Below are 143,375 nucleotides of genomic sequence, written 5' to 3'. Positions count from 1 at the left end.
TTCAACACAAAAATTTCCATGCATTATTGGATCTCTCGGCGTCTTCATTCAAAAATTTTCCATGCAAACTTGGATTGCTTGGCGTCTTCTATGCAAATATATGAAGAACATACGTGGTTTGGCAGTAACTCCCACATGCAACAGCTGCTCACGTCCATGTCCTCAAGTGTTTTAAAGATGGTTCCCTGAGGGCTACTGTAACATCCTCCATATCGGGTTAGTGATTAAATTGTGAGATTTAAAAATTCACTGACCAAATTAGATAAATTGAAAAGTTCAAAGAATTGATTGAAATGTTTGGTGTAGGATCAATTAGCAAAGAAGGTGGAATTAAAGGGGCAAATAAGTCTTTTGACAAGGAAAATAATTAAATCTTAGTTGATGATATTTATACCCACGTGGAAGCTAGTGAGAAAGACCAAAGTTTCCAGATTTCTCTTCTTCTTCTTTCTTCTTCTTCACCGTGAAGACAAAGTTAAAGGTGAGTTTTCTTGTTAATCAAATTCTTGATGAATTTAAGGTTGCTTATTGATCATTAGATGATAACTAAGCTTAAGGAAAACTTAGGTTATCTTAAAATCAAAATATGATGGAGTTGGAAAGAATTAAAGAAAGGAAGTAGAAAAGCGAAATCTTGGAATAGAGTTCATAATAAGAATTAGAAGTGGGATTTGACTTGTCATCCAACTAATTAAGGAATATCAAGTGTTAGAATTAAAATTAGAACATGTTGTAAATTGAGTGAGATTCTTAAATTCCATATGGAGGATTGGATTTCAAAGTTTTAGAAGTATTGAATGGATAATAATTAGTTTAAGTAAGTGTATGCAAGTGAGGGATATAAAAGAGGGAAAAATATAAAGTGTTGAGAAGTTTATGAATAGATTTTTATGCTAAAATGACATTTATGGGCAATGTGCATCGATGCACATTCAAGGTGTACCGATGCATCAAGGATAAATCCCAGAAATTGTTCAAGGTGTATCGATGCACATGAAGTGCATCGATGCACTAATTTAAAATACAAACATCGAATGCCATCAGTGTATCGATGCACAAGTAGTGCATCGATGTACACCCTTAAATACAAACATCGAATAGGATTTATGTATCGATACATAGATAGTGCATCGATGCACCCGTCAAGGGATGCATCGATACATGGTGTAGTGCATCGATGCATACCTTCATTAAAAGATGAAAATGCTTTTTTTTTTGCCCAAGAAATGATAGTTTAGAATATATTAATTAATATGCTGATAAGTATCAATGAATTACTATGTAGATACATAGCCTAAACAAGTTCCAGAATAATTGCCTAGTAGGATCGATCGAGGAAAAAGCAAGGAAATATAGGTGAATGCATATGCATAGTATGAATATAATGGTATATTCAGTTCTAGACTTGTGAGAAGTCTAGAATCAATACATTGATGCATGATTCATTTCATATTGTGAAGCATGATATGAATTCATACTATGTGCATTGTGTAACATGTTTTAAATGAATATGTATGCAAAGTTATATGAGCCATGTGATGAAGGTAAGAAAATGATATGTCTATGTGATATACTATGTAAATTGGGAAAACCCATGTTATATAGATGAGAACTATATGTATAGTTGGCATGCCAAGAGTAGAGGGTCAACGCGGTCATTCGGGATATATATGTATTCTTTGGAACATGTGTGAGGTCTTTAAGACACATACTTGATCCTTGGCATATGTATATGATTCTTAAGGAATTATCTACATGGTCCTTAGGGACAATCTTATATGGCACTACAATGCAATTCTATGCGGCACTTCGGTGCAATTCTACGTGGCACTTCAGTGCATTTATACGAGCTGTGGTGAAAGCATAGTGCACAACCTCACAATACTCACATACCTTAGGTTCTCAGTATGGTATCATGGGCTAGTGAACTGATTAATATGAACTTATGAGTATTAATATGATGAGTCTATGTGTAGGAAACATGGTTATGGACATTATACAGATTAAAGGCATATGTTATTGCATTTTATTTCATTTTGGCATTCTCATGATATTTCCTTATTATTATTATATTGCCTCACTAAGTCGATGACTTAGCGTGTGAGTGTTTCACACGTAGGATCCGAGAAAGTAGACGAGACAGGTTAAGCAGCTGGACAACACTACTCCTGTAACTATCAGATCAAAGGCAACTTAATTAGTAGGTTCTTTTGTTATGTAAATAAATGTTGGCATGTAATCAAAGGGTCGAGTTATGTATGCTCTGAGTATTTTGATAAACTTGTATTAACATATGTATATTATTGTATTTTAATAATATAAGTTCAAATGTTTTATCGGGTTTTTTAGAGTATTGTTTTGGTTTAGTCAATGTGACATCCTGGACTCGTATCCGGGTCGGGTATGGGTGAGGGTGTTACATTTAATGGTATTAGAGCTATGGTTTAGCCGATTCTAGGCATAAACCAGAGTCTATAGAGTCTTTAAATGGAATACATGCCAACATAGAGTGAGAACTTCTGATATGGTATAGTATGAGTATGTTGTTTTGCTAATAGAACAATGTGTTTATTTTATTAGATGTCCGGACATAATAGCTCTCGAAGTGAAGCGGGAGAAGATAGGCCTGCTGAAAGCAGTAATTCACCTTCCCTGGCCAGGTAAGGTGAAAGACAGACATCTCAGGGAGTGCCTGACAAGATCAAGACACTTTTTTCAGGACGTTAGACGCTATTCTGACGCTTCTTCAACCTCCTGCTCCACCAATTCAAAGAATGAATGTAGCAAAAGAGTTAAGAAGTTTGGGAGCTCCCGAATTTATGGGAGAATCTGAGGAAGGTCCGGTTGCGGCGGATCTTTGGTTAAATGATTTGAAAATCATGTTGGATGGTATCCACTACTCTGAAGTGGAGAAGTTAGATGGAAATGTCTCGTTGCTGAGGGGTCAGGTAAGAATATGGTGGATGAACGTCACCATGAGGATGTCCAGTGACTATTTGACTTGGTCTTTGTTCTTAGATAAATTTAAAAACAAGTACATTAGAGATCAATTTATTTGGCAGATGAAACAGTAGTTTATGAACTTGAAACAGATGAACCGCTCTGTATATGAGTATGAATGTGAGTTCAACAAGCTGAGTAGGTTTGCATCTAAGCTTGTACCTACTGAAAAATAGGCTTGTGAATGGTTTGTGGAGGGCTTACGCCCTAGATTAAAAGAGATGCTGATAGTATTGAATTTGTCCTCGTTCCAAGAGGTGATAAATCATGAAAAGGCTTTTGAAATGGCTCAGAATGAGAGATTCAGAGACTCAAGAGTTCAGACATCAAAGAGGACATGTGCTTCTTCTAGCTCAGCACCACCAAAAAGAGGAAGAGATTCAGGATTTCAATCACAAGTTAGATTAGAATCAGTTGCATCATATTCTAGAGGAGCAAGTCAGGCAAGGCTTAGACAGACACAGTCGGTGGGATCTGGTGTTGTGAGATCCAATCAGGGTCAAGTAAGACAATGTCAGCATTGTAGGAAGAACCATTTTGGGGCGTGTCGGATGGCTTCTGGAGCTTGTTTTCGATGTGGAGATGCCAGACATTTTATCTGGGATTATCCGTTGATGATTGGAGAGCCTGTACCATCTGATAGAGTTGGTTCTTCCTCACAGAGAGGACGAGGAAGGGGCAGATGAAGAAACCAGTCTGAATCCTCTGCTCAACCTGAAGTTCGGTCAACTGCACGGGTGTACAATTTAAAGACAAGTGAAGATTGTGATGACCCTGATATTATAGCAGGTACTTTTCAGCTGTATAATAAATTAGTATTGATACTGATTGATCCGGGTTTTAATTATTCTTACATTACAAGTAAGTTAGTAAAGGAATTGAGAATTCCCTTAGAAGCTACGAGTAATGAGATTATAGTAACTAATCCTTTAGGCCATAGTGCTCGGGTGAACAAAGTCTGTAAGGGGTGTCCCATAAAGATTCAGGGAATTGAATTCCCTGCTAATCTAATGGAATTACCCTTTGATGAGTTTGAAGTGATTCTGGAAATGGATTGGTTGTTTTATTACTATGGGGATGTTAATTGCAGAACGAAAAAGGTAACCCTGAAGAGTCCAGGAGGAACAAAAATAAGTGTGATCAGTGAAAAGTTTAATCCTCTAGCAAATATAATATCATTAATGTCTGCTAAGAAGCTATTGTTACAAGGATGTCAAGGTTTTCTTGCAAATGTGATAGATACAAGAGCTAAAAAGAAAGAATTAGATGAGATTTCAATAGTTCGGGAATTCCCTGATGTTTTCCCTACTGAGTTGCCAGGATTACCTCCAGATAGAGAGATAGAATTTTAAATTGAAGTAATGCCGGGAACAACTCCGATTGCAATGACCTCTTATCGGATGGCTCCGAAAGAATTGTAAGAGTTAAAGATTCAATTGCAAGAGTTTTTAGAGAAGGGATTTATTCGACCAAGTGTGTCGCCTTGGGGAGCTCCGGTGTTATTTGTTAAGAAGAAAGATGGATCAATGCGCCTTTGCATTGATTATCGACAGCTTAATAAGGTGACCATCAAGAATAAGTATCCCCTCCCGCGCATTGATGACTTGTTTGATCAGCTAAAAGGAGCTTCGATATTTTCAAAGAACGATCTACGTTCGGTTTATCACCAATTGAAGATTCAGGAGAAAGACATTCTGAAGACGGCTTTCAGAACGAGATACGGTCACTATGAATTCATTGTAATGACATTAGGAGTAACGAATGCACCTGCTGCTTTCATGGATCTCATGAACAGGATTTCTAAATCTTTTTCTATCGGGCAAAAAGTTCTTCTTTTTAACTCAAAATTAAAACTTTTTGCAGGTAAACTTCGGTCAAAATGGAATGGACCTTATACAGTAACTGGAATATTTCCTCATGGCGCAGTCGAAATTGAAGATAATTCAGGCACTCGGTTTAAAGTCAATGGACACAGGGTTAAACCATATTATGCGAATAGCGAAGTTTGCTTAATTGAAGATCTCAACTTGGAAGAACCTGTAGTCTGAATCAGGTCGTCGAGCTAACGACGTTAAACAAAAGCGCTTCATGGGAGGCAACCCATTGTTTTCAATTCCGTTATATTTATATTTATATTTATATTTATATTTATATTTTTACTTTTTGTTTTAGTTTTATTTTTATTTTTTTTATTTGATCAAGCATGTTTTATTTAATTTCTATTTTTATTATGCAGGAACCGAAGATTTTTATTCAGACTTAAACGACGAAAAATTGCGGAAATTTCGTTCGAAGTATGCAACTTTCGGAACCTACAGAGCAGTTCAAAATCGCACAAAGTAGAAAATATACCCCAGCCGTGCGCACCGTTTCACTAAATGGCACACGATAGCAGAACCTATGGAGGGGGCCGGCGCACGTTATCCTTATCTTCATCTTTTATTTTAACCATGGACCCCACCTTATCCTTTTCCATTACCTTTTCAAAATTTAAAATCTATATTTTTCTAATCCACCTCAAAGTCCTCCTTTACTTCCAACTCTAAAACCAGAAGCCAATTTTAAACCCACCCCCTTCACATTCTTCAAATCGATACCCCCCATCGCGCATCACTCCATCGCTCCTCCTCTTTCTGCTCACAATCGGAGGCCCCAACCAACAAGTCAACCCGCTTCAACACTTTCACGACACCCACTCTTCCCTAATCCGCTATGGTGCGCACACGAAACCGACTCGAAAACTCCAACGCCCCTCCGCCCACCGTCCTAGGAGGACGACGCCGTTCAAACGCGCCGGCGTTCGTCGAATTGCCGAGCGATTCCGACACCATTCCGCCGCCTCCTCTGACTCAACCGACTCAAGGTCATGGCCAAGTGTCGATATCCCCGTATCACTCGTCTTTTGCGCCGACCGCCTCCTTTCGTCCCGGATCAAGCACGTCTCGTCGCCCGTTCCCTTCACGATCTCCGTCCCCGTCGTTTCATTCCATGCCAACTGAAGCATCGTCATCTCGCTCGCGACGGACGGCATTCCCGTCATACTCGATGCACTCTGCGGCGTCAGATACTGCTCCCGAGGTAAACTCTAGCCCCGTATCGATTCAACATTTGCTAATTTACCACCCTGTCTATGGTTTTACAGAGGACTTCACTGCCGGATTTCCACCCCCGGATCCCTCACCCGCGACGTCCAGCTCTCGGCAACACCACGATCGTGATGCTTCGCATACCCATCCACCTAGCTCGGGGGATGTGCCCGACGACCCGCCACCAACCCACGAAAACTCGGAGCGCAACCGTCGGGGCCGATCATACGCAGTTCCCCCTGAGGAGATGCTGCACGGCTATTTACAATTTTCCAATGACGAACTGGTACATTTCGAATCGGTAAGACACCGCCCTTTCCGTGTTGCTAAATATATTACGACGCGTACTCTAGAAACATTGCATTTACGTGAGTCTGTTCATGCATACTTTGCTGCCATTGGTTGGGAACTTTCTCCGATGATTAACTGTGGAACGTTTTATGAACTTGTGTTTGAATTTTATGCAACTTTTAATTTTTCGCCCCAACGCCTGCTTAATGTTAGTTCACCTGATGTTATCTCGTTCCGACTGTGTGGGTCTTACTTTTCAATATCTATATCGGAATTTAATCTTGCTATGGGGTTCATGACGGATGTCACGAATCAGTCGTATCTAACCGCTTTACTTGAGATTCCCCAGAGTTTCAATGCCGATACAGCTTATGAGGCGCTCACAGGTTTAGCCGAACAACCATTCAACGCCCGCTCGACGCGAGCCCACCTTATCCACGACCCGGCCTTGCGCTATATCCATCGCTTCCTCGCTTACAACTATTCTGGCTGGAATGACTCATCGTCCTCCTTAAGCCGAGTCGAGCTATTCTTTTTATGGTGCATGTCCTCCGGCGAGCATGTGAACCTAGGATTTTGGTTTGCTCGGGCTTTTGAGATCGTTATCCGATCCAACCGCCCACTTATCCTTGGCCCTTACATTACACATTTAGCTTCTCGTAGCGCTCACTTTGATGTAACACGATTTACTTATGCTTTTTCTACAGATGCTTTAGATGAGCGTTGCTTGGATTCAATGGGCCTATTTGCCAGAACCCCAACTACACCTTACTTCGTTCCACCGGGTGTCCTCACTCCTCACAGCGAGCGAGTCTTCATTCGTCGAAACACACCAGCGCCGCCTCCTGCAGCACCACGCCCAGATATGCAGTCACAAATGCATGAAGTTCACGACCGCCTCCACTCTATCGAGACGAACATCACATAAATTCTCTCATACCTCCATCCTAGCATCTCTCATCGCGACCGAGGCCGTGGTCGCGGTCGACACTAGATCAGGGGAGTACTCTATTCCTTCTCTTGTATTTTAATTTTTTGTTTTGAGGCAAAACGCTTTAAGTGAGGGGGAGTAGAGTGTCGGTTGTATTTCCCTTTGTTTATTTTTATGCTTTGAATCTAGTATGTGTTAGTTGAATTGGTCGGAAATTTCATTGATTGTCTTTGTCTTGGTGAAAATTTTTGGAATGCTATGCTTGTTTGGGAACACATGATTATTTAGGTTATGATATTCTTGATAATGGATAGCATGGATTGTGATAAGTTGGTATTTTTGTGATATTCCATGATTTGTTTTGGTTGAAATATGATTAGCTCAATGCATGAAAACAATTTGGTGAGATTTGAGCCTTTACGAGCATATCATTTTCGCTCTCATTTTGTTTGATTGAGTGTGTCGAATTTGACATTGGCATTCTAGAACCTGCATGTTAAATACTGTCGAGATTACACATGAACATGATGCTTAAAAATGATTTGGGCACCTTAGGATTAACCATTCCGTTTCCCCACTAAATAGCCTACCCATGCATATTTTCCCTTAGTTAACCACTTTTGATCCTATTTCCATTTCTTTGTTTCCACCATATTCATAAACCCGAGCCTTTTTATTTTATCCCTCTTTTCTACCTTTTTCAGGGCAAGTGAATAATTTTACCATTGTATTCTCCATCACAAAAAAATGTTGAAAAAAAATAGCAGTTCGAAAAAGAAAAAAAAATTGTTGGAAAAAAAAAGACATGAAAGAAAAAATGAAAAACAAAACAACAAAAGTGTGAAAAAGAAAAAATGCATTTCGACGAGAAAATTGTTGTTTGATATGTCGTCTTTTTATGCTTAATGTTTTGATGGAGTTGAGATTATTATTTGTTAGTTCCTTGCCTTGAATTTTAGCCATATATTTAGCCTTTTCCCCACCTTTACCTAAGCCACGTTACAACCAATAAAAGACCCTTTGATTTATGCTTCTTGTTCTTATTAGTAGTGGAGATTTGATTTACTTGCAGGCTTATGGTAATATCGTGTCGATTCTGACATTGAGCGTTTCTTTACCCCAAACACATTGAGTGATTTGAGTGAATCCCGGTAAGGTATTGAGTTATGAGCATTGAGATCTATGAATGAATGGATATTACAATTGCACTTGACTTGTTTCAATTGGTGATGTTCAGTTGATTGATTTCTTAACTTCAATAGTTATTGTGGTCTCTACCTTGCTTCCTTGAATATGAAACTTGACAAAGAACGTTTAATGAAGTTTTTGACTGATTTGGTTAATCATACTTGAGGACAAGCATGAGATAAGTGAGGGGAAATTTGATGAGAGTTCAGAATCGTTAATATCTGTTCGTTATTTCTTCGATTTTGTGAAGTTATTACAGCTGATTTGGTTGTGTTATGTCTATTTTCGTGCAGGTCCTTACTTTCCAGAATTGGTGATAAAACGGGCAAATTCTGCATTTTTTTTTATTATTTGGTCACGGCTGGAGACATGGGCACGACTCTGGGCACGACGCGGTCTGACATGGTAGTTTCTAGAAGATCCAGTCAGCGGCGATTTCTAGGCGACTTCGTCTGCACGCCTTCTGGAAGATTGACGAGCAAAGTTGCATTAGGAGACTAGTTTAAGTTTGAATTTAAATTTAAACACAATTATCTTTTGTATTATTTTATTATTTTCTTTGTTTATCCTTTAGGCTTTGAGAGGCTATAAATACCCACTTGGGGTAAGCCTAAACACATCATTCAGAATACATTCTTCTTTTCTCTCTAGTTTTAATAAAAGTTTTCTCTTTTCCTTTTCAAGTTCTTTTTATTTTTCTTTATTTTCAAGTTTTATTTTTATGCTAAGAATGACTTTTGTCATGCTTAGCTAAACTTTTCATAAGCCGAGAGCTGTCGTGATGATTCAATTCCAACGGGAGAATTGAAACGGTCCCTTAATATCTTCGGAATCTCTCTCTCAATCTCTGTGCTTATTTTTTCAAAATCAAAACAGTTTTCAAAAATCGAAGATTGACTTTGGTCAAGAAGTTGTTGCGATTAAACGTGTGGGAGGAAGATTCGGCTTATAGAAAGCAATTCGACTTCCTGGGAACACACTTGGCGAGATAGCTTCGCCAAGAGGGAATTGAGATCGGAATTGACCAAATTGGATAAATTGAAAAGTTCAAAGAATTGATTGAAATGTTTGGTGTAGGATCAATTAGCAAAGAATGTGGAATTAAAGGGGCAAATGAGTCTTTTGACAAGGAAAATAATTAAATCTTAGTTGAAGATATTTATACCCACGTGGAAGCTAGTGAGAAAGACCAAAGTTTCCAGATTTCTCTTCTTCTTCTTTCTTCTTCTTCACCGTGAAGACAAAGTTAAAGGTGAGTTTTCTTGTTAATCAAATTCTTGATGAATTTAAGGTTTCTTATTGATCATTAGATGATAACTAAGCTTAAGGAAAGTTTAGGTTATCTTAAAATCAAAAGATGATGGAGTTAGGAAGGATTAAAGAAAGGAAGTAAAAAAGCGAAATCTTGGAATAGAGTTCTTAATAAGAATTAGAAGTGAGATTTGACTTGTCATCCAACTAATTAAGGAATAGGAAGTGATAGAATTAAAATTAGAACATGTTGGAAATTGAGTGAGATTCTTAAATTCCATATGGAGGATTGGATTTATAAGTTTTAGAAGTATTGAATGGATAATAATTAGTTTAAGTGTATGCAAGTGAGTGATATAAAAGAGGGAAAATATAAAGTGTTGAGAAGCTTATGAAGAGATTTTCGTGCTAAAATGACATTTCTGGGCAATGTGCATCGATGCACATTCAAAGTGTACCGATGCATCAAGAATAAATTCCAGAAATTGTTCAAGGTGTATCGATGCACATGGAGTGCATCAATGCACTAATTTAAAATACAAACATCGAATGCCATCAGTGTATCGATGCACAAGTAGTGCATCGATGCACCCCCTTAAATACAAACATCGAATAAGATTTATGTATCGATGCATAGATAGTGCATCGATGCACCCGTCAAGGGATGCATCGATACATGGTGTAGTGCATCGATGCATACCTTCATTAAAAGATGAAAATGGCTTTTCTTTTTGCCCAAGAAATGATAGTTTAGAATATATTAATTAATATGCTGATAAGTATCAATGAATTACTATGTAGATACAGAGCCTAAACAAGTTCCAGAACAATTGCCTAGTAGGATCGATCGAGGAAAAAACAAGGAAATATAGGTGAGCGCATATGCATAGCATGAATATAATGGTATATTCAGTTCTAGACTTGTGAGATGTCTAGATTCAATACATTGATGCATGATTCATTTCATATTGTGAAGCATGATATGAATTCATACTATGTACATTGTGTAACATGTTTTAAATGAATATGTATGCAAAGTTATATGAGCCATGTGATGAAGCTAAGGAAATAATATGTCTATGTGATATACTATGTAAATTGGGAAAATCCTATGTTATGTAGATGAGAACTATAGGTATAATTGGCATGACAAGAGTAGAGGGTCTACGCGGTCCTTCGGGATATATATGTATTCTTTGGAACATGTGTGAGGTCTTTAAGACACATACTTGATCCTTGGCATATGTATATGATTCTTAAGGAATTATCTACGTGGTCCTTAGGGACAATCTTATATGGCACTACGGTGCAATTCTACGCGGCACTACGGGGCAATTTTACGCGGCACTTCGGTGCAATTCTACGTGGCACTTCGGTGCAATTCTACGTGGCACTTCGGTGCAATTCTACGTGGCACTTCGGTGCATTTATACGAGTTGTGGTGACAGCATAGTGCACAACCTCACAGTACTCACATACCTTAGGTTCTCAGTATGGTATCATGGGCTATTGAACTGATTAATATGAACTTATGAGTGTTAATGTGATGAGTCTATGTGTAGGAAACATGGTTATGGACATTATACATATTAAATACATATGTTATTGCATTTCATTTTATTTTGGCATTCTCATGATATTTCCTTATTATTATTATATTGCCTCACTAAGTCGATGACTTAGCGTGTGAGTGTTTCACACGTAGGATCCGAGAAAGTAGACGAGACATGTTAAGTAGCTGGACAACACTACTCCTGCAACTATCATATCAGAGGCAACTTAATCAGTAGGTTCTTTTGTTATGTAAATAAATGTTGGCATGTAATCAAAGGGTCGAGATATGTATGCTCTGAGTATTTTGATAAACTTGTATTAACATATGTATATTGTTGTATTTTAATAATACAAGTTCAACTGTTTTATCAGTTTTTTAGAGTATTGTTTTGGTTTAGTCAATGTGACATCCTGGACTCGTATCCGGGTCGGGTATGGGTGAGGGTGTTACAACTATGGACCATTGCTTAAACTTCTGCCCGCTCACAAAGATGAGTTAATTATCAGCAGTTTTGAAGCACCACAGCTCTTAGAGAGAATATTCCACTTCTCGACAAGGCCATCGTAGAGCTCAAAAAATGGGCTAACGCAAAATCTCCTCTTTTCAATCTTTATCTGCGTTTGTTTGGAGAGCAATCACAAGGGCACGTCATTTTTCAGATGAAAAGGTCACTGGTTGCAGCTTGGTAGCAGCAGCAGCTTGGTAGCAGCAGCAGCAACGTTGTAGCAACAAAGATGAAGACGCTGAGATATCCCTTGAACGAATGCAACACACTAAAAACGCCGAGACATCCCAAGCTTTGCATTTTTCGTGTAGCATTCACCTTATTTGGGGAAATAATGCCATGAGTTCTTTATTTTGGGAATTAAACATTCCCACATGCATTATGTGGGAACTTTTGCCCAATTTTCCTTTGGCACAACGAAATGGTTGTTATTATGGAAACGACTTTGCACCATTTCTTTTCGAGATAGTTGCACATCGTGTATTTAAATTATAATTTATATTTTAAATTAATTTTAAAATTTAATTAATTTTATATTAATTTTCAAATTAAAATTTCAATTTATGTTAAGAGATTAACTTGGTCATATTTAAAATTAATAGAATTCAAAAGATATTTACATCAATTTCATTAATTATTTTTATTATGAAATTATGAAATTATATAAAAAAAAAATTAATAAAAAAATAATAAATTAATTTTAAAAGAAAAAATATTTCAAGTGAAAAATATTCTAGTAAGTCGTGGAAATAAATGAAAAGGTACATTAAAATATAAATAATAATAATAATAATCGATAGTAAAAAGAAAAATATACACCATAATGGATCCCAGCTCAGCCCAGCCCAAAGTTATAGAAATCTCATCTTCTTAAAGGTGGTCAAAGGCACGTACCGGTAAAAAATAAAACAAAGGAAATGAAACGGCAGCGTTTGGGATCAACTGCCCGTGGCCCGTCCTACTATATTGTATGAGAAATTTAACAAACAAAACCGTTAATTCTCTCGTCACGTTTACACCAACGGCCCCAAATCAGATAACGGTCAACTCCGGTGATCCGTATAATCTCAACACGTTGGACAAATGTTTCATTGCTAAAACTTGTAAAAGAAAGTTGCATTCAATGACAATGGAACAGAAAACCCTCTCATGCCTAGTTGAACCTCTCTTTCTGGACCAAAACACAAGGCAGAAAGTTCCAAAAAAAACCCAGCAAACAGACATTTGATAATGAGATCAAACCAAAGAAGAATCCAAACTTGGATTCAACATCGAACCAACTATGAAGCTTCATAAGGATTTTGCTTTAGATCAATGCTAAATCCGTTCTTTTAATGTAACTTTAACAAAATGCTGTTTCTGGGGAAGCTTCCTTCAACCCTCACCACCTCCCTCAACTCTTCTGTCTTAGCTTCATCGTTTACCTTCCTCTGTTCACCACAATAGTGTGGACAACTTGATTCGGGTATGAATACGTGCCAAATACGTATCCGTATGTATACTTACCTCTTGTGAGAGAGTGTTTTATAAATGTAGACACCAGGGAGGTACCAAAAGAGTGAACCGATCAGTAGTTCTTCAAATTTTCTGCTTTTCTCCATTTTGTATGCTGCTGTGCTGTGAGGGAAGATGAATTAGAAGAGAATTAAGAAAACTTATTACCAGGAAAAGTTTTTCATTTGATTCCCTCTCTGCTAATAATTCAGAAGCAGTAGCCAAAATGGCTCAATTTCAAGTGAACCGGAGAGGCTTGGCAATGGTAGCATGGGCAACCTTTCTAGTTCTTGTCATGATGACCAATGCGGGGATTGCTGAAAGAACATTGAAAGACAAAACAAATCACCAAGTTTTCAAAGAAAAAACTAAAAGCCTTCTACCTAGAGTTGTCAGCTTCCTATGGAAAGGCGGCAAGGCGGCCTATGAACCCGTTTGGCCGGTAAGTTACCCGCCGGTGAACCTTTTTGAACATCATTCAAGTTTGTTTGGTTTTGATAACTGAAATCAATTGTTGATTGAGCAGGAGATGGAGTTTGGTTGGAAAATAGTTGTGGGAACAATTGTTGGATTCCTTGGTGCAGCTTTGGGTAGCGTTGGAGGAGTTGGTGGTGGTGGATTTTTTGTTCCAATGCTCACTTTAATCATAGGCTTTGACCCCAAGTCTTCCACTGCCATTTCCAAGTGTGAGTTTCTTTTTCTAGATATCGATCACAACGTGATGTTACAGTCATTATTCTACACTTCGACACAACGAAACTCGAACAAATATATTTTTTTGGGAGATTTCAGGTATGATCATGGGTGCCGCTGGATCAACAGTGTACTATAACCTGAGACTTAGGCACCCAACACTGGAAATGCCCCTCATAGATTATGACTTGGCATTGCTCTTCCAGCCTATGCTTATGCTTGGAATCAGCATTGGAGTTACCCTCAATATCCTGTTTGCGGATTGGATGGTTACGCTTTTGCTTATCATCCTCTTCATCGGTAATAATATGTTATCCCGACTCTTCATTTTTTTATATAAAAAAAAAATGTAACATTGTCTGGGTAACATAGGTAATCATGAACTATGATAGTTCTTTTTTTTTATATATAAATGATGTCATTGCCAGGTACTTCTACTAAAGCCTTAATCAAAGGTGTAGATACATGGAAGAAAGAGACAGTGATGAAAAAGGTAGAATTTTCAATTTGTTTACTCAGTATTTCCATGAACTGGATTATTAATGAGGGTTTTGAGATTCTATTTTCAGGAAGCAGCAAGGTTAGAAGCTGAGGAGTCGAAAGCCGGTGAGTGTGTTATTGACCCCCCAAAATAGCTTTTCATCCATAGCTGAAATGTAGCAAATGGCTTGTGCTAAAATTTTGAGAGTTGCAGATGGAGCTGTTCAAGATTATAAACTGTTACCTAGTGGCCCAAACACCATGCAATATGATGATGACGTGAGTTTAAGAACATTTTCAGTTGTCGTACAACGACAGTCTTTTATATTCTTTGTTATAATCAGCTGTTGTCGTTGTTGATCACTCGATTCAGGTTCCTCTGGTACAAAACATATACTGGAAAGAGTTATCGCTGCTCGTTTACGTATGGATCGGTTTTCTTGTGGTTCAGATTATTAAGGAATATCTTCAGACTTGCTCAGTCATGTATTGGATTGTGAACTCCTTGCAGGTACAAAAACTTGAAATGGACATATTTACAGAACAGAGAATTTAGAGTTTCTTATGGTTATCTTTGTTTTTCTTTTTTCTCTAGATACCTATTGCTGCCTCTGTGACAGCCTTTGAAGCCATATGCTTATACAAAGGGAGAAGGGTGATTGCATCAAAAGGAAAGGAAGTGACAAATTGGAAGATATATCAGCTTCTTCTTTACTGTTCTTGTGGCATAATTGCTGGTGTGGTTGGTGGTCTGCTTGGCTTAGGAGGTGGCTTCATCTTGGGTCCTCTTTTCCTTGAACTTGGAATTCCCCCTCAGGTATGGTATCGAAATATAGTTGCTGCTTTAGCGAATATCTACGTCGAAGGTATTGTTCTCTGTGGACATTCACTGGTCTCTTGAAGCTTTGTGAACTGCAATGTGCCTACTTGGTTCGAACCAGGAGCCTCTCACATATGACCTTATTGGAGAGATCATTGATTCGAACTAAAAGTGACACACCTGCAGATAGTAGATCTTTGAGGAATCGTTACGTGCTCAAAGAGGATAATACCTTTGATATAAGTATACATTGCGGTGAGTCGTCTCCCGGACACGTAGGGAAATGCATAGGGGACTTCATGTAAATCAGAAGTTGAAAAATGATTCATGTTCTCAAGCTCTGATTCAAGTTTTGCATCTAAAGACATTAAATGCAGGCTGTATTGATAATGTTACTATGCAATTCTCCAGGTAGCTAGTGCAACTTCGACATTTTCCATGGTGTTCTCGTCCTCGATGTCGGTCGTACAATATTATCTTCTAAATCGTTTCCCGATCCCATATGGTAAGTAACGATGGCACTAAAAAAGGATCACCATTAGGATTCATTGGCCTTACAGAGTTACAGTCGTGTTGTTAAATTTTTGTTTACCCTGCAGCTGCTTATTTCGTTCTGGTAGCCACCATTGCAGCCTTCACGGGCCAGCATGTAGTCCGAAAAATCATCGCAGTCTTCGGACGAGCATCGATAATCATCTTCGTACTAGCATTGACGATCTTTATCAGTGCAATCAGTTTGGGTAATACATTGCTTTCCTTTGCTTCAATCATATGAAGCTGAGCTGAACCATATATTTTGGTGAATGTTGGCAGGTGGAGTTGGCATTGCTGATATGGTTGAGAAACTGGAAGATGAAGAGTATATGGGATTTGAAAACCTTTGCAAAATCTCATGAGTTTATTTTTATTTATTATTTTTCAAGTTATTACAGATGAAGCAGAGAGCAAGCAGGTTGCATTGAAGTTTAAGGCCTTCAAAGCCAACTATTTGTCGATTGTTTTCGGTTAAAGATTTGGGTTTTGCTTGTATATGTCGATGAACATTCATCCTCTTATCCAGTGTATGAAAAAAACTTTTTGCAGTCAATGATTTGTCATCCATACTCAATTATATGGCTAGAATACTTGATTTAATGATTTTTATGTTAAGAGAATACATGTGAGAGTGTAAACGAATAAAACGTTCGGTGAACTATACGTAAATTGTTCGTATAACGTTCGCTTATGATTATTTGTTAAGCTAAATTAATGAGTATGAATAAAATTTTTATATTAGTGAATATATGAACTAAATTAAACAAATGTTAACATTTGGAGTTTAAACTAAGAACATTCAAGAGGTTAAGCACTAGTGACATAATTTTACCATTTTTAGCTTGCAAATCTATAGGTATGCAAACGCTAAATAAACATATTCGTGATAATATGAACGAATACTAAACGAACATATAAATGGATCTTAAATAAACATGTTTGTGAATATCAAACAAAAATATTCGTGGACGCTAAATGAACAAATACGAACACCTTTAAAAATAAATAATCGAACATGAATATCTTTAAAAATAAACAAATAAACACGAATACAATCTTATTCGTTTAAAAGCTCGATTCATTTACACCCAAATATCCCTCAATTCTTCTATGATCTTAATGGATCATCTTATTACGATGATAATCCTTGAGTGCATTTAAAGAAGACAAATGTCACGTTTAGATTAGTTAAAATTGAATTATTGATTTAGGTAAAGCTCAATTGACATTGCCTTAACAAGAACGAATATTAAAATCAAACTTGCAAGTCCCACGCTTTGTGTGCTTAGCTAACAAAATAAAGGGAAAAATATAATAAATGTCAATGAAATATGATAAAAGACTGTTTTTGTCATTGAATTTTTAAAAGTTAAAAATGATCATTAAATTTATTAAATTATTATGAAATATCATAATTTTTTATTGAACCGTTACAAAATAGTAACTAAATTAATCTAATTTTTTTTTCAATTATTATAACATCAAAAATAATTATTTTATAATAGTTTGACAGATATAATGATTATTTTATAAATTTTTAAAGTTGAATAGCCAAAATAATCATTTAAACATAGTTTAGTAACGTATGATGTACTTTAAAATAAAACTAAAAACTATACTCCGGTCCTCTTGCTTTCCCACCATTAATAAAGGAAAATATTCAGCTCAAACTTTCGATATTCTCATTGCCTCTGACAGTTTCGATATTCATCTGGTTTTTGCTTAATCAGGTATTTCCCCCCTTTCTTCTTATTTTAATATTTCTTTTTCAGCACAATTTATAAAATAATATTTCTTTTTCGCCAATACTTGTAGTGTTGTTGAGTTGTGAAGTAGATCTATATGCATTGACCGGTTCATCTTCATTTTAAATTTTCCGGCACAATTTATTTCTAATTTTTGTGTTTAGAAGATTTGAAGAGAATACTCTGTTTCCTTTCTTTTCTTTTTGAAAGTTAACGTTGAGATAGATCTGTTTTCAAAATTGACGGATCTTTAAGAGCTCTGGCCTCTGTTATTCGTTCAGTGAATGTTTGATATGTCAAATGGCTTTATTGGCGTTACTTTTCGAATTTTCATTTAAGATGATTAATGTATATTGATTTCTTGTTAGGTAAGGAATTCAAACTTAATGGCAGCTGTTAAGTTTGTGCTATTAATAATCAATTAGAGTAATTATTTTATTTTATTTTATTTTCATCTTTTAAACTGTAAAGTTGGGGTTACTTAGTTTGTGATCGACTTAATTTGCAGTGAAATGTTTCTTCTTAAAAAGCATACACAGAAGGACGATTCTGACCAACGAGATGCGAAGGTGATTTTCATATATATATATATATATATATATATATAACTGATTTTTAAGTAGAATAAGTTTAATTAATTCGGTTCAAAGTTTATGGACTTGATCTCTAGATGTTAAAAACAGGGGAGGCGTCAAATTAGAGACTAAAAATATTCTGAGTTTTTTGTTGTATGGACTTGATCACTAGAATAAGTTTAATTCATTTTTCTTGTAGTATTTGTGTTCGACACTGGTATTCGACACATATCCTAATACAAATATATCTGTGTTAGGCACATTTTGCAACTAACGCACACCGGATGCTTGAATAACATGGCTGTTAATTTGTAGTATCAAGATGAAATGTGTAATTTAAAATAAATTTTTCGGTTGCAGTTAACTCTAAATACTTGGTTGATGTGCAGATCAGTGAACTCAGGACTGCAATAGGACCCCTGTCTGGGCGCAGTTCAATGTACTGTACCGATGCATGCCTCAGGAGATATTTAGAAGCTCGGAATTGGAATGTTTTTAAGGCAAAGAGAATGTTGGAAGAGACGATAAAGTGGCGTTTGACGTATAAGCCTGAAGAAATCCGTTGGGTATGTTTGATGATTCCTGCCTCTATGGTAGCAATGCATATATATGTGTGTGTGTGTTACTCAAACTTGGTTGCTGGTGTGATATAGGGACATGTACTCAACATGGATATGTTATTTTTTCAAGTTTTTCATCTATCTTGTGTCTTTGGATTATTATATCCTATACTTATATTTGAATATGGATCCTTCACAAAAATAAATAGTTGGAGCAACATACAGTGATCAAGCTGTATCTTTTTAGTTCCAGATGAGATTCCAAAGGCTATTAGAATACTTGAAACTTTGTTTAATAAGTTTTAGTTGAAACTTCTTTAGATCAATTATATTTGACGATTATGAAACTGGATAATTGTTCTTTCCTTCTACCTGATCATGGATCACATGTTCCATTCTTGTTTTTGCATATGATTACGCGTTTATAACTAGTACAATTTTTGGTGATAAATGCTCTTATTTCTGGTTTCTCAAACTTGCCTCACTGCATGTTCTTCTCCAGCATGAAGTGGCACATGAAGGTGAGACCGGAAAAGTTTCCCGGGCGAACTTCCATGACCGTCAAGGAAGAACGGTGCTTATAATGAGGCCTGGAATGCAGGTTTGCACTGGGTTTCATTCAGTTTGTTCTGGGTCACCAATCGTACTCTATTAATTTTTCCACCTTTTTTTCTTTTTGCAGAACACAATATCTGCAGAAAATAATATCCGCCATTTGGTTTATCTCATAGAAAATGCTATCCTTAATCTCTCCGAGGGCCAAGAACAAATGTCATGGTTGATAGACTTCACCGGCTTTTCATTAAGCACCAGTGTTCCCATCAGAACAGCACGAGATATCATTTACATTCTTCAGAGTCACTATCCAGAGAGACTGGCAATCGCTTTCTTGTACAATCCACCGAGGTTTTTTGAAGCATTCTACAAGGTTTGATTTCCTGCCTTACCATTTGGTTTCTTGTACTATTTAAGCATTCTATAAGACTGCCAATTTGCTTTCTGAAAATATCCCCTTACCTGCATTGGGATATGGAAGTATCTATGTACGTGATCCACACGTGACGCATTCGGACATGGGCACAGAGATTAATCCTGCAAGGACCCTCCAGTACTTAAAAATAGTTTAAACATAGTCTTATCTGACACGAACACTCAAATTTGAGTAACATAGTCAAATACAGGTATTTTGAAGGAAAATGAAATCAGCAACGTAAAGGCTAGATATTGTCCATGAAGTATAAATGATTATCCCCTTTATTTTCTTGTATGGGATGCGAACTAGCATAAAACCTGTCTACTTAGCTCCATGAAGCTGCAATATTTTAATCTTTAACATGAAGTATCACTTACAAGATCTTTGATTGCTATTTTTTGCTTTGTGCATTTTCCACAGGCTGTCAGGTTATTTCTGGATCCAAAAACAGCTCAGAAGGTGAAGTTTGTTTATCCTAAAAGCAAAGACAGTGTAGAGCTCATGCAATCTTACTTTGATGTGGAGAACCTCCCCAGTGAATTCGGGGGAAACGCGACACTGAAGTATGACCATGAAGAGTTCTCACGATCGATGGCTCGAGATGATGTAAAGACTGCTAAATTCTGGGGAATTGATGAGAAACCCCACCAAATCAGCAATGGACATTCGGCAACGCCGGAGCCAGCACGCATTGCACAGCGAGCGAGCTGAGAGAACTCACCTATTGTCTAGAAATGGCATGTCTGAGATTTAAGTACAAGATCAGCATCAAGATTAGATCAACATCCGCATCCTTAGGGGATGAATAAGTATCACTTACTGTTATTTTTCCCCTCAACGCTAACCGTTAGCATGTTTTATACTTTACATAAATGCTACTACTTTAGTGTTTCTCGTCTTTCAGATTGTTTTTCGAGGTTATGCCTATATTTTACGTGACATAAGTTTATAAGCCATGACCAATGGGGTAAAGAAAGAAATCCTAAAAGTTAATATACAAGCAATGGCATTTTCGTAAATATTATAAAATAAACATAAAATTAAAAATATTATTGGAGAATTTTTATTCTAAACTCGAATCCGTTCCAACTTCGAATCTTTCCTTCCTAAAACCCACTCAACCTACCTCAAACCCTAGAATAAACACGTTCTTTAACTTAGGTAATCACACTTTTGTATAACACCTATCTTTTAACATCCTAAACTACTTAAATCTCATAATTTATATAACTTGAATATGGGTCATCAAGGAGAATTACTTCCCTAAACTACTAAAATCAGATTATTTTATACAGCACTTTTAAAAAAATCTAACAACAATAAAAAGCTGGTCCCTGGTCCTTAATAAAATTCAAGTTCAAACAAATTCATGTATTTAAACACATAACACATCCATTAAATAGAAAAAAAAAGTTGACCAGTTCTCTGCCAGCCCTAAAACCAAGCCTGCAGCAGACGCACCTAAAAGAAAACCAAGCCTTCAAGTAGAGAGAGAGAGAATGAATAGGGAATCTGACACACACACACACACACACTAAAAGGACAAGTGCAGTGTTAGCTATGGATCAACTTCTCCGCACTTAAATTCCTGCACAACATAAAAGATAAAGCCCGTGGGGGGGGGGGTCCTCCTCCTCTCTCTCTCTCTCCCCCCTTTGATGATCCATCTTTATTCTTTAGCTTTTAAAACTTGAACTCCCAAATCTCAAAGCACTGGTCTAAAGTTGTCCTAGTTTGGGTTCTTGAGGTTGCAGGAAGATTCCAGGCAAACAAGCCTTTACGCCAAATCACATACTAATATTATGTACATATGTTGGCTTCAGCTTATAATTCAATTGAGTGTTTGCTTCAGCTTAAAACTAGGTTTTAAGGAGGCAATAATTAGGAGCTGGACCGGTGTGCTGGCTCTGAGAGAATTAACGTGGCCTTGTCGGTTGTTCTGTAAGAGTACTAGGTCTCTCTCTAGTGTGGCACAGTCGTTAATACTAATCACTGGTATTTTTTTAGTACAAAACAACCCACACCTGTTGCTTTATTTATATGGATTTATGGGCTTTGATGGGTGAGTAGGAAGTAAAACCTCTCTCATATATCCTTCTTATTCTTAACCTCTTTCTCCTGCCCTTATCAGTTTTATAAGACTTTAGCGTTTTTCCCTTCCTTAATCTACGCTAAAATAAACATGCTTTCTCTCATCTGCTTCCTCATGCAACAGTTCTGTACATTTTAGAACGTCAAAATTAAACTGCTGTTATCAGTTTAATCCGTCAAAGGTAAGTTCTTTCCAGAACTTTTAGTATATATATATATATATAGTACCAGTAAGGCTGTAAGGGTCCCCTTATTATATAGTCTCATGCTTACTATTGTTTAGATAATTATTAGGTGAATAAACACCAATGATGGTGAATTAGGGTTAGAAAGATTGCAGGAAATGTTTAAAATTGTATTTTACTTTAATAAAAGGTGGCGGAGATCAAGATTTCAAGGTTTTTACATTAGAAATCAGGGTTTTAATGGAATTTAGAGGCAAAGATAAGGAAATGGAGATGCCAACTCTTTTAGTTATAATAATAATCTCAATAGATAATCTTGCTTAAAAGTCTCATCTTCTACTGCACCTATATATATAGTATATACCAACCCAGAACCCTAGATCACCACACTGAACCGAACTCAGCATCAAATAGACGACCGGGAATGGATTCGGACCAAGACCCAGATCCGGTTTCAGCTTTAATTCCACAGCCCCCGACGGACGATGGTCATTTGATCAGATATAGCGAATGTTTGAAGAACCACGCGGCCAGCATGGGCGGCTATGTCGTCGATGGCTGCGGAGAATTCATTCCAAGCGGCGAAGATGGCACCGAGGAAGCCTTGAAATGTGCGGCCTGTGAATGCCATAGGAATTTTCATAGAAAAGAAATCAACGGCGAATTGCAGTATCCCACAACCACGTGCTGTACTTTTCCCTGCTACAAAAACAATACGATAAGAGACTGTACCGTTCATCCTCATCAACAACCAACGCCTCTTCGTCAACAAAGATTTCCCCTTGGATTGTCAAACAGTACCACTCCTTGTTTGCCGATTGCACCGGCCAGAACGATGAAATTTGGCGGCGGCCGAACGGAGTCATCGAGTGAAGATCTGAACATGTTTACAGGAGGTCGAGATTCATCGCGTTTACAGTCATCAAAGAAGAGGTTTAGAACAAAGTTCAGCAAAGATCAAAAGGATAAGATGATGGGATTTGCTGAGAAGTTGGGTTGGAGAATCCAGAAACAAGATGATCAAGAAGTGCAGCAATTTTGTGGTGAAGTGGGAGTTAAGAGACAGGTTTTCAAGGTGTGGTTGCATAACAGTAAACAAGCTATGAAGAGAAAACAAACGTAAGAAAAGTAGCTAACTCGTTAGAGAATGTATCGATTTCGAGGATAATTTCATATTAGAATGCTTTCTAATATTTTTATATTTTAAATATTTTATTTTTACTTAACAAAATAATTGATATTAACGTTGACGATAAGACACGAGTTTAACGATTTTTTTCGTTGTATCTATTTAATAAACATATTAATTTTTTTAAATAAAATATATTTTTAAAAAGAATTTTAAAAAAGAATGCTTGATATAAAGATAAATGTTCAAATTTTATCTCTTTTCCCATCATACGTTTATTTTTTGGTCAATTTAGGTGTTTAATATTTTTAATATTATCATTTAGGTGCATCGACCGGATTATACGTTAAAAAAAATTCGTCAATCACTCAAAATGTTACACATGGTGTCTTTATAATTTTTTTTTTAAATTTTACTTTTTTTAAAAAAAAACTTAAAATTGTTAATATTTAAAAAAACCCTAAAATATTTCTAAAATCTCAAAATATTTAATCTCAAAGCATTCACCCTACCCGTCGTCCATCCACTGCCACTGTCGTCCCCACCAGCCGCCTACCCACCCATCATCGACGGTCAATTGTGGCTTCAATATCTCTAAATTCCAACACCCATCCATCCCGATAAGTGGGTGAGTGGTCAACAAGTGGTCAATGGGCTGATGACCAACAGGTGAGTTGATGATCACCGGTGATGGTAGTGGTTGGTGTCATAATTGATGGTCTTGGGATATTTTATGAAAAGTATGAGAAATTGGATTTTTTTTGAAAAATTATAATTTTTATTTTTAACAAATTAAATGAAATAAAAAAATAAAGTCACGTGTCAAATGTTAATTGGTTGACTTATTTTTAATGTATTTTTAACGGTTATGACATAGGTACCTAAATGATAACATTAAAATTGTTAGGCACCTAAATTGACCCAAAAAAATTTAGACACCAAAATGAAAAAAGATTTATAATTTGGACACTTATTTTTATATTAAGCCTAAAAAGAAATGGAATGTCTCACATATTTTTAGGAACAAGCGACTTCAATGATTAAAGAAATGATTGTTATTCTTAGATATTCCGAATTCGAACACATTATCTATAGAGATATTTAAATGTTCATTATCAAATAATTAAAAATCTTTCAAACAAATACTATTTTAGAATCACTTCAAATTAATAAAAAAACCCTTAAACCTCCTAAATTAAATTAACAGTGAACAAATCCCACTATAAACCCATTTAGAATCTCAACCACAACCCATTATTTCTTGGCACTCGGTGGCTTAAGCTCTTTCACAAGTTTGTAAATAATGGTGTTCAAATTTATGTATGAAAATCTTGTGACCCAATAATTGTTCCATTGGACTCATTAATCATGGTAACTTGGTTCCTACCATAAAGTCTGATACGTTCGTCTATAATTAAAGCCGGAGCAACCGGAAGTTGACACTGACATGTTCAATAACTCCCATTTTACATGCTTAACAACTTTTGAAGCAGAGTTTTGGTAGTTTTCAAGATTTTAGAAATCTTGTATTGGATGTACAAACTGGGCTATTTTTTAAATGTATCTCCTCATTTTACTCCCTATGTTCCAAGTACAACCAATTGATCGGTTGGCCCCGTATCTACACTAAAGATTTGAAGGAGATTTATTATGATTGGGAGACTCTTTCATGGAAGACAGTATTCGAAATATGTTGAATGTGTTTATTTCAGTTGGTATTAGGGATGGATATTAATATATAGGATCAGGTTGAATTTTTGGACTATTTGAATTTGATCTGAACTTGATTTAAGTATTATATATCTTCATCTGACTTGGGTTTAGGAAGACTCCATCCGACCCTAAATCCGACTCAAAGAGTAAAAACTTACATTCGACCTGACCCGGCCCGACACATATTTTCCACCCGACCCTAAATTATATATATATATATATATATATATATGATAAAATAGGGACCTAATTGAAATATATAGAAAGATAGATACTACCGTAATTATTTCTAAATATATGGGGGATAATTATATCATTTTATTGGGTCAAATATTTTCCACCTTAAACTCAAACTTTATTTAAAAAATCAGACCTTATAGGATCAGATCCGAGTCTCATACGCATCCATAATTGGTACAATACACATAAGAACATAAAATCAAGTATATTTAAATACTTAATATCTTTCGACTTATGAATGGGAGATATCTAAGTACTATAAACATCGCATTGTTTTTTGAACCCCACCTCTCTCTATATATATAATCACTAAAATTTTAGTGATAATTGTAGTTTATGGAATTATTATAAAGTGATCATTGTATATTATAAAATAGTGATAAATTTTAATAAGTTTAAGAATTATTTTATTTTGTAATAATTGGATAAATTTAATGATAAATGTGTAACTTTTGAGAAATTCAATGATTATTTTACAATTTCTAAAAACTTCAGTGACTTGATATTTTAACCTAGTTTAATAACCATTTTGCATATTTTATCCTTATTTAATATATAAAAAAACAATATTATTTAAATAATCGAACTATGTGCGGGAGAATCAAGTTCCCGCCACAAAACCGTACGTTCTTCTTTACATTTATATTAAATACAAATTTACGTTTAACCAAACCTTATCAACTTCTAATGTTTTTCTCCCGAAATTCAAATAACGGTATACAGAACATTTCTTTTGTGTGATGGAAAATGAGAATCGTATCGCTTTACGAATCGTCGAAAACCCCATTGTATCTATAATCAGGTCTGTGTTCGACACTTTATTTGTAGAAATTGAAGATCGAACCTTTTTGAATTTTCATTTATATTTTTTTGTTTGATCATGGAACATATACAAATATTTTTTATCCCAAGTATTACCAATTTTTACGTAGTATTTTTTTTCTCGATTTCTTCTTGTTCTTAGCTGATTTGCTAGATCAACTGGGTTTTCGATCGGGTCCTTTTTCCAGAAATTAATCAGGTTCGTTTCTCTTCAAGGATTTCGCCGCTTGCTTGTTTTTAGTTTAGTGTGTATTCATTGAATTATTTACTTGTTCTTTTTTTATGTGTCATCAATTACTTCTTCTTTTTTTAATTATAACTTGAAATCAGAGTGGCCTTTTCAAATTAATAAATAAATTAGCAGACAAGGTAAATTACTATATATAATATGTTTAACATTTTAATTTAACTAGATACAAGATCAAAAGAAAATACAAAAAAGATGCAAAAGCATATGGTAAATAGCAGTATCTAGTATGAAGTAGGGATTTTCTTTTTGGTAATATATATTATGATTACTATTATACAATGCTAGTTTTCTAGTCTTTCTGCAATTGAGGTCTCTGGTTGTATGGGTATCTTATTATTTTTCACCTTAGTCTTTGACTCATTGGAAACCTGAAAGACAAGGAGAATACAGGTTAGACTTTGGAAAAAGGAATTTTGTTGACTTTTTATGTCTCACTGGAAAAAAACAATTCCAAAACGATTCAGAAAAGGAAAAAAGGAACATTATCAGTTCAGGCAATAATGCATTCAATGGTTCCAAATAGGTTGGAAAGCAATTGGTTTGGTTCTGTGTAAAAACAAATGCATAAATTATAATACAAAAAAAAAAGAGTCCAAGTGATTAAGAAAGTGAGAATAAAGATGGTAAACTATTGGGTCATGATTTTTCAAAGTGATCCTTTATGCAAATCAAACAGAAGAAGGTGGTCCTTATTTATTACCACATGGGAATCTCTTTAACTGGTATAAAGTGATATAGAACCATTGACATGTTATCCAAAAAGGGTAAAATTAGATCCCATATTGGCTTTATTCTTTTGGCTTATACGAGTTCTGTTCCCAAAAAGAACACCAAACATAAATGATGACTTGGTAAGCAGGTAAGTGAACAAGATGGTTGCCTAATGCTCAGTAGGAAAAACAAGAAGAAAAAAGAACTGTTGGGCCACAGAAACAACTGGGACTTGAAGAGTTCTTGTTCCTCATTTTCAGAGTACGGACCCACAAGGGGACTCCAGTTACCAATGTTTAAGGGCTTCGGGAATGGCAGTATATGATCTAAGTAAGAGTTCTTGTTGGTGTGTGGAGCTAGAAAGACAAGGATGTATAATTAATGGATTTCACATCATTGATAGTTCTCAGAAACAATGTTTCTTTGAATAAACACTGTAAGGTTTCGATTATTTATTACAAATAAGGATAAAAGCTGCATTATTAGGATGTGAAGTTCATTCATATCACAGGGTTCTTCACTTAACTGGAGAGATTGAAGTGTCTTTGGATACCTTGCTAATACTGACAATTAAATAGGACTGTAAGCATAATGAAAAGTGGTTTAGATAATTTTTTGGAGTTCAGTACTGTGAAACTTACGTAGAGCACATTACCGCTGTTTTATTCTCACTGCTTTAGCCGCTGCTTCCACTTGGATATGGATACGGGTACTGGCCAGACTCAATGTCTTTGAGATCCTTGACTAGGATATCATAGTGCAGCTTGACTTCCTCAGCTGACTTCCCACCCACAGCCTTGGCAACATTGTGCCAGCGGTCAGGGGTGTCCCGGTCATATTTAGCCAGGGCCGTTTCAAACGTTTTGTTTTGCTTAGGTGTCCAGGAGTAGCAAGAGCAATGTAAAGAAAGGCGGAAATTGGATGCCATAAGTGAAAATCTAAGTACAGCTAAAAGCAGGGGGAATAAGTTTGAAAACTAAAGAACTCGGTTCCTGAACTTGAAAGAGAGTGAATAAATTGAAGCTTGTAAAAAGGATGCGAGGGAGAAGATGATGTTGTTTCTCTCGAAGAAAATTACTTGAACTTCAAGGGGTGGTATGGGGGAGATATCATGAAAGGAGCTCCTTATAAGCAGGAGGAAAAGTATGGCGGGGTTGAGCTGGTCGAGCGAATATATCCTCCAAAACGGTCGGGCATAAAGTGATGGGACCTGTCTCCTTAGGAACCGCAAGAAACAAAAGGTAAAAGAAAAGAATCGATATCTAAGGACAGTCTCTATGTTTCTAAAACAAAGGGATAATCAGAATATTTATAAGTTCGATAACACCAAAGTTTAGCAGTTTAAGAGTTTTTAATAAGTGCAACGATTCACTTCTTCATAGTTTCTTTTTTCCTTTTATTTTTTTGTTACAAGCATGTGAAGAAAAATTTTCATACTTTCATTCATATCACAGGGTTCAGTTCGGTAACATTTGCCAATGGTTCTAGGCTTGTAGCTGGTTTTAAAAATAATACGTGTTTCACTTTTTCCCAAAAGAAATTTCAAAACCTTGAAGTAGCTGCCAAAGTTGTGATGACATGAGAAAGAAATATTATCATGTGCCTTGCTTATTAAACTGAACAAGAGGGTTGACCTTTAAGTTGATGACAAGGAGCTTTGATGTAAAACTAAAGTCCCCCATTGATTCATAAGGTTTCTTTTTAGTGTTTCCAGTTATACAAACAAAGCCATAATCGTTAATTGTGTAAATTAGTCGTCTCTCAGCTCGGCTCTCAGTTAAGTGAACTAAACAAAAGATACGCAACTCTCTTAAAATTAGGGAATAAATAAGGCCAAGGGGGCCTATAGTCCTGCTGAACGAAGGCTCTAATAGAACTTGTTTTGACCAGGGGAAGCAGTTGGGAAAAGCTTCCAAACTCCAATTAGTTGAGTTGTTTTTGTTTGTCACGCATAGCACAAAAAAGAGTTGCTTAAGCCTTAAAGGGATAAGCGTAGATTTCAGGTTCATTCTTTTTTCAGAACCTGTGCAGATTGTAGTTCGGCATACCTCATGTAATTCATTGAATAATCAAGGTCAATAGTGCTATAAATTTGTAGTTTGTCAATGGACACCCTAATGGACCGTTATCAAATCTTGGAAGATCTTGCTGATGAATCATATCATGAGCGGCTTTTAATCTTTTTACTTTCTGGCACACAAATTGTGAGTGTGATCATTGATTCTTCCACTTTCTATTATTCCAAACAATACATGGAATGAATTCTTTCTAAAATATAAATTACTCTTTGGTACGTGAGACATATAGTGTTAGAAATCAAACTTGACTTCTAAATATTGAAAAGTCAAGAAAGGTGGCAATAGGTACAAGCTTAACAATTAAGCATTTCAACGTGGAAGCTTCTTGAATTACTTAAGAACTAAGCATGAAAAATAAACATGTGACAATTGATGATGGAAAGGAATTTCATTAAGACAAGGAACTCCATGTGGCAATACAAGAAGAATTTGGAAATGCTTAAATCTTTCATTAAGGAGGTTAATTACCCTTATAAATATGTCTTTAGCATTAATATATGTAATACATGAGAAAAAATATGAATGAGATGGAATATGAGTGAAAGCTTAGAAAAGCTTGAGAAAATTTGAGAGAGCTTAGCAAAGCTTAGAATAGCGAGGTTGTGTTTGTAAACTAGTCGCAGCTAGTGTTGTAGTGTTGTAATATTGGGATAACGTCGTTGTAACGTATTTTGTCTCGTATCAATAATAGTTCGAGTTATAAATTACTGAGTGCCCATCTATGCTTCCAGCAAGTGGTATAGAGCTTGGTTCGAGTTTACCTTGGTGGAGAAGATGGCTAACATGATTCAACCATAAATCCCGAGATTGACAAAGACGAATTATGGCAATTGGAGAATTCAAATGAAGGCGTTACTAGGCTCCCAAGATTGTTGGGATATCATCGAGGATGGTTACACCGAGCCTGAAAATGTAGCAAGGAAGCAGTCATGGCCAATGAAGAAAAGAAGGTATTGAAGGAATCCCGGAAAAAAGATAAAAGAGCGTTGTTCTTTATTTTTCGAGGAGTAGACGAATCTACCTTTGAAAAAATTTTTGATGCGAAGACAGCAAAACAAGCATGAGAGATTTTGCAAAAATATCTTCAAGGTGTCGAAAAAACAAAGAAGGTACGTTTACAAACTCTTAGAACTGAGTTTGAGATGTTAAAACTGAAAATTACAGAAAACATCGATGATTATATTAGTCGTGTGAAAGCGGTCGTGAATGAAATGAAAAGAAATGGTGAATCACTCGACGAGGTTAGAGTGATGGAAAAAAATTTGCGTTCATTAACAAGAAAATTCGATTATGTGGTTGTGACAATCGAAGAATCGAAAGATTTATCCCAAATATCGATCGATGAGCTTGTGGGTTCCCTTCAAGCCCATGAGCAGAAAATGAAATAAAATGAAGATTCTGAAAATTTAGAGCAAGCTCTACAAAGCAAGATGAATGTCAATGAAGGAAAAGCTAGCAGTAGCTACATACGAGGTCGAGGAAATCGTGGTGGTTATTTTGGAAGATACAGATGAGGACGAGGAACTCGTGAATGTGGTGGTCGATCATATAACACCGATCAAATAAGTGAAAACAATCCAACATCAGGCCGTGGACGAGGATTCAGAGGCTGAGGTAGAGGCAGATATCAACAAGAAAATAAATCTCAGGTACAAAAATTGAAAAATCTCATGTATTCCTCACTTATAAAGGAAATAAAGAATTCTAGAAAAATATTTGGTATCTTGATAATTGTGTCAGCAATCATATGTGTGGTTAAAAGACACTGTTTGTGAAATTAGATGAAACAGTCTATGGGCGAGTAACTTTCGAAGATGACTCGTACGCATAACTAAAAGGAAAAGGCGAAGTCATGATTACTCAGAGAAATGGAGAAAAGAAATACATTTCAGATGTTTATTATGTACCTTCTTTGAAAAGCAATATCATCAGTCTTGGTCAACTCCTGAAAAAAGGATATTAAGTGCAAATGAAGAATCGCCCGCTTGCCATAAAAAATAAAGAAGGAGAATTGATAGCCCAAGATGATATGACTCGAAATCGTCTCTTTACAATTGATATAAAATCAGGAGAAGTCAAGTGCATGAAGATCGCAATCAAAGATGATTCATGGCTATGTCATCTAAGATATGAACATCTTGGATTTTCTGGATTGAAGCTGTTATAAAAAACAAGTATGGTGAAAGGACCACCAGAGATCAACCCTCCAAATCAATTATGTGAGGCTTGCATTAAAGGAAAGAAACATAGACAAAGCTTTGAAGTTGGTAGATCTTGGCGTGCCCGAAGACCGCTGGAGATAGTACACATAGATATAGCCGGTCCTTTTGATATACCATCGCTTGGCGGTAACAGGTACTACCTAACTTTATTGATGATTTTAGTAGAAAATGTTGGATTTATATATTGAAAGAAAAGTCAAAAGCGCTGGAAAAATTGAAAGAATTTAAAGCAATGGCGGCAAAGCAAAGCGGTCAATATTTGAAGATACTCAGATCAGATAGAGGAGGCGAATATATATCAATGTTATTTAAAGAATTCTGTAAAGAGAATGTCATCATCCATCAGCTGACAGTTAGATACACACCACAACAAAATGGAGTTGCAGAAAGAAAAAACCGCACAATCCTAGACATGGCAAGAAGCATGATAAAAGGTAAATATCTACCAAGAAATTTTTGGGCTGAAACAGTTCGATGTGCGGTTTACCTATTGAACCGATGTCCAACAAAAAGTGTGAAGTATATGACGCAAAATGAAGCATGGAGTGGACAAAAACCAGGAGTTGGACACCTCAAGATTTTTGGATGCATTGCATATGCCACATTCCTGAACAGACCAGAAAGAAGCTTGATGACAGAGGAGAAAAATGTATTTTCATTGGCTATGATGAAAGAAGCAAAGCTTACAGATTATATAATCATCTTACCAAGAAGATAATAATTTAAGATATATCGAGTTCGATGAAACAGAATATTAGAGATGAAGCAAAGAGGAAAAGAAAGTTGAAGGACTATTTTTTAATGAAGATAAAGATGACGATCTTATCAATCAAGATGAACAAGTTGATGATCAAGGTCCTCAACAAAATGTACCATCATCGTCAAGCAGCAGTAGCAATCCTATCAACATAATAGAAAATTCTGAAGCACCTCCCACAGAAGTTCGAAGATCTACAAGAGAGAAGAATATCATAAAGGTACAACGATTATGAATTAAATAATATTTCACTATTCAGCCTCTTTGCAAAGAGTGATCTCATAACAAATGAAGAATCGATTGGAGAAGACAAGTGGAAAAAAACTCGGAATAGAAAATCAAGTTTGAGGGGGAGTGTTAGAAATCAAACTTGATTTCTAAATATTGAAAAGTCAAGAAAGGTGGCAGTAGGTACATGCTTAACAATTAAGCATTTCGACGTGGAAGCTTCTTGAATTACTTAAGAACTAAGCATTGAAAATAAACATGTGACAATTGATGATGGAAGGGAATTTCATTAAGAGAAGGAACTCCATGTGACAATACAAGAATTTGGAAATGCCTAGATCTTTCATTAAGGAGGTTAATTACCCTTATAAATATATGTCTTTAGCATTAATATATGTAATACATAAGAAAAAATATGAATGAGATAGAATATGAGTGAAAGCTTAGAAAAGCTAGAGAAAATTTGAGAGAGTTTAGCAAAGCCTAGAATAGCGAGGTTGTGTTTGTAAACTAGTCGCAGCTAGTGTTGTAATGTTGTAATATTGGGATAACGTCGTTGTAACGTATTTTGCCTCGTATCAATAATAGTTCGAGTTATAAATTACTGAGTGCCCATCTCGACATATACCCGGGACATTGCTTTCTTGCTGACTGTGCGAGTTGTTGGTTGAACTGACCTTTTGCTAACTGATAAAATCCAGAAATTGCTTTAGGTCTAAACGACGAAGGTACGGGAAATTTTATCCAGCTTTTGTTTCTTTCCATATATGCGTTGTCTTTACTCCGCTCTTGCTTAACATGAGTGCTTAGAAATTATTACTCTTATATTGGCTACTCAGTTGAATATTCTCACTCACTTGACCACAGTCTCCTTCTATATTGTTTAAGTGGCAACAAGGTTCAAGAAGCTATGATGGTAAAAACTTATAGTATTACTCCAACTTCTCATTTTCATTTTATTTTCCTAAAATAAGGTATTCAACGTATATTTACATCTAAATACGTAAAAAGTTGGTGATCAAATTAATATATTTGTGTTGGATACATTATCATGACTAATTTTTACATCTAAATCGAATAACATAAATTAGAGTTAAGAATATAGTTTTTTAATTAATTGCATATGAAATTCCTAAACTGTCTAAATTTTGAGTTGGCGGCAAACATCATAACATTCTAATTGAATTCTCAAACTATCTATATCATTTTAATCAGGTCCTTTCATAAGTCTAGTAATCTACTTAAGCATTAAATGTTAACTTAGATTTGACATAATATATTTAAAATACATTACACAAATTTTAAACACAAATGCATATGTTCCATTGATATTTTCAAACTTACATGTAAAGTACAAACTGCATAATTAAAATCTATTAGGGTTCTTTCTATTTTCAAGATCTAAATTGTCCATGCAATCAGTGTACAATATTTAAAATTTGGTCCACGTGTTATAAATACGTTCTGTGTCATATCTAAGTTGACATGGAATGCTTAAGTCGATGACTAGACTGACGTAAAGGCTTGATTGAAATAATATTAATAGTTTGAGACCTAATTTAAAAAAATAAGTTTGGGGTAATTTGTTAAACAGTATGAGTAGTTGTCATTGTTGGCTAGTTGGCAACAAAGAATAGCATAAGGGTAGTTTTGGGGGCTAATGATAGTGGCTTGGGGTATATGTGGAGCGAATATGAAGTTATATTGTTTTACCTCATCTTACAAAGATTTGGAATCCTTATCACCACCGGCCTTCCAAAGTAACACGGATGGATTCCCCTTTTTAGCCTTGATAGAATTGTTCTTATTTGATGGCTGCTAATTTGTATTTACTTAAATGACTGAAATTTTCAAAAGAAGATGCCTAGATAGCCATTCGGTTTCCTTTGTGGTTAGATTCCATATTAAAAAAACAGATGATGTCTGCAATAGGCCCTTATAGAAATCCAATATGTAGTTTTGTTAGTGCGGATTACTTGGATTCTAATACAACTTGTAAATATTGATCCGATCAGGCAGTGAAGTTAATACTTTTTGGGTCAAAGCTAATGCAAGTAGATCCACTAATTTTGTCTAGTCTACATCTACTAGCATAAGCATGGGAACAACTTTCTTGGGGAATTTTGGATAAAAAGAACAGATGGTTCAGGGAAAATGGAAATAACAAAGTAAATCTGACTGAGAGGGGCAAAAGAGGATCTTTCAATGCTCTTCCTTTGCGTCATAGACTTTGGGGTTCTCGCACTAATCAGTTAACTATGTGCATGCATACTAGTCTGTTAGAAAGCTGGTAGCCAGTTTAAGGCCTTCTAAGGTGAAATTGATTATAGATCTTTTTGGATTGTATTGTTATCAAGGCCATAACAAACCTACTTTTTACGTTACTTATTTTCATGTTTGTAAAATTGTATACTTTATTCTCTTACAGCGTCTGCTCTCTAGTGTTATACTTTAGGGGCTGAGCCTGTGGGTAGATCTAGATCATGGATATTGGCTTGTCACCCACTAGCTATATGTCATTGATTCTGGATAGGGTGTGGGACACAATTCTTTATGTTTTTTTTTCTTCATAATACTGTTTCTATAGCCTCAAGGCTAAAGTTTCGTGAAAGAATTAAATACATCTAGGTGGAATGTCATAAGTTTGATACAAACTTATATGGAAGAATGTTAATAGTATTATAAGAACTGTGCACCAACCAGCTGAGTACGTAGTTTACAAAATCTTTGCCTGATTCTAATGATAAATATTTGTAACAAACTGGAAGTGTATTTCAGTACATGAATTCATAGAAGATTGCTTCATCGGTCGCGTCTTTACCATTCTGATAATAGATCTTGACTGGAATTCGTGATAGAAAGGTTAACTGGAAGAAGCTAATTCTTATAAAGAAGTGTTTCTTTTCAGTTAAATCTTTGGATTATATCTGGTTTTATATTCAGGTTTGGCACGGCTGTAATCCGCACCGCATAATATTCGAATTTAAATTCTATTATATTGTCCTTGGCTGTTACTTCTTGTGCATCAGTTCCTTAATAACAAACATTCTAATATCCGACATCCAGACATATCGGACACATACCGATATCTGATACTCAGTCCAAGTAACATGGTCTTGTATGTCTATCAGTCTATGGTTAAAGTTTACCAAGGTTGTGCATATGCATGCTTAAAAAGATATAATAAGACTAGATATAGGCCTTTCAAGAAAAGCTTCCATTAGCACATAAATGCAAGTAATAAAATAGAGGAAGCGTTCCACGGGAGAAAGATGGGTATCTTCTTATCAACATGCTACGTATCATTCACAGGCCTGTTTGGAATAAAGCTGCTCTGGTAGAGTGCCAAGGCTTGAAAGCAAGGAAGGATTAATAATAATCCATAGCAACATCAATGACATAGATCTCTGATCCTCGGTGATCATTCACAAACCGGTTTGGTGTCAAAGCTGCTTAGGCAGATTGCAAAAGCTTGGAAAGTGGATAGAGGGTAACGATAATCCATGGTGAAGATGTCTTTGCCGATTTTTCCAAACTGTAAGATTACCTTCTCTTGCTCTTCGGGTGATATGTTATGTGATAGCTCGCCAGCTGTGACAAGCTGGAAATTCTTTACAGAGGCCACCGTCACACGCCCCTTGAAGTCAAGGCACCAGCACTGTAACTGTTCATGCCATATTGGAGCCTTGTTCTTTAGGGTTAGTGGCTCTCCTGAGTCCACTGCGACTATTGGCATGGCTGGGAGGGGTGGGGAGCTGGTGTTTGCCACTGGTTCCTTTCCTTTCGAACTGGTTAAGGAGGAAAGTTGTTTGTCAAAGGATCGGCTGAATGCCAATGGTGTCGGTGCAGTGCCTTCTTCCTGAATAGCAGACACAGGAATCGAGTGCAAAACACAATGCATTCTCCTCGGTCCCTGCTTTCTGAGAACATTGAGCTCATAGGTAACGGTACCTATGTCATAGTTGGATGAAGATAGTTTTTCAGAAACCTGCTTCGAATGGAATCTTTGACTTGATCGGGTAGTTGATGGTATTATTGAATCACATGGAGGTTGACTGTCATATATCTTGAACTTGGTACCGAAAAAATTAGACCTGCAAAGAAATTTCAATGTGTCATGATAGACATTATTAAGAGAGAATAACCGGACAAAGATAAGAAATCTAATGGCGAGACTTGCCTTAGTTTACCAACATATGTATAGTTGGCCTTAGAAAATTCATCAGCAGCCATAGATATAATGAAGTCCGTGCATGTAGCCCTTCTGACCTTCCTTGCTGCTAACAGGAATTTATCATTCTTTCCCTCGGCTGTAAATCACAGAAGCGACACAAGTGAATAGTTCTCAAAACATATGGAAGCTTCATAAAAGTCGTATCTCCAACGAATATTATATTATTTGGCTAAGAATAATGAGTATAATTTATGAGAACTACAAAGCTAATTAACCCAGATTATGTCAAAGCCAGCTTCAACCAAGCATAAAGTCTGGTATGAGAACAGGAACAATCAAAATGTAATGTTATACCATGTTTCTATCAAAACAGATATTCACATCTTAAACTTAAATTTCTCGTGAATAATAGCAACTAAGGAAATCATAATAAGATAACTTACAAGGCATCAGACCACAGAATAAGTGATATGTAGAAGTTGCTCTGTCCCTTCTAATATAGCATTGAATCGGGGAATCACGAGGACCGGGCTGTTCGCGAGCAAAAATAGTATATATCAGCAACCTTTTAAATGGAAGAATAAGATGATACATAGCCACTCCCGTTATTTATAAAGACAGACAGTTTGAGAAAACTTAAACTCATCTTATAAGCAAGTGTTCGTTCATCAACTTAAATTATACATCAATTACAAGTGTGTGTTCGTTTCAAGATAGAAAAGTCAAACTGTAGAAATGTAGATTGCAGTACAATTATGTTCTTGACAAAGATGCATACAACCAGTATATCAGTGCAAAGATTTTGGCCTTTTTGCCAATGTAAACTTTACTACCGTTGAAATAGCCCGTAGTTCATTGCCAATGGATCAAAATGACATGTAATCCAATACAGAAAAGGTACAACCTGCTTCAACGAAATGGGGAATGTAAGCCTTCCACATTGCTCGGGAGTCTTCACAATCTCCTTTGTAATCTCCCTCCAAGACCTACAAACTGCTGCGCAAGACAGTACGACTGTTCGAGCAGGCCAAGCTGTCTCACTGTGTTCGACCCTTTGGATGATATCCAAGAGCAACTCGGGCGGTAGATTCGCCCAAGGGCTTTGGTCTACGGATTCTGATACGGTTGATGCTCGATCAGGAGCGACATGGGATCGAGTCAGACTACGCCGAATCTTGCTTTCACCTCCTTTGATATGTTCCCAATCCCCTCTTTCATTTCCCTTAATTCTAGCATAATACTCTTGAGTGACATCTTTTATAAGCATTACCAAATCCAATCTCTCAATATTCAACTACAAATATATAACATATCCGTTAAAGAAACAAAACCCAAAGATCAACAGCCATAAATGATATAAAATGTACAAAAAAATATGGATCTCTTTATACCTGAATCGCCGAGCCAGAAAAGCTAAGAGCTCGAGATTGTGAGAAGAAACAAAAAGGAAGAAACCAACTTAAGCCAAACGGTTCAAATCAACCCAGAATGAACCAGCTCAGATGCATTCCCCACAATCTTAGGGACACACACAGTTCAATCAAAACCACGAACCAACAACAAAGATCAGATCGGAGTGAAACAAATAATTAAAAACGTTTTCAGTAATTTAAGGAAGGTGACAACCTTTTCTCTTTTTTATTAGCGGGACGGCCACGTCGTTTGTAACGCCGGTGCCACCGCAACAACCAGCTTCAACGCCGACGATTGGTCCTCCCGGCCGTCACCACCGGCTTTCTCCCTGGATCAGAAGCGAAAACTAACACTCTACCAGAGCTCTCTTTCACTTAAATGGGATCCAAAGTGTTTTCCCCCTTCATATATACTGTTATTTTCAGAAAATTCTAATAAATTATTATTAATAATAAATATTATTTCGTTGTTTTCTAAATTAAGTTTCCTTAAAGAGTAGTCTTTTGATTAATTATTATTTTAAAACTAATTATTCTATATTTATCAATTTAATTTTTATTATTTATATATTTTATTAATATAATCCTAATTTTAATTAAAAAATAAAAATTTGAGTTAAGTTTAAAGAATAAACATTTGAAAAAGTCAATAATAAACTGTTACATCAAGTTAACTATCTATTTTATCATTAACAAAAATTATATTTGAATTGAATTTGGAAAAAATAGACAATAATGGATTTCTCAAGAGCAATCTCCAATTACCCAAAAGGCTGTTTCTCAAGAAGCTAACATGGAAATTATGCAAACCAAAAGAATAATAAGAACCACGCCGCAAACCCAGTAAAGGCATGCTGTCTTCTTCTTCTTCGTTTGATTTGCATAGTAAAGTTGATTTGTTCCTCCACTGATAAAATCAGCAGCATTGGCCAAGTTTTCTTCAATGTCATCCATCTTCTCCCCTTGTGCCTCAACTAGAACAGCCATGTCGAGGAACACCAGATGCAGCCTCTCCAAACTTCGTCGAATATCCATCACGGCTTCATGCCTCTCCTTGTTCCTCGAATCCATTTCGAATATCTCAGCCAATGACCGAACGTGTTCGCCGCTGCAGGAAACCGTCTTTTCGACCATGTCTTCTCCGGTGGCGTCGTAGTATCTTCTCTTGAGATCTTCTTTATGATCAGATAAAATCTTCTCCCTCAAGGCGTTAAAATCATTCATCATTCGCTTGAGATTAGCCCTCAAACCGTTTGTTACCGAAACCCTGGTTCGATCCACATACGTCCCTTCCCTATATGCATCTGATAATCTCCTATTGTTTGCATTAGATCTGTCGAGTGATTCGAGCTTTTCCTTGACAAGCTTTGCTTTTTGAAGAATCGAAACGGTGTCGGCTTCCATCCTATCTCGTAACCCTAGGAGGACTTTGGCGCTGTGGCTGGACTTTGTTTCTTCATTTAGGGTTTGTAGATCAAACACGAGATTTGTGATCCCTTCCATTGTTATCTTGATCGAGGCCACTTCTTGGAAGAACTGAGATAGGTTGATTTCAACAATGGGGTTGAGTTTCCCTTTCCCAATGCCTTTTTCAACGTCAAGTTCGGATTCCAAATCCCTCTGTGTCTGTTTCTTCAGTTCCACATAACTTAAGAAAGACTTGGTCATTAGATCGTTCATCTTTGCAAGAACTCTGCAGTAAAAACCTCCTGCAAAAACAATCAAGAAACAGAAAGTGAAACCCTTCTTTTCCGGGAAACTGAGAAAGCAAACCTTGTTTGGATAAACTTCTAAGGATTCTTTCAAAATGATTCTTCAGCAGTCTAGAATAACCAGAGAAACAAAACTCAGAAAAATAGGTGCAAGAATGAAGGGAAAATCCCATGAGAAACGTAAAGAACAAAACCTGGAAGCGGGACTCCAAGAAAACTGAGAAATCTTTGGCCTGTTTTGTTAAGTGTCAAAGGCTCCTTCAAATGCAAAGAACCCTTTTCTTCTCTGTGTAAGATTCAGATTATGGGGTTTGAATGGGAGAGTTTTAAAGAGAATCAAGGAATATGACTGTGCAGTTGGGGAATTTCAAGTTTCTATTTCACACACAATAGCCGTTGGATTAAAACGCTACCGTTTTAACTTCAAAGTACAAAAACCAAAAGCAAAATAAGCACCATGTGAGTCTTCTATTTCTACTATTTTTTCATGCCATTTTATGATGGTTTATTTGAAGATAAGTAATTAAATTATATATATTATTTTAAATGTTTAAAAGAATTTAATCAAAATAAGTATATATCATTTCATTCTGCCCTATTTTCAAATTTTATATTATATTTATTAAAAATATTGAATGGATACATAGCTTGTGACATGACTTTATAACAATGACGGATCAAAAAAATTAAGAATGGAGGTCCAAAAATTTAATTTTCTTTTCTTAAAAATAATGGGTATGCAAAAATTGTAATTTTTTTTCTTTTTTCCTTAACATATTAAGCTAAATTTAACCACTTTTTTTTAAAATAATGGGATGCATTTGGCCCTTATGAGGGCTTAGTGCATCCTCCCCTGCTTTATAATTACATTTTGTTTTCTTGAATTACTTCATCTTATCCATGAAACTTTCCCCTCTTTATCTCAATATTCTAGGGTTTACATTATGCTTAAGGAGCATATATCAAAGTTTGATGTTGATGGTAAAATAAGATAGTGTTTTAACAGAGGTAAAAGAGACTATGAAGATGACAAATGATGATTTTAGGTTATCTTTATCTATTTTTTTGACAAATTTAATGAGAAAATAGGATGGAGAAAAGAATAACTTATACAGGGGTGGTGGAGAAATTGTTTTCTCAATTAGAGTGAAATAACTAATAGATAAGGAAGACGCTCAAATCATCTGACGTTTTTGGGAAGACACGACGTTTTCTCTAAGCTGCATGCAATTGTACAGCTAAATCGAACATAATAATAATAATAATACAAAAGATGTCGATTAATCCAAACAACTTCCTAAAGACGTCGAATTGTCTAAGTATCTTCCGAAAACACTGTAACAAATATTCTATCTCAACAAATAGTTTTCCATTACTCTAAATCAACTACTTTTGTTTACAACACCATAGTTGAGTAATTTTACATCTTTTTTCTTGACTATTTTAGGTCAAATTTTAATATCCGTATGTGTGTGCTTTTTAAAATGTAATATCCTTGTTGTACGTTAAATGATAGTCTTTTCGGGATTAAGCCAGATCATTTGTAAGATATTTGGGCTTAGTCCAGTGGACACGTAATCACAGTTTCTTATTTGTCTTTGGGCCTTTGTTCTCTCAATTATCAGAGTCATAATAGAATGATATGTATTCATATTTTAATTATATTATAAATTTACAATTTATCTTATATATATGATGAACAATTAGTTGATCTAGTAAGACACTAGAGGATTTAAGCAAGGTTAAGGATTTAAATCTTAATGTTTGTTAATAGGAGAAACTGAGTTGGAAGAATCACTCTCGCCTTTACAGTAGTCAATCTAAATTAATCGATTAATAAATCAAATATCGATGATTATATCAATTTTTTTATCTTATATACAAATGATCTCTTTCCCGTAAATGTCAAAGTCCAAATTTCACCATCTCTCTTTGTGTCCACATTCTTCATCACATGTGACTCATGCATGCATGCATGTGTTAAACCCATAACAAAGACGGACGACCCACGGCCATTTAATAAATTTAATGTTCCATTTAACTAAACTATATCATGACAAATTCTCATATTATTTTGAACCAAAAAAAAAAAACAGGTGAGCATTAGGTTAAGTTTGATGGCAACACCGACATTTGATATTAATCATTAACACGTCCATCTAATCATAAAATTATGTCAAAGTGTTTGTTTCTTGAACACTTAGTCCAACCCCCACCAACCTCCACAGCTAAAGGAATTTAAACAGCATTATCTCGTCATGTGCAAACTAATATGATAAGGGAATATTATTTTTATTTCGAGGTCTTATATTATTCGAAAAACTATATTTATAAGATGCACGTGTATTATCAATGATATAATTACCCGAGATTATTCAAACAAAAATTATTAATAGATCAATTCTTTATAATTTAGTGGTAGATAATTTTAAACTCGTTAAAGGCTTTGACAATCGTTTTATATTTCTCTACGAATACCAAATGGAAGAAATATCTTATACTTTTTTGGATTAATAAAATAAATTAATTTTATTGTAAAAATAAAAACAAAATATAATAAATAATTTTAAAAGATAAAACTTTGTAAAAACTAAAATATACTAATCTCAACAATCATTCATTTTCTTATAATTATCAAAGAACACAAACTATTCTTGCATAATAAAGATAATAACATATAAGGAAAGTGTTAACAAGTTTAATCGAACAAGTCAAAAATAATAGATGATAGACATAAATATTATTATTGTGTCGGTGAAAGATAAAAACCATCAACATTAACATAAAAATAATATATCATGACAATATATTGATAACTGATTTTTCTCATAACTTAAATATAACACACGTGGAGTGATTATAAGCACTTATCAAGATGAAAGAAATAATTTGATGGTCCAAATCAAAGTAGATCAACAAGATAATCAAAAAAATAGAAAAATCTATAAACCTCGCCACTTTAATTCTGAAAAGGAATATTAAAATTTAAACAAAATATTTAATAACAAAATAAAATGAAAAAAGTCATGTCAATATAATTTCAGAAAACAACTATAAAAAACTGGGAAAAAAATCAGATGCCTACAATTTAAATGTTATTTTCTGTTTCTTTTTAACAAATGTAATAGGTCACAAACAATTAATTTGGTCACACATCGAACCATTCCTTGGAAAAAAGTAACTTTGCCAAACTCTAAGCCTATGAAGAAATTATCTCAATTTAGTAACTTCCTTTTTCATTTTAGTATTTCTAAGCATTCTCTTTTTCCCCAAATTTTGTGCGGAAGTGGAAAGAAACAGAGAAGTTGTGCGTGGCAAAGCTTAAGTAAGCCAAACTGCAAATTATCTTTAAGAAAAAGATATATTTCTTCTTCTTTGTTCTAATAATTTAAGATTGTATTATGTATATGGAGAGAGAGAATTTTGATATTTCCTAAAAGCCGAAACCCCCAAGGTCCAAAACAGTACGTAGAATAGTAGATGCCGTTTTTGCCACAAGGGAAATGCCGTGTTGCCCTTTTGCTTTACATGCTATCTATCTCCTATCATCTTCTTTTTCTCTTTTGTCTCATTGGTCTGATAAAAAAATTCAGAATCAGAGTAGACCATTTCTCTCTGTTTCGATTAAGACTTTTGCTCAAATCAATTTTTTTGTTTTTGAAGTTGTGAATTTGGAGTTGGTTTAATGGTTGAAGAAAGGGGTGGGGGGAATGAGCTTATTTTTTTGGAAGCAACGAAGGTGAAGGTTCAGAATTTTACATAATTGGTTTGAAAGCTGGTGTGTTTGGACTTTGCTGATAGATTGAAGAAAAGGGTAGCAACAAGTTGTTTTTTTTAAAGATCAAATCAAAGAAGAAGAAGCAACATGTAAGATTGATCTCAAACCTTTTGATTTTGTTTCCCTTTTCTATTTGGGTTAAGTTTAAGTTTCCTTTTTAATGCTGATCCTTTTGTTTCTGGGGATTTCACAGAGCAATGGCGATGCCCGTAGAGCCACCAAATAGGGTGCAGGCTATAGGGAAGCATTGCTTTTCAATGTGGCAGACCCTTTTCGAGATCGACACAAAGTACTATCCGATCAAGCCTATAGGGAGAGGAGCATACGGTGTAGTTTGCTCGGCGATCAACAGGGAAACCGATGAGAAAGTGGCCATAAAGAAGATCAACAATGTGTTTGACTACCCTGTCGATGCGTTGAGAACTCTGAGGGAGTTGAGACTTCTTAGACACATCCGACATGACAACGTGATTGCTTTGAAGGATGTAATGATGCCAACTCAGAGAACCAGCTTTAAGGATGTTTATTTGGTTTACGAGCTTATGGACACGGATTTGCATCAGATCATCAAGTCCTCTCAGCCTCTTTCTAATGATCATTGCAAGTATTTTATTTTTCAGGTACTGGGAATTCACCTCTCTTCTTATTGTGATTTGTCTGTGTTGAGATACAACTTAAAAATGGTAATTTAGGCCTTATGAATACTAACCATCTCTAGATGGTAATTCTGGTATTAGTTGTATGTATATTTCGACCCGGCTCTTCAGTTTTCCTGAAGTACTCTGTTTCGACACTCGCAATAGAGTTTGAGTTATATGGCATATGGCATATGGCTATAGGTCATTAGAGTTGTTAACATTTTGTTGTTTGATTTCCCCATTTTGCAAGGCCTTAAGTTACACTGTAAAATGTCTAGTTAGCATTAATACCAGTCCTTTGAGGAGTTTCGTGCATTTTTGAGTATGGAGCTTTTATGAGTTTCGTGCTCATCTGGTCCCAATTTTCATTTAGTTGGGCAGAAATATGGAGCGTTGAGTTATTAGGCTTAATATAACAAGTTGTACTGCTGGAAACTTGTTAGTACATCCATTATGGTTCAAAGATGAAGAGAATAGATTAACAGTTTAGAGAATACAAGTTGCATATTTATTGCAGGGAGTTATTTGCTTAGCATTGTTCACACTCATAAAGGCCCGAATAACAAGCAGTGTTCATTTCTTTCAGCAAGGGTTCTTTCGGATACAATTCGTTCTGCTTCGCTTCCATTTTGTCCTCGTATTTATCATTCCTAGAATCACCAGCGGGATGGAGTAGGCATCTGGTAGAAAATTATGTTGCTTCAAAGTTCGTATTAGCAAAACAAACTTGATCATGATCGCGTGTAAAACTTTATAAGTAAAATTTAAAGTTGTTTCCGTCTCGTGTGCTCTGAATATGCAATCTAAGGCAAAAGCCTTTGTTTCTTCGTAGCCTTCTTTCCTTCTTCATTCTCTCTCGTTCGATTTACTTTCTTTGCAAGTGAGTGAATATGCCATGATTCCCTCTTTCAGCTTTTCTTGTTGGCAACTTAATTGCTTCATCAAATGCTTGCGGAGTAGGATATGTTTCCTGTAAATGTGTAGGTAAACCTATGTGATATAGGAAACTTCTTGTCTCGATTACAATCTTATAAGTAAACCTTTCCGGCATTGCTGTAGTATAGAAACTTCGCTCCATATACAGCTCTAGCAAGTTTCTTTACTTCATTTTTTTTTCCGATTTTGTATTGTCTGCTTGTGACTAACCTTTAGTCTGTGTTTTAGTTACTACGAGGGCTGAAGTACCTTCACTCGGCTAATATCCTTCATCGGGACTTGAAGCCTGGGAATCTCCTTGTCAATGCTAACTGTGACTTGAAGATATGTGATTTCGGGCTGGCCCGGACCAGCAGAGGTAATGAGCAATTCATGACGGAGTATGTCGTCACCCGCTGGTACCGTGCACCTGAGCTCCTTCTCTGTTGTGACAATTATGGGACCTCCATTGATGTTTGGTCGGTAGGATGCATCTTTGCCGAGATTCTTGGTCGGAAACCCATCTTTCCTGGAACGGAGTGCCTCAACCAGCTTAAGCTAATTATCAATGTCCTTGGAAGCCAACAAGAGGCCGATCTTCAGTTTATCGATAACCCCAAAGCCCGGAGATTTATCAAGTCACTACCTTACTCTAGGGGCACCCATCTTTCCCATTTATACCCACAAGCCGATCCTTTAGCCATAGATTTGTTGCAAAGGATGCTTGTTCTCGACCCATCTAAGAGAATTTCGGTCACAGAAGCGCTCCTACATCCGTACATGTCAGGGCTATATGATCCAAAGTGCAATCCACCTGCTCAAGTCCCTGTCGATCTTGACATAGACGAGAACGTGGGAGAAGATGTTAGAGAGATGATGTGGATTGAGATGCTACATTACCACCCAGAGGCTGCATCTGCAACTGATTAGACGACATTGTTTTAAGCTATGCTTGGTTAATGAACAACAACACAAGAATCACTGGACAAATAAAATTGTTGTTTGAAAAGTACAAGATTGTATTTCTTCTGTTAACTTTCTATTGAAGATAGAAAACGTTGTTGAAATAAATCTTTTGTTATTCAAGTTTCTATATAATCAAGTTATTTGACCTTATAAATAGAACTAAAGATTAGTCATTTAAGGGGCGAGATTAGAGGAAAATGGTAAGGCAAGTTAGAGTATTACAAAATCATCTTATATTTTATTATTTTTTACATTTGATGGATTCTCTCCTTTGTGGTTTTCTCATTTTGTATTTTTCATATAAATCTATATATTTACCTTTATTTCTCGAATATTCATATTATTCTTTTTTACAATTTAGTGAATATCTTATTTTGATTTCAAAAAGAAATTCATCTGAAAATAAAGAAAATGATCTCTGACGTATTTTATTCTAAAATTTAAAAAGATTATTTGTTTTTTTAACACATCAAATCCAAATTGTTTCTACAGCAAATATATCATAAGTTAAGTTTAATTCATGTATTTAAAATATACTTCGCATCAGATCTAAACTGGCATTTAACACTAAAAATAATGATTAAACTAATATAAAATTTTAATTAAAATGACATTAATGATTTAAAATTTTAATTAGAATCTAATGATTGCTTGGGCTAGCATTAAAATAAGTGGGCTTTGTGAGCATTGAGATTTTGATTTGGTTGTTTGGTTGATAAGAAATATGATGGCAATGGGTATTTCATATAGTGCAGTGATACCTGAGGAACACAATTTTCCCAACGAACTCCAACTCTGTCGGATCTTTGAGGAATTCCAACTTAGAATGTTTATTCTCTCTTCTTACATCTATTCCACAAACAAAGCTTTTCATCTTCTCCACTGTCTTTTTTAATCTCAAATCTATCAAATTTCACTTCATTTCGACTCAGAACAATGGGGATGGGGGAAAGTCTCGTGGCGCCAAGCGTTCGTCTTCACTTTCATATGCATCAACCGTCACCACTGTCGTCTTCGTAACCTTATGAGTTTTGACTGTTTGGATGCTCATTCCCAAATCCGTTTCAACCCCACAGACCACCGCTCGCACCACCACCCGCGACACCGTCACCGACACCGACACCGACGGAGACATCGCATTCTCCGGTTCAAACGATGAACAACCCACCAAAATTACCGAAGATAAAGATAAAGCGGCGTTCGAGGATAACCCCGGTCAACTTCCTGACGATGCCGTCAAGCCCGACAATGATAAGACCAGCGAGTCCGATGATGATAAAGGGAAAGACTCGGCTGTTGAAGAAACCCAACATGGTTTACACGGAAAAGAATCGGCTGAAGAACGGGAGAAGCAGAAACAGAGTGAAACTCAGATATCCGAGGAAAGTGTGTTGACTCAGAACCAACAAACGAAGCAAATTAACCCCAGGGAAGTTGAAGAAAATAAGCAGACGAGTAATGAAGAACCCAACAAGGTTAATCAAGAGGAAAACAACAACAGCAACAATCTGGGTTCGTCGGACGATCAAGATCAAATTCGAGCCTTGGAGAAACAACAAGTTGATTAGAAACCGAAGGAACGTCGAGGCGACAAGACGAATAAGAAAAAGAAGAAGGGAGACGCGGAAGGCAATAAAAAGATGAAGGAAACAACAACGATGAACGGGAAACCAAAGGAGGATGATCCCGATAGATTAAACAATGATATAACTGTTAGGAAATATAACGAGAACAAGTAATTTTCTTATAGTCAGATTAGTGAGAATACGAAATAAAATCAAAAAAATAATACCCGAAAAATTGATAACGGAGTTCAACCAATTGTGCTTATGTCTCCGGACTGCTGCAAATCTTTTACTTAAGAGAAAAATTACAAGTGTTTACAAAACACACTTGAGAGAGAACTGGAAGATTTTGGGATGATTTTGAAACTAAATGAACTAGGATATTTATAGTTGAAACTTAGGGACTAATCTTTATAAATACCTTAAAGTTCAATGACTCAATTTTGTAATTATCTCTATTATAAAATAATAAAAAATTTAGCCCTCTATTATTATTATTTTCAAGCAACCGTCGGGTGCTAATAATTTTGCAGCCCATGTGCTGCTTTGACCAACATTCTCTCACTTGAAGACTTATTTTAATCTGTCTTCACACCTCGATCGATGCAGCAGTATTTCTGGTCTTTTATTCTAGCATGCCAACTGAAGCTTAACACAACTTCAGTTTGTCCGTAGTCACCGTCTTTGTTAACATGTTTGCTGGATTTTGAGCTCCACTGATCTTTTCAAGTTTCAAAATCCCATCTTCCAGAAGAGACATGATAAAATGATATCGCAATTGTATGTGCTTCGTCCTGGAATGAAAAGACGGATTCTTTGCTAGATGGATAGCACTTTGACTGTCGCAATACAAGATATTGTTTTCTTGTTTCTTGTCTAACTCTTCCAAGAAACTTTGGAGCCAGACCATCTCCTTGCTGGCTTCCGTAACGGCGACATATTCTGCTTCGGTTGTGGAGAGAGCAACTATCTTCTGTAGTTGAGAAACCCAACTCACTGCAGTTCCTCCTAGAGTATAGACATACTCTGTAGTGCTCCTTCTGATGTCAACATTTCCGGCTAAGTCAGCATCTACATAGCCTGTCAGTATCGTATCTCCACCTTTAAAACAAAGTGCTTTGTTTGTGGTATCTCGCAGATATCTGAGGATCCATTTGACTGCTTCCCAGTGTACTTTGCCTGGATTATTCATGTACCTGCTAACAGCTCCCACTGCTTGAGCAATATCTGGTCTGGTACAAATCATGGCATACATCAGACTTCCAATTGCTGAGGCATACGAAACCTTCACCATGTGTGCACGTTCTTCCTCCGTTTTTGGTGACTGTTCTTTAGAGAGTCTGAAATGAACACCTAAAGGTGTACTTACTGGTTTAACATCTTGCATGTTAAACTTGGAGAGTACTTTGTTGATAAACTCAGCTTGTGATAACATCAAAGTCCCCGACTTTGTATCTCTCTTGATCCTCATCCCAAGAATCTGCTTTGCAACGCCCAGATCCTTCATAGCAAACTGTTTCGACAATTTTTGCTTCAAGTGTATAATCTCTTGTATGTCTGAGCCTGCAACGAGCATGTCATCAACGTACAATAATAAAATAATGAATCTATTGTCGAACCTCTTGATGTAGCAACAATGATCTGCTTGGCATCAGAACAAAGGAAAGACATCATGCAATCAGATGCGTTCTCAAATTTATCGAAGACATCAACGAACCAGGAAACGGCGGAGAAAGACATCCAAAATGAAGCTCGGAATCAGGAAAGTCAGCAACAAAACGAATCAACCACGGAAGAGTCGTTAGACAATTCGATTCCTAAGGAGTCCACCGAATCCAACAAGGCGTGGAAGTCGCAAAAGACTCAGTCGGAGAACGAGAAGGAGAGACGAATCGGACGGTGAAGACAGCTTCTACGGTTACAAGTGGCATTTATGCAACCAAAATACTGGCCCCGATTACATACCATGTTTGGATAACTGAAAGCTTTGAAGAAATTTCGAAGCACCAGACACTTTGAGCATCGGGAGAGGCATTGCCCTGAGGAGGGTCCAGTTTGTTTAGTCCCACTTCCGGTGGGATACAAAAAGCCCATCTCCTGGCCTAAAAGCAGAGACAAAGTAAAAAGATTGAATCAAACCTATCTTATTGTCATTGGTTTTTATAACTTGTTTATTGTTTTTGGTAGATATGGTACCATAATGTACCACATACGAAACTGGCTGAGTTCAAAGAGCATCAGAATTGGGTTAAAGTGAGCGGTGAGTTCTTGACTTTCCCCTGTGGTGGTACTCAATTGATCCATGGCTCCCTCCACTACATCGACTTTCTCCAACAGGCAGTACCCAACATTAAATGGGATAAACGATCCAGAGTTGTCTTGGATGTTGGATGTGGTGTTGCAAGCTTCGGAGGGTTTCTTTTCGATCGAGATGTTTTGACGATGTCGTTCGCCCCCAAAGACGAGCACGAAGCTCAAGTTCAATTCGCACTCGAAAGGGGAATCCCTGCTATATCCAGCTGTGATGGGTTCTCAGAGGCTACCGTTTCCTTGTAGAGTGTTTGATTTAGTGCACTGTGCACGGTGTAGGGTGCCATGGCATATCGAAAACGGCATGCTTCTGCTAGAACCGAACCATGTTCTTAGGCCTGGAGGATGTTTTGTGGGGTCGGCCACTCCTGTCTACCAAAAACTTCCGGTGGGTAACACACAAAGACAGGATATTCGATTCGAATATGGTTTTCGGGTTGTCATGGATCTGATCATATGAAGTTTGTTTTGCAGCGAAATCCTGACGAAATCCATTTGTTGGGAACTTGTGACTATCAAGAAAGACAAATTGAATTCCATCGTTGCTGCCAATCTATCAGAAACCTACCACAAATGAATGCTACGGCAAATGGCCGGAGAATAATCCACCGATGTGCAATGAAAATGACGGTGCAAATGCTGTCTGGTAGGTTCTCTTCACATACTTTTTTCTTGTTAATGCACCGACAAGGCAATAAACTCATTGTTGTTTGTTTCGTTTCAGGCATGCACCCCCTGCGGGCATGCATGCATCGCGTGCCGGTAAATCTGGTCGAAAGAGGAGCACGGTGGCCCTCTAATTGGCCTATTCGGCTGCAGAAAGCTCCTTATTGGTTGAATCGATCCCAAATGGGGATTTACGGGAAACCGGCTCTGCTAGACTTTGCAAAGGACTACGAACATTGGACTCGAGTCGTGAGCAAGTTGTACATGAGCGGATTGGGAATCAGTTGGTCCAATGTTAGAAATGTGATGGACATGAGAGCTGTTTATGGAGGGTAATGGTCGTTTCACTTCCGTTTTCCGTGTTACTAAGAGGCATTGAAGTTATCATATCGACACATCTTGGATGCCTGCAGGTTTGCAGCAGCTTTGAAGGACATTAAAGTATGGGTGATGAATGTGGTGAACTTTGATTCTCCTGATACACTTCCGATAATCTACGAACGTGGTCTTTTCGGAATATAACACGATTGGTGCGAGTCGTTCAGCATGTATCCGAGATCATACGATCTTTTACACGCGGATCATCTTTTCTCCAAGCTAAAAACGAGGTAGAATTATAAATCATTGCATGATTTTCCCTTCCAATCTTCTTTCTCGACCGTTTGTTCGATCACTGATCTGATTTTTTCGGTGTTTGTAGGTGCAAACTTAAACCTGTGTTGGCAGAGGTTGATAAAATCGTCAGACCAGGCGGGACGAATCGGATGCCAATAGTGAAGTCGAGAACTCGTTGAAATCACTGCACTGGGAAGTTCATTAACTTTCTCCAAAGATCAAGGAATAATGAATGCTCAAAAAGGTGATTGGCGACCTACAACATATCAAGCTATCATTTGATGCATCATCCATCTGTGTTTTGGTCATGATTTTTATTATCATTCCTAGAGTTTTAGGTGTATGTGGTACTCCTGACCTGTCGCACCAGAGTCATACAAATAGATCAAAACACCGTCATATATTGAACACATACTCGTATCTTTCTCTCTCTGGAATTCGAGTATCATAAGGTGTATGTGTTGATTATATTAGAGCCTGAATTCGAATATCATAATTTATAGGTCTATGCGTTGATTATGTTAGAGCCTTTTTATGCAAACGTGCATGTGTTTTAGCAAAACCATGATGGATGAATGTCATATATCGTTAATTCATCTTGTCTTAATGTTGGGAGACAAGCCATAATCAGTGTGATTTTTATGGTATATAAACTCAAGCATGCATGATCCATGTTATGCACATTAAACAGTTGATTCTTTAATGCACAAAAATCGATCAGGTTCAATTAGTTTAGTTACGGTTTAATATTAAATTAATATAGAAATAAAATTCACATTGTTGAATCTATTGTAAAAGAATATACAATTTCATTTTTTTTTCATAAGTTGTATGTATTATGATCAAGTATATTTAATCGGTTAGTCAAATTACTTGTTTTTGTTCTCTCATATTCCCTTATGTCATAGGTTCTAGACCTATTATGAGCACTGTTATTCATTCTCTTATAGTTTCCTTTATGGTCCCCTCTAGGTAGAACTGAGATTAGATTTAAAATTTATTAAAAAATTGTATGTATTATATCCAAAAGAGAAGCAACAAGATGATACAATTCAACAAGCCTAACACCAACTATTCAATTTAAAATATCTCAAGTTATACATAATTGGACATTTACAAAATCAACTCTATCAATACATTTATCAAATGATTTAATCTTAGCAGATTTTCGAAGAATATCTGATATATCATATCTTCTCTGTGCACCGCACAAAACAGTCTACAAATTTTCTCCCGTCAAATGGAGTAAATACAAGCACTCCAATTTCTAATCTATCCTTCGTAACATATCTTTCCAACACAACTAACTATGATTAAAAACGAGACGTATTATCTTTGAATTTAAGTAACATAGTGTTATGTTGTACAAATATGAATTTCAAGATTTTCCCTCCAAATTCCAATCGAAAGTCTCATTATTGTTTCGGATATCTCATGCAATTAATGGTAGATAAAATGGCTTGAATCTGAAGGAAACACTTTGGTAAAAAGACGACATTAATTAGCATGAAAATCAACATTCAAGTAAAGTAAAGCCTTTCACGAACTTCATTATTTGTTTTAGGTTTCCTTCATTTAAACGTACAGCAAACCAACTAACTAAACTAATACAATAATATCAAACACACCAAACAATGTGGCAATAATACCCCCACCCCAAAAAAAAAACCTTCAAGTGTTACATTGAAATTTAAAATTAAATTCAAGTATTTAATTTAAATATTAATTTAAACAAAAATTTATTTACCATATATATATATATATATTTCTCCTCCAACTACAAGTGCTGATTTATTAGAAAATATAACTACACCGATATGATTATATACGATATAAAACAACATCTCAACAAATTTATATGATATACATTAATAATAATTTATAAAAAATCGGAAGTAATTTCGTAACGAATAATCAAAATTAAAGAGGAGGAAGTGGTGGAGAACAACCAATAGGATCGGCGGGTAGCAATCAACGCCGTGGCCGAATAAAAAAGTAATATTTGTCACTCAAAAGAGATGTCCTTAACAAATAAGAAAATGGAAAAGTAAAAGTAAAAGAAATAAAAAAAACTGCAGAAAGGTTACTTTTTCCTAGGTCTTCATGACATAAACCAGACGGTAGTCTTCGTAAATTCAGTTAGCTTTTTCTTTTTCAGTAATTTATGAGACTTTTTTTTTTGGATAAATAATTTATGAGACTTGTACTGTTATAAATACATAGATTTGCAGCGTATAAAGGTAAAATAAATTAAATACAGGAATTGTATCCTTGAAAAGAGAGAAAAATTTAAAAAAACAAAGAGATAAACACGCAAGAGAAACAAACCATGGATCCTTTCTGTCATCGTAGCTCAACGCTTTACCAAACTCACCACCACCCGTTTCTCTTCCAATTTCCCTCCATTCCTCCTCTCCCTTCAACTTACCCTTTGCTGTCATCATCTTCCCTTCAGGTAATCAAAAGCTTTTAGCTTTTGCTTCTTCTTTTTCGGGGTTGTTTCTAGATTGTTGAGTTTTTATTTAACGTGCTTGTTTTAGGAAATGGAATGCGTTGAAGCAGCTTTGAAGACCAGTTTTAGGAAGGAGATGGCTATGAAATCAAGTCCCCAAGCGTTTTTGGAGGATATTTTGGTTGTAAATAATGGACAAAATGGAGTTTCTTGTGATGATTTCTCTGTCGACGACCTTTTTGACTTCAGTAACGAAGAGGGGTTCCTTGAACAACAACACGAAGCTGAAGAAGAAGGAAAACAAGTACCAGTTTCTTCTTCTTCTTCTTATAAGCGACAAAAGCTAAGCCAGGAGCAACATTTTGCCGACGAAACTACCAATTTTGATTACAGTTCTTTATCCACCGACGAGCTCGCCGTACCGGTACTTTGAAAAATATAAGCCTTTTTTTTTGTCATTTAAGGCTTTTGCTTTTTTGAGTTCGGAGTGATAGTGAAAGGCGGCATTTTTACAGGAGGAAGACGCGGCAAGCCTTGAATGGCTGTCTCATTTCGTAGAGGATTCCTTCTCGGAACACTCTGCGGCGGTGTATCCCACCGGAACGTTAACCGAAAAGCCGAAGTTGCCAGACAACCAATTGCCCGAACCGGAAGCACCAGTTACAACGTGTTTTAAAACTCCTGCTCCGGGCAAAGCCAGAAGCAAGCGCAGTCGAACCGGCGGTCGTGTTTTGTCTCTTGTCACTTCCCCTTCTCTTACAGAATCCTCTTCAAGTTCCACCTCGTCATCTTCCTCTAGCCTTTCAGCTTCAAGCCCTTGGGTAGTTTACTCAAGCAGCATCCCCGGTTCAGCCTTTGAACCGTCTGAGTCGCTTTCGGTGGAGAAAAAACATAAGAAGAGACCGGCAACTGAGTCAAACGTTGGGAATGTGACTCAGCCAACGCGTAGGTGCAGTCATTGTGGAGTCACCAAGACGCCACAATGGAGAGCTGGCGCGGCTTTTACCCGAGTATAGACCGGCATGTAGCCCGACATTTTCGAGCGAGTTACACTCGAACCATCATCGGAGAGTGCTGGAGATGCGACGCCAAAAAGAAGGTTCGGGTCTGGCCGAACGCGGCTTAGCTCCGACCTCCGTTCCCAGTTTTGGTTAACATTAGAGTCGAATTAGTCTAAGTTGGGGTTGTACATCAATTGCAGTAGGATTGTAGGGACGTAACTCATTTAGATTTTAGGTAGGATTTTTAATTTGAATTGTACTTTTTTAAAAATGTAATTCTCCCTATTCTTTAATCATAAAAAGTCCTTCATTTTAATGCGGATAAACTATAAACTTCATCACTCAATTTTCATTGTATTCTTGGTTCGGATACTAAACTTCAGAACATTTTAAGCTGAACACTGGATTTTTAAGTAATTATGTTTTTGGTCACTTTGTTAAATTAGGAATAGTAGGGCGATGTGGTGAGTTTTATGATAATGTGGATTTTTTTATTGACATGGTAATAACGAGTTGTCCATTTTATTTATGTTTTTTCTTATCTCTTTTAACTACTTAAACATTGATAAACTTGTCTAACCATCTTCTATTATTTTTCAATTAAAACTTTTTTAAAATCTCTTTCAAACTCGTAAAATTTAATCCAAAATCTAGAAGAAAATAATTCTGATCAACAATTTTTATCGTCGGATCATCATTGAATTGAAATGTAAAGCTAATCTCTTCTTCTTTTACCACTAGAATTCAAAAGAAGATACTCTAATCTTGGAAAATCAAAGGAAAATTGAAAAATCAAGTTTTCAGTGGCTTTTTCACAAGAAAAAAACTAAAATTTTAGGGTTTTTTCATGATTTGTTAAAGAAAGATGCCCACTCATAATCTTATTGAGTATTTAAATATAAAATGACAAAAAACGAAAATAATTTGAAAGTTAAGTAATAAAGTTTTAAAAGTTTAAAGTTGAAAGACCAAAACAAAATTTGAGTGATTCTAAGTTTCCCATTGAAATTATTCAAGAAATGGGAGGAAACTGCAATTGGCTTATATACTATTCTAAATTGCTTGATATAATATGTATATATTTGCTTTGAAGTGGAAAAATCTAAAATAGTTCAAAAAGTTTTGTGTGTACTTTTAGGTATTTGAGTGGTTGTACCCGAAGCAATTTCGTGCTTGATGTTTTAATTTGTTGGACGGATATGAAGTTGGTTTTGGACAATTCTTTAGTAAATTGAACATTTGGACAAAGGAATGAGGACAATGGATGAAATTACATATATTATCTGCCCTCTTTGGCTGTTGTTTTTGCTCCCTCCCTCGGAAATGAATTAAAATTTGAAATAGGCTGGGGACCCACTCCCCATTAATCACATTTGGCAACACTTTCCATCATCCACTGCGGTGAAGATGATAAAATATCCACTGCCTTTGATTCTTACACACTTGTTTGGATTACATAGTACAATGGTTGTGTGGTATTAAGGTTGTAAATACTTGAATTTCAGATTGAGGGAATTGCGCTATCACTTGATTTGATTTAGGGAAGGATATTTAGGTTGCAAATAAAGGTGGATAACACTTCGCTTGGTTGAGTCATGGGTGGGACTATACACTATCTACTATTGGTGGAAAATCGAATCCCATAGTTGCGAATTGATTCCATGTCACAATCCTCTATTTGATTTTATTGGTGGACTATCACATGTTAATAAATAATTATGTTATAAAATAATCTTATTAAGATTCTAAATAGATTCTATAAGATGTATATACGTTGCCTCCAAAGATTTCGTACATCTAAAATGAATGAATTAAGCCTACTTACATTGCTCTCTTTAACAAGAAATTATCCGAGAAAATATAATAGAACCATCAATTAGAAAGAGATTATTTCTTTTATAAGAATACTGGAAAAATAAAATTATCAAATGATAATTATCTACTTCGACCGCTCTTTAAATATGGATAGCCTATTCCTCAAATTCACTCTCATTATTTACATTATTTACACCACTCACCGCGGCGGCTGTTGCCTTTTTTTTTTTGTGCGGTTTACCTTTTCCTTCGTTATTCCTATTGTCATTACCACTTCCACCTCCACACTTCGGCCATGTCCGCCTTCATTTCCTCCTTTTCCACGACTACTTCTCTAATTGCTTTCATTTGTCCGTCTCAACTCGAGAGTTGTGCGAATTCCCCTACCAATCCTTTCTATACGCTTTTATTACAGTAGCAAAAACCAAAGTGACTAGCTTCCAACAGTCCCCACATGTACAACCTCCGATATCGAACACGTTTCGAAAGGCTGTAAGAATCAGCCGCAATGTGTCCCCCACCTTCTCTATTTCTAGCGGCTAATGCGGGCTATAGCCCAATGTGTTTAAGCATAATACAAGGTATTTTAAATTATATACCAATCAAAATTATTGGTGTATTAGTGTACTGAGTGTTAAACCTTTTCAAAATGCTTCACATTTTCTAGGATGGTAATTTAACTCGGAATCTATAAATTTCGACTTAATTAGATTCAATAATTTTTTTAAAAGTAGGGTTGGGTTAAATGTTGTAAAAGATAGTGTCAGGTCAAATTTGGGATAGGATGAAAAACTTTAGATCTTACATGATCCAAGATAATAAAATAATTTTTCTCTGTATATTTAAAAATAATTATTATAATATCTATCTCTCTACAATTTTTCCGATTAGGTTTCTATTTTACATAATATATATATATATCATTCATGTCATATGTAGGTTTTTATCTTAAAGTTCGGTCGACTCACACCTCCTTGAACTCATGACATTTTCTCAAACTCAGGTTGAATTGAATTCGAATAAAATGTGCATGTTTCATAAGTTGGATTAGATTGAAAAAAAAGATCCAGCCCAACATCTAATAAAAATGGCACCAACGTTTACCAAAATGGTCATTTTAACTCGTACTCTTTTTTTTTTGAGCATTTTTGCTCCCAACGTTTCACTATGAAGCAAAAAAACTCCCTATAGATGAAAATTATTAGTTAATAGACTATTAACACTCCAAAATATGAGTCTTTTTTAACTTGAAATAAAACATTGAGGGTTAAAATACCCCAGATGAAGAAAAAGATAAATTGATTATTCTGTCAAATGTTATGAGTCTTTTTATCCTAAAATGAAACGATAAATTTCAAAATGCTTTAAAAAATAGAATAAAAAACAAAATAAATATTTTGATAAATCTGAGGGGCTAATTTTAACATGATGCCTTTTAACATTATGCCAATTTTTTTTATAAATAAGTTTTCTTCTCAGGTGAGTAACAAAATGGAAATTGAAATGGTTGTTTTAATCCCCAAATGTAGAAACACAGACCAACCGTGACGGGCCCTGCAAACATTCCAAATCTGGATCTTTTCCATGTCCGTTTAATTTGCTTTAGACAATGACAAAGTGGGCCTTATAGGGTTTAGTTGCAGAGTAGAAGTGGCAAGGATGCCCTAAACATATATCCCATATTAGGTTGATGAAGATGACAATGCCACCTTGTGCCTGTCCAATGGCATTTTGGCATTGTAGTTGAGATATTATAGGGATCGGAGATAGGGATGATCATCTTATTTTGATCCGATGAATTTTGATCTGATTTGATTCCGTTAAATTTTATTTTTAAAAGAATGAAGTCAAGCCAAGTTTGAGTTTACGATGAAAAAAATCTGTTTTGACTTGATATAATATTATAATTATCTCTTATACATTTAAGGATAATTATAATAATATTCTTTTATATAATATTTTTTTTAATCAAATCCTTATTTTACCTAATAAAAATAATTTTTCTATGTATGTTTAAATCAGATTTTAAATCGAATGAAATTATTTTAAATTCGAATTGGATGCAGATAGAGTGATTTAATTTGTGGATCAAATTCGAGTGGACCAAAAATTAGATCCGATCCATGACCATGCCTCATGGTAGATCAGGTAATTCGTAGTGCAGGTTTTAAATGGACGTTTGTATCAAGCTGAAGTGCAATCCAGGTATGGTTCCCCAAGGATTAGTATATTCTCTGTTCATCTCATTCTTTCTCCATGTGAGAGAAGCAAAATCCCCCCATTTCGTCAACCTATGTTATTTATTCTGTCACTGAATCCGACGCCATGGCCGCCGCCCCTAAACCCTATCTTCGACCATTTCCTCACTGTTTGTTCAGTAGTGGAAGGGCAAAAACTTTGCATGTGCATATTTGCACATAATATGTTGGAAAAATACATTAGAGAAAGAAAAATAAGATAATGCATTAAGACTTTTGAGTCGTGAAAAATACTTTTTTAAGACTTTTAAAATATAAATAAAGTCATAAATGATAAAAAAAAAAAGAATAATAAAAGCAGCATATGAAAGCAGCGGCAATGCAAAGTTATAATTAAAGTAACATCTAGCCTTAACACAAATTAAAGTTCAGTGTTTAAACTGAATTGTTTTCTAATTTAGTAATGGAATCAATACATAAAGTTTAGTGACTAATGGTATAACTTGGCGACGATGTCAGTATAACTACCCCTCCCAACGCGCTTCAAAGTTAAACCTACAATTTCTTTATGTTCCCTTTGACAGTTCCCGTTGTCCTTGTTTAACCATACAATTTCAATATATATATTGACTAACAACAAATTAATAATCCAACCAGGAAAATTACAAGAAGAAGGAGAAGCCGCCAGTGTTTTCATTGTTTGTTAAAGAAAAAATTACCAAGATTCAAATTCTAAATTCATAAGACATCATATGTACAAATGTTAAGAAATGAAACATTTTGAAGACTTGTATATTCCTATGACCCAATGTCAGCAGTTATTGTCTAACGATGGTTGGCCACTTCCCATGGTGGCAATCCATTTTAATGATTCTCTATTAAAGGCACAGACGAAAACCTTGAATTAGGACATTTGGTTTCACATAGTTCTTTGACAAATTACTTTGCTTTAGTCTTTCCCCTCTTAACAAATACTAAAACGATTAATTTATTGAATTAAACTTCGATTTTCCGAGTTTACTCAAAGGACATGCAATTTAATCACCTAACCACAACTAGTTTTTCATACAAGTTTGCTTTTATTATTAGATAAAAAGGCAAAGATTGTGGTTGTTCACTCTCTTACTTGCTCGTTTCCATTCGTATAATAATCTTGATTGAAAAGATACTAATATGTCATTTAAACTCAACTAATTGATGTACGAAATACAATTGGGTCTTGAAACTTAAAGACGAGTAATCGAATTGAATTTAATTAGTTCTGCCGATGCTTGGTTTTAATGAGTTTTGTTGGGATAAATTTATAAACTATAATTCATAGATAATTGTTGTACAAATTCATAAACTGAAGACATCAACATCAACTAATGTCCTGAAACAAGATGTTATGTCTTTAATTCTGTCGTGGGTCATAGTAAACATGTTTAAGGGTAGAGTCATACATTAGGGGATTTAAATGAGACGAGACAGATTGTAAATTACTCAAGATCAATTCGATTAAACTCCAGTTAATTCTCGAATTGAATAGATATATTGTGAATTATTCAAGGTTTAAATGAAAATGTCAATTTAGACGGGTTTTAGATAAGAGCTAGGTTAGAATTGTTGTTAAAATAATGCCTCGTACAAATTATTATTCAGTTAAACTGCAATATATAGTACACTGTACAAGCAATAATACAAGAGCTAAAAATAATTGCTTCTAACTAACTCTCTAACAGCCTAACAACAAACTTCTAACAAACTAACTGATCATTTGCTATCTTAACACTCCCCCTCAAGTTGATGGGTGAAAAACATTTATAACCCCCAACTTGGCTATCAAATACTCATGATGTTGTGTTCCGAGTGCCTTTGTCAAAATGTCTGCAGGTTGCTCCCTTGAGGATATGTGTTCAGCAATGATGAACCCTTCTTGAATCTTGTCTCTAACAAAATGGCAGTCGATCTCAATGTGCTTCGTCCTTTCATGGAAGACTGGATTCGAGGCAATCTGTAATGCTGCTTTGCTGTCACAAAACAACTTGACAGGCTGGTTCTGTTTCACTCCTAGCTCATTTAGCAACCCACTTAGCCAAACTAACTCTGCTGTGGTCGTACTTCTATACTCAACTTCTGCTGAAGAATGAGCCACTGTGTTCTGCTTTTTTGACTTCCATGAAATCAAAGAATTGCCAAGTTTTATACAGTACCCTGTTACAGATTTCCTTGACATCGGACAAGTTGCCCAATCTGAATCAGAGTAAGCAATCAAGCCACACGTACTAGAGGAGTCTAGCAAAATTCCTTGCCCTAGATTCTTCTTAACATACCGCACAATTCTCAGGGCTACTTCCATATGCACCTTTCCAGGTTGATGCATAAACTGGCTTAGATGTTGTACTGAATAGGCTATGTCAGGCCTAGTGTGAGTTAAGTAAATAAGTCTGCCTATTAGCCTTAGAAATTGTGTCTTGTCAACCATATCTTCTGCACTTTGCTTTAAGCTCTTAGTGTCTGAGGCAACCAAAAAATTATTATTCTGTTCCAAGGGTGTTAAAGCAGGCCTTGCTCCCCCTGCCTTGACATTATTTATTAATTCTAGAGCATACTTGCGTTGGTTTAAAACAATCCCTTTTTTTATCGTAACACTTCTAGCCCAAGAAAGTACCTCATTTCACCCAAATCTTTCATCTTAAACTTGTAATTCAATATACACATGAGCTCTTTTATCATAGCAGCATCACTGCCAGTAATCAGTAAATCATCTACATACACAAGCACAATCACTAACTTGCTTGCTACTCGCCTTGTAAACATCGAGTAATCATGCCTACTCTGTTGAAACCCTGCTGATGTAAGTGCTTCAGACAACTTCTTGTTCCATTGTCTAGATACCTGCTTAAGCCCATACAAAGACTTTTGCAGCCTACAAACCATATGCTCTCCCTGGCTGGAAAAGCCTTCAGGCAACTACATATAGACTTCTTCAATCAAATCTCCTTGCAAGAATGCATTGTGAACATCCATTTGCGACAATGGCCAATCAAAGATTGAAGCAAGAGCCAAAACCAGTCTCACAATGGTAAGTTTAGCAACAGGAGAAAAAGTCTCCACATAGTCAACACACTCCTTTTGATTGTACCCTTTAGCCACCAACCGAGCCTTGAACCGTTCCACCTCACCCGAAGCATGATACTTGATTTTATAAAACCCATTTGCAACCAATGGAAATTTTACCAGAAGGTAAAGGTACCACAGTCCAAGTATTATTTAACTTCAATGCTTGAATATCCTCTCTCATGGCCTGCTGCCATTGCGGATGTTGACAAGCTTCTTGATAAGTGGTGGATTCAGGAAAATGAGAAATAGAAGCCAAAAAATGTTGAGTAGGTGAGGGTAAATTAGAGTAAGAAATGTACTTGGAAACGGGGTAATTAGTAGAGGATAAAGTGGATTGACAAGAACAAACATAATCATTTAACCAGGTTGGAGGCTTGGAGACACGAGAGGAACACCTAGACACAAAAGAATCATGTGCTAAAGGAGGAATATCAGCTTCAGAAGGGCTGGATGAAGAGTCAAATGGACTACCAGATGCACCTGTTGAGACATCAGATGTAGAAATAGAGGGAATAGGTGAAGAACCAAGAGGTAGTGAAGAACTGAAAGAATCAATAGGTGACATAGTAGAAATTTCATGTGAAGAACTTAAAGAATTATCAACTTGAGAAGAATCAATAGGTAGTGAAGAATCGAGAATAAAAAAATCAGAGTCAGGAATATGAGAATGTGAGGGGGGAAAATGAGAGTATTCTGAAACAGGAAAATGAAAGGGAAAAATTACTTAATGAAACACCACATCCCTACTCACAAGAAACTGTTGTGATTGAAGACTAAACAAAATGTACCCCTTTTGAGTTGAAGAATATCCCATGAAAATACAAGGGATAACCTTAGAAGAGAATTTGTCTCTATAGTTAAGCTTGGTAGCATAACATAAACACCCAAATACCCTTATATGAGAAAGGTCAGGAGATTTATGGTAAAGAGCCTAGAAGGGAGTTCTGAAATTTAAAACAGAAGAAGGTAGGCGATTTATTATATAGCAAGCTGTTGTAATACACTCACCCCAGAATTTGATAGGAACTTTTGAGTGAAACCTAAGTGCCCTTGCAACTTCAAGAATATGTTTGTGTTTGCGTTCAGCAACCCCATTTTATTGGGGAGTCTGAACACATGAGCATTGATGAAGAATACCTAGGGAGCTAAAAAAATCAGAACACTGAGAATTAAAAAATTCAGTGCCATTATCACTGCGAATGATTTGAAAAGTGGCTGAAAATTGGGTTTTGACAAAAGTGATGAATTTTCTAAGAGAAATAACAGTGTCACTCTTCAATCTCAACAAGTGCACCCAAGGCATACGGTTAAAATCATCAATTATGGTTAAAAAATACCTATGACCGCTATGTGTTGCAATTCGATAGGGACCCTACAAGTCTATATTAATTAGGTTAAAAGGAGCTTGTGAAGAGGTAAGACTAACAGGAAATGGAAGCCTAGTTTGTTTTGCTAAAGGACATATAGGACAAGAATGCAATAGTTTGGAATCCAAGTTAATAGAATACAACAAGGGTAATTTATTCATGGTCGAAATAGCAGCATGTCCTAAAAGAGAATGCCAAATGCTTGTTTTATTGCTAGAAGTAGTAGTCATACATTCAGATACATGACCACAATCAAACAATTTTGAGTCACAAGACATATTAGAGCAAAAACTAGAAGACTGCACATTTGAAGAATTATGTGTAGACGACAAACTAGTAAGTAAAGCAGGTAACTGAAAAAAATAAAGCCCTCTATACTCCTTACCAATCCCCTTCATCCTTCCACTTGAGAGGTCCTGTAGAATACAAAAGTCAGGATAAAAACTAACAAAACAGTGAAGGTCACGGGTAAGCTTCGAAATGGAAAGCAAATTGTGAGTAAAATTTGGCACATATAATACATTAGACAGGTTTGTAGTTGAATTTAGGAAACAATAACCAATATGCACGATCGGGACTGTTTTACCATTTGGTAGTAAAATGGACCATGAGGAACATAAGACAGGAGACAACAAGCATTGAAAATCAGATAGTATATGATCTGTGGCACCTGTATCTAAAATCCAAGTCAATGATTTATTAGAGGCAGTAAGATTACCATCAACAATACCTGTCAGATTCATAGCGGAATCAATAGATGGAGCAGAGGACAACAAGCGAAGGATCTGGTTGTACTGCTCCTGGGTGAAGAAAGGTGCCAAAGGAGTCGAAGAACTCAACTTGCCAGGGGCATTAGTAAGGTCAGTGTTGAAAACATTTTTGATATTTCGATATAACAAATTAAGTTAAATGAATTTTAAGATTTTACAAATGATTTTACAAATTATATTCGATTCAATTAATCGAATATCAAATTATTACTCCAAGTTTTTCAAGATCAATTTTAATCCTTACTAAATGTGTAAAATTGTGATCTGTACTTAAACTATTTTTGAAACAATTTTCACAAAGTATTTTGAACCAAAATCAAGCCTTAAAACAATTATTCAAGGTGATGCACCGATGCATCAAACCATGCATCGATGCACCTATGATTTAATTGAACATCGAATGCATTTCATGCACCGATGCACTCTCCATGCATCGATGCACTCGAAATATTTTCAAACATCGAATGCATTTGATGCATCGATGCACAAGCCATGCATCGATGCACCAGGCTATTTTTCAAACATCGAATGCACTTCATGCATCGATGCACTCTTAGTGCACCGATGCACTAGGAGTCCAACGGTCAAAATATTTAAAATTTTACACTACTGCACCGATACATAATGGTCATGCATCGATGCATGAGACGCTCCCACCCAAAAAATTAATTATTTTCACACAATAACGGCTCTATTGACTCCACTAATTATCACCAACATTCAGAAGTGATTCAAGGTGTATTTAAACAAGTTCTAAAGCCCTTGATCAATAAGAAATCATAGAGAAACAAGAGAGAAAGCATCAAACCTCAAGTTTGTGCAATCAAGCCTTTTTCATCCAATATCATTTGCTTTCAAGAACACTTTTGTGCTCAATTGTATTTATCTTTGAGTGTTCTTTTCTTGTTCTAGAATTGTGCAAACTTACCTTGTGAGGTTTCTTGTAAGTTTGCAAATTTGTAATCTTCTCTTTGGGAAAAGAGTGTTCTCAAGAGTTGGGGTATACTCTTGAGGGATTTTGTAAGGTTATCTCTTTGGCCTCAAAAGAAAGAACAAATTAGTGAATTTGTTGGAAAATCCTTAGTGTGGATAGCTAAGGTAGTGGACGTAGACTTTGTTTGAGAAAGTCGAACCACTGTAAATCGCTGTGCAATTACTTTCAATTTTCTGCAAAAGCTTCCACCGAAATTTTAATTGCCAATTCACCCCCCTCTTGGCTAATTCCGACAATCGATTAACTCAACAATTGGTATCAGAGCCTCACTCATTTGAAGGTTTAATCGCCTCTTGAGTCGATTCGGGAAGAGTTACATCGATTACCAAGTCATCAATGGCCTCCACTTCAAATTACGACTCCGGTCTCGATTCGATGCCCGTCAACAAGCCTCATTTCTTCAATGGAGCTAACTATGACTATTGGAAGAATAGAATGATGTACTTCATTCAAGCAAGTGACATGGGAGCATGGAATGCTGTAAGAAGGATATATCAAACCTCTCACTCATCCAAGGTTGTGGAGAAGGAGAGACAAGAATGTTCCAGCTCAACTCCAAAGCCATCCATATCATTTTTTGTGCTCTTGGACCAGATGAATACGGAAGAGTTTCATCGTGTACAACTGCCAAAGAAATATGGGACAAACTTCAAGTCACTCATGAAGGTACCGATGAGGTAAAGAAATCTAAAATTAGTATTCTAACGCATAGCTATGAAATTTCAGGATGAAACCAAATGAAGATATCAAAGCTATGACAGATAGATTTTTAACGATTGTCAATGGTCTCAATCATATGGAGAGATCATTTCAAATGAAAGCTTGTGAGGAAGTTAGTCTACTCCCTCCCAAAATCGTGGCAATCAAAGAAGACGGCAATCATCGAGTCTAAGGACTTAACGTCCTTAACTCTTGAAGAGCTAATTGGGTCACTCCACTCATGAATGATGCTCGAAGATGAGGTGACCTCGACAAAATTGATGAGACACCAAAGGAGAAGAGAGAAGAAAACATTGGAGTTGCTCTCAAATCCACAAAGATGAGAGTGATTCGAATAACGATGACGATGACGAGGAAATGGCTTTTGCCAAACGGTTCAGAAAAATGATGAGACCTTATCGAGGAAGAAAATTCAAACGAAATGAGGCCTCAAAAATGAACCGAAAGATAAGGACCCAATCATTTGCTACGAATGTAAAAAGCCAGGGCATGTTAAATATGATTGCCCACAATTGAAGAAAAAGGTCAATCAAAGAATAAGCACAAGGCTCATGTGGCTACATGGAGCGATGAAGAAATTCCGTGAAGAGGAACAAGAAGCTAACTTGCTTGATGGCATTTGGGGAAGATAAGGTAACCTCTAACTCATCCGATTTTGATGATTTCCTATGATGAGTTTAGAGAATATAATGGGTTGGCTTCGGATTATGAGAAATTATTTTTAAAATATAAAATGTTTCAATTGAAAATGAAAACAAACTCATATCCAAAATCAACAACGATCTTTGTCGAAACGATTTTTAACGGGAGCGGGGGCGAGATTTTGAAAACCACATCATCTTTAATTATTCTCTTTTCAATTAAATTTTAATTAAAAACAATGCAATTTTAGAAAACATCTCGTTTCGAAATTTGGAATTCCTTTTACGATAAAAACATATGGTTCGAGGAGTCGCCACCAATCTTTGATTAGGTGTGATTGGGCACCCAAAAACGTTGTCATTTTAAATAAAATTAATTTTAATTACACGACAAATTTACGGTCTACGTTACCAAAATCCGAGTTCGGGAGTCGTTACGTGTGGGGAAGGATTAGCACCCAAACGCCCTAAATCGGTACCTAGTCGATTAATTAATGTCTTTGCAACGAATTTCACAAGTTCAAATTTGATTTGATTAATGATCCTTTAAACAACAAACATGCAAATTTGCAACATTCAAAGCAACAAAATAGATTTAATTTAAAAACCAAGTCATTAGATAAAGAATATTCGATTATTTAAAAATATCGAGACCAGATCTTTAGTTCATTCTAACAACCTTTTCTCGAAAAGTTTAAATAGTCGAATATTTCCTTTTCTTTCGCTCCCAAATTTTACAATGATATCCAAATTTAATTAGGCGTTACTGCCGGGATACCATTTAATTTAAAATCGTCAAACAACTTTCCTGTAAGTTAAGAAAGCCATTCTGATAATTTTAGATTAAAAGGGCATTACCCTTAATTCTGATTATGTGATTAGATCGAGTTATGCACACGAGATTAACATGCTTTTTAAAAATAAAAAAAGAAAAAAAAACAACAACTAAACAAAAGTGTACTAACAACATACTCGGAATACTATACATGCATACATTTAAAATAAATATAAATTAAACTTACGAACATGGATAAAATATAAACAAAGGGGCTAAAATGTAAAGAACACAAAATACATGCTCTTTTCATAACATTTTCATTTCTGGGCAGTCCAAACATGATACAACCAAAATACTACATAGGATCAAAATGCAAGTTTCTAAAACTGTGCATCCAATGTAAAAACAACACAAATGGCCCCAACATGAATTTGGACTATCATGAAAACGCTGAAAATCATGCAACAAAATCAAAGATAATAAAGTTCAGTATAGGGACCAAATCGAAATGAAACAAGGTTGGGATGGCCACGCCAGACATTACCCTTTCCTAAAACGCACAGTTTTCCCCTCAGCTATCAAAACGCTACCATTTTGGACCTAAACGAAATTACGCCGTTCTGGCGTTCTGTTATATAGGTTATTAGGGTAAAATCTGAAACCCTAAATCACTTCTCTTCAGCCAGACCAAACCAAGCCCCGCCGTTTTCCTTCTTCTATCCCTCAAACTCTCTCCTAACCCTCGACGAAGCCCAAACCTCCCTGGTATCTGCCGCCCGCCGACGAGGAGCTAAGACTCCATCTAAACCGACCCTCCGACGACAACCCTTCAAATACCAACCTAAACCGGCGACCTAAACCCAAACTAAACTTGAAAACCCAACCGGCTTCACCCTCTAGTAACCTCACAACACTACGGCCACCGTGACCTCTTACCTCCCCGGAGGACTCCGATGAGCAACCTTGACCAGAAACCTACCTAGAACCTAACCCAAAAACGATGGCCTAACCCCGATCTACCCCTTCAGCTTCCAACTCCAGACCCAAACGCACATGCACACCTAAAACCAACCAGGAACCAACGAAGGGTGAAGGGTTTACCTTCGATTCGACGAGGCACTGCCTCCTAATGAGGGCGACGAGGGTCTTTACAGACGAAAAGGTACGGGTCGTTCTAATTTTTATGTTTTCTTCTTGGATGGTTGCTTGGTCTCTATTCCCGTTTTGTTGTTGATGGCTGTAGTTTTTTTTCTTAAATATTTGATATTTATTGCTTTTTCTTCTCTGGAAAAATATCTGAGGGTCCAACCCTTTACAACATTTTGGTTCTGGTTATATAAACCAGATTTTACAATATTTTTTGTTTTCTGATTTTCTTTCAAATCCCATGAGTCTACTGCAGTTTATCTTCGTTGACTTGGGTTTTGCTGCCTTGAAACTTGGTTCTGAGTCTTCTGTCATGTTTCTCTTGATATTGCAGTTGCTAAGGTTCACGTGGGATGGTCGACCGTCGTAATTGGTCCAACGCGGTGGCAACTTAGTGATCGAGATGGTTGGCAGCAGAACGTGATCTGGACCGTTGGATGGGTCCATCCGAAGGTTGCACTTCAAGGTCGCGGCTGAAGGTCCTAAAACCCTAATGACTAAAGCATGCATACCGTTGGATCTCCCTGAATCCACGACTCCTGATGCGCAACGCTAGAGGGTTATGGAAACCTTATCAAATTTAGGGTTTCCCTTAGGCTTGGATCAGTTCTGGCCCCAAACGGGTCTTGGGTTGGGTTACTGGAATTGGATCAAATGACCCTTTGTAATTTGGGCCTGTAAAAATCAAAGACAATGTTTAGTGCATTTTTAATTGTTTAATTATTTACTTATTTACTGCTTATATGTATATATATATATTAATAATTATAATATCACTTATAATAATAATAATAATAAACTCGAATTAACTTTGAATAAGACCCCGGACAAATTGAATATCTACAGCTGCCCCTCTTATTCATTGTCGTGTAACGAGAATAGAGCAAAGATCAATAGATGGACAAATTTTTCTGGTCATGAAATATTCAAAAGATTAATCCGTTTCACCGCAACTTCAGGATAGTGGGACTTGAAAAATATTCGGAAAACGGGTTCGCTCCCTTTTAGGAGTATAGAACTCGAACAATTTCTGCGAACGAGTTCACTCCCTCTTTCTTCGGGGAGTATAGAACTCGAACAATCTTCTGTCAACGGGTTCGCTCCCTCTTTCTTAGGAGTAGGAACTTGAAGAATCTTCATCAATCTTGTCTGCTCCCTATTTCCTCAGAGAGTAAGACCCAAACAATCTTCAACAATCTTGTCTGCTCCCTATTTCTTCAGAGAGTATAAGACCCGAACAATCTTCATCAATCGTGTCTGCTCCCCATTCCTTCAGAGAGTATAAGACTTGAACAATCTTCATCAATCGTGTCTGCTCCCTATTTCTGCAGAGAGTAGACTCCAACAATCTTCAACAGTCGTGTCTGCTCCCCATTTCTTTAGAGAGAGTAAGACTTGAACAATCTTCATCAATCGTGTCTGCTCCCTATTTCTGCAGAGAGTATAAGACTCCAACAATCTTCAACAGTGTGTCTGCTCCCTATTTTTGCAGAGAGTATAAGACTGAACAATTTTCATCAATCGTGTGCTCCTATTCCTTTCAGAGAGTATAAGACTCGAACAATCTCATCAATCGTGTCTGCTCCCTATTTCTGCAGAGAGTATAAGACTCGAATCTTCAACAGTCGTTCTGCTCCCTATTTCTGCATAGAGTATAAGACTCGAACAATTTTCAACAATCGTATCTGCTCCCTATTTCTTCAGAGAGTATAAGATCGAACAATCTTCAATAATCGCGTCTGCTCCCTATTTCTTCAGAGAGTATAAGACTCGAACAATCTTCACAATCGCGTCTGCTCTCTATTTCTTCAGAGTATAAGACTCGATCAATCTTCAATAATCGTTGGGAAATCTGCAACATTTAAATAATCATGCAATGTCATGATCCTATTCATGCCTACGATGTATGCAATATGCAATTTAATGCACTTTCTTCTTCGAAAGAATACTATCCCTTTGATTTCAATGGAACTCGGTTTCGCTTTGGGCATAGAGCATTTCACCAGTTCACCCCAGTTGATACTCTCAATACTATAACTTTTGGCTTGACAAGGCTTTGACTTCTTTCTTTCTTGAGGCCTGCCAGTATCCCTGACCAATCTTCTTGATAAATGACAACATCCTTGGGTCATCTATTAATGGCTGTGATTTTCTATGAATTCCAAAGTTTTAGCTTTTCGCAACCACACAGCTTATGGGTTAAAACCATTGCTAGCTTCAGGATACCTGCATTTCCAAAACCTTTTGCATAATAATACAAAATGATTTCATGTACCACAAGTTAAGCTATGCGTTTTAACTTTTTCAAAATTAGATACTTGTAAAAGGGAAATTGAAAAGGAAAATGTCTCTTTATTATACATGCAGAGAATTTTTAGGCAACTACATGGCAAACTTTTAATTGGAAAAAGAACAAAAGGAGGGGTGTCTTCAAATATCAATAACAAAAATGCTTTTGAACTTGAATGCCGTCAGAATGACTCGAGTGTAGCTTCTGTGAAAAGGATCTCCAAAATTGTGATGACACCTAAGAGTGCGAAGCTCTTTCTAAACCCCAAAATCTCCCATTACTGGATATCGTAAACCAGTATTGAATCTCATGTGCGTTCAACTTATCCTCTGGTTGTCTCCATCGCCCATTAATCTTTGGTCTCAACCCCAACTGCCATTGTCGTTACCCATGTCAGGAGCTCTTCCTACTTCCAAAAACAATTCAGATCATCCACCATGCACGAACTCTGAATTTAAAACTCAAGTCGCCCTTTGCGGGTTTTCGACTCGAGACCTCCTTTGGTTTCAAGACGCCCTTTTTGAGTTTTCATCTTGAACCCTTCTTTTTTTCATTTTTTTCATTCATTTTTCTTTTTTCTTTTTCAATTTTTTCTCCTTTTTTATTTCATTTTTTCATTATTTTTTTCAAGCAAAATATTCTTAACTGCATCAGAATTCACTGGGGTAATTCAGACCCATCCATCTCAGTTAAGAGCGCTCCCCCAGAGAAGCTTTCTTGACAATATAGGGTCCTTCCCACTTGGGCATCCATTTCCCTCGGAAATCTTTTGAATGGGCAATATCTTCCTGAGCACCAGATCGCCTTTGTGGATTTCTCGAGGGCGGACTTCTTATCGTGTGCTCGTATCATCCGCTTCTGTACATACCCGTGACAAATAGCTTCAGTCTCTTTTCTTCAATCAGATTCAATTGGTCATATCTAGCCTGTACCCATTCTGCCTCATTTAGCTTCACCTCCGATAAAACCCGAAGCGAGGGAATTTCCACTTCAATAGGGAGGACAGCTTCCATCCCATAAACTAGAGAAAACGGAGTTGCCCCAGTTGACGTCCGTACAGAAGTCTGATAAGCAAACAGAGCAAATGGCAACTTCTCATGCCAATCTTTATAAGTTTCAGTCATCTTCTCTATAAGCCTCTTAATGTTCTTATTAGCCGCCTCCACTGCCCCATTCATCTTTGGGCGATAAACTGTGGAATTGTGATGCTTTATTTTGAATTGCTCACATACAGATTTCATCATCTTGTTGTTTAAGTTCAATGCATTGTCAGAGATAATTCTCTCTGGTAAGCCATATCTGCGGATGATTTCCTTCTTCAAGAACCTACATATCGTTGATTGGGTAACACTTGCATAGGAAGCTGCTTCTACCCACTTGGTGAAGTAATCTATTGCTACCAGAATGAAGCGATGACCATTTGACGCTTTTGAAAAATTTGCCCAATAACATCCATGCCCCACATAGAAAACGGCCACGGAGCTGTCATCACATGCAACGGATGAGGAGGGGTGTGCATTCTATCCCCATAAATCTGACACTTGTGACACTTTCGGGCATAATTGATGCAATCAGTTTCCATAGTTGAGCAATAATACCCAAATCTCATAATCTGTCTGGCCATTACATGCCCATTAGCATGGGTGCCACATATTCCTTCATGTACTTCTTCAAGAATCACTTTCGCTTCTTTAGTGTCCACACACCTTAATAAGACCTGATCCATGCTTTTCTTATATAAGATCTCACCATTAAGCACATACCCTGCTGCCATTCTTCTAATGGTCTTTTGTCATTCTCAGTTGCCTGTTCGGGGTAACTTTGATATCTTATATACTGGAAGATATCATAGTACCAAGTCCTTCATCATCTTCTTCTTCAATGTTAAAGCAGTGGGCTGGATACTCATAAGCCTTCATCTCAATAGGCATCATTTGAATGCTCGTTCATCTTAAAGGCCGCTGCCAAAGTAGCCAAGGCGTCCGCCATTTGATTTTCTTCTCTAGGGAGGTAATTGAAAGTCACTTCTTCAAATTCTTCAATAAGTCCCAGAACTAATTTACGATATTCCACAAGTTTGGGATCTTTAGTTTCCCATTCTCCTCTGAGTTGGTAAATTACCAAAGCTGAATCCCCATATACCCTCAGCATTTTTGCTTTGAGTCAATAGCTGCTCTAAGACCCATAACACAAGCCTCATATTCAGCCATATTTTGTACAATCAAAATTGAGCCGACTGGTAAAAGGATAATGCTCTTCCCTTGGTGAGACCAAGATTGCCCCAATCCCATGCCCCAAGGCGTTTGAAGCACCATCAAAGTTCATCTTCCAGTATTTACCGGTGAGAGCAATTGTTTCTTCTTCGAGATAGCCATTAAATCTTCATCCGGGAAATCGAAGTTCACTGTTCATATTCTTCTGAAGCCCTACTCGCAATGAATTCTGCTATGGCGCTCCCTTTAACTGCCTTCTGGCTTACATACTGGATATCAAATTCGGACAACAGGATTTGCCAACGGGCTAACCTTCCCGACAATACAGGTACCCCCATTAGATACTTTAAAGGGTCCAGCTTAGATATGAGCCAGGTAGTATGATACAACATATACTGTCTAAGTCTTCTGGTAGCCCACACTAAAGCGCAACACAATTTTTCAATTGGTGAGTATCTGGCCTCACACTCAGCGAACTTCTTACTGAGATAATAGATAGCCCTCCCCTTCTCAGTTTGATCATGTTGCCCCCAACACACATCCCATTGAATTGTCATAAACGGACAAGTAAAGAATTAAAGGCTTTCCTGGGATAGGTGGCGCTAGGGTCGAGTATTCGAAAGATATTTTACTCCTGCCTCAAAAGCCTCTTGACAATCCTCACTCCATTCTCCTGAATCATTTCTTACGAAGAAGGCGGAATATGGGATCACATTTTTCGGTTAGCTGCGAGATAAACCGAGCGATGTAATTTAATCTCCCCAAAAATCCTCGAACCTCTTTCTGTGTTCTTGGGGCTGGAAAATCTTGAATGGCTTTTACTTTATCGGGATCTATTTCAATTCCCTTTCGGCTCACTACGAATCCCAACAGTTTTCCCGATATCACCCCAAAAGTACATTTATTTGGGTTAAGTTTTAGTTGGCACTTCTTTAATCTTTGAAAGAGCTTCCTCAAATTCTTGATGTATTCCTCCTCCGTCTTGGCTTTGACATATCATCGACATAGACTTCAATTTCTTTATGCATCATGTCATGAAACGTCACCATGGCCCTCTGATAGGTTGCCCCTGCATTCTTTAATCCGAATGGCATGACTTTATAACAGAACGTCCCCCACATAGTGACAAACGTTGTTTTCTCCATATCTTCAGGGTACATTTTAATTTGATTATAGCCGGAGAAACCATCCATAAATGAGAATAAGGAATTTCCAGCAGTATTGTCCACTAACGTATATGTGGCAAGGAAATTATCCTTTGGACTAGCTCTATTCATCTCTATAGTCGATACACATTCGTACCTTCCCATCCTTCTTTGGTACTGGGACAATATTGCTACCCACTCAGGATATTTGGCCACTGTGAGAAACCCAACATCAAATTGTTTCTTCACTTCTTCTTAATCTTGAGCAGCATCTCGGGTCTCATTCTTCTCAGTTTCTGTTGTACGGGCTTACAATCAGGCTTTATCGGTAATTTATGGACAACCAATTCTCTATCCAGCCCTGGCATGTCCTCGTACGACCAAGCAAATACATCCTTGAATTCTTGAAGTAATTCTATCAAGCTTTGCCTTCCTTCAGCAGACAGGGTGGTACCAATCTTACTTCCTTTCTATCCTCATCTGTGCCCAGGTTCAAGATCTGTAAGCTCTTCGTGAGGCAGAATCTTCTCATCTTCCTGTTCCACCATTTAGTAATTCTGAGGGTGGTTCACATCCCTCATCATCATCAACCTTCGATTTCCTCTTGACATGGGCATCTCGAAATCAATCTCCGGGTCAGAGTCATTAGCATTCGTATTATTGATATCTGAGTTCCTGAAAGGATAACGAAAAAGAAGATATATATACATATACATATGGGAGAATCTTTCCCATATAAACAAATAGAAAGAAATAATATATGCATATTCAAACAAAAATGCATGAGGAAATGTTTGCCATTTGGGAATTAACACATCTTTTATTGAAAGCAAGTAAAACACACAACTTAACCCTTTATATCAAATCACATACTGTCCCAGGGTATGAACAATAGGGAAGAGTTCTAGTGTATTACTCTGCAAAAGATTTGTAAACTACAGGCAATTCCTCCGCAGTCCAGTTGTTCAACACAAAGCCCAGTGGCGCAGGGTAAATGCTCGTAGCTCTCATTTCTTTGAACTCCTCATCGGTTATGACATTAATGCCCAAGTCCTCCAAGGCATTCTCAACTATCACTTTACTGCTTTCCAAAGTCCCTTGAAACATATATCCTCCTGATACGAAATGCTGCTCAATGGCGGGAATGTCATGGGCTCCCAGCTTGGGTCCTCACCAGTCAATCTTGCCTTTCTCAATTCCTGAATCTTCTTGATGCTTCTCAGTTTTTTTTAAAGTCGGCTGATACCCTAAACCGAACCTGTCTCTTTTAGTTACAGGGTAGATTGGGCCCACCAGTCCTTGCAACCGACGTCCAAACCCTTTGCCAGTTTTTGCTCCTCTTCCAAGAGTCAGCTTAAGCCCCATTTTGGTGCAGTTTGACAATCTAGGCTTCGGGATCTTCTTTCCTTCTGCCACAAACATGGCATTGACATATTCCAACGATCTGAAAGAACATTCAACAGCTTGCTCTTCCACTTCAACGTATGGAGCAGTAGTAGAAACCGAAGCAATAATGTCTTCTTCAGCATGAATGCATATAAGCCTCCCATCAATTGCAAATTTTATCCTTTGGTACAATGTTGACGGAACCGCACCGGCCTGATGAATCCAGGGCCTTCCCAATAAACAGTTGTATGTAGGCATGATGTCCATCACAAGAAACTCCACTTCGTATATCGCCGGGCCAATAGTCAAAGGGATATTGATCTTGCCTAGAACTTCTCTCTTCGTTCCATCAAAAGCTCGAACCACACTTTGACAGCTTCTCATCAGGGTGCTGTCCACTGGCAATTTTTTCAGGGTCACCAAGGGCATTACATTTAACGCCGAACCGTTATCTATCAGTACTCTGGATAGAACATGCCCTTTGCACCTAACTGTGATGTGTAGGGCCTTATGATTGCCAATCATCCCAGAAGGGATCTCGTCCTCAGAAAAAGATAAAAAATTATCGGCCTGGATGTTGGCAACTAGTCGGTCCAGCTTTTCTGTGGGTATCTCCTTCGAGACAAAGGTTTGGTTTAAAACTTTTAACAGGGCGTTGCGATGAGCCTCTGAACTCAGAAGAAGTGATAGGACAGAAATACGGGCAAGCAGCTTGTGCAGTTGCTCAACAATACTGTATTCACTATGTTTCAAAAATTTTAAAAATTCCATCGCTTCATTCTCCGTTACTGGCTCATTGACGATGGGTTCATCTTCTCTTATCTGCACATCGATACTTTTTCCTTTCTCGACAGCAATCTTTTTCTCAGGTTCTTTGTGATAACATCTACCACTCCTGGTCATGTGTCCCACTTCATCTACCTCTTCTTGTTGCTTTGTCACCTCTCCTATTTGACAAGTATATCTCCAGGGTACCCGTTTATTGTCTTTGTACGGGAACGGAGAGGGAGGTGTAATAATCACCTTTGGAGCTACCTTCCCAGCCACTCGATTCTTGGGAGTAATGACGAGGGGACAACTAGCACTATAGACCCCTTTGGATGATCCCTCAGAGGCGTAAACTTCCGCTTCTTCTTTCTCAGCCACTTCTTTGAAGAACTCGATTTCCTTACTATCCATCATCTCTTGTACCAGCCCTAAGAAATCAGAACACTGTTGTATACTGTGTCTCGTGCAGTTATGCAAGTGGCACATCTCTTCATTGTTGAACTGTTCACATGGCAGATTAGTCTTTAATAGTCCTACCTTGACCATTTGGCACCACACCCAAGACATGGGTGACATCACCTCACTAATATTTTTTACAGTCATTCTTCCTTTCTCTTCAGCGACTGCATTAATCCCGGCTCCTGCATGGTTTGGCAATAGATTCTGGGCTATGTTTGGCTGTTCACTGTCACCAAAATTGATGACGTTTCTTCTCCTCAGAGCTTGGATGACCTTTTTGAAAGCGGGACAATTTTCAATAGAATGTCCGGAAACCCCTGCATGGTATTCGCACTTAGCACTAACATCATACCACTTGGGATACGGGGGTTGTATAGGGTCCACATGATAAGGTGAGACCACATGTCGATCATATAATTCATGGAATAACTCCTTATAAGTCATAAGAATCGGATCAAATTGAGGCCTCTCTCTCCTTGGATCTCTTGCCCATTGTCTATTGTCAATTTGGGGTGATGCTACCGTTCCCTGTGGTCTGGACACTGTGATATTATGGGAATCATACTGCCTTACGTTGCTGACTTTGTTTTCCTTCTTCCTCATCGGCTGTTTCTTGCTGGAATCTCCTCCCTCAAGCTTCCCGCTTTTAATCGCCATTTCAATCATTTCTCCCGCCGTAACTATATCAGCAAAACTTCGAGAAGGATTACCAAGAAAATGTGAGAAAAATGGAGCCTTCAAGGTATTAACAAAAAGTAGGTTCGTTTCATCCTCTACCAACGGTGGGTGGACTTGTACTGCTACCTCTCTCCACCTCTGAGCATATTGTCTGAAACTTTCACTATGCTTTTTCTCCATTGCTTGCAGCACCATTCTGTTAGGCCTGACGTCCTTCATATGCTTATACTGGTCAAGAAAAGATTTGGCCAGGTCTTTCCACGTCCTGACATCAACTCTCCTTAGTTGATTATATCATCGCAATGCTGAGCCTACTAAGCTTTCCTGGAAACAGTGGATCAACAGCTGGTCGTCCCCTACGTAACCAGTCATTTTCCTGCAGAACATTGTGATATGGGCAGAAGGGCATTGGGTACCGTCGTATTTCTCGAAGTCAGGCGTTTTGAACTTGGGAGGTAGGACCAGATCAGGAACTAAACTCAGTTCCTTAGCATCGATACCATACAAGCTGGTATCTTCTTTCATAGCTTGTACTTCATTTGCTAGCTGCTTATATTGCTCCTGCAACAACTTGTTTTCGCTCTTTTTTGCTTCTTCATCAAGGTCCGGGACCTGGTGATATGGGCTTTCTTCGGGATGCGAACAAGATCCCGGTTGTGGATTAACTGCAATGCCGTCAGGATTTATGTGTACTTTGGTATGGATAGATGTTTCTTGGATATTCGGAGACTGTACCGGGGTAAACCCTGGAGGGTAAAGTGGTTCTTCACTTGTTTGCTCATGGGCCTTTCCGTGCTCTGGATTTCTCCCTCCCAGTATATTTGCCAACTTAGACAACATATCCTCTTGAGCCTTAAGCATATCTTCTTGCATTTTCCTTAGATCATCTTGCAATTGCAGTTGAGTTCTTTCAATTTGAGCAATCTTATCATCCATGGCCTTCCTTGTGTTATAGTGATGCTTGAAATTTCCCAGTATTCTGTAATGTATCCCTTATTGTTAATCTTAATGCTTTGAGGATGAATGCAAATTATGTAAAGTGTGATAAAGAATGCAACACAAAACTTAAATTGCAAATAAAATGCAAATGCATGTAGAAAGGCATTGATTCATAAGACGCGATCAGTCTTAGAACAACTTTCATTTAGGACAAAAGCATCATCTTTACAAGAAAAGTCCATTACAGAAATGGCCTAGCTCTTATGTTCAGCTCTACTATCTGATTGACAAGCCAATCGACCCTCTTTCCTACGCCTGATGCTGGATTGGTATAGCTCTGGATGACTTTTGCTTGGAGGTCCATCTCTCTCAACTGCCTCGCAATGCCACTTAACTGATTCATGGTCTCTCGGATCACGTGATTCACGTTTGTCTTCCAGTCTCTAAAGTGATCGTTTGAGTTTTGCCATTGCAGTCTGGTGCCTTGGACGGTGTGCTTGAGACCAGCGATTTGTGTCTGGCAGCTTCGTAAGGCAGCCTCTAAATCATGAATCTTCTTTTGCAAAGCAGCGTTCTCCTCGAGGCTAACCCTTTGATCCACTGGGCAACGCTGACTGTTTTCTGCAGATAAGGAACTTTCAAGCTGCATAACGTAGGCACTGTACTCTTCATTCTTTGCCTTGGCTCGAGCTAACTCTTCCTCATGCCTTGATTCCATTTCATGCATCTCTTGATTGAGTACCTCTATCCGTTCGTTCTTTGCTCCGCACCTCTATATCCAGAGGAATACTTCATCCTGTTTGCCTTGGAGCACACTCTCCCGATGTTGCCTTTCTAATTTTAGCTCTTCTTTGCTTTGCCTCTTCTCAGTTTCGAGCTCGTCGATTCTTTGCTTTCTAACCTCAAGTTCAAGTTGCATGTTATTTGTCTTCATTCTGAGTTCTTCAATATTAGCATGCAATTCTTCTTCTCGCTTCTTGCTCAAGGTGTACCTTTGTCTTAACTCTTTAGCCTCTGTCCTTTCGCTCTTCAGTGCCCTAACCCAGGACCTTCTCTCGGACTCAAGTTCTTGATTTCTTTTCTTCTTCTCTGTCTCTACTTCTCTGACTCGGTGCTCTCTCTCAGCTCTGACGTCTCTAACTCGACGATCCCTCTCAGCCCGGAGCTCTAACCGCTACTGCTCTGAAGTTCTCCCGAGGCCAGTAATTACCCGTGCTCGACTCATCTTTTGGTAATCGCTCTGTAAACTAGTGAGATTGGCCTCCACTTCATCCTTTCTCTTGCGCATAAGCTCAAACTGTGTATTATAGAACCCCCTATCGATGTCCAACATGAAATTCTTTTGTCTAAGGGCCTCACACTCTGCTTCCTTCCTGGCGATTTCCGCTTCGAATTCACTCTTCAGTATCTCCAACTTAGACGGTACGTATTTAAACTGTGCTTCCAAAGGAATTGTTTGGTCACGATCCGCCAACGGAAGGATATCATTCTTTCGCACCGCCCTCCATGCCATGTAATCTGGTGTCAGCATGACCTCAGCTGCTATGAAATCAGTTCTAAAGGTTGACTTCCACGCCTCTGACATTGCACAAGCAGTCTTCTTGTAGTGATCTCCACAGTACACAAATTCAGATGCCTTCAGACCGGATGTAGCTGGGATGAATTGGCGTGCCCCAAATTGCCTCAGTACCATCAGTGGCGCATAACCTACTCCACCCCATAACCCTAATAGGGTTACCCAATCAGAATCCCCGCATTTGTACAACACATCCACAAAAGCTAACCAGGGGACACGCCACACTATATCATGCTCCTGTAAATTTCTGAAGAGTGAAACCCAATCCTTCCTGGTGAGATGCTCTGCCACTCTTTAGTGAGGAAATCTTTTAAGGGTGAATAGGCCGTAGAAAACCGTCGACTATACTCTCGGTCAATTTTCCAGAAGTGACTGCGTATCCAAACAGTAAGCAACTGGACACACCCGGTGAAGCGGCTACTCTCAGCTCTTCTGCAACTGCTAAGTGCTCTGAATGTTTCAGCCAAAACTGTAGAAACAGGGTTTACCTTCCTTTCCAAACGCTCGAATAAATCGATCACTGCGGCTTCCACGTGATAAAGAACTTTCGGGAAAATCATCAAACCATAAATTCCCAAGGCGAACATCTCTATGCTCTTCTTGATATCGCTATGCTTGACGATAAGCTCCTTGAGGCATGACCAAGGGAAGCAATCGGACTCTCCCTACTTTTGGATTCGATCAGCAACCCACTTCTCTCCCATCCCAGTAATCCTTGCGAGCTTGCTCTTAAAGGATTGTGTCCTTGAGGCTTTTGAGTAGATTCGGTCCAAGTGTATCGTCTCGAAATGAAACAAGGAGGTGTATTCTTCTAACGTGGGAATCATGTCTTCCTTATTGAAAGAGAAGCAGCTATATGCGGGATTCCAAAACTGGATGAGAGCTTTGATTAGGGGTTCGTTTACTTTCACGTACAACAGAAGGGCGATGTCACCATACTTTTGCCAGAAAGAGTATTTCACATCAGAATTCCAACTTTCCCAAATTTCGCGTAACTCTTGCAAATCGTTTTGCTTTAGACTGACCGGAGCAACCTCTGGTAGTACTGATATGTAATCTTCAGTCAAACTGTCACCTTTCTTCCTCTGAGTTTCCTCGGACCACGACCTCACTTCTGCGTTATCCACTTCCTTGTTATGAAAGCTCTTGTCCATTTTATGACCGCCTTCTACTTTTATGACCACCTTGTGAATCAACACCTTTCTTCATGAATGATGATGCAATGCAGCAGTAATAAATAAAACACAAAACACAAACAAAAATAAAACTGTGTTAGTATATACAATGAATAGTCGAAGAATACATAAACAACATGGAGATAGAAAATATATACATCTTAAACCTTATTCACATGATATCTACCCAACATGATATCTACCCAATCATGCTTTAGTAGATCCTACCCAACATGGTATCTACTCTCAGGTTTCGTTATTCACAAAAAATCCTAACCGCATGGTATCTAATTCACATGCTTGCTCAAAAAATGAACCTGACCACATGATCTCTAGTTCGCATACTTTTTGCAAAAATAAATAAATTCGAGGAAAAGATTAGAATGAGTTTCCCCTCTATGTCTGTGGACAGAGATTTAGCATAGGACGGGCAGAGTTCTGGTATCACTAAAAGGGTCCTCGAATTGTCCTTTGCTGGTGCTCCCTTGAGCTTGCCAGACCCTCGATCCTCACCCATTATAGGCTTAAAATGGATCAAGTTCAATTTCGAGAGGATACATTTTCCTATGTCCATGCGAGGAAACTCAATGTTTCACTCGTAAACATAAGGCATGTACCCCAGAGGTTACTAGCTAAAGCCCATGCGGAGAAAAGTAATTTTTCTCACGTAAGCGTAGCTTTCACCCCTACCTAACGGGACAGAGCACAGTAAGAAGGCTCTAAATATCGAAATGGTTGTAACGACAGTGAGGGGAAACCCATAATCCTTTGCCTTGATCCAAGAAAAACAATAGACTAAAACGAAGGTCAGAAAACTGAAACATGTAGAACACACATTAGTACAACTATTTATTCATTAACCAAATTACAAATTAAGATGTAAATAAAACAATTCAAACAAACAAGGGATCAAAGACCAAATTAAAGCAAACTTATAAATTTCGTCTGCAAAGACAATTAATTAATCGACGATCGGCCTGACTCTCTAAAAAAAGTCCCCAGCGGAGTCGCCAAGCTGTCGAAACGATTTTTAACGGGAGCGGGGGCGAGATTTTGAAAACCGCATCATCTTTAATTATTCTCTTTTCAATTAAATTTTAATTAAAAACAATTCAATTTTAGAAAACCTCTCGTTTCGAAAATTTGGAATTCCTTTTACGATAAAAACATATGGTTCGAGGAGTCGCCACCAATCTTTGATTAGGGTGTGATTGGGCACCCAAAAACGTTGTCATTTTAAATAAAAATTAATTTTAATTACAACGACAAATTTACGGTCTATGTTACCAAAATCCGAGTTCGGGAGTCGGTTACGTGTGGGGAAGGATTAGCACCCCCACAACGCCCTAAATCGGTACCTAGTCGATTAATTAATGTCTTTGCAACGAATTTCACAAGTTCAAATTTGATTAATGATCCCTTTAAACAACAAACATGCAAATTTGCAACATTCAAAGCAACAAAATAGATTTAATTTAAAATTACAAAGTCATTAGAAAGATAAAGAATATTCTATTATTTAAAAATATCGAGACCAGATCTTTAGTTCAGTTCTAACAACCTTTTCTCGAAAAGTTTAAATAGTCGAATATTTCCTTTTCTTTCGCTCCCAAATTTTACAATGATATATCCAAATTTAATTAGGCGTTACTGACGGGATACCATTTTAATTTAAAATCGTCAAAACAACTTTCCTGTAAGTTAAGAAAAGCCATTCTGATAATTTTAGATTAAAAGGGCATTACCCTTAATTCCGATTATGTGATTAGATCGAGTTATGCACACGAGATTAACATGCTTTTTTTTAAAAAAAAAGAAAAAAAAACAACAACTAAACAAAAGTGTACTAACAACATACTCGGAATACTATACATGCATACATTTAAAATAAATATAAATTAAACTTACGAACATGGATAAAATATTAAACAAAGGGGCTAAAATGTAAAGAACACAAAAGATAGGCTCTTTTCATAACATTTTCATTTCTGGGCAGTCCAAACATGATACAACCAAAATACTACATAGGATCAAAATGCAAGTTTCTAAAACTGTGCATCCAATGTAAAAACAACACAAAAATGGCCCCAACATGAATTTGGACTATCATGAAAAACGCTGAAAATCATGCAACAAAATCAAAAGATAATAAAGTTCAGTATAGGGACCAAATCGAAATGAAACAAGGTTGGGATGGCCACGCCAGACATTAACCCCTTTTCCTAAAACGCACAGTTTTCCCCTCAGCTATCAAAACGCTACCGTTTTGGACCTAAACGAAACGACGCCGTTCTGGCGTTCTGTTATATAGGTTATTAGGGTAAAATCTGAAACCCTAAATCACTTCTCTTCAGCCATACCAAACCAAGCCCCGCCGTTTTCCTTCTTCTCTCCCTCAAACTCTCTCCTAACCCTCGACGAAGCCCAAAGCCTCCCTGGTATCTGCCGCCCTACGCTCCGACAAGGAGCTAAGACTCCATCTAAACCGACCCTTCGACGACAACCCCTTCAAATACCAACCTAAACCGGTGACCTAAACCCAAACTAAACTTGAAAACCCAACCGGCTTCACCCTCTAGTAACCTCACAACACTACGGCCACCGTGACCTCTTACCTCCCCGGAGGACTCCGATGAGAAACCTTGACCAGAAACCTACCTAGAACCTAACCCAAAAACGATGGCCTAACCCCGATCTACCCCTTCAGCTTCCAACTCCAGACCCAAAACGCACATGCACACCTAAAACCAACTAGGAACCAACGAAGGGTGAAGGGTTTACCTTCGATTCGACGAGGCACTGCCTCCTAATGAGGGCGACGAGGGTCTTTACAGACGAGAAAGATACGGGTCGTTCTAATTTTTATGTTTTCTTCTTGGATGGTTGCTTGGTCTCTATTCCCATTTTTTGTTGTTGATGGCTGGTAGTTTTTTTCTTAAATATTTGATATTTATTGCTTTTTCTTCTCTGGAAAAATATCTGAGGGTCCAACCCCTTACAACATTTTGGTTCTGGTTTATATAGAACCAGATTTTACAATATTTTTTGTTTTCTGATTTTTCTTTCAAAATCCCATGAGTCTACTGCAAGTTTATCTTCGTTGACTTGGGTTTTGCTGCCTTGAAACTTGGTTCTGAGTCTTCTGTCGTGTTTCTCTTGATATTGCAGGTTGCTAAGGTTCACGTGGGATGGTCGACCGTCGTAATTGGGTCCAACGGCGGTGGCAACTTAGTGATCGAGATGGGTTGGCAGCAGAACGTGATCTGGACCGTTGGATGGGTCCAGATCCGAAGGTTGCGCTTCAAGGTGGCGGTTGAAGGGTCCTAAAACCCTAATGACTAAAGCATGCATGCCGTTGGATCTCCCTGAATCCAACGACTCCTGATGCGCAACGCTAGAGGGTTATGGAAACCTTATCAAAATTTAGGGTTTCCCTTAGGCTTGGATCAGTTCTGGCCCCAAACGGGTCTTGGGTTGGGTTGCTGGAATTGGATCAAATGACCCTTTGTAATTTGGGCCTGTAAAAATCAAAGACAATGTTTAGTGCATTTTTAATTGTTTAATTATTTACTTATTTACTTCTTATATGTATATATATATATATTAATAATTATATAATATCACACTTATAATAATATTAATAATAATAAACTCGAATTAACTTTGAATAAGACCCCGGACAAATTGAATATCTACAATCTTGAAAGTAAAATCAAAGACTTGCAAATCAAACTAGAAGAGTTTGAAAAGAAAAATTTAGATTTGCAAAATTTACTTTCAAAGATCAATGATGATCATCAAAAGAAAATTGATGATCTTAAAACTTCTTTTGATAAAGTTGGAACAAAACATTTTGAAAAGGGTGGAAATTCAAAATCCAACTTTGTTAGAAAAAGTTTTAGAAACTACAATCATAGAGGTCCCCAAAGAACCTCTAATGGAAAAATCGTTAGAAGTATGTGGGTTCCTAAAGAACTCATTACTACTAAAGATAAAAATATCCTACACAAATGGATACCTAAGGGGGCTAGGATTTTGGAAACTAATGAATATGGACCCAAAAGAATTTGGGTACCAAAAATCAAAAGTTAATCTATGTTTGTAGGGAAAGGAGCATTGCTACAAGGCACGTGAAACAAATTCAAATTCATGGTACCTTGAAAGTGGATGCTCAAGACATATGACCGGAGACAAAAGCCGGTTCATTGAGCTTAACGCCAAAAATGGAGGAGAAGTGACTTTTGGAGACAATTCAAAAGGTCACATTGAATGTATTGGTACAATAGGTAATACCTCTTCCATACAAATTAAGAATGTTTTATATGTGAATGGATTAAAGCATAATCTATTGAGTATTAGTCAATTATGCGATAAAGGATTCAATGTCTTATTTGAAATTAATGGTTGTAAAGTCATTGACATTGCATCTAATCGGATTATGCTTGTTGGTCATAGAATAGGGAACATTTACATGGTGCATTTAGATTCTTTTGATATGACTAATTTATGCCTAGTTGCTAAAGATGAACATGATAGTTGGTTATGGCATAGGAGACTAGGACATGCTAGTATGAGTGTTTTGCAACGGCTAATTCAAGGTGATTTAGTTCGAGGGTTGCCTAAGCTTAAATTTGATAATGATAAAATCTGTGATGCTTGTGCTAAAGGAAAAAAAAGCGTGTTTCTTTTAAATCCATTAATGACGTATCAACTAGTAGAGTATTACAATTGATCCATGTAGATCTTTTGGGCCAACTAGGACTACTAGCTTGGGTGGAAAACAATATGCATTTGTCTTGGTAGATCACTATTCTAGATATACTTGGGTTCTATTTTTAAGTACTAAAGATGAAGCATTAGAACAGTTCATCACATTTTCAAAAATAATCCAAAATGAAAAGGGTTACTCTATAACTAGTGTTAGGAGTGATCATGGCACTGAATTTGAAAATCTTGGATTTATTGAATTTTGTAATTCTAATGGTATTAGTCATAATTTTTCAGCACCTAGAACCCCTCAACAAAATGGAGTTGTTGAGAGGAAAAATCGAACTTTAGAAGAAATGGCTAGAACCATGCTTTGTGAAAATAATTTGCCAAAATATTTTTGGGCGGAAGCCACAAATACCGCTTGTTATGTTGTAAATCGAGTAATGATTAGGCCAATTTTAAAGAAAACTCCATATGAAATTTTCAAAAATAAAAAGCCTAACATTAGTTATTTTCATCCTTTTGGATGTAAATGTTTTTTTTAAACAACGGTAAAGAAAACCTTGGCAAATTTGATGCTAAAAGTGATGAAGGAATTTTTCTGGGTTATTCCTTAAATTCTAAAGTCTATCGTGTATTTAATAAAAGAACTTTAGTTGTAGAAGAGTCTATACATGTTGTTTTCGATGATAATCCCCTTCCGAGGAAGGATTCTTGTGTGAATGATGATGTAGGTGTTATAAATACAAATAACGTTAGACATGAAGTTGGAGAACCATCATCAAAGGAAGAAACGAAAAATGAGGAAACTCATGATCCTCTTGAGAATCCAACCATTGAAGAAAGGGAAGTATCTTATCCAAGAGAGTATAACTATGTCAAGGATGGTGAAATTATAGGTGATCCATCAAAAGGGGTAACAACTCGATCTTCTCTTAGAAATATTTGTAATTATGTTACATTTATCTCATGCATAGAGCCTAAGAATATTAAAGAAGCATTAAATGATGAACATTGGATTATGGCTATGCAAGAAGAGTTAAATCAATTTGAGAGAAGTAAAGTATGGACATTAGTTGAAAGGCCTAGTAATAAATCTACTGTAGGTACTAGATGGGTATTTAGGAATAAGCTTGATGAGAGTGGTAATATAGTGAGAAACAAGGCTAGACTTGTTGCTCAAGGGTATACTCAAGAAGAGGGCATAGACTATGATGAAACATACGCTCCCGTAGCTAGGATGGAAGCAATTAGAATGCTATTAGCATTTGCATGTTTTCATGAATTTAAATTATATCAAATGGATGTTAAAAGTGCATTTTTAAATGGTTTTATAAAAGAAGAAGTGTATGTGGAACAACCTCCAGGTTTTGAAGATTCAAAATTTCCAGATCATGTTCTTAAATTGACAAAAGCTCTTTATGGTTTAAAACAAGCTCCTAGAGCTTGGTATGAAAGATTGTCAAATTTTTTAATTGAAAAAGGTTTTTCAAAAGGAAATGTTGACACTACATTGTTTTTAAAGCATAAAGGTAAAGATTTATTAGTAGTTCAAATTTATGTTGATGATATAATATTTGGTTCTACTAATGATGTTCTTTGCCAAGAATTTTCTAAGCTAATGCAAAGTGAGTTTGAGATGAGCATGATGTGGGAGCTCTCATTTTTCTTGGGACTCCAAATCAAGCAAAGAAAAGATGGCATCTTCATTAATCAAGCTAAGTACGTTAAAGATATGCTCAAGAAGTTTGGACTGGAAAATGGGAAACCTCATGACACTCCAATGAGCTCTTCAACAAAGCTTGACTTAGATGAAGGAGGTAAATGTGTAGATGTTAAATTATATAGGTCAATGATTGGCTCTTTGCTTTATCTAACTGTAAGTAGACCGGACATTATGTTTAGTGTTTGCTTATGTGCTAGATTTCAATCATGTCCTAAAGAATCACATTTACTAGCTGTTAAGAGAATCTTTAGATACCTTAAGGACACTCTTAGTTTAGGACTTTGGTATCCTAGAGACTCTAGCTTTAGCTTGCATGCCTTTTCTGATGCGGATTATGGAGGATGCAAATTAGATAGGAAAAGCACCTCCGGTACTTGTCAATTCCTTGGAAATATGTTGATTTCTTGGTTTTCAAAGAAGCAAAATTGTGTTGAATTATCTACCACTGAAGCGGAATACATTTCAGCCGGTAGTTGTTGTGCACAAGTTTTATGGATGAAACAACAACTTTTTGATTATGGAATTGAAGTAGGTACCATTCCTATCAAGTGTGACAATACTAGTGCTATTTGTCTCACTAAAAATCCCATCCAACACTCTAGAACTAAGCACATTGAAATAAGACATCACTTCATTAGAGACCATGTCACTAAGGAAGATGTAGTTCTAGAATATGTTGATACTTTGCATCAATTAGCGGATATCTTTACAAAACCCTTAGACAAGGAAAGGTTTTGGACACTTAGAAGAGAATTAGGTTTAACTGACCTATCTTCACTTAGTGTTTAAAATAATTTAGCACTTTTAATAAATACTGAAAAATGCTTATAATAATAATTTTTATTGCATTTCCTTCTATTAGTTAGGGGGAGTTTATGATTCTTAGTGAAAATTAATTTTATGTTCAAATAATGTTTAAAGATTAATTTGATTGATTGAACATGGTTAATTTTCAATATATGAGTTGCCAATACCACTAGAGCTAATTAATTTAGCATTTTGAGTCTTTAAAACAGATTTTTGGACATTTTTGTGCTTCATGCACCGATGCACTTAACAATGCATCGATTCATCCCTTTGAATGTGCATCGATTTTTCGTCCCTCTAGCCGTTCGTCCCTCTCTCTCTCTTAATCTCCATTCTTGCTCAAAATCAACGATTTTTCGTCGGAATCTTCAAAACTTTCCAACTCTCAAACCTGCTTCAATCATTAAATCGTGCAAAACAACTCCTCATCCCTCTCAATCCGAATTTTCAAGGTATTTTTCTAAAAACCTCTATTTTACAAATTTATGATTTTAGAACTAGTTTTAATTAGTTCTAGAATGTACATTATATCGGGCATTTATTGTTTGTTGGTTCTAAACTAGATTTTACTACCAATTTCGTCAAAAACAAACAATTTTTCAAAAATTTTCTTTGAATTTCGAAACTAAAAAAATGAAAATTAGTAAGATTTTTGATTTAATTGTTTTGTTTTCATGAAAACTATATTATGATTATCAAATATTATTTTTTTAAATAGTTTTCAAAACATGCCCATAAGGATATGGTTTAGAGAACCTTGAATTATTGAGGACTCATTTGAGTTTTGGGAATTGATTGTGCATACATGTGTTTCAAATTGCAGATGATATTCCTTATTCCGATTTACTTTAATCATGTCTAATCCCAAACGTCCTAGAACTTCGTCTAGTCGTTCTCATTCAAACCAACCGCCAAATTTCGTTTTCCTCCGCCTCCTCCCGATCCTTCTATAGACGAATAGATCTTGTTGTGGTTTTGGATCGTCTTGAACGTTTATTGTTAAACCATTTTGAATATTTTGGGGGTTATTGTTTGACTTGCTTGACTTCATTTGGATATAAGATTTGGATGTTTTATGGATAGTTTGTTTGAATTTTCATTTTGAGCTTAATATTTATTAATTTTTGCATCATCATATTAGTTGCATTATGACCAATTATCCATTTATGTTTATGAATATTGATTATGAAACTAATGGCTAATCTCTCTTTTGATTGTGATCTTAGCAGCCTAATATATATATATATAATATCAATTGGCTATGTTTTTCACTAACTTGTTTAAAACGTTTTGAAACTTTTTGATTTAACAAAAAGGGGGAGAAATGTTAAGTGTTGAAATTTGTTTGGAAATTTTTTTAAAAGGGGGAGAAGTGTTATAGTAAGGGGGAGTAAATTTTTCAGAATTGATTTCAAATTTTAGAAAATCTTAAAATAACACAAGTGTTTTGTTATATCAAAAAGGGGGAGATTGTTGAAAACATTTTTGATATTTCGATATAACAAATTAAGTTAAATGAATTTTAAGATTTTACAAATGATTTTACAAATTATATTCGATTAAATTAATCGAATATCAAATTATTACTCCAAGTTTTTCAAGATCAATTTTAATCCTTACTAAATGTGTAAAATTGTGATATGTACTTAAACTATTTTTGAAACAATTTTCACAAAGTATTTTGAACCAAAATCAAGCCTTAAAACAATTATTCAAGGTAATGCACCGATGCATCAAACCATGCATCGATGCACCTATGATTTAATTGAACATCGAATGCATTTCATGCACCAATGCACTCTCCATGCATCGATGCACTCGGAATATTTTCAAACATCGAATGCATTTGATGCATCGATGCACAAGCCATGCATCGATGCACCAGGCTATTTTTCAAACATCGAATGCACTTCATGCATCGATGCACTCTTAGTGCACCGATGCACTAGGAGTCCAACGGTCAAAATATTTGAAATTTTACACTACTGCACCGATGCATAATGGTCATGCATCGATGCATGAGACGCTTCTACCCAGAAAATTAATTGTTTTCACACAATAACGGCTCTATTGACTCCACTAATTATCACCAACGTTCAGAAGTGATTCAAGGTGTATTTAAACAAGTTCTGAATCCCTTGATCAATAAGAAATCATAGAGAAACAAGAGAGAAAGCATCAAACCTCAAGTTTGTGCAAATCAAGCCTATTTTTCATCCAATATTCATTTGCTTTCAAGAACACTTTTGTGCTCAATTGTATTTATCTTTGAGTGTTCTTTTCTTGTTCTAGAATTGTGCAAACATCTTACCTTGTGAGGTTTTCTTGTAAGTTTGCAAATTTGTAATCTTTTCTTTGGGAAAAAGAGTGTTCTCAAGAGTTGGGGTATACTCTTGAGGGATTTTGTAAGGTTATCTCTTTGGCCTCAAAAGAAAGAACAAATTAGTGAATTTGTTGGAAAATCCTTAGTGTGGATAGCTAAGGTAGTGGACGTAGACTTTGTTTGAGAAAGTCGAACCACTGTAAATCGCTGTGCAATTACTTTCAATTTTCTACAAAAGCTTCCACCGAAATTTTAATTGCCAATTCACCCCCCTCTTGGCTAATTCCGTCGATCGATTAACTCAACAGTCAGACACAATAGCAGGTTCAGATACAACAACAGATTCAGAGACAGCTACTACAGCTTGAGCATTCCTTCGTTTGGAGAACTTAAAGTCTGTTGGAAATCCTATGAGACGGTAGCAATTATCCCTCTTGTGACCCTTGACCTTGCAATAGTCACAAGTACCTTGAAACCGGCGACGATCAGGAATCCCAGAGCTTTTGGAATAAAACACCAAGGAATCAGGACTTGGCATAGCAGATAGTTGGATTCGCTGAGACTTCTCTTGAGTAACCATGGAATACGCCTGGTTTACCGAAGGAAGAGGCTGCATCAGCAAGATTTGGCTTCGAATCAACGAATATGTCTCATTCAAGCCCATGAGAAACTGAAGAAGCTGCTGCTGAGTAACATGCCTGGAATACTGCTGCGAATTCACACACTCACAGGATGAAATCAGCACAAGTGCAACATACTCATCCCATAACATCTTCAAATTAGTGAAGTAAGTTGAAACACTCAACTCACCCTGAGAAATTGTAGCTATTTCTCGATTGAGGAAAAAAAAATCCTAGATTCATTCACCTTATCAAAGCGCTCCCTCAGATCGTCCCAAACCGAAGCCGCATTTGAAGCGAAGACGATGCCAGCCGATAGCTCCTTACTCACGGCGTTGAGAATCCAAGATAGCACAATCGCATTACACCTCTCCCACTGAGGATGCAAGTCAGGACCGTAACTTTCTTTCTAGCAAGAACCATCAACGAAGCCGAGTTTGTTCTTCACCAAAAGTGTTATTCGCATCAACCTGCTCCAAACATTATAGTTCTCCAATCCGACTAATTGATGGGAGATGAGCGGAGTTCCTGGAGTATCTGACGGATGCAAGAAAAGTGGGTGATTGAAATCAACCATGGCCGAATCGTTTATTGAAGGCATTGTAGTGAAGATAGTCGAGCGAAATTCCTAGGAAAGAAATTTGGGGAGAACGAAGAAGAGAATAGCTGATGTGAGGATGATACCGAGCCACACTACTTAGTTTAGAAGTGGGCCAAGCAGAGGGATCCAACAAGAAAGGGCCTAGAAATTCTAATGAAACCTGGAAATGATACCATGTTAAAATAATGCCTCGTACAAATTATTATTCAACTAAACTGCAATATATAGTACACTGTACAAGCAATAATACAAGAGCTAAAAATAACTGCTTCTAACTAACTCTCTAACAGCCTAACAACAAATTTCTAACAAACTAACTAATCATTTGTTATCTTAACAATTGTCTTGTAAGTTTATAATAACGTATTGTGTTATTTTTATATATTTTATATCACGAAAATTAAATTTATAATATAAAATACTAAAAATAGACATTAAGTTGTTTATCTATAAAGATTAGGCTATTAAAGTATTGTTTTTCTATAAATTTTCAGTATAACGTAGCTCATATCTATGGATAATAGCCTACAATTTCTCTTTATTTTAAACTTTAATATAACACATCAAAATGTCCATACAATTATTTGTTAAAACCTGACAATTGGTGATTCAGATCTGAACGCCTTCTTTTTATATTCTCAAACTGCCAACCACATAACATATTTCACCTAACCCCTTGTGGCCCAAGGTTTAATTGGATATAATAAACAAAATTAACTTAAAATAAGAATAACATATACTTCACCCACCTAACCCCAACTTCATCAAGTATCTCTATTTGTCAGCGGAAGATCCAAACTTTTCATAATTAATAAATTTGAAAATTAATTTTAATAAGTTTTATTCCATTTTCCAAGTTGTTGGGCTATGAACTGAGGAGTTTGTTTATTATAATTTGACTTTATGAACTGTTAGCATTTAGATAATGTCAAATTGAATAAAATGTTTGACTTTGTCTCACTTTTTTTATGTACATAAATATATTATTGTTATTATTGTGTTGGATTATCTGTATTGAAAGCTTAATGAGATTTTTTTTAATTGGGATATACTGTCGTGGTTGAGTGGATAAAAATATATAAATATTTTTAATAATATATTAAAAATAAATAATATAAAAGTATTTTAATATAAATATCATGCTATAAAATAAAGAAAATAATAGGAAATATGAAAAAACATAAAAAGAAATTATGTTAGATTATTTTTTAATATCTAGCGTTTGATACATTATTTCTAGGCTTAATATAAAAAAATTGCTCAAACTAGGCCTATTTTCCAATTTAAGTGTCTTTTTTTTGGTTAATTGATATTTCTAATGTTTTTAATATTATCATTTAGGTGTCTTAAACGTAGTAGATTTAAAAAAATTCTATCAACCACTCAGAATATGACACGTGGTGCCTTTATAAATTAAAAAATATATTTTTAAGAAAAAAAACTTAAAATTATTATCATTTTTCAAAAAATTTCTAAAATCTCAAAAAGTCCCAAAATCCTTAATCTCAAAGCATCCATCCCACCCGTCGGTTGTCCACCGTCGCTGTCACCCCACCAGCGGCCTACCCAATACTCATCAGTCGCATCCTACCCACCCATAGGCTGCCATCAATCGTGGCTTCAAACTCCCAAAATCCCTAAACCCAAATCCCTAAATCAAAACCCTAAATCTCTAAAGTCTAAAATCCATTCATCCCAATTGGTGGATGGGTCATCGGCGAGTGAGTCGATGATCCCTGGCAGTGGTGGTGGTCGGCACCGGAATTAAAAGTCTTGGGACGTTTCATGAAAAAAATAAGAAAAGTTTATTTTTTTTAAAAAAAATTATGAATTTTATTTTTAAAAAAATTAAGGAAAATAAAAAATAAGCCACATATAAAATATTGATTGGTTGATATATTTTTAAAGAATTTTTAACAGTAGTTACGGCGTAGGCTCCTAAATGATAACATTAAAAACATTATGTATCTAAACTGTAATAATAATAATAATAATAATAATAATAATAATAATAATAATAATAATAATAAACACCTAAATGAGAAAAGAGTATAATTTGGACACTAATTTTTATATCAAAACTTATTTCTAGTGGTAGTTTACTAGTTTAAATATAATTATAATACTAATAAATAACATGAATATTAAATTATAATCGATTATACCAACCTTGCTACTTGATTATATATTTGTGCTCCAAAAATAGAGGGGAAATATAAGATATATCAAACTGGTCATGTTCACTTTTACATCTAGTATTTCATAGGATATATATATTTTTTTAAATAATCTAAGATGATTATAAAATAATATATGTTTAAAGACAACTATTTGTAATTAAATGTTTATATCTATGCATACATGGTGTTTTTAGTTTTGGATCTCAATAAATAACAATAATTCATTAATCACTGAGATAAATTGATTCATGTTTTTTTAATTATTAGTTAAAAAAGCAAAATTTAATTGTGTAAACTTTGCAACAAAAGGAAAACGCATGCAAAAAGATTTGCGTAATGTGTATATATTGAGATACGTTTGCAAAGGGTTATTAGGTTTGTTAGAAGGGAGCTTTTTACACCGAAACAAGCGCACTTTGATTGAAAGAAAACATCCTCTTTCCCCCAAAACAGGAAAATTCAAAGGCTCCCAGAAGTTGAAGCAAGATCCTGGTGCTTTCGTATGAATAAACGGTTGTAGTGGTTGAGGGATTTTGACAGCAAATACATAAAAAATATCAACTTTTAATCGACTAAATCATGTGGCGGAACAAAGCTACGCTTGAACCAGGCTGTTGCAACCTGATAGGACGGCTTAAAAAATGGTGAATTCACCGGAACCAAAGTTACTGCTTTTATCTCATAACATGATGCACGTGGCAAAATTTTATTCACTCAAACCCTTTGTTTTAAAGATTAGGTGAGGCACATGAAAAGTGAAAATGATGCAATTCTTCTATTAGACAATGATCTTTTCGTGGTTTCAGTTCTCTCTAGACCCTTTGAAAATGACCTTTGATTTGACCCATTCATCCCACCCCTGAATGCAAATTATAGAAAAAGTGAGGCGCATCCAACTGTAATTTGGATAGACACGATTCCATTTTTTTATCATCTCATTTTTAATTTGAAGATTTAAATTTTCTTATTTAATTTTAATTTGTTTCGATATTTACTGATATTTTATTTTGATATAAAATAATTTTTGTTAGATAAAATAGAGACATTGTCTTTTAAAACATATGATTATATTTTACAATAATTATCTATAAATATATATAAAAAATTATAATAATTATCCTAATCCCATAGATTTTTTATTATACACTCAATTATGATTCAACCCATTTTATCATTCACAAAATTTTTCAGGACATCAAATTCCAGAAAAGAAAGAATGATCTTATAAAATCGAATAAAAATTTGTTAGACTTGAATAATTCGATCATTCTTATATACAATCATAAATTAAGTATATAAACTTTTTAATCGATTCACATATTTATTCGATCAATTTAGAATCACTGGCGGAACATCGTAATTAATATTAAAAAATATATATTTTTGAAAATTAAATAATTTTTTACCAGCCCCTCAATTAAAAAAATTGAATTTATGAAAAATAAAAAGTATTTTAACCCCACTGTAATAAATTTCTAGTATCGTCTTGTTTAGAATATTATTTTTATTGATATTTTTATTTGATCGATTTAAAATACTAGTATGTAACTATGTATGCATAATTTCTTGTATTTGTATACGTATATATGCTTATCACTCGCAGAAAACTGTATGTACAGTTTGAAAATTAAGGGTTTGAAAAAAACAGTGACGTTTAAGTGATGCTTAAAATACGCAATCCCTTCACCATTATCTTAGATTTTAAGAACAATTATTTTGAGTAAATTCTTAAAACCAATCCTTTCATTAATTATAAGCTTATTTATTTAGATTTTCAGTTGAAAAAGAAACATATTATGTATTAAAAAAATTGGTGAGACGAGACATTCAAAGGTTCCAAAGTCTTAAGGCAAGTTGCTAACTTACAAGTAAGGTCTAACATCAAACCCCTCACCTTTCTTGCATTAAATGGTGAAATTTGGACAATATTTTAAGGATAGTCAACGCTACATTAAAGATGTTATTGTATTAGTAAAGAGTGATTTAGGACATCGATTACCAAATGTTCAATTGAATTAGTATTAGTAGGTAAAATAGACTTTTTCATATAAATGTCGAAGATACAACGGAAAAAAACGTAAGTAAGTTGATCCTATTCCCATATGTAATTGGGTAAAGGGGAGGTAGGGTAGTAGGCTGCCCCCAACGCTAGGTTTAGAGTAACTTCCGTGGAAGACCTCCGGCAATTATGAATTACCCACAGTGAGACTCGATCCCACGACCACAAGGTTAAGAGCCCCCAACGCTAGGTTGAGAGTAACTTCCGTAGAAGACCTCCGGCAATTATGAATTACCCACCGTGGGACTCGATCCCACGACCACAAGGTTAAGAGCCTTGTGCTCTACCATACAACGGAAAAAAAGTAATTTAAAATATACACATATAGGGTAATGATTTACTGTGGTTTAGAAGGTAAGAAATGGGAGAGATTAGTCGAAGATTTGGAGTTCCACTTTTAATATGAACGAGTGATTCGGTCAGAGTTCATTTTAAAGATTATTCTCAAAACGTTGTTTAAGATAGTTGTCCAGAGTTTTGTATTATTATCTTTGACCAGTCTCAAAGAAATAATCTCTCTTTATTTTTCTTCTTCTTTATATCCGATATCGCGCGTGACAATGATATCAAAAGGGAACAATATTCCTTTAATATTTTTGTGTAGATCGTGAAGTTTTAACTCTCATACTATATTAACCATCTTGTTATAGTACTTTCTACCAAATTCGTACAAATGATCAAATAGAAGATGTTGAATACAGCCTCTGAAATAGAAATATAATTACAATTTTTAAATTTATACAATTATTTATTGATAGAGCTCACAATCTATAAAGTTTAAAACATTGCATAATGCATAATGTGCAGAAATTTTGATCAATTAAGGACCAATTTGCAAATGATCTAAAACTATTAAAATTTACAATTTAATTCTTAAATTTGTGAGAATTTGCAAATCGGTCCTTGAGTGATTATAATTTCCATTCATTATGCATAAATAATGTTTCAAATTTTATTGGTTGAGAATTTTATCCATGAATAGTTGTATAAATTTCAAATTTTAGTTATGTTTTTATCCCGACGATCGTATGTAACATCCTCTGTTTAATTATTTGTATGGATTAAATAGAAGGTATTACACCCTTAGAAAGATCGCTACTCTAAATTACAATGGATAAAATTAAGGTTCTACCATTTCCAAAATTCAGCAATAGCTGCTACCCCCTTTTTTTCCAAGCAACACCGAAAGTTGCATTTATTATGCACACTTTCGGTGCATAGTCAATAATCTCCCACTTGAAGATTTGATTGAAACAATCATATCTTCACACCATTCTTTCTACCTTGTACCATCATGTTGCTTACGTCTCTGACAGGCCACAAGAGGATCGACACCAGGTAAATTTATCAGCATTGATCGCCTTCGTCATGAAATCTGCTATATTGTCTTTGGTATGGATCTTCTGCATATCTACCGTCCCTTCTTCCACATTTTCACGAATGAAATGGTATTGAACTCGTATGTGTTTTGACCTTGAATGAAATGTTGGATTCCTTGCTAGATGCAAGGCGCTTTGACTGTCACAAAACAGAGAAACATACTCTTGATTGTGCCCAAGCTCCTCCAATAACATCTTCAACCAAATTGCTTCTTTACTGGCTTGTGTAGCTGCTACATATTCTGCTTCTGTTGTGGATGTAGCCACAACTGACTGCAATTTTGAAACCCAGCTTACAACTCCACCAGCAACTTTAAACACATAACCTGTAGTAGATTTGGTTTTATCCAAATCCCCTGCATAGTCAGAATCAACATACCCATTGATAAGTAAATTTGATCCTCCGTAATATAATGCAACATTTGAGGCCCCTTTTATGTATCTCAGGATCATCTTTACTGTATTCCAATTCTCTTTTCCTGGATTCGCCATGTACCGACTAACCACTCCCACTGCTTGTGCAATGTCTGGTCTTGTGCATATCATAGCGAACATTAAACTTCCCACTGCTGATGCATACGGTACTCGAGACATATTCATCCTCTCTTTTTCACTGCTAGGACTCATACTGGAGGATAATTTGAAGTTAATAGGAAGAGGGGTAGAAATTGGCTTACAATCTTGCATGTTGAATCGTGACAAGATCTTCTTCAAGTAATTCTTTTGTGAAAGCCAAATCTCCCTATTACTTCTGTCTCGCTGAATTTGTATCCCTAGAATCTTGTTTGCTGATCCCAAGTCCTTCATTTCAAATTCCCTAGCCAGTTGTGCCTTTAATTCTTCAATATGATCTTTGTTGGGTCCTGTAACCAACATGTCATCCACATACAACAACAATATAACAAAATCGTTATCACCAGACCTCTTGAAATAAGCACAAGGGTTTGCATTAAGTCTGTTGTATCCGAGGCACATAATGAAGGAATCAAATTTCTTATACCAACACCTCGGTGCCTGCTTTAGACCTTACAGAGATTTGTTCAACCTGCAAACCAAGTTCTAATTTTCTTATTCTTCAAAACCTTCAGGCTAGAGCATATAAATCTCTTCTTCAAGATTTCCATGAAGAAAAGTTGTTTTAACATCTAGCTGCTCTAGATGTAAGTTCAATGTAGCACACATTGCCAAAACTACTCGAACTGTTGTTAGTCGAACCACAGGAGAAAATATTTCATTGAAATCAATACATTCTTTTTGAGCATATCCTTTGACCACCAGTCTTGCACGATACCTCTCAACTTGATCGTTACCATTTCGCTTGATTTTGAAGATCCATTTGTTACCAATTGGCTTCCTTCCTTGTGGTAGTGGCACAAGGTCCCATGTATTATTTTTATGAAGGGCTTCAATTTCTTCTTGCATCGCCATCACCCACAGTGAAGCATCTGAGTTGTTTATTGCCTCATGGTATGTTGATGGCTCACCGTCCTCTGTTAAAAGGCAGTATGCAATATTACCTTTTATAACATAATCTAAGTGCCAATTGGGACGTCTTCTTACACAATCTGATTGACGAGTTGTTGGTGCTTCAGAACTCTCTGGTTCTTGTTCATCATGTGCTAGTTATGCTTCTGAAGAATCTCCTTGATCAAACTCCTTTTCCACATTTATCTGTGTAGTCTCTGACTTTTCAGTGCTATCATCGTCTTCTTTTCTTTGTAGTTTATCCTCTACAAATCACTGCTGATGATCACTTTGCGGGTAGTGGGATCCCACAAGCGATACCCCTTGACTCCATCATCATACCCCAAGAATTTGCATTTCCTGGATTTTGGATCCAGCTTTGAGATTTCTTGGGAGTTGTACATCACGTACACAATACTTCCAAATATATGGAGGTTTGAATAATCAGCTGGTTTACCAGTCCACATCTCCATTGGTGTCTTTAGCTCTATTGTAGTTGATGGAGCTCGATTCACCAAATAACAAGCGGTATTGACTGCTTCTGCCCATAATGATTTTTCTAGGCCTGCATCTCTCAACATTGCTCTTTTTCTTTCTAACAAGGTTCTGTTCATCCGCTCTGCCACTCCATTTTGTTGAGGAGTGTTTGCCACTGTGAACTGTCTTTTGATGCATTCTTTCCTGCAAAAGTCATCAAATTCTTCGCTTGTGTATTCTCCTCCATTATCTGTTCTGAAACACTTGATCTTATTTCCAGAATCAAGTTCCACCCGCGCTTTGAAGATTTTGAAAGTTGAAAACACATCTGACTTCTTCATAATAGGATACACCCAACATCTCCTAGAGTAGTTATCAATAAATGAGACAAAGTATTTTGCTCCACCTAGGGATGTAACTGGTGTTTGCCATACGTCAGAATGAACCAATTCTAGAACATTTTTGCCTCTAGAATTTGACGTGTTGAATTTCAACCGGTGCTGCTTACTTGTTATACAATGCTCACACAAAGGAAGTGATATCTTTGTTAAGCCGAGAAGTAGCTTTTGCTCCACAAGGACTTTCATTCCTTGTTCTGACATGTGTCCAAGTTTCTGATGCCATAGCATTGCAAAATCTGAACTACATGAGGCAACAGAGGCTTCTGCTTCTAGCAAAGTCTCTCCCTTCAGCATGTACAAGTTTGCTGCTATCTTTACGCCTTTCAGCACCACAAGCGCTCCATGGAACACCTTCATGATTCCTTTCCGTGTTTCAATCTTGCTTGCATTATTATCCAACAATCCGTAGGATAATAAATTTTTCTTTAGGCCTTTCATGTGCCGCACATCTCGAACAACTTTAATTGTTCCATCATACATCTTCAATTTGATGGTTCCCACGCCAATGATCTCTAAGGCATGATCATTGCAACTATACACAGATCCTCCTGAGACAGGTTCATACTAATGGAACCATTCTCTTCTTGAGGTCATGTGATATGTTGCTCCTAAATCAATGAGCCATATATCTGCAAATCTTTTTCTTCCTTCCACGGTGGTTGACGCTTCACAGCATAGTGCATCTCCACCATCTGAAGTGTTTGCGGTATTGCCTTGTGGATTGGAGTTTTTATTTAGATTCCAATAATCCTTCTTCAAGTGACCCTTTTTTCCACAGTTGTAGCACTTTAAATTCTTCTTGCTCCTCGACTTTGATCTACCATATTTGTGACTGCTGCTTTTGCCACGTTCTGTTAATCTCCCTCTCGTCGTTGTCAACGCTTCTGCTTGTTGCAGATTTACTTGTTTGTCTTCCTTTTTCTTGCGCCGATTTTCTTCTTGTAGAACAGCAGCTGCAACGTCATCGAAGACTAGACTGGTGACATTATTGTTTGTCAAGTTGATGATGAGTTGATCATACGAATCTGGTAGACTTTGAAGTAGAAGTTCAGCACGTTCTTGTTCTACTATTTTACAACTTAAAGATGTAAGTTGAGAAAATAAAGTGTTCAGTGTGTTTAAGTGCTCCGTCACTGAAGTAGATTCTGACATCCGAAGAGTGTACAATTTCCTCTTAAGGAAAATTTTATTGTGCAACGATGTGGCCTCGTACAATTTGGTGAGATGATCCCATATCTCCTTAGCTGTCTTCTTCTCCTCGATGATTGGCAATACTTCATCTGTTAATGCTAGATGAAAGTTTGCCATAGCATTTCTGTCCATCTCGTTCCATTTGTTGTCATCTACGAAATCCATCGGCCTTTCATTGATAGCCGCTAGACACCCGTCTTTCCTCAGGATGACCTTCATCTTCAATCTCCACAGTGAAAAATTTCTCCCATTGAATTTTTCAATATCAAATTTTGTTGCCATAGCTTCTATTATTGATAGCTCCCACTATTTCACTATCGTGAATAGTTCTCTAGAACCTCAAAGAATGGGTAATACCTTCTTATTTTCTTATGTTGGAGGATCCACCTTTTGGTGGCAACCACAAAGACAATAAACAGATATTACACACTCAAATCTGGCTCGGATACCAATTGTTGCGGAAGACGGCTATCGGATAGAGCAAAATCGCAACTGATAATTTGAGAAAATAAAAATGAAGATAAAATAGACACAAAATTTACGTAGAAAACCCCTAAAAATTTAGGGTAAAAACCACGGGCAGCGGTAGAAGAATTTCACTATGAAAAAATATGAATTACAACCTCTCTCGATCTACCAAGGAGAAAACAATGATAATTCTCTCTCGATAAAAAGGAAAACAACTCTCAAGAAACTCTCTAAATTCTCTAGTATTGTAAGAAAGCTAGAATGCTTTGGGATGGTTTTGAAGCTAAATGAGCTAGGATATTTATAGTTGAAGCTTTAAGGACTAATTTGTAAATATCCTAAATTACAATAGCTAAAATTGAGGTTCTACCATTTACAAAATTCAGCAATAGCTGCTGCCCTTTTTTTCCAAGCAGCACCGAAAGTTGCATTTATTATGCACACTTTCGGTGCATAGTCAACAAGTGATGGGTAGGTAACCTTTTACCGACGGAGATGGTGATCGAAGATGGCCGATGACGGCCGCAAAAGAGTTTAAAATTAAGGATTTTAAAGTTTTGGATTTTTTTTAATTCTAAAGAAATTTGGGTAGTTTAAAAAATAAATTATAATTTTTTTATTTTAAAATAAATTTTATAAGTTTAAAACGTGTCAGATAACATATTTTTAATGGAAGTTGCATCTCAAACACTTAAAAATATAATGTCGGAAACATTGACACTTAAAATGTAAAGGAAAAAACATTATACTATCTATTTTTAACAAAAAAAAAAATTAAACATTAAATATTAACTTTGAATACAATTTAGACACTGATTTTTATTAAATAGACAACTAAATATTCATTTTCTTAGTATGCTCCAACTGTTACCAATTGGATAATAAATCAAATGAGTATTGCAAACGGCTTCATAGATATTTATTTCCACCAAAGAAGTTCAGCCGTCCCAATTCATTCAATCACCAATGATTGGAATCTCTATTTCTAGGAAAATTAGTTTTAAAATTTGAAAAATTGAAGTTATTAAAAGTAATATGAAGTGAAATGAAAAATAGTTATTAATTATAAAATTGAAGTTTACTATTTTATGAAAAATAGTCTTACTGAGAAATTTCTAAAAGTCATTAATTATATGAAACAGTAATTGGAGTAATAATTTTAATTTAATATGTTGAAACTCTTTACTATCATTCTAATAATATATTTGAAAATCAGCTTGAAAACAAAAACTAGATATTTTCTAAATTAAAATTTTATATATATATTTTTTATAGATTGACTACGCAAGTTTAGGTATATTGTATTTTTTTAAATACTATGACGTGATATGTCGAAAAAATAAATGGTGTGATGCAAGTTGTGCATTATTTTATTCCTACAGGGGTATCCAAAAACCTGTATAAAAGACCCTATAATATGTGACAAAAAGGTAGCAACATTCGACGAGTTGCAGTTTTACAAGCAATGGATAATATAATCTCCATGATACAAAACATGGAACCATTGCCCATGGCCCTTCTTTTCATCGTTCCTTTCTTATTCCTCCTCGGCCTCGTTTCTCGGCTTCGTCGGAAACCATTTCCTCCGGGGCCGAGAGGGTTGCCGATCATCGGCAACATGATGATGATGGACCAATTAACTCACCGTGGACTGGCCAAGCTTGCTCAGAAATACGGCGGCATATTTCATATGAAGATGGGGTATTTGCATACGGTTACTATTTCTAACCCTGAAATGGCTCGCCAAGTGCTTCAGGTTCAAGATAACATATTCTCCAACAGGCCAGCCTCCATAGCCATCAGCTATTTAACGTACGACCGAGCCGATATGGCGTTTGCTCATTACGGACCATTTTGGAGACAGATGCGGAAGGTCTGCGTCATGAAGGTGTTCAGTAGAAAACGAGCGGAATCGTGGGAGTCCGTGAGAGACGAAGTCGATTCCATCGTTAAAGCCGTGACAGCCAACGAGGGAAAGTCTACAAACATGGGTGATTTGATCTTCAACCTCACAAAGAACATCACTTACAGAGCGGCTTTCGGTTCGAGTACTCAAGAAGGGCAAGACGAGTTCATCAAGATCTTGCAGGAATTCTCCAGGCTTTTCGGTGCTTTCAATATTGCCGATTTCATCCCCTGGCTCACTTGGATCGATCCTCAGGGACTCAACACCAGGCTGAAGAACGCTCGTCATGCATTGGACAAGTTCATCGACATCATCATCGACGAGCACATCCAAAAGAGGAAAAGAAACGTCGACGATGGCGCCGGCGAAGTTGACTCCGACATGGTTGATGATTTGCTTGCATTTTACAGTGAGGAAGCAAAAGTAAACGAATCAGACGATCTACAAAACTCCATCAAACTCACCAGAGATAACATCAAAGCCATTATCATGGTATTAACGTTATCTATTATGGTTTAGCTTTATCTGGTATCTTTCTAATATAATTAATAAACTTATTATTTAATTTAAAATCATAAATTATCATAAACAAATGAAAAATATACGTCCATATAGTTCTGATGGGTGAACAAATTATTTTTTTAAAGGATGTGATGTTCGGCGGGACGGAGACGGTGGCATCGGCGATAGAGTGGGCTTTGGCGGAGCTGATGAAAAGTCCGGAGGATATGAAGAGAGTCCAGCAGGAGTTGGCGGAGGTGGTTGGTCTCGACCGCCTTGTGGAAGAATCCGATATAGAAAAATTAACCTACCTGAAGTGCACCCTCAAAGAAACCCTCAGGCTCCACCCGCCGATCCCATTGCTTCTCCACGAAACAGCGGAGGACGCCGTGGTGGCCGGGTATCAAATCCCGGCGAAGTCGCGCGTGATGATCAACGCGTGGGCCATCGGCAGGGATAAGGATTCGTGGGAAGACCCCGAGAGTTTCAAGCCATCGAGGTTCTTGAAAGAAGGTGTAGCAGACTATAAAGGAAGCAACTTCGAGTTCATTCCGTTCGGGTCGGGTAGGAGGTCGTGTCCGGGTATGACACTCGGGTTATACGCGCTTGATTTGGCTGTTGCTCATTTGCTTCACTGTTTCACGTGGGAATTGCCCGATGGGTTGAAGCCGAGTGAACTCGACATGAGTGATGTGTTTGGACTCACTGCACCTCGTGCAACTCGGCTCTATGCTGTGCCGAAGAAACGCTTGATTTGTCCACTCTTTTAACAGAGGAATATTGATGAAGAAGACGAATAAGAAATGTGACAAAAGGTGAATCCGAAAGTGGGATTTCGGTTTTTTCCCCTCTTATATATATATTGTTATTTTCAATACATCGGGAAAAAGGCAAGATTTCAAGAACACATATATTAATAAAGATTGTGAAGAAAAGAAACATTTCGTTTGAACCCATGCATGAAAAAGGCCCACTCGTTCCTCATAGGTTCATGTTATTTTTAGGGTTCGATTGTGTGAAGCGACTACCTTATGTTTCCTTTATTTTTTAAAGTGGAACCTCCAATTTCTTTTACTCATTTGTGTTTAAGATAAGTTCAGTAATAAAGGGTTAGGTGAAATATCATTTTTTTTTTGTTGATGTGTAATGTGAGAGAGCGACGATAGTTCACACTTTTTTTTTATTTAGACGGAGAATCATCGATAGCAATAATATAATCTCTTATATAACTTTTAATGTCGAAGGAAAAACAATGGTTTTATACAATTAACTAGAGACAAAAATGATTTAAAGATAATTATTATATTGACTTTGCATCATGTGAAAAATATATCGATAACATTAAAATCAAATAGATACCTTAAAAGCGACTAGTTATAGCACTAATATTGACGTACAACATGAGAGATGGTGGTTTGTGGAGGGAGTTATCACTCCACAAGGAGGAAGGAAAGACTCCTTATAAATCCATCCAAAGGTATTTTCTTTCTTAACATGAGATATATAATCTTAGCATTACTAACACACTCTCCTAATTTGAATGAAGAGCCATTAGTGTTGGTGTCATATTTCTCTATATGAATGTTCTGATGTAGGGGAGAAAAAGAGAGAGAAAATGAATTTTAGATCTCTCTTCTTGAGAAAGGGGAACAAACCTTTTTTATTATACCATAATAAGGAAAAGTTATCCTTTTACTTCTAAAGTTATAAGATGATTATTGATAATGACTAACGAAAAATCGAATAGATCTCACATATATTATTTATTTATTAGAAATATAACAATTTTCATTTTTCACCATCAATTTTTTTTTAATAAATATATTCACACTTTATTCAAATCATAGTAAGCAATCCATGTTGAATCGTGAATGATTAGTTACCATGTGGTATGTATGTATGTATAACAATGCATTCTTTTTTATTGCTCATGATTTTCGTTTACCATCTTTGTATGGGCTGGTCATCTATACAATCGTAGCTGATTGTAAAACACAAATCTAAGCATCGACTTTGAGACTAATTTGGGTTGATGGTCAACATCAATGAATGAAAGATTGTGATTATTTGTGCGACGGTTTATCAGATAGTCATTATAATTAATGATTGAAGATTCTAAACATAATGAATGCTTGTGAGCATAGTCGATAATATTTTATCATTTTTATTTTTTCCCTAAATGAATTAATATTTGATTTATTTTTGTTCGAGTTTTAAAAAAACCAAGTCAAAGGGTAAGTAGCGGCCACGATCTCAAAAATGATATAATTTATATTATAATATCATAAAATTTATAAAATTATAATTTAATACAATAATAAATTTACATTCCGACCTCTCTAAATACAGTTTAGATTTTAGACCTTTGTCTAAGAGTGACAGCAGCCATTGATAGATAGAACATGGAGATACGTCGAAGGATGATGGGTAAGACAGTCGATCTTGAAAATTTTAAATATTCCTCTATATTTTTTATTTCTTAATTAAAAATGTATTTTTATCTTTTAAAATTCTATAAATATATATCCCATAAAATTTTATAATTTCATTCTTAATATACCTCATTAATCATAACTTTTATTTTATTTTAAATAATTGAACGCTGTCGAAAATGGGGAGGACAGGCTGAGTTGGTAGTGATGTTAAGTCATTGACAAAGAGGGAATATTTTGATGGAGCTGTGAATCATGTGGGTGATAGACAGCAAATATGTGAGTTAAGGTGAAAAAAAGAAATTCAAATGTTCAAACCCAAGAGTTTCACTCCAAAGGCCGAAATTCAAATAGAAAAATTGCACGTGAAAGCACAGCCAAAAAAGAGATCAACTATACTTCTGTTTCTTGCAATATTTTTAACCTAAAATGCATATATTAATATAATAATAAACCAACAACTCCATGTACCAAGTATCCTGTTTCTTTGAATAGGATAAATATTCGATAGAGTCGAGTTAAAAAAATTAAAGTTAACTGAGTTAATAGGCCTATTTTATAATTAGGATTTTATTTGTATCAAATTGTTTGAATTTTTATTTAAATTTAATTATAAATATTTATAATGTTATAATACTCATTAATTCAAATTTAAACGGTTTTCTATAATCATATATAATATACACATATATATATTTATAATTAGAATTTTGTTATACAAAATTAATAAACTCAACTCAAACTTGAAAATTATTCCACTAACTATTAAAATTATTTGAATTGTATTTTATAACTCAACCTTTATTTAAAATATTTTTTACAAAATTACGAATGAAGTCAAAAGTTCAAAATTTTCGAGTCAAATTTTGATTTGTAATCCTAAGCATCTTGCATGTCTAGTCTCAGGTAGCTCGGGGGAAATCAAGGGCATCATGAACTTGTTGCAATGGTGGGTAAGTACTAGCTACTGTGACAAGGGTGATGTACAAGGTCCCGAGAGTAAAAATAATATGGTATTATTACGTGTAGCTTGAATAATACTAGTGTTAAAGCTTATAGTTAAATTTGGCAGAACCGACAAACAGACCAAGTAGCTGATACAAATAATGAATACAGAATGAATCGCGCACGATTGCCGTGGTAAAGACTACTCAAGGGTGCCAATAACTACATGTTGCCCCCTTCTTGCAGTGACCGCTTTCATAAAATTTACAAACCCGCTGCCCTTTGGGCGGTGGTCTGAAAGAACCAACACCACCATTCGACGACTGTCTATTCCAGGAGTACCTGCCCCTACCAAAATATCTTCCGTCGAAATCCCGGTCCCTTGAACCAACATATCTCTGTTGGTTTCCCCAATCGGGTGGATGCCCTGCGGAAGTGCTTGAATTGATGCTTCTGTTTTCCTGGAATGCTCCTCCCTGAGCTGTTCCCCGACCGACGTTCCTAGTTCCTTGAGTTAAACCTCCCCAGTTAAAATTTGCATTTCCTTGAACTGCTCCCAGATTGGTGGCCGTAGTTTCTGGCTCTGGTCTCCAAGCGGAATCTACAGCAGCCATGCCCCAAGTTGTTACCCGTGGTGCAGGAGGTTGCATGTCTGAACAAGCTTCATACTGGTTAACCGAGACATTGATATGCCTTGTAATTTCATCTGTTACAAGACTCGAAGAAGAATGCCCACCGGAACTCCTATGAGCATCAATAACTCCAGACTTGGATACCCCAAACTGCTCATTGGTCATAGTTGACTGAGAAGGCGTTTGAGGGTTATTTCAGGAGCTCAAAGCATTGGTTTTTCCTGGATCAGGTGCAGGGCTCAATCCTCCTACGGGGCTGAAACAATCATGATCAGAAACTTGTGCCAACTCTCCTTCTGAACGCAAAATTGAAGTAGCTGAAGGCAAGCCGTTAAGTGACTCCATCGCTTCAACTTCAGCTAGTAGATCTGAAACTGATTCATTAGCCAAAGAACACTCCCAACCAGATGCATTATTTGCATGATCTGTGGAAGAAGAATGTGTCAGTTGGCTATTTCCTGAAGTTGGTGTAGCAGAATGATTTTCTCCCAAGTGAGTTGGTTTCAAAGAAGAAACGGGCACAAGATCCGGCCTCCATTCCTCTGGAGAAGGTTTCGCTGAAGCGGAGGAATACCCACCCCATTCATCAGCTACTTCAGGAAGCTGTGCTCCAGTACTCACTAGACTCAGAACAGTACTCCAACTAGGACCTGAATCCTGACTAGGAACACTCAAAGAAAGAAACTGTTTGGTTTTAGTAGCCTGAATTTTCGAGTCTTCGTTGCTCGACTTTGATGTTGAGGTAGGAATATTTGAGAAATCAATATCCTGATTGTGCTCTGATGCTTCGAAATCCCTTGCCAGAGAAATAAGTCCAGAATTCAAATCCCATCCATTTGAAGTATCATTTAGTGGTGAAGATCTCTGGCTTTGCTCACACAATTTACCTGGTTTTCCGTCATTATCTTCTTGCTTCACATTTTCAGAAATAATTTGACCGTCCGAGGTTTTGTTCAAATCTTCATTCATGTCAATTGAACCACAGTCCCATCTTTCAACCCCATGACGGATGCTAACTTGCTGAGACTCGGTTTCACATGGTTTCTGAGATACGATAGATGAGGGGAGGGAGCTACTCACTTGGGGCTGGCCAGGGAAGCAATTATCACCCTTCACAGGGTCCCGATGTAGTACTTGACTTCCCATCTGTTCTGCATTTGAATTGACAATATCTACCGAGGCACTACAAGGAGCATATTGAGAGCCTGATTCTTTGCTCTCCACATATTCATTGCTACCACAATAATGACCACTTGAATCATTCTGCATTGACTTCGAACTTGCCTCAACCTGTTTGTATTCCATCTGATTTGCATTCAGATCCCTACTCCCCCTAACATCACCATCCCTATTATGAGATCCATCACCAGTGGCAATCCTTACACCCTCAATTGGTACGCAACTGTCATGAAACAACTGTTCTGTTTGGCTGCACTTCCCGTTAAAAGCATCAGTTAAGAGAATGGAGTCCTCCTGCTTTGCACTTGCTCGCCATATTCTCAGATCAGGAGGGAAAAGACCACTCGTGCTTCATTTATGTAACAATGCCATAGAAAATGGCCCTTGAATTTTTCCCAGTGGGTCTTGATAGTGCCATATTTTATCTGTTTCAATACTATTTACAGATAGCTCCGCTACTGTAGAATGTGGTGGTATGCTAGCTTCTCTGCTTCCTATATCGCTCAAGACATCATCTCTCTTCAGTGAAGTATCACTGTTCCTATCAACTGTGATGGGTTGACCATCAACCCTTTTACTAGTTTTACATCTCTTATCATCGGTAATTGTGGGTTGAACATTACTGATCCTATCAACAGCCAATTGGGTAGAATAAGCTTTGGAGCCTCCTACTGTTATGGTATCAATGAGCCTCGAATGATCTTTGGTGAGAAAGTGTCAATCAAGAAGCTTAAACATTTCAAAGTGGCCTACCCTTGCTTTTCCAAACAATTTTATAAGCATTGAATCGAAGACGATATAAGATTTCTGGCAAGGATCACGAAGATTGCTTCTTGTTATGTACTCAAGCAAAAGTCCCTGAACATCAAAACGAGAGATCACAGATGTGTCACCATTTCTCATGTGTGCCACAAATTCAAGAAGCTCTTTTGTTGCCCAATTTAAGCCTCCAGGAAAAGGCATCCCATTCATAACACTTGCTCTTTCTGCTTCTAGAGATTCAACTTTGCTAAAAAATTTCTCTTGCCTTGTCGATATTCTTCTCTTCGAAGAACTTGCTCCTGGGTCTCCAAAAGATTTTTCCCTGTTACCACGTTTGGCACCACTACGGTTATTAAGTTCACCTGATGACTCTCCATTAGGACCCATGATAGCATTTTCTTCCCAGGGATTTTTAGCTTTGGTAAGCTCATCAAACCTTAAAGAGAATTTCTCTTTCAACAAAATCCAATAAACCTTGAAGAGATACTCCCAGCTAGTTTTGTCATCAAAATCCACTTGAACCTGCACAGTATAGATAGAAGGCCTTTAAGGTAGACAAAAGATATCCGCTCTCCGATAATATAAGCATACCAATTACAAAAGTTTCCGAACAAGGAAGCAAAACTAGTTGGAAAAGGCTGAGATGTTCACAGGAATCAATTGTATAAGCCATAGTTAATCATACCGTTTCCTTATTTTCCAATCCATGGTTTTCAATCAACATTATAGTTCTCACGCATGTTCCACAAAATCCTTTAGTTCCTCTTACATTCACGTAATCAGCATCTTTAGTGCAATTCTTGCACGCGGAATATGTACAAGTATAGCACACATATAACATGAAGCTTTCTGACAAGAGCTACATATATGCCACCCTGAAACATACAAATGAAACATCAAAAAATTAATGAAACAATCACTAAAACTTACTAATAAGTTATTAGTTTATATAAATAATATTAGCACAATAACTAATCCAGAAGCAAAAGTCCAAGTAATTGTAGACACATAAGCTATCATTCACTTAGAACAAAGAACCCAAACCAATGCAAAGGCAGACATGGAAAGCTAACATTTGACAGGCCACATTCAACAGGCAAATGTTAATGGTGTGATATAATGTCTTAAATGAGATAAATAATCCAATAATCAATAGAGAACAAAGAACCCAAAATGCGAGACATGGAAAGCTACCATTTGACAAACATGTGAACAGTAAGAACAACAGTTAACCGTGAAGCAAGTAAAGAAGAGCATGAATCTGGATTAAAATATGACAAGCTTCAATAGTCCTGTAACACATGTTAAGAAAACTGAAATAACGTGACAAACATGTACAAGAGCTAACTGAAATGCAACATACCACAATTCCATTTTGCCGTTGATTTAAAGAATTCCTCATCTCTTTTGATACAGGCCGGATGGTATGCCTTAGGACAGCCCCTGATACATGAAATCCCATATGATTAACCAAGTAAACACTAGAATCGCAAAACTATACGGGAACGGAAAGTAAAAAAGCATTCATGGAGATCCCTTGGTTCATAAAATCATATTATATTCATCCATATGTATATGCATGTATGTAAAACTATATAGGAGCAAAAGGTAAAGTTCACAAAGTAAAATAAATATATCACCATAACAACATTAAAATTTTAAGAGTAACAAGGTTTTCAGACCAAATGTACCATGATAGAAAAACTAATTAGTAATTACACAACCCTTCAATGAATTCTGTTAACTTTCTTGATTCGTGGCATTTTAATATTGAAATAAAAAGTATAAAAAGATCAATTGTTAGAAAATACAATCATTTGTATTGAAACATAAATAAAGGAATAAGAATGAAGTTGAAACTTTAAAATCAAAAGTTCTGTTGTTTCTCTAATCTTTTATAAAGTGATTCCAATGAGATAAAGGTGCAAAATTTACAGGTAAAACTACTTCTAATTTCAGAACAAATTTAACTATTAGAACCAAATGTTGGAACAATTGAAAAAAGAGCAAGTAAATAGAAAAATCAACTAGAAATTGCCTTACAGCTTTAATTATAAAACAGTCTCCAATATGTGTTCTTTTGTTTATTTAATAAAATAGTCACCAATAAATTATTTATAGAAATATCTTTTAATTGCTTTGAAATTTGAATGGTAAATTTAGTAAAAATAACTGGACTTGAGTTTGACAATTTCAATTTAATAAATTTAGTAAAAACATTGGACTTGTCACAATTTCAGTTTAATTTTATTTAAGTATTACATTTATATAACATATAAGGAGATTTTGAAATTTTGATTTAACTCCTGCTAAGATCACGAATCAGCTACATAAAAGAGAAATTTCGATTCTCACCTGCGATCACAAAGCACCAGACTTCCTCCGTCGAAGCATATAAAGCAAACGTCTTCTCCATCGTCCGCGTTAGGTGGTGGCGCCGATGATGACATGATCCTCGCCTGATTCCTCCGTGGCCTTCCCCGCCTCCGTTTCCCCGTGCTCGTCATCTCGACAGCTTTGACTCCAACCTCAGCCACCTTCTCCACGACAACACCACCATCTCCTTGAACCACCACGTCATCGTTTCCGAGATCATCCATGTCCGTATTCTTCCGATCTTCGATTGATGAACTTACCTTTAATAATCACGACTCAAACTATTACCACTGCTAGCAACATCACCAGTGAACATGGCTTATAGAGAGTCGTGGTAGATTCAACTTGTTGACAATCTTTTTCAGTCAACAAAAATGAAAAATAATAAATTAAAAACTACTATAATAGTATATGATTTTCCACTAACAAGTCTTCTTCTTTGATAAAATATATTCTATAAGGTCAACGAAAGAACATGAACCCTAGAGAGATTGAATTGGGGATTGGGGTTGAGAGATGGTGGAGCTGTGAACAGTTGGGGCACATGGAAATGAATTAGGGAAGGTTTGTGGGAAGGAACTATTTGGTAATAAAGAATAATGGTTTAATTAGCTTTGTTTCAAAGGAAAAGTAGCCTTTCAAAGATTGAAAGATGATTGGGTTTGGTAGCTCAAAGTTTGAAATAAGAGGAGGAGGAGGAGGAAGGAGAGCGCCAAACACAGCTCATTGATATGGGCGTTGATGGGGTTGAGTGTTTGATTCTCTAATATTTTGCACCCCTTCACAGCCACGTGGTTAGTCGGCGCTACAGTAACTACACCCAAAAGTTCCTGTCCCACACTCTTCTCCAATTCCTTTTTCCCTTTCCCGCCTTTTAAGCTGTGTTTGTTTATGTTATTTCTTTTCGGCATTTGATTAAGATTAAATGATTTTAAAATATTTTATGATAATACAAAACTGTTTGTAAGTTAATTTTTTATTTTAAAATACTTTTTATATTACCTTATAAATCAGTTTAGACTATTTAAAATAATTATCTTAAAATATAAACATCTAAAATAAGACATATTTTTAAATTGTAAAAACATAATAATTTCTTTTATTGACTTAATTACATTTTTTAATTTTGATGATAATTATTTTAATAAAACAAAGATAATATAATTTATTTATTAGCCATCGATTGAATGATAAATAACGTGTTACTTGAATTCTTGTAGATATCATATGGTAAGTTCAAATTTAAACAAACTCTAACGGAATGGAGTATTTTAATTGATTTATAGATCATTGTTTCCTCCTTTTGATCTCTGAGAAGCCTCGTCTAGGCTTACAAGGTATTAGACAAAGAGTACAACTTAATCTCAAAAACATATCGATACACTTTTTTCTTCATTTGCAGCACACATGAACTCAAAAGGAAATGTTGAGCATCTCCATGCTCAAGCTCTCCATCATTACGTTTTCCATGAATCCGCAACTAGCCGGGGCAGCCTTGTTGAAACTGCTTAGCAACGAGCAAGAAGCGAGAGGAAGAATCGGGATGTTCTCGTAGTTGCAGAGCTCAATCATGTACCCATCTGGATCATGGAAGAACACTTGATCAACCCTGTTCACTTCATCTTCCACCACTGCCGTCACATACTTCATCCCCATGTCTTCCAGCCTCCTCTTTACAAGCCCCACATCTGTAAACTGTCGTCGCAAACCGTTTCAATGTTCGGATATGTGTTGGATGTAGGTGTAGGATATGAATACTCCAAGGAAAATGAAATATATGATTGTACCTGGAAGGATATGTGATTATCCTTGGGGTTAATCAGCCGGGGTTCAACGATAGTGTCGAGATCGTCGATCGATGGATTCTCGATCAAGTGTATCCCGATGCCATAATTAGACAACCTGCACTAGATCAGGCAGACGATCAGCTACTTGGTATCTTGTTTAAGTATGACGAAGAAGGGGTTTGGAGAGTTTTAAGCTCACCAAGCTCCGTTGAACTTGAAAGAAGGACGTTTGATCGGAACAAAGCCCAATACATGTTCGTAGAACCGAACGGAATCGCTAACCAATCGACACAACAACGAGACGTGATTCAATGAAAGAAGTGGCAGTGCCTTATGGTTGTTCACTTCCTCGATCTCCATCATGTTGTTTACTCTTTGCATGATTAGGCTTCTGCTTAGTGGAAACCGTTTATAATGCGATATTAGGATAACATCTGAGGAACTTTCATGGTATACTAAAGAAAAAAGTAGAAAGTTCCAAAATTCGAGAAACTTCTTTGATGTTTCCGTTTTACAACATCACGTCATTGGATTTGTTTCTACGATGTTTCACTTGAAGATAATAAGAGAGAGAAAAAGGCTTCGACACTTGACACAACTTCTGTGAATCACTAAAAAGCCTTATTTCCCACGTAATTGCCCATGCATCCTGATTGCTTGCATCACATGGTTTCGACTTTGGTCGGTGTGTTTTCTTCTGGAGGCTAGCTGGTGTTGAGTGTTGACAATAACAGGTTGACATGACCAATTGATAAAGATCTCCCCGTTTTCAACATCTTCTTCGCTTACAGCAAACATATTTTATATATTTCTTTTCAAACCTTAACACTAAAAATACATTGACGTCGGAGACGGAGCTATTTGTTGACAAAAACGGGGTTAAGTAATGATCTACTAAATATTTAAATGAAATAATTGAGAAGGACAACTACTTTATCTGTTTAATATTTAAATTAAAAAAAATCTAAAGTGCTATCATACCAAAATATTTAGGAACGGCTGTTGCACCTTCCATACAAAAAATGGTATGGCTCGTCCCTATTTGTTGGGTGAGATTGGCCTTATAAATTATTTGGTAAAAGAATACTTTAAGTTCTTGTTGATTCAAATATTAATTAAATAAGATATTTATCTATTATAATTTTTCTAAGTTAAAATACTTCATAGATTTATGTTCATCTCAATATTTGATTTTCCTTAACGTCTCAATATTTGATCTTAACTTCATCCCTAATTCGTGTGTATATGCATAGGTACAAATCTTGGATTTTCTTTGCAACTTATCCGTTAATATCTCTAATACGTAAATACCAGGGATTTTGCTATTTTCAAAGTAGTGTGTGTGTTCCCGATTAAGAACACTAGCAATAATTAACCAGGTAATATTGATGAATCAACTACGCTTCATAATAGTTTATTAACGAACCATCAACAATTTAAAAAACAACTTTTTAATATCTAAAGTGTAGATAACAACAGTCGAGTGAAAAAAACTTCCGCATTTCTTACTTTGCACCAAACCCTGATATGATGCAAGAAATTGTTGAAGTTTGGCACCAGGCCAATGGGGCATATACTATAAATCCAGTTCCCTTTTTTGCACAAAACAAATCAAAAGTCTACATTTTTTTAAGGAAAAAGAAGTCACGGGAGCTCTCGCAGTCATGCCTTGATAGGCTCATATTTTTCACCTACAGCTCCACCTTTCTGTTTTTGAAACTCTATATACCTGAGCGTGCTGGCAAAGAAAGCATTCGCTGCTGGATCCAGCGCGCTAGTTTCACTATGCATCTCAGTTGTTACCAATTCAACCAGACTCTGGATTGCAGCAACATTGATATGGGGGTTCCCCTTCTCAAAGAAATAAAGGTACCTACCAGCACAACAAGGTTCGAATTCCCATCATCAACAATAAGGACAATATTTCAACAAACCAAACATAAGTTCTTTGCAATACGGGTATGCAGGATGTACTTGTTCAGTATCTCAACAAAGAGAGTGACTGATCCGGTGTTACCCCGTGCTGCATTGGACGTTTGTTGAGCAGCATTTGCAATTCTCAGTGCCCGCTTAAGACAAAGCAAGACCCTATTTAAAAGCAAAGAGAAGAGGAAGATCAATAAGACCTCATCCAGATTCAATAAAAGCACCTGATGGGATGCACATGCACATAACACAATGTAGGCATGAAATTACAAACATAAAGGTCAACCTTACCTTTCTCCATCTTTCACATTGTCCTGATCATCAACCCAGAAGAGATGTGAGCACGCATAAACAGCTCTGCACTGATCAGGTTTCTTCAACAGTTTTGCAGAATACTGCTCAAATACAAGGGGGCTCAAGTCAAGTACAGATTAAAGATGCTACGCCGCTCTCTAGGCAACTGACATAATAGAAAGATTACCCCTGTAGCCTTGTGAGTTAAAGTATCCCTATTTTCAACACCAAAGACATGCATCCTTTGCAGAGTTCCAATTATCAAATGTATTGCAGTAACCTGCGCCCTTGAGTCCTACAAGAGCAAATATTAGCAAAAAATCAACTAGTAATTCCCATGTTTTATCAGTAATAATCATGTAAGTTGAAGATACTCCATAATGAGGCATATTAACCCAGATTGCAACCAACTTACTGAAATCTCTTCTTCATATAAAATGTATGCTTGTGTGAAAAATTCATATGCCACAGGTTCTAAATCACAGTCATTGGCAGCCTGATCAATAAGAATCCATCGTAAATATTATTAGAATTTTTTATTATCTAATTTTTTATTTCTAAATGTATATGAGGTCCAAAAATATCATACCTCAGCACACTGCAGATACAACTGTAGTGCCAGCTCAGGGGCCGGAATGTTAGAGAGAGTTTCAACAGTCTGAAAACAGAAGTTATCAACACTATCAAATATGCTAAAAATGTGCTGTGTAAATTCAGATAGAATTGAATAGACAAGGGATAATTCAAATATGCATTCAAAAAAAGCTTTTTTCCCCATCACAAATTAAAATCTAAATGCACCATGATCGGAAATTATAGTCTACTCATGCTTCAAAACAAATCATATAAGTATAGCCAAACCCAAGCAGGCAGTGTGCCTGAACACAGTTCTGAAGAAGATGACTGACCTGATTCAAAAGTTGGAATATTTTCTTGGGCGTGGTTGATTCCTCCTCTCCAAAAGGATTTTCCTCTTGGCCTTGTAGTTGCCGAACCAACTAAGAAGCAAAAAATTTATGGTCAATTTCAGCAAAAGAAAGAATCATAAACGTGCAAAGAATAAAAAAACATTCAGGTTAACTGCAGCCCAGGCTACAGAAATGGAAAAAGTAGAAAGGGGGAAGAGGAAATAGTTTTCCATTTTTAGCAGTTCAGATTTAGAGATAGAAACTGCAAGGTATATTTGCAATTGAAAAATAGTTATAGATAGAATTTCCATTTAATATTTCTAATTCCAGATTTTTAATCTTTGTACAAGATCCGTTTCATTAGACAAATTCTTTATCTTATTTCAAATACACGAGCCATTATCTGCTTCGATATCAACCAGAATATTTGTTTAGTCTTCACTTTTAATGTTATAGCATTCTATATTCAAACAGACAAAATAGAAATGAACCTTAAGTGAAGAGAAAACAAGGGAAGGGACAGTGAAGGGTAGGCGTTTTGGTCCTCCACCCAAGATATGCTTCCTGACCGTGCATATTATCTGCAAATTATCAAATTGATAGCACACATAGAAAAGTACATGAGAAAACCCCAGTAGATGCACTTGAACAATATTAATAACTAATCTTGACAACGTCAAGATTGCTATGGAAACAAATTCTTTCACCCTATCAAGTACCTTAAACATCTCTTCAGGGTCATCATTATGCAACAACTGAATAAGACGTGCTACAGAATTCTGTTCCTCCTTGAAATCATCTTCATCAACCTAAATGTGAGATTGAACAATTGTCATGCATATTGATGAACATAAATATGAAGATAAACAAAATCATAACAACCTCATCAAGAACAGCACCATCCAGATCCTTAATAAGACCTTTTATCAATTCAAACAATGCCTCAACCTGTCACAAAAAGTAACATGATCAAGAAACCTGTTCAACTAAAAAGCAAGTTTGAAGTGGTAAAGAACATAATTACAAACATACCCTGTCAGCAGTGGAGATACGAGTTTTGTTCTTCATAATGCTTTGAATTATCACAGTTGCCATGACTTTATTTGTTTCAGTGTCAAGGTATTCTAAGACACGAGGATAATTTGAAAGCTTCAATGCTGTGACAATGTCATATTTGTCAAGTGGAGCACTCAAGAGTGCAACAATCTGTTTTGTTGTTTTGTTGCCTTCAAGCTTTCCTTTGCCAGAGAGTTTTTTAACACATGCTCCCTGAACAATAACAAAGTCAAGTTACCTCTTTGTTGATTTCAATTTTCTGTGAAAACAAATGGCAGTAGGAACAAATGATCAAATAGCCTTCTCTTTATAACACAAATAAAGATGGTAAGCAGTGCACTACTACATGAACTTCAATTGCATGGACATACCTTAATAATTTAATATTTGGGAAGAGAGCAAAACATAATTGATTAAGTGTACGAATCTTGGTTTTTGAGCAATAAAATCTTAAATCTTATGTGAATATGCATGATACAGTTTTAAGACAGTAGCTTACCAAAACTTGATCAGCATAATCCAGTCGGTCAGGATGGACGTGGAGAGTAAATGTAAGAAGAGACGAATATAAAATTATCACACCAAGGATAGGCATATCAGGCTGTGCTTCAATCACCTGCATTATAGGATAGAATAAGACCAACTATTTAGAACATTAGTCTAGATTAAGCTAAGAAAAATTCTCTCTGTAAACAAAATATACCTTCCCAATGGCATTATTCAACTTTGCAAAGGCTTCTACTTGCAAGAACTCAGGCAACACATCTGCACTTGAAGCAGCATAATTTGATAGCCTTTCCATCAATCGAGATAGCACAGTTTTAATGTCAACAGTTGGCTGAAAAAAAAAAGTAAAAAAAGAGTTCAGAACTTATAGGGAGTGCATAAGTTGCTGCTTTATACCATAAATATTAAGTGGAGAATAAAATATTAAGTGGAGAATAAAAACAAATATGTAGATTATGCAAATGACGAGGAAGTTCTAGGAACTAACAACAATAAAGAAGCACCTATTCGTGACACACCTGAAGTTGTGGGAAAGCACCCAACAATACATCAAGAGTTTGCAAGTGGTATTCATCAGGGAATACTTGAATTATGCAGTCCATTAGATAGTATTGAGCTATCTCATCTTTACAATTGACAACCTGTCAATATATTTTAGGCAACCAATGCTTGAAGGTTAGGAAGCAAAAGTTACTACTATAAGCTCCAAAATAGAACATAGGAGTTGGATTAAGTGCATTTGTCTATGTGAAGAACACAAACCTGTTCAAGTACACGGGGAAGAACAGTATCTTTGTACATATCAAGGTCAATACCCTCTATCTGACTAAGCACATGAAGATTCTTCCCAACCTAATTAAGCAAACCCCTTCATAAACATCCTTCAAACTGGTACTCAACATTATTGCAATGAAATTTACTAGTTGTGGGTGACAGATATTACAAGATCTCTTAGCTCGCTCCTCTCTTTCTCCCGTTTCTCCTTTTCTCGAGCAGCTCCCTGCAGACCAGAAAGCCCGACAGCAAGCCTCAATTCAGGATCAGCTAAGAGTATGAATGATTGACAAGCACTATAACACCTGCATGACCAGAAATCATGCCCTCATGATATAGTTTTACCTCCATATCATGCAAGCATTTTTGTGATACATGCATGCATGCCAAACATGGGAGCAGGAACAGACCATTGATATTCAAGTCAACTAACCTGATGCTGCATCCGCACCCACAACTTGTTCATTTCTGTAAAGTTTTGAAGCACAAATTCCACAGCATCCACTACAGTGTCTGCATCCCTGAAGGAATAAAGAAAGTCAACCACTGGTCAGAAAATCTCAACAGAAAACCAGATTAAAGGCAGAAAAAAAGAATTGCTTGACTTATCTAATCAACCAATTTGATCAGATCAATAACCAAAACCACAGCAGTATTGACATGATCAATAATTTAGTTAATCGATTTGATGCCCATATTTCCGGTGAAAGGAGTTGCATACCAAGATAAAACAGTGAATAAATGGTTGAGTATAACACTCAAATTTAGGTTTTTTGATATGGATGGAGATTCAAATATAAAAGATACTGGGAAAAACATAAATTAGAAAGAAAATATAGTATTAGCTAGTGAAATCATTTTTCACCAAAAATGGGGGGATGGAACACTTAATTTAATACCCTTCATACTCAGAACCTATGTCAGGCAATTTATCCCTGCTAACTTGGGCAAGGTAGCTCCTAAGAAAGAGGCCTCGTACGGGATGCTGAATTCCACGGCACATTTCAACAAGATCTTTAAGAACATCCTTAGCAGGAGCTTCCTTAGATTTGATATAAACAGAGCCTACGGTACAAAGGAGATACCTGACATAGATCATAAGACTTGAGACGTTAAGTACAAATTAGGTAAGTTAACATGAGAGATTCTCAATTTTCCGTATTTCAAACTAAAGTGCTCAAGCAAGATATTAAAATGGTCATGCTACTTGATCATGCTTTTCCTGCTAAATAATTGAACGCAACATACGTGCCGGAAGGAACCATTTCACACACCTTGCAGATGAACCAAACAAGATGCAATCACAAATAGTGCATATATCTAGGACCTAGGATAATGAAAATTTCTCCAAATAACATAGAACTATTTACCATACAAGAAATCACAGAAAAGCAGCTTTAAATCTACTGCATACACTTGCTGAAATGAATTACACGAGAACATAACAACCTGCAGCCTATTGTTACACTTGCTGAAGTGAGCACATCCACTAAACAGTTTGAAAGTTAGTTGTACTTACAATCTAGGCAATATATTGCCAGCATGCTGTACTAGCTCATACAGATCAACAATAGAGCAACCACGCCTTGTCTCTTCCTTAAAAAACACCTCCAGCTTCCTCAATTCATCAAATGCTCGCATATCTGAACCATCACCCAAAAACTCAAAAATCTCAGTTGAAAGCGAAATCTACCAATCAGTTCATGAATCAAAATCGATATCAGATCAGGAGAGATTTGCTAACATAATTCGTAGTATTTGTGAGGGGAAAGCCTTGAGGTTCGAAGTTCTGATAACATCTGAGCAGAGTACTTCAAAGCATCTCTGAGATTGTTCGAATCCTAACAAAATCAAAAATCGTGCCAAATTCTCACCAACTTGCAAAAAGTTAGGGATTCTATGGTCAAAATAAGTAACGATATCAAAGCAAGCAGGATTTTCCCTGATAATCTCACTTTCCCTTCAACCAAGTAAGGTGTACAACAAAATAATTGAAAAGAGAGTTACCAAAGCGCGATGCATGTAGAAAGCGTTCTGTTGGAGGCCAGCGATGCCGGCGGCGAGCCATTTCTCTTCGTCTTCGACTCCGTCTGCGATCATCTTTACGGTCCCTATTGTTTTGATCTTTCCTGAATCTTAATTTGCTCTTCTTTTTTCTCGTACTAAGAGACGATTCTTAATTGTTATCGAGGTCGTTTTGATTTGTTCCGCTAACCAAACGCCATTCAAGTCTCATTTTCGATCCGGGTGATCCTGTGCTACGCATGTCTATAATGTACTCTGATCATGGCCTTTGATTTTCGGAGAAGTATAATAAAACGGGATTTACACCGTCGAATTTGGTTATTCTCAAAGTTTATATTTTATTTAGGCCTAATTCTAATTTTAATCCTTTTACTTTACGAAAGTTGAAAAAACAGTCACCTATTTTAATTTATAAGAATTTAATCCTCATATTTTATTAAAAACTAAAAACGTTAGTGTAATTGAAAAATGTTATCAAGTATTGATGTTAAATCATTAACTTGAAAATCAATAGTTTAATAATCTATTTGAATAAAAATTATAAAATTCAATAGTTCCATTATTTGTGTACAACACATTAATGAAAATAATCTAAATTCATGTGTTTAACAATAAATAGGCTAACTCTAAATTACGAAAAATATGAAAATCAAATTCTAACAAAGTAAAAGGTCTAACTTATATTTTGTTAAATAGAGGGATGTAATTCATAATTAAACATTTATTTGCTTTTTAGTTTACGTGGATGATCTTTACGGTCACTAACTCAAAGGTTTTCTAAAGACATTACGTGGCGTTTGGATCGCTATAATCTTTTAAAATTAGAGGAATTCAGAATCCAATTTCATCACTTTTTCATGTTTGGTTCAAGTTTTCAAAGGGTGAATTGGAATTCAATTCCATCAGGGGAGGGAAAGTAAATTACATCCATAACATGATAGAATTGAAATCCTTTGGAGGAGGGAATGTGAAATTTGACCATATTACCCTCATCAATATTTTGGTATTCGGGTCTGATTTTTTTAAAAAAAAATTCGGGATCAGTCGGATTTTTTAAAAAAAATTTGGGGTCAGATCGGGTTTTTAAAGTTTGATATTTGAGTCGGGTTGGGTCGGGTTTTTGTAAGTGTGATATTCGGGTAGGGTCAGGATTTTTTCAAAAAAAATCGGGATCGGGTCATATTTTTTTATAAAAAATCTGGTTGGGTCGGGTTTTTTTAAGTTTGATATTTGGGTCGGGTCGATTTTTTTTTAAGTGTGATATTCGGGTCGAGTTCGGATTTAGAGTGAAAAATACCCAACCCGACCCGGAAAAAATATATAATTTTACATTATATATTTAGGAATAATTACAATAATATATAATTTTTTTCAATTAAGTTACTGTTTTTATTGAATAAAAATAATTTTTTTATTATTTCGGGTCGGGTTTCTAATTCATATATTCGGGTCAGGTGAAACTTTATTTTGGTCGGGTCGGGTCTCGGGTGGAGGTTCCCTTGTTCTCGGGTCGGGTGGACCAAAAATCCGGCCCAACCCGACCCATGACCATCTCTAATTGGGACGATTTTAACTTATGATGTTTATTAGTATGCTTTTTATAATTTATTGAAATGAATAATCATTCAATAAAATAAAATTTTAATATTTTTTAAATTTTTATAATATATTGCTACATGTAAGTTATAAAACAAACTAAAATTAAGCAAAAAAAAAAGAAGGGCAATTCTATCATTTTACATTACTGAAATCAAATTCATATGACATGTCTGCGAACCGAACAAAATATGGAATTTGATTACAATTCAATTTCCTGTTAACCAAACAGGATTCAGATTCCAATTCCCTCAAAAATATTTCAACGAATCAAACGTCCCTTACTGTCTAAACTTTTTATTGGGAATTTAGGTAATATATATCCTGTGGATGTGCCTTTTTTTCCAACATAACTCAGCTTGTTGAAATTTTTGACATGTTTAAATTAAGATCAAATATAAGGAGAAATAAATTATCTATTTTAAAAATATAAAGATGTATTAAATATTTATATTTAAATTGTAAAAACGATAAAAAAATATTTTATCTAGTTCCTTAAGGAATTTAAATTGTCATTATATATTTAGATATACAAACTGGTTCTACAAAACTACTTTCATATTCGTTTTATAATTCAAGATTCATAGTTGTCATTTACAATATAGATGATACACCTCCAAATAAGAAATATTTTTCCCTTAAATGCATGTGAATTTAAGGTATCGTGTGTTTCTATAAAAGATTAATTAGCAGATGGTCGTAAGAAAACAAAACAGAAACATTGATCTGCTACAGCTACACTACATCAATCTACACTACCATTAGAGCATTAGGTTTAAAAGAGTTGGAGAACGGTACGGTGACGAAGTCGAGAGTTTTTCTTACTTTTGGGAGTGGTGATGCAAGTGAAAGGAATTTTCTACGGCTGGTGCCGGCCACTGCCGATCTGACAATATCTGGTCGCAGGTGCGAGTGCTTAGATAGTGAACGAACAAAGAGTGAAGTGTTAGTAATAAGCTTATCAGAAACAACCAAGTTGCAAGATGCTAAGCACAATGAAGGAAACCACAAGCACACAAGCCTTTTTAAATCAATACAAGGGAAATAAGCTTACAATTGTCTCTGCAATTTCCTAACTGGGACGTTCCAGTGGCATTAATACAAAAGCATATAAAAAACAATACGAAAGAAGGATGGCATCCATGTACTTTGTTTCACCAATAGGATATCACAACAACAGTAATACTGCTACACCAACAGATACTCCACATAGATCCTGGGTTGTCAGTCGAGAGAGATACTCGGGAGCTTCTAATAATCTTTTTCACGTTTTCTTTTTTCCAGTCACAATATGGAGCAGGCTTTCTGTGCTTTGCTCTTCTTTTTCTTCTGCTTGGGTGGTTGAAGAACAACTCTGATGGCTGCATCAAAGACCGCCTTCACATTCTGTGGAGAAGTCGACGAATCCCTTAAACATAAAGCATAGTCCCTTGTATGAAAAGTACATAATCATATTTACAGAACAACATATACCTCCTGCGTTTTTGAACTGCATTCAATATAAGCAGGTGAACCAATCTGCTTCCTCAGCTCCTCTCCCTTGCAGATTCAGGAGAAAAAAAGGGGGTGGAAAGGTAAGGGTTAGATAGTTGCAAATCATAAAAGGCCATGCAACAGGAAAACAAGCATTAACTGGATAATATTTCAGGAAAAGTCTGAACTAATACAAAATCCTTTACCTGGGCAGTAGAAATGGGTACAGCTCCAGGATGATCGATAAAGAATTGCTTATCGTCCCTAAGATCTGGTCCATTTGGAAACACAAGAAAAAAGAAAATGAACACTAGAATTCACACATAAACACATACATTTGTGGATCAATTGATTATTCATAATGATCCAGCTAAGTCATTTATGATTCACTAAAAATTTTTAGCATAAAACCAGCAGCAAAACTATTGAGAATCATTCTAATACTAAAAGCCTAACCATGGCATCAATGCCTACACTTCATGATTGAGAGCCTTGCCGGACAGAAATTTTTGGAAGTAGCTATTTGAAAGAAATTTTTTGCAACTGCAGCACACTTAACATTTTAACTTACCAAGCTTCGTTCCAACAAGGATTATTGGAATACCAGGGGCATAATGTTTTAACTCTGGAATCCACTAGGGAAAAGCCAAGAACATATTTATCAGCAAGCAATAAATTAGAAATCTATCTACACAGCAGTTCACCATGTTTGAATTTTTACACCTAACCTTTTTGGAGACATTTTCATAACTGGCCCTGCTAATGAGGGAAAATGCCAATATGAACACATCCGCCCCACGGTAACTCAGAGGTCTTAATCTGTTATAATCTTCCTGTCCTGTTGCCCAAAATTGCAAACTTAAACCCACCAATGGAAACAAGTATCTCTAGTCTCTACAATGGTTCAACAATGAGATTGAAAAAGAAAGAAAAAGGTCCAAATGGAAAGTACCTGCAGTATCCCACAACCCCAGATTAACAGTACTCCCATTGACAACAACATTTGCACTGAAATTGTCAAAAACAGTGGGCACGTAATCCTGTTTTCCACCACAGTTAAAATGTAAGACAAAGGGTAAAAGTATTCTTAGTATCAGCTTCCCACTGTCAAAACTCATAAGATGATTATTAAGTCGAGATAGAATCACAAATGGGCCTGAAAGCTTGTTTAGCAATTAAACCATTAAAGTGAATTTTCATTCTAATATGCTTCTCCCAAATCGAAGTCACAAATAAAATCGGCTCAACAAACACTAAAACAATCTTTAACGAGAAAATCTTCATTCAATATCAAAGCAGACAGCATAGCAGCAACTCTGAAAATTAAACCAAAAAGGCCTAATTTCACTTGACCAATTCATAAGATTTCCTCGTATTAAAAACCAAATACTAATTCTTTTCCCAAAATTCAAACAAAACAAGTACAGTTCAACCCTAGATACTAGATTGCCAAAAAGGAAATACTTCGAGAGAGACAGAGAAACAGACAATTACCGTGGGAAAAGTGTTGCTTGTGTAAGAAATCAGCAAACAAGTTTTACCAACGGCACCATCACCAACAGTCACGCACTTTATAAACCTTGCAGCGCTCATTTTCTTTTCCTTTTTTTTCACTCAAAAGAAAAGTGAAGGAAAATAATAGCCTCAGATCTTAACACCTGAGGAGAAAGCTTGAACTCCTAAAGAAAACTCCACAAGATTACAACTTTTCTTCTTCAATCAGTCATCTGTGTAGCGTATTTCCACCAATTAGGTATAACACTTGAAGAAAGACAAAGGGTTGAAGGAAACCAAGGTTGGAGTTAAAGAAAAAATAGGGAAATCAAAAGAGGGAATTGGAGAATCAACTAACCCTAGGAAAAAGGGAAAAGGGGAATCTTTTTACTGGATCTGAGCTTGTTTACGTTTTTGAATGTTTAAGACGGGAAATTATACCGTTTGAAAGCGCTCGTTGTGCTAATTTCTTTCCCTATTTTAGTTTCTTTTTAAGTTAGGTAAACTACGCTTATCATTCCTCAAACTTTTTCCGTGTTTCTGTTTTAATCACTAAATTTTAAAACTTATCAATTGTGTCACTTAATTTTCAAATTATTCATGTTTTGATCTCTCGAACATTAAGTGTCAATGACAGCATTAAAATGTTTTCATTTTTTTACTCTTTTCTTCTGAATGTTTTCAAAAATTTTAATACTTTCTTTTCGATGGACAGAATTATTTTTTAAACGTTGTTAACTATCATTTGTAAGTAATTAGTATAAAAAATGCTTCTTTTTTATCCTTTTTCTAATTTTTTTTTAAATCTCCTTAAAAATGATAATATTTAAAATGGAAATACTGATCTACAATCACTATTATCCCATCAATGTGAAATAGAGATATATTGTTTTTCTCTTCTTCAACTTTCACACCATTTGAATTTAAAATAAAATATTCAAAATAAGTCTAAAAATGATTATTTTATTAGAAAATTTTCATAGCTTTTTTTCATAAATTTACTATAAAAATTCAAACAATCTTAAACACTTAATGATCGAAAGGTAAAAACATAAGTAACTTAAAAATTAAATTGTAAAATTGATGATTTTTAAAGTTTAATGATTAAAATAAAAATGCAAGTAAAGTTGAATGACGAAATAAAATAGTTTACCCCTTAAGTTATACCGTACTACGAATAGAGTTCGGGTGTACAGATCGGATGCCGGTCGACGGATAGGGTCTGAGTCGGATGTTCTGCGGCTTTCCAAATTAGGCCTGTAAACGAACCGAACGCACACGAACGAATGTATGTTTATGTTCGTTCATTTAATAAATAAACGAACATAAACGAACACGAACATAAACGAACAAAATTTTTTTTGTTCATGTTCGTTTATTAAGGAATATAACTTGTTCATGTCCGTTCATTTAATAAATAAACGAACATAAACGAACACGAACATAAACGAACACGAACATAAATGAACACGAACATAAACGAACATAAACGTTGGAGGCCCTACCTTCCATTGTTCTTTCATGAAAAATAGTCGACAATGCAAATCAATCAAATCTACAGTGATAAATAGCGTAAGAGCTTATTAGCAGTGATGAAATGTTTGAATATATCAAATATTTCGATCGATCTTTTAAAGATATTAAATGATTCACACGACTTTAATTTAACGCTATAACATTTATCTTAGTGTTCCATGATTACATATGAACAATCATTTTCCGTTATTACACTATTTTTCAGAAATTGCATAGAAACCTTTGTTTTGTTTTCTGGTAAATTTTATATATTTTTCTTTTTACTGATGCTCATATACTTCCGATTTTTACCTTTATCTTCCTATCTATTTCTAGAAAGAAGTATTATGTTTTCTTGAGTTTTAGATGAGAAGATACCCACAATAACTTTACATATCAACTATTAAGTTAAATAAAACAGAAAAAGAGATGAAAACATACCTGTAAAACTTCATATTGCACTATAATATAATTGGTTTTGAATCTTTCAGAGATCGTCTCCACTCTCCAGTGAACAATAAGGTTTGGGAAAAAGGGGGAAAAATGAATATAAGTGCGAGGTGTCTCACAGGTTAACATATTGGATTTAATCTCCAAATAAAATTGGGTTAATTATGGAGTTGGTCATCAGAATATCAGATTAATATTTTTAAGATACTTACAAATTGGTCACCAAAATTGATTTAAGAAGATTGTATTAAAAATAAATGAATGAACATAAACGAACATAATCGAACGAACATAAACAAACATAACTAAACGAACATAACCGAACGTTCACGAACGTAAATAAACGAACGAGACCTATGTTCATATTTGTTCATTTAATTAAACGAATAAAAAATCTTGTTCATGTTCGTTCATTTAATAAATAAACGCACATAAACGAACTTCCCGCCGCACGATTCATGAACGATTCGTTGAACGTTAAGTTCATTTACACGCCTATTCCAAATCATAACTTGAAGGAAACGGATTTAAATGCAAAAGGTTTTCTTTTCTTATTTATAATATTTTAATAAAACGTGGATTTGGATATAGAAATGGCAATGTTGCTTAAATAATTGACAAAGTTTGTAAGACGTGAATGGGATGGATAGTCAAAAAGCTTTGCTTTCTATATGCCAGCAAAGGTCATGTCAAATAGGTATATGTCATGGTGATTTTGAGCAACTGTGTTCATGATTAATTGGTTAAAATATTTTAAACATAAAATATCTTATAAATTATAATTATTTTAGATTAATATTTTTTTAAATAGCTAATTTTTTTTAATTTAAATAAATAAAAACTTAAAATATTATTAAATCAAAAAATTTGAAAGTAAGTCATATATGTACTTCCTTGTATGTCTGCATCATTTTATTTTTCAGTACGTTTATCACTTCTCAAGGGAGTATTCTGTTCACATCATTAATTAATTTCGTACTACTAGTACTAGTCTACTATAAAACTAAACCATAAACTTTTTATGCATTGTTAAATAGGACGGATCTCCATAGAGTCCGAGGTATCCCGGACAATCAGTCATCCAGGGGCGAATTTTTATGGTGTCCGGGGTATCCTAAGCAATCCCTCTACAAATGTCATCCCTAATACAAATGTCATCCCTCAAAAGTGTCACTCCTGAGACTCTTACAACCCCTAACGAAGACTCATGAGTCCGCCTCTGTTATTAAATAGCTATAGATTTATATCATACAAGCCATTTTTCATCCAATAATTAAAATTATAATTATAATATTGATAGACTATTACTTGGGCTTTGGGCAATTAAAATTTAGCTATGCTCCTAGGTTTACTAGACACGTTAAAAAACAAGTTTTTTTTCCTTCTTCCCTAAGAATCTTCTTGTATCCATCTTTACATTTGAAACCGCCGATCACATTTGTCCCCAGTTAGTGATTTTGGTCGGCCGGAAACTTTAGGATGATCTTTTAGTGAGTGAAAGGATGGTGGATACCATAAACTTGTAGTCAATCGGCTTTGTTAGGTAAGCATCCATGCCAACCTCCAAGCATTTTGCCTCATCCGATGACATCGCATGGGCTGTCAAGGCAACTATAGGTATGTGCCAACCCATCCTTGCTTCTGATTTCCTGATTGCTTTTGTTGCTTCGTATCCATCCATCTTCGGCATCTGTTTAACACGAAACACGAAAGTCGAACACGACGAAGAATTATTTAGTTGAAATGTAGTTAGTACTGGTTGTCATGTATTATCTCAAAGTGATTTCTTACTTGACAGTCCATTAAGATCAAATCATATGGATGAGAATCATGAATATCTGTCTGCAATCTTTCCCTTCTGTACTCTTTTCCATCGAGCTCGCAGTTCAGTGCGTCTACCGCCTGCAGTCCATCCCCGACCGCAATTACCGTAGCTCCCATTTTTTCCAGCATGATGGTCGCTACTCTTTGGAGGACCGGTGTATCTTCGGCAAGCAGTATCCGTAAGCCTTCAAGAGATTTCTCTCCATTCACGGCCTTACTCGTATATAAATTATCTCTGTCTTTCGTGCTACTGCTGACATGATGTTGTTCCAGAGAATTGGAGTTTTCGGATTTGGCATCTTCAGTGTCATGTAACTCTGGCCAGGCGTCACATTCATCTTCTGCTGTCCTTAGAATGTTCATTTCTGAACCTAAACGTGTCAATTCGACTAGGCAATTCTTTGGTGTCTGGCAATTTGCTGTGTTGGATTTTACGGTTCCTTCTCTTGTTTGCTCCCCAGTATGCACAGCTCCGCCCTTTTCAGAAATTTCAGAATCATCAGAGCTGCAAGTCTCTAAATGAGTTGAATCGATTTCGAGACATTCATGAGACCCGCCTTTATTTCCCTTTGGACTTCTCTTGTGAATTTCAGCATGTCTCTCCTTTATGACAGCTTCCAAAATATGAACCATTTTTGCCTTGTACAATGGTCTGTTAACCATCAATACATGTCCCTTCCTGCGGAGCTCGATCTTTATTGCATTGGAAGTATCATGATTCAGCATCCATGCGAATTTCACTCGGCCAGAGAATTTGTCGAGAAAATTAAGCTGTTCTTTCCATATATCGGTGCTCAAGTCAAACAACCTCATATCAACAACTACAATGTAAACTAGGTTCGCCATGTCTTGTAAACTGTGTATCCTAGATCTCAGAGATTCACCTCGTGAATAATGATCGTCGAAAACACGATTACGAGTTCTGGGATGAAACAGTTCATGAAGGATTTGTTTCAGTTCATTCCACTCAGACGCTTCCAAAGCTGGCACTCCATTTCTTGACAGCCACTCTGACATAACCAATCTACCCATGCTGCCGTGTAGGGCAAGGATCACCTGCATTCATGTTTTATGTGCGTTAGCTTCTATTGTTGCTTTGAGCTAGATTGTCTACTTTTTCGAACTACTGAACTAATCGACAGCCTGCCTGAACAAAGCTTTACTCACCGCTACACTGTGATTTGCAAAATCCATTTGACCATGTTGCTCTGTGCCATCTGTAGTAGTGAGTAGCAAGAATAGTCTGATTCGAGTTCCTGGACCATTCTTTTTTACAACCTTGATTTCTCCACCCATCTTGTTAACCTGTCATAGAAGGTATGAAGCTATGATGAACAATTTAAAGGTTTCGGTATCGGTTCAACTTCACATGTACCAAAACACTTACCAAGGTTCGGACGATGCATAGTCCAAGACCTGTGCCACCATGCCTGTAAAACAAAAAAATGTATATATATATCTTAGGAAAAAATCTCTGCACATTACATTTCTTAATCTGTATATGCAATCCTTCCGGATCAGACTACTTTCCATCAATTTTTCATTGATCAGCTGAAAAATGTCTATCTGATCTTGCTTAAAGTACTTACGTCCGAGTTGTTGAAGGATCGGCTTGCTCAAAGCTCTCAAACACAGATTCCCATTTGCTTGGATCAATACCTGCAGATAATGGAAGATAAATGCTACAAGCTTACCGCGAAATGGAACAGCTTCCATTTACAATACATATAATTCCTACTGTTTCCCAAACAAAAGAATCATACCACTTCCGGTATCTTCAACTTCGAACCAAAGAACAATTTTGTTGTCTCTCTTGCTGGCCTTCTTCATATGGTTTCCATGATGCTTCAACTTTGTCTTTAATGCAGACAGCGGTTTCTTCAGGTCGGGAGAAAACTTCCCGGAGTAAGTAGACACATTGGGGTTCTCACACCATCCACGCAGTATGATATGACCCGCTGAAACATTTCAAACAGTTGTCAAGTTGTCTCTTAAGACAAGTTCATCATCACCGAATATGCTTGAAAAAATATTCTTGAGTTACTAATCTGCAATAGATTTTCAACTTACATGTTGTGAACTTGATGGAATTGCTTATTAGATTTGCAAAAACTTGAACAACTCTGGCAGAATCTCCTAGAACTAATTTCGGAATATCATCTGAAATCATTTAACAAAAGGAAAGGAAAGTGGCTCTTCAGATATATTTTTAGCATAAAGTTTTGGTTAGATAAAAATAGTTGTCTCACCCACAAGTTTGAGTCATACCAGAGAGATCAAGAACAGTCTCCACATTGTGGTTGATGCACTGTACAGAGAACATATCGGCAAGTCCTTCAAGTTCCCGCCCCAAGTCGAACTCAGCTTCTTCAAACACCAGTTTTCCTGATTCAACCTATGAAATATTTGGAGAAAAATTATTTTGGGTGTAGTTTTCTTGGTCAGGAAGGTGCACTATAAGAGATAAGTTCTATAATTTATGATAACAAGTAATTGCTCCCAGCTATGTTAGCTAGGCTAGCCGGTGAGTTCCAGATACAAAAATGTGTCTACCATAGATTGGTTTGTCCTATGTCTCACCTTGCTCAGATCCAATATGTTGTTAAGAAGCCGAAGAAGAGCGGTCGAGCATTTACGGATCTGGGTAACCATTGCATACTGTTCGTTCGTAAGATGGTCATCGCAGATAAGAATGTCCAGTAGTCCAATAACAGCTGCCATAGGCGTCCTTAGTTCATGACTGCGATAAAATAGATCCATAAGGCACAGGCCGATTGTGTAACAAAGAGTCGGTAAAAGTTGTGAAGGCAAATTCGATTGAGTAATCGGTTACCTCATATTTGCAAGGAATTGGCTTTTATAGTTGCTTGAAGCTTCAGCTCTCCTTCTTGCATTAAGATGACTTATCAACTCGGCTCTGAGTTTCATTTCCTTTGATACTCCATTTGTAAGTATCAAAATAGAGACACATCCAATGACTAAGATACCTACAGATGCAGATATCAATATGATCAATGTTTTTATTGATCTTTCGTCGATCTTCCCCATTATATACTTTCTCGGTATGATGATGACTCCGACCTGCACCATTTCCGACCTTTTAGTGTCTTTCTAAACAGTTATAAACAATACTATGATCCAAATGCCTGAGTATTTTCTGGACTTACCATAGGTAGTCTTTTCAGGTTGAGAAAAAACAAATCGATGTAATAATGCTGGCCGCCAAGATTGGCCTTTTCAACGTGTACAACGTCACCTGGGGGAAACTTGTTTCCATAGGCTTTCTGTAACCACTGAGCTCCCATTCGTATCACACGATCCTCGGAATCGACGGCCATCATAAGCTTGGTCCCATTTGTAGTGTTTTTCAACAGAGGAGCGTTTGTGGAAGTAGCCAGTAAGTAACCCTCATGTGAGGTCAAATATATGTACCCACTATGCACTTCAACCAGTTCCTTCATCAGCTGACCTACGCTAAAAAGTGCAGTGGTGACACCTACGACGGCTACGATACTCGTGTTGGAAGAGTCCCATACCGGAAGTGCTGCAGAAAGCAACGGTGAATCCGTATACTTGCTGACCGCCACGTGCCAAGAAGCTACCCCATCAGGCACTTGAGAAGGGCCTGCTATATTGATAACCTCATCCGGTGGAATTGGCAGTGCCTTCCCTGTCTTCTCCCCACTGATAGGATCAAGCGGTTCGCGATACCATATCGCAGACACGTTACCTCGAATGAATTGGTCGTTCCATCCTTTTCGCGTCAGCAACATTTTGCTGCTGCTAGACTCGGTTCCGCTGATTGAATAATTTGCAAGGTCAGAGTAGATATAGAATGTATTGTTATTCTTGTGATCTCTATGGAACGCCTGTACAAATCCGTTCTTGTAATTGATCGTTATGGCGTTGAGTGCTTTACGACTCGCGAATAGTGCCCATGTGATGTCTTTCATCATCTGATACAGCTGCTATGAGTACAAGAAATCAACCAAAAGAGAAGGGGGGAAAACATAGTTTGCAAACAACAAAATAAGTCTCAAGGGTCAACCTCAACTTGTTCTGCCTGAGTGCTTGGTTTGTTGTACCTCCTGATAACATATTCCGACAACTTGACCTGTGCAGTCGTTATTTCCGACGTCGAATTTAAGATGCCCCACATCCGTAAGATAGGACGCTGAAGAAGTTCGTAACGAAGACCGAAAGCTAAGGTTTTTAGTGATTTGGTTGTGTACATCTTCGTAAAATGCCATGTTAGAACCGTTAGCAGAGCAATCAAGATAGCTAGCATGACCTGAAACAGAAAAAAAGCACTGGTTTAATCGACTCGAGTAATCATCGACATAAAGATTTCAGCTTATAACCCGTAAGCTAACCATGATGGCAAGGCGAGCAACGAAAACGCTGTAGTACGATGAGAGACAATGAGCACTTGCATACTGGAACTCTTCCTGTCCCACATCCCTATGGAAAATCTGACATCGACCTCGGGGACCTGATTTGCTCCTACAAGATGAAGCAAGTCCTGAAATCCTATTCAATACCTTCCTCAAAGGAGTTCCCATCGGCGAGGCTGCGATTGGCGAACTTTCACAACTTGTAGGAGGAGATTTTTCTGCCATTTTTGAAACCATATGAAGCACAGTTTGTGCAGATTCAACAAAGAACTTACGTGCAACACATTTGTATATGTATTCCCAAGCATGCACGCGTGTAAGTAGTACATAAAGAGAAACAATGTGTTTATTCTTAAGTGGAGACTGTCCTTAATATACTGTTTTCTTTTGTCATTCCCACTTATCTAAGGCAACAATGCGCGACGCCAAAGGTTGAGAAATTGAGACCTTGAATCCATGGTTAAGCCGAGTGTGATTAGCATGTCAAGAATTGGTCTTTCGGTGAGAGAATGATTTGTCAAAATATACAGACATTGATGATTGTTTCCATCCAGGAACGGACACGTATACAAGATTTTATGATGTGAGTATGAACTTATAAATTTACGTTAGAATATTTAGTAGATACGAAATTAGATCATTGATATAAAATAAAAAATATTTAAATTATAAGAAATTCAAAATTTTTAAGGGACGTGACCTCGCACAACACTCCTCGGTACAGCCCTATTTCCATCCTTTTGCTTTAGTGACTTCACCTAATTAATCCGTCACCATCATCGCCTAAAGAGAAGCTTTTCTTGCTTCAAAAAAACCCACTTTTCCCCCACCTCAGACAGCATAAGTAATCACCTAAATCTTTTGTTAGAATAATATCCAAGATAATCATTTTATATCATCTTTTACACTAAAGTAGATTAATGGGTTATTAAAGAAAGATTTAGATATTAAAGAAAGATTTAGACCTCCAAAAGACGAATCCTGAAAGGGAGGAAAGATCTTGTGTACCACGATTGTTGGTGCCAACGGTTGCCATGAACAAAACCTTCCGTGAAAAACAGTGGCCAATGAATAATAGTCATATTGCTCATTGACGATTGTTTATCGGAATCAGACAAAGAATCAAGTGGAGATAATGTTGCACCAAAAAGCTCGTCGTAGTAAGGGTAATAGTCATTGCTCATTCACGATTGGCGTTTGGTTGAGTATTTATTTGATTCGTGTGAACTAGCAATTTTTTCATTCGAATTTTATTTGATTTAATTTGAAATTTTTGGTCACAATATAATTTTATTCAACTAAAATTTATATATTCGTATGAAAGCTTACAAAAAGTTTGACTATTGAAAGCTTAGTGGTATAGATTTAAAGTAAAGCCAATTAAACAAACATATCATGATTAGATTCACTATCCCAAAAGGTCCAATATGGTGCACCCATAATAAAATGTCACTAAAAACTATCCATATTATAATAGTGAGGGTACATGCTAAATGGCATTATATAAAGAGAAAATCGCCTCAGTGACCAAAAAAAAGTTATAATATACGATTTTAACCAACTTTTTTTGGATTTGCCAAAATGACCAACAAAATCGCAACGCGAAATAAAAATCGCAACGCGATCCCCAGAATCGCAAATCAGTTTCCAAAATCGCAACGCGATTCTTGAAAATCGCAATGCGATAGTACAAATTCGCATTGCGATTTTCCAAAATCGCAACGCGAATATGAAAATCGCAACGCGAACACATAAATCGCAACGCGTATCCGTAAATCGCAACGTGTATCCGTAAATCGCAACGCGTATGGGTAAATCGCAATGCGTATCCGTATATCGCAACGCGTATCCGTAAATCGCAACGATAATCTGTAAATCGCAACGATAATCCGTAAATCGCAACGAGAATCTGTAAATCGCAACGATAATCCGTAAATCGCAACGAGAATCTGTAAATCACAACACTGAAATTTTGGGTATATAACACTGAAATCATAAACTAAATCCCTAAATCGCAACTCATTCCATCTCCATCTATCACTCTCTCCGGCGACATCCGTTCCTATATCCAACGACATCCTTCCCAATCCGGCAACAGGTTTTAGTTTCGCAGCTCGTCTGTTTAGTAAATTAATTTACAACCATGAAATCATCTAATGTTGATCATGTTTGGATAGATTTGTGTTTTGGAGGGTCATGGGATAATGTTCATGGTGTTTTACAATATATGCCTTTACCCATGAATCTTCAACTAAAATTGTCTTTACAAAAGTTAACTTATGAAACTCTAATGCTACGTGTTTCAAATAAATTGAATTTAGAGCCCCTAAGTGGATTTAGGCTATCTTATCAGAGAAATGGTAAAGTTTATTTGTTAACCGACAATGAAGATGTTGAACGATTCATTGCTTACATTAGTGTTTCACAAGATGATGTTACATTGTATGTTGTTGAACCTAGAAGTAGTATTGTTGGGTCAGTAGCGGGTAGTAATCAACTAAGTTTTTCTCAAAACCCACAACCTTTCTCTAATCCAAATCCCAATCAACTTTCAGCACCAAATTCCGGTTTTCGTATTGACCAGTTAGACGATGATGAGCCAACAGAAAAAATTGTGAGTACTAGTCAGTATTCGAAATTTGGTCTTGGTCAATATCCGGACTTTGATATTGGTCAATACACGGATTTTGATGATGTTTCAGAAGAAGAAACAGACCATGTGTGTAATGATTTTAATATTGGTCAATACCCGAATTTTGATGATGAAACACCCGTTGCCGAGGAAGATGTTGTTGATGATAATGAGGAGGAAGTTACGACTGTGAATGAACATGTTGAACATCCATTCTGTAATTCATATAATCCTGAAGAAGAAAAAGAAGAAGAAAAAGTCCCCGAAGAAAAGAAAATGCCACGGGAGTATAACTGGAATATGCCAGAATTACTTCAGTTACCGGAAGAAGAGTTGGCAAAGAAAGCAGTTGATTGTTACACAAAAGTTATTCGTGTCAAGAAAGATGATTGTTTTGATACAAAGGAAGACTTGAAGATAGCTTTGTATACGAAATGTGTGGAAGATGGCTATCAACTAAAAGTTAACAAATCAAGCAAAGATCGTTTCGAAACAAGGTGTATGATTGACAAAAACTGTACGTGGCGTATGATTGCAAAGAGAATAAAGATTGCAAAATGTTTCAAGTTAGGACTTTTATTGATAAACATACATGTTCAAGAACCCAAGTTTTTCCTCACCATAGACAGGCAAACAAAAAGGTGTTGGGTGGTTTTCTGCCTGAGTTAATGTTTTTGAATGGCAGGGTATATCGGGGACATGAAATTATGACTGACATGAATGCTCGGTTCAAGATTAGTATATCATATTCTCAAGCTTGGAGAGCCAAATGTTATGCCTTGGAATTGTTGAGGGGTCGCCAGAAGCATCGTTTGCCTAACTGCCGGCTTATTGTCACAATTTAAAGCTGAAAAATCCTGGGTCGGTAACTCATATCAAAACAGATAGAGATGGACGCTTTGAGTTGCTGTTTATCGCCATTGGTGCTACGGTTAGTAAATCAATATAATTTTGTTGACTCATTTTTGTTAGTTACATGCATTTCACATTTAAATGATTATATTTCTTGTGTATATTATTTTGTAGATTCGTTCGTTTATTACTTGCATGCGCCCAGTTATTATAGTTGACGGAGCACATTTGAAAGGTCGATACCTTGGAGTAAACTTATTAGCAGTAGCCATGGATGCTAACAATGGGATATTGCCAATAGCTTACGGGGTTGGCAAATCTGAAACCTCTGATTCATGGACATGGTTTATGGGGCATCTTAGGGATTGCATAGGTCCTATTAGAAATCTGACAATCATATCCGATAGGGCAAACTCAATTGACAACGCTGTTAGAAGGTGTTTCCCAGATGCTTTTCATGGACTTTGTGGTGTTCATTTGTATAGAAATCTAAAATCAAGGTCTGCTGGTATAAAAAAGCACAAATGGACATACTGGAAGGCTGTAAAAGCTTATCGGGAAGTGGATTTCAATAAGCATATAAATTGTTTAAGACGTGTTTTGCCTCAGTGTGCTCAAACACTAGAAGATGTCGGGTTTGAAAGATGGTCAAGAGTACATCAACTTGGAGCAAGATATGGTTTCATGACGTCTAATAGTGCAGAATCAATCAACGCTCTAAGTCGTCATTCCCGGAAATTACCCATTACTATGTTAATGGAGTTTTTTCGAGCCTCTATTCAACAGTGGTACTACAAGAAAAGAAACCATGCAGGTATTATTTCTTTGAATTCGTAACTTATCATATTTATATATTTTACTAAGTATTGTTTATTTAAATTTACAGGAACATTGGAACATCGTGTTACACCATGGACTGAAAAAAGATAACGAAACGTGTTGTGAAGTCAACGTCATGGAGAGTTGAACCATGTTCAAACACTTTGTTTCAAGTACTGGATAATAACTTAAATGGGCTAGTCGATCTAAATGCAAAGACGTGTAGTTGTATGAAATGGCAAACATCTGGTTATCCGTGTGGCCATGTTATAAAAGTTGCTCTTCATTTAAACCAAGATGATTCAAGCGCATACGCTATGGATTGCTACACTACAGAAGTTTATCGACAGACTTATGTCGAGATTGTCTACCCTATTCCACATCCTTCTGAGTGGGACATACCAGATGACTTACAAACAGTTTTGCCACCAGCCATGGACAGAAGGCTACCTGGCCGACCAAAAAGTCACGATCGTATACCGTCTAAGGGTGAAGAGAAGAAGAGATCGACATGTAGTCGGTGCAAGGAAAGTGGTCATACAAGGTTGACATGTGGATCACCAGTGCCATCAAAATCATCTTTTCCTCTACCAAAATATGGATCCTCATCAAAATCCAAAGCTCATATGGTGTCAAGCAAAAGGCAACCATCTTTAAAATCCCAATCACAATTGGCTTCACCTTTTGGGACTGTTAACTTAGGTGATTTTTAAATGCAAACGTTGTATTATGTGGATTTTATGTGTGAACTTTTAACATTTTCAGTTGAATTAATGACTCAGGCCAACCATTTTGACTTAACCAACTCTTGTTATTCAGTTGTTATCACTATTAGGCATGCATTTGACTATCGCAACACGGAAATTACAATCGCAACGAGAGAATCGCAATGCGAAATGAAAATCGCATTGCGATTCTCTCGTTGCGATTTTCATTTCCGCATTGCGATTTTCATTTCGCATTGCGATTCTCTCGTTGCGATTTTCATTTCGCATTGCGATTTTCATTTCGCATTGCGATAGTCAATTTTGCCTTCAACATAATGCAGATTGAAATCAACAAAATCAACCATTACATTTCGCAATGCGGAAATGAAAATCGCAACGAGAGAATCGCAATGCGAAATGAAAATCGCAATGCGAAATGAAAATCGCAACGAGAGAATCGCAATGCGAAATGAAAATCGCAATGCGAAATGAAAATCGCAACGAGAGAATCGCAATGCGAAATTAAAATCGCATTGCGATTCTCTCGTTGCGATTGTAATTTCCGCATTGCGATTTTCATTTCGCATTGCGATAGTCAATTTTGCCTTCAACATAATGCAGATTGAAATCAACAAAATCAACCATTACATTTCAATCAATTAAACAAGCACAAATAAGAATTATATTCGCATCAATTACACAAATCAACTTTTACAAATCATCTTTTACAAATCAATTAAACAATCAAAAAATAAGCAATAATTCTTATTTCCGATCATCTACTATTGAATCAACTTTTACAAATCAATTAAACAATCAAAAAACAATCAATTAAACTATTGAATCAACTTTTGCAGCCATACATCATTTTCACGCAGTTCACTTCTGAGATTAACCTGCAGAAACCAAACATTTGCTCAAACAACACTTTCTACACATCTAAAACCTACAAACAGCAAATTATTGAATTCTAGGTACTTAACCAAACATTTTCAAACCAAAAGTATATAAACTTACCAATTGTTTATGGACATTTTTATAACGCGGATGCAGGTAGGCAGCGTCTCGTATATATCGATTTAGCCATATAATGCCGAAACCACAAGCCTACTGCAGCTCTATCTCTATCGGTGGGAAGTAGATACTTGATGCTTCCCGTCGTCAAACGCTCCAACGCCAAGCATACGAGAGGACCACAATCTCCTCTGGCTCCGCTCATTTGTTGTGGCGCGGTCTCGTCTCTAATAACTGTAATATTGAGCTTCTTTGGCTTCTTGTTTCCAGAACGAGTCCAATAATTGATCGCATCCAAGAATTTAGCCAAATGAGAGCTCCATCCCTTAATAACATCTCTTAAATCAGCCAATGATATGTAATTTATCATGCTGTCATACACTATTGTCTTAAGGGATGGGAGCTGAAGCTCGACGAGAATCCAATGTTTACGTTCCAAAACAGGGATAAACACCTGCAATCATAAGTAATAATTCATTCATTTGCGCACTTATTTCATAAAACCTTTAAACTCAATCTAAAATAAATACTAACCTTATCGACCTCCCACCATGCAGGATAAAGTTTAGCTTGTCCATTGCCCAAATCAAATGATTCATTTCGTGCATTCTTCAAGTGAACGGCGTGAAAAGACGTCGGCATAATTGTATATCGTATATTTTTATTTTTCTTAAGTTTTCTTATTATTAGAAGACGTGTCACCCACGCATCGATATGCTGTTTTACAAAAAAAGACATATATTAGTGACTTACATAAATTTAAAAAAAAATTAATCAAATTGAAATATAAGAAAAATATAAGACTTACCCCCCATCGAAATAGCCATTGTCTTCGACCCCTAATAATACGCCCCACCAAGACCGATCAAGCAACAAATAGATATCATCGGTGAGCTTGCATATGTCAGTGAAACACCCCTGGCTCCGCTCATGTAGATAAAAATCAACAGCGGTCTTAGCCCAAAGGGTGTTATCCAGAATTGTGTCCGGTAGTTGTTCCCTCTCCTCTTCAGATACCGGTATGGTACTGGCCGGTAACTCATACAAGAGCCAACTTGAATCCATCATGTCCGGCACGTCAGAGGGTTTCTCAAGAAGCCTACATATGACGCCATGTGAATCGGGCTCTTGAATGGTGGGAGGGACCTCTTCAATGATGACAGTGGCCTCTTGAACGGTGGGAGGGGACTCTCGAGGAATGATAGGGGGGGCCTCTTCAACGATAGGAGTGGACTCTTGAGGGATGACAGGCGAGTCGGGCTTCTTCTTGCGGTGTCTTCGCACTATTGGGGTGTACGGAGACTTAATAGCACGTGCACGCTGTCTGATGCGTGAACTCCGTCGTGCAAGCATAACCCGACGTAAAGCATCCACTCTATCGGGCCGCTAAATAATTAAATACAAAAATCAGTAAATAAACAGACATGATATTTAAACAGTGAAAACAAAGACAAATATGTTTCAAACTTGCATTGTATTCACCCAAGTCATTATTCTATCATAGTTCACAAAATGCATCAGATAACAAAGAAAAATATGTTTCAAACTAATACCCTGAAGTTAGTATTTGTCTTTGTTTTGTCTTTTGGTTGAAAGTAAATTTATCCATTCAAGTTTCAATTTGCAGAAGAAGAAATAGTTTACTTTCGCAACACGAAACTTAAAATCTATTGCGATTTTCATTTCGCGTTGCGATTCTTTCGTTGCGATTTTCATTTCGCATTGCGATTCTGTCGTTGCGATTTTCATTTCGCGTTGCGATTTTGGTTTCGCGTTGCGATTTTAAGTTTCGTGTTGCGAAAGTAAACTATTTCTTCTTCTGCAAATTGAAACTTGAATGGATAAATTTACTTTCAACCAAAAGACAAAACAAAGACAAATACTATTTCACAGTGTTAAAGAATACACAGTTTAGCAGAATTGGCAGCAACCGAACAAATTTACTTTCAACCAAAAGACAAAACAAAGACAAATACTATTTCACAGTGTTATAGAATACACAGTTTAGCAGAATTGGCAGCAACCGAACAAATTTACTTTCAACCAAAAGACAAAACAAAGACAAATACTATTTCACAGTGTTAAAGAATACACAGTTTAGCAGAATTGGCAGCAACCGAACAAATTTACTTTCAACCAAAAGACAAAACAAAGACAAATACTATTTCACAGTGTTAAAGAATACACAGTTTAGCAGAATTGGCAGCAACCGAATAAATTTACTAAGCAATCTAAGTGAAATGGCTAATCTAAGTGAAATTACGAGTAAATTTATCATTAAGTTAAATATGGAAAATCTTAAACTTACCTCGTTGCGTAGAGTATGAACCTCATTCTGCAACGATACTATCATCTCACGTAGAGCGGCAACCTCACCACGTAAAGTTGACACCTCCACACGCCATGCACCATCGTTATCGCGTAGAGTACCGATCTCCTCACGCAAGGCATTGACCTCATCACGTAACTCCCTTGACTCATCCCGTTGAGGTGGAGGTGGAGAACAGGGAGATAGGAGTCGTGGCATCTTTGCCGGTCGCCTATCATGAGGTGATGGTGGAGAAGAGGCTCGATGATGTGACGGGATAGGTGATGGCTCTCGTTCTAGAGGTGTATAGTCGGGTCGATCGGGTGATGGCTCTAGGTGAGGTGATGGCTCTCGAATTGGAGGAAGTGGATGCTGCTCATCATCCGTGCCATCAAAAAAATTCTGACTAGCTTGCCACCAATCAGTGGCAAGCTCTTCCTCCGTGGGTGTCAGTCTTTGTAATGGAATGTTAGCCTCCTAAAATATAAAAACTCAAACAAAGTTAAACGTCTACTATTAATAACTTGTTTATATATTATATGAAAGTATTTGTGTTAACTTACATTATTTATTGTGGCATATGGTATTAAGTCTTCCCAATCCAACAGAGTTTTCCTCTTCCAGGAAATAGCCCTGGGAATATCATTTGACGTTTTTATTGCATATGTACGCATGCTGGGGAAAGCCTCGAATATCCAAATCTACAAACAATATAATAACAAAATTAGTAATTGTTAAATAATTAATTATAATTTTAGAAACATTATATAGAAATTCTTACCTTAAAGGCCCAAACAAAGCCTGACAAAGTGTATTTGGACCCATCGCCCCGCAAACTTTTGCGGTCATCAAAGGCAGACGACAACTTAGTCCAGGTAGCTTTCCATATACGAACCCCACGGAAACAGATTCCATGCATTCAGGTCCTCTACCAATATTATTAGCTCCCGATGAATAGGTTGTCTGGCCTCTCTGCCTAAAAAGCCGGCATACACAAGTAGTAGAAGGCATACTCGGACAACATCGACGTCATCCATCCGAGTGAAACCAGCTTTCTTATTAAACAATTTCTTCAGGTCGTCGACATGTAGGTTCGGCTTCTCCATTGACTCATCCGGAAAAACCCGGGATAACCATGATGGGCGGGCGATATGACGAGTGTACCGGCCTACATCATCGTGTCCGAATCGTAGACCAGTGATTAAGCAGAACTCCTTCCGCCCAAAACAAGTATACGCTGGCGGAAAATGAAACCATATCTCTTCCTCACCACGTTGTATACTGTCGGGTAGATTTGATGTCATGGTCTGAAGCCACAAATGGGTCAAATTAGCATCTCCACCCGGATGCTGTACTCTCAGCCATGGCCCGAAGCAGGTTTCCTCAAACAATTGTCTTTGAGCAGGTGAA

At 36.5% G+C, this 143,375-nt stretch overlaps 10 protein-coding genes, 2 long non-coding RNA genes and 4 pseudogenes across 17 annotated transcripts; 8 read left to right on the top strand and 8 right to left on the bottom strand.

Moving 5' to 3' along the window:
- The first annotated feature begins 13,335 nt into the window (after positions 1–13,335).
- On the top strand, positions 13,336–16,257 carry LOC120140827 (sulfite exporter TauE/SafE family protein 3-like). 2 transcript variants are annotated; one of them, XM_039155810.1, is made up of 11 exons: positions 13,336–13,743; positions 13,828–13,987; positions 14,094–14,294; positions 14,423–14,487; positions 14,564–14,600; positions 14,689–14,753; positions 14,848–14,985; positions 15,070–15,291; positions 15,706–15,799; positions 15,894–16,034; positions 16,108–16,257. In XM_039155810.1, the coding sequence occupies exons 1-11, from the start codon at positions 13,528–13,530 to the stop codon at positions 16,188–16,190; spliced, it is 1,422 nt and encodes a 473-aa protein (XP_039011741.1). In that variant the 5' UTR covers positions 13,336–13,527; the 3' UTR covers positions 16,191–16,257. The 2 variants fall into 2 exon arrangements, with proteins under 2 accessions (XP_039011741.1, XP_039011740.1); XM_039155809.1 differs by having other exon boundaries at positions 13,337–13,743; positions 14,689–14,752; positions 14,844–14,985.
- A 1,202-nt stretch (positions 16,258–17,459) lies between these two features.
- Positions 17,460–26,285, top strand: LOC120140829 (phosphatidylinositol transfer protein 3-like). 2 transcript variants are annotated; one of them, XM_039155812.1, is made up of 8 exons: positions 17,460–17,558; positions 18,082–18,142; positions 18,538–18,714; positions 19,211–19,309; positions 19,391–19,636; positions 20,102–20,418; positions 20,480–20,490; positions 26,275–26,285. In XM_039155812.1, exons 2-6 carry the CDS (start codon positions 18,086–18,088, stop codon positions 20,390–20,392), a joined length of 870 nt encoding a protein of 289 aa, XP_039011743.1. In that variant the 5' UTR covers positions 17,460–17,558; positions 18,082–18,085; the 3' UTR covers positions 20,393–20,418; positions 20,480–20,490; positions 26,275–26,285. The 2 variants fall into 2 exon arrangements, with proteins under 2 accessions (XP_039011743.1, XP_039011742.1); XM_039155811.1 differs by lacking the exons at positions 20,480–20,490; positions 26,275–26,285 and having other exon boundaries at positions 20,102–20,471.
- On the top strand, positions 22,081–23,100 carry LOC120140830 (zinc-finger homeodomain protein 5-like). Its single transcript, XM_039155813.1, has 2 exons — positions 22,081–22,632; positions 22,693–23,100. The coding sequence occupies exons 1-2, from the start codon at positions 22,382–22,384 to the stop codon at positions 23,078–23,080; spliced, it is 639 nt and encodes a 212-aa protein (XP_039011744.1). The 5' UTR covers positions 22,081–22,381; the 3' UTR covers positions 23,081–23,100.
- A 58-nt stretch (positions 26,286–26,343) lies between the features above and the next one.
- Positions 26,344–28,014, bottom strand: LOC120140831. The gene is made up of 2 exons (XR_005517742.1): positions 27,478–28,014; positions 26,344–26,479 (listed from the first exon to the last, which is right to left on the bottom strand). It is a non-coding gene; the product is annotated as an uncharacterized LOC120140831 (long non-coding RNA).
- A 7,289-nt stretch (positions 28,015–35,303) lies between these two features.
- On the bottom strand, positions 35,304–37,575 carry LOC120140842 (annotated as a pseudogene).
- An 889-nt stretch (positions 37,576–38,464) lies between these two features.
- On the bottom strand, positions 38,465–39,489 carry LOC120140780 (syntaxin-112-like). The gene is made up of 2 exons (XM_039155760.1): positions 39,467–39,489; positions 38,465–39,402 (listed from the first exon to the last, which is right to left on the bottom strand). The coding sequence occupies exon 2, from the start codon at positions 39,371–39,373 to the stop codon at positions 38,474–38,476; it is 900 nt and encodes a 299-aa protein (XP_039011691.1). The 5' UTR covers positions 39,374–39,402; positions 39,467–39,489; the 3' UTR covers positions 38,465–38,473.
- A 3,475-nt stretch (positions 39,490–42,964) lies between these two features.
- Positions 42,965–45,803, top strand: LOC120140778 (mitogen-activated protein kinase 7-like). 2 transcript variants are annotated; one of them, XM_039155759.1, is made up of 3 exons: positions 42,965–43,272; positions 43,377–43,803; positions 44,986–45,803. In XM_039155759.1, exons 2-3 carry the CDS (start codon positions 43,381–43,383, stop codon positions 45,664–45,666), a joined length of 1,104 nt encoding a protein of 367 aa, XP_039011690.1. In that variant the 5' UTR covers positions 42,965–43,272; positions 43,377–43,380; the 3' UTR covers positions 45,667–45,803. The 2 variants fall into 2 exon arrangements, with proteins under 2 accessions (XP_039011690.1, XP_039011689.1); XM_039155758.1 differs by having other exon boundaries at positions 42,966–43,269; positions 43,372–43,803.
- Positions 45,804–46,435: 632 nt separating this feature from the next.
- Positions 46,436–51,140, top strand: LOC120140942 (annotated as a pseudogene).
- A 2,010-nt stretch (positions 51,141–53,150) lies between these two features.
- On the top strand, positions 53,151–54,604 carry LOC120140779 (annotated as a pseudogene).
- Positions 54,605–69,997: 15,393 nt separating this feature from the next.
- Positions 69,998–83,643, top strand: LOC120140794. The gene is made up of 3 exons (XR_005517740.1): positions 69,998–70,008; positions 77,541–77,542; positions 83,562–83,643. It is a non-coding gene; the product is annotated as an uncharacterized LOC120140794 (long non-coding RNA).
- An 18,663-nt stretch (positions 83,644–102,306) lies between these two features.
- LOC120140857 (cytochrome P450 84A1-like) lies at positions 102,307–104,358 on the top strand. The gene is made up of 2 exons (XM_039155854.1): positions 102,307–103,275; positions 103,431–104,358. Exons 1-2 carry the CDS (start codon positions 102,343–102,345, stop codon positions 104,052–104,054), a joined length of 1,557 nt encoding a protein of 518 aa, XP_039011785.1. The 5' UTR covers positions 102,307–102,342; the 3' UTR covers positions 104,055–104,358.
- Positions 104,359–106,850: 2,492 nt separating this feature from the next.
- LOC120140762 lies at positions 106,851–112,059 on the bottom strand (annotated as a pseudogene).
- Positions 112,060–112,411: 352 nt separating this feature from the next.
- LOC120140884 (rac-like GTP-binding protein ARAC11) lies at positions 112,412–134,095 on the bottom strand. Of its 2 annotated transcripts, XM_039155884.1 has the most exons (9): positions 125,451–125,910; positions 124,909–124,996; positions 124,685–124,794; positions 124,528–124,591; positions 124,163–124,227; positions 123,957–124,022; positions 123,767–123,869; positions 115,944–115,946; positions 112,412–112,424 (listed from the first exon to the last, which is right to left on the bottom strand). In XM_039155884.1, the coding sequence occupies exons 1-7, from the start codon at positions 125,547–125,549 to the stop codon at positions 123,768–123,770; spliced, it is 594 nt and encodes a 197-aa protein (XP_039011815.1). In that variant the 5' UTR covers positions 125,550–125,910; the 3' UTR covers positions 112,412–112,424; positions 115,944–115,946; position 123,767. The 2 variants fall into 2 exon arrangements, with proteins under 2 accessions (XP_039011815.1, XP_039011816.1); XM_039155885.1 differs by lacking the exons at positions 112,412–112,424; positions 115,944–115,946 and adding an exon at positions 134,081–134,095 and having other exon boundaries at positions 123,481–123,869; positions 125,451–125,717.
- Positions 112,917–113,779, bottom strand: LOC120140886. Its single transcript, XM_039155886.1, has 3 exons — positions 113,597–113,779; positions 113,398–113,512; positions 112,917–113,305 (listed from the first exon to the last, which is right to left on the bottom strand). The coding sequence occupies exons 1-3, from the start codon at positions 113,776–113,778 to the stop codon at positions 113,024–113,026; spliced, it is 579 nt and encodes a 192-aa protein (XP_039011817.1). The 5' UTR covers position 113,779; the 3' UTR covers positions 112,917–113,023.
- LOC120140882 (vacuolar protein sorting-associated protein 35A-like) lies at positions 114,837–121,100 on the bottom strand. 2 transcript variants are annotated; one of them, XM_039155881.1, is made up of 21 exons: positions 120,870–121,100; positions 120,607–120,703; positions 120,382–120,505; positions 119,762–119,947; positions 119,296–119,383; positions 119,032–119,088; positions 118,851–118,940; positions 118,607–118,729; positions 118,285–118,419; positions 118,081–118,197; positions 117,558–117,794; positions 117,408–117,473; positions 117,245–117,334; positions 117,017–117,106; positions 116,526–116,615; positions 116,207–116,275; positions 116,033–116,113; positions 115,805–115,912; positions 115,615–115,718; positions 115,372–115,485; positions 114,837–115,270 (listed from the first exon to the last, which is right to left on the bottom strand). In XM_039155881.1, the coding sequence occupies exons 1-21, from the start codon at positions 120,960–120,962 to the stop codon at positions 115,060–115,062; spliced, it is 2,370 nt and encodes a 789-aa protein (XP_039011812.1). In that variant the 5' UTR covers positions 120,963–121,100; the 3' UTR covers positions 114,837–115,059. The 2 variants fall into 2 exon arrangements, with proteins under 2 accessions (XP_039011812.1, XP_039011813.1); XM_039155882.1 differs by lacking the exons at positions 119,296–119,383; positions 119,762–119,947; positions 120,382–120,505; positions 120,607–120,703; positions 120,870–121,100 and having other exon boundaries at positions 119,009–119,079.
- LOC120140888 (histidine kinase 1-like) lies at positions 128,804–133,940 on the bottom strand. Its single transcript, XM_039155888.1, has 13 exons — positions 133,613–133,940; positions 133,288–133,530; positions 132,407–133,204; positions 132,073–132,320; positions 131,820–131,979; positions 131,508–131,634; positions 131,310–131,399; positions 131,003–131,197; positions 130,829–130,898; positions 130,627–130,669; positions 130,407–130,544; positions 129,207–130,295; positions 128,804–129,105 (listed from the first exon to the last, which is right to left on the bottom strand). The coding sequence occupies exons 1-13, from the start codon at positions 133,868–133,870 to the stop codon at positions 128,890–128,892; spliced, it is 3,675 nt and encodes a 1,224-aa protein (XP_039011819.1). The 5' UTR covers positions 133,871–133,940; the 3' UTR covers positions 128,804–128,889.
- Positions 134,096–143,375: the final 9,280 nt, after the last annotated feature.

The sequence above is a fragment of the Hibiscus syriacus genome, unplaced genomic scaffold, assembly GCF_006381635.1.
Source record: "Hibiscus syriacus cultivar Baekdansim isolate YM2019G1 unplaced genomic scaffold, ASM638163v2 tig00110788_pilon, whole genome shotgun sequence".
NCBI lineage: Eukaryota > Viridiplantae > Streptophyta > Magnoliopsida > Malvales > Malvaceae > Hibiscus > Hibiscus syriacus.
The sequence above is the reverse complement of the archived record's forward strand: the minus strand, read 5'-3'. Positions and strand labels throughout refer to the sequence as shown.

What these genes read in the sequence shown, in the direction of transcription:
- LOC120140827 (XM_039155809.1), top strand. Translation starts at nt 13,528, where the DNA reads ATGGCTCAATTTCAAGTGAACCGGAGAGGCTTGGCAATGGTAGCATGG. An exon ending in GGATTGTGAACTCCTTGCAG is followed by an intron (nt 14,986 to 15,069) that starts GTACAAAAACTT and finishes TTTTTTCTCTAG; the next exon opens with ATACCTATTGCTGCCTCTGT. An exon ending in AACTTGGAATTCCCCCTCAG is followed by an intron (nt 15,292 to 15,705) that starts GTATGGTATCGA and finishes GCAATTCTCCAG; the next exon opens with GTAGCTAGTGCAACTTCGAC.
- LOC120140829 (XM_039155812.1), top strand. Translation starts at nt 18,086, where the DNA reads ATGTTTCTTCTTAAAAAGCATACACAGAAGGACGATTCTGACCAACGA. An exon ending in CTGACCAACGAGATGCGAAG is followed by an intron (nt 18,143 to 18,537) that starts GTGATTTTCATA and finishes GTTGATGTGCAG; the next exon opens with ATCAGTGAACTCAGGACTGC. An exon ending in TTTTTGAAGCATTCTACAAG is followed by an intron (nt 19,637 to 20,101) that starts GTTTGATTTCCT and finishes CATTTTCCACAG; the next exon opens with GCTGTCAGGTTATTTCTGGA.
- LOC120140830 (XM_039155813.1), top strand. Translation starts at nt 22,382, where the DNA reads ATGGATTCGGACCAAGACCCAGATCCGGTTTCAGCTTTAATTCCACAG. An exon ending in AACGGCGAATTGCAGTATCC is followed by an intron (nt 22,633 to 22,692) that starts CACAACCACGTG and finishes AGACTGTACCGT; the next exon opens with TCATCCTCATCAACAACCAA.
- LOC120140780 (XM_039155760.1), bottom strand. Translation starts at nt 39,373, where the DNA reads ATGAACGATCTAATGACCAAGTCTTTCTTAAGTTATGTGGAACTGAAG.
- LOC120140778 (XM_039155759.1), top strand. Translation starts at nt 43,381, where the DNA reads ATGGCGATGCCCGTAGAGCCACCAAATAGGGTGCAGGCTATAGGGAAG. An exon ending in GCAAGTATTTTATTTTTCAG is followed by an intron (nt 43,804 to 44,985) that starts GTACTGGGAATT and finishes TCTGTGTTTTAG; the next exon opens with TTACTACGAGGGCTGAAGTA.
- LOC120140857 (XM_039155854.1), top strand. Translation starts at nt 102,343, where the DNA reads ATGGATAATATAATCTCCATGATACAAAACATGGAACCATTGCCCATG. An exon ending in ACATCAAAGCCATTATCATG is followed by an intron (nt 103,276 to 103,430) that starts GTATTAACGTTA and finishes ATTTTTTTAAAG; the next exon opens with GATGTGATGTTCGGCGGGAC.
- LOC120140886 (XM_039155886.1), bottom strand. Translation starts at nt 113,778, where the DNA reads ATGCAAAGAGTAAACAACATGATGGAGATCGAGGAAGTGAACAACCAT. An exon ending in TTCAAGTTCAACGGAGCTTG is followed by an intron (nt 113,513 to 113,596) that starts GTGAGCTTAAAA and finishes GATCTAGTGCAG; the next exon opens with GTTGTCTAATTATGGCATCG. An exon ending in ATAATCACATATCCTTCCAG is followed by an intron (nt 113,306 to 113,397) that starts GTACAATCATAT and finishes TTGCGACGACAG; the next exon opens with TTTACAGATGTGGGGCTTGT.
- LOC120140882 (XM_039155881.1), bottom strand. Translation starts at nt 120,962, where the DNA reads ATGATCGCAGACGGAGTCGAAGACGAAGAGAAATGGCTCGCCGCCGGC. An exon ending in GTGCTTTCCCACAACTTCAG is followed by an intron (nt 118,420 to 118,606) that starts GTGTGTCACGAA and finishes TTTTTTTTTCAG; the next exon opens with CCAACTGTTGACATTAAAAC. An exon ending in TGTATCTGCAGTGTGCTGAG is followed by an intron (nt 116,114 to 116,206) that starts GTATGATATTTT and finishes CTTATTGATCAG; the next exon opens with GCTGCCAATGACTGTGATTT.
- LOC120140884 (XM_039155885.1), bottom strand. Translation starts at nt 125,549, where the DNA reads ATGAGCGCTGCAAGGTTTATAAAGTGCGTGACTGTTGGTGATGGTGCC. An exon ending in CAAGCAACACTTTTCCCACG is followed by an intron (nt 124,997 to 125,450) that starts GTAATTGTCTGT and finishes GGTGGAAAACAG; the next exon opens with GATTACGTGCCCACTGTTTT. An exon ending in TACCCATTTCTACTGCCCAG is followed by an intron (nt 124,023 to 124,162) that starts GTAAAGGATTTT and finishes TGAATCTGCAAG; the next exon opens with GGAGAGGAGCTGAGGAAGCA.
- LOC120140888 (XM_039155888.1), bottom strand. Translation starts at nt 133,870, where the DNA reads ATGGTTTCAAAAATGGCAGAAAAATCTCCTCCTACAAGTTGTGAAAGT. An exon ending in TATGCATCGTCCGAACCTTG is followed by an intron (nt 130,545 to 130,626) that starts GTAAGTGTTTTG and finishes CTTCTATGACAG; the next exon opens with GTTAACAAGATGGGTGGAGA. An exon ending in TGATCTTAATGGACTGTCAA is followed by an intron (nt 129,106 to 129,206) that starts GTAAGAAATCAC and finishes CGTGTTAAACAG; the next exon opens with ATGCCGAAGATGGATGGATA.